At 36.0% G+C, this 144,179-nt stretch overlaps 3 protein-coding genes across 6 annotated transcripts in view; 1 reads left to right on the top strand and 2 right to left on the bottom strand.

The window, feature by feature from the left end:
• Nucleotides 1–3,718: 3,718 nt before the first annotated feature.
• On the bottom strand, nt 3,719–51,661 carry NBN (nibrin). 3 transcript variants are annotated; one of them, XM_079901602.1, is made up of 16 exons: nt 51,546–51,612; nt 50,955–51,272; nt 49,584–49,714; nt 48,286–48,434; nt 47,672–47,831; nt 44,849–44,952; nt 36,402–36,519; nt 35,598–35,788; nt 30,379–30,476; nt 25,863–25,992; nt 23,345–23,620; nt 20,940–21,375; nt 15,715–15,870; nt 14,334–14,447; nt 8,374–8,423; nt 3,719–7,216 (listed from the first exon to the last, which is right to left on the bottom strand). In XM_079901602.1, the coding sequence occupies exons 2-16, from the start codon at nt 51,061–51,063 to the stop codon at nt 7,186–7,188; spliced, it is 2,253 nt and encodes a 750-aa protein (XP_079757728.1). In that variant the 5' UTR covers nt 51,064–51,272; nt 51,546–51,612; the 3' UTR covers nt 3,719–7,185. The 3 variants fall into 3 exon arrangements, with proteins under 3 accessions (XP_079757728.1, XP_079757729.1, XP_079757730.1); XM_079901603.1 differs by lacking the exon at nt 50,955–51,272 and having other exon boundaries at nt 51,546–51,661; XM_079901604.1 differs by lacking the exons at nt 49,584–49,714; nt 50,955–51,272; nt 51,546–51,612 and having other exon boundaries at nt 47,672–47,790; nt 48,286–48,425.
• An 18,665-nt stretch (nt 51,662–70,326) lies between these two features.
• Nucleotides 70,327–121,962, top strand: DECR1 (2,4-dienoyl-CoA reductase 1). The gene is made up of 10 exons (XM_079901755.1): nt 70,327–70,562; nt 80,545–80,747; nt 82,535–82,592; nt 82,720–82,806; nt 83,775–83,922; nt 110,672–110,771; nt 115,075–115,147; nt 120,351–120,497; nt 120,959–121,021; nt 121,124–121,962. The coding sequence occupies exons 1-10, from the start codon at nt 70,512–70,514 to the stop codon at nt 121,181–121,183; spliced, it is 990 nt and encodes a 329-aa protein (XP_079757881.1). The 5' UTR covers nt 70,327–70,511; the 3' UTR covers nt 121,184–121,962.
• Nucleotides 121,963–128,761: 6,799 nt separating this feature from the next.
• The window catches only part of CALB1 (calbindin 1), a gene marked incomplete at both ends in the record, with an annotated part of 20,568 nt that continues 5,150 nt past the window's right edge, over nt 128,762–144,179 (bottom strand). For both annotated transcript variants that reach the window (XM_079901939.1, XM_079901940.1), the window contains 8 exons: nt 128,762–128,875; nt 129,219–129,290; nt 130,197–130,250; nt 130,380–130,419; nt 130,506–130,561; nt 133,043–133,120; nt 136,285–136,341; nt 136,455–136,538. In XM_079901939.1, the coding sequence (XP_079758065.1) occupies nt 128,762–128,875; nt 129,219–129,290; nt 130,197–130,250; nt 130,380–130,419; nt 130,506–130,561; nt 133,043–133,120; nt 136,285–136,341; nt 136,455–136,538 (555 nt within the window). The remainder of the gene's footprint in view (nt 128,876–129,218; nt 129,291–130,196; nt 130,251–130,379; nt 130,420–130,505; nt 130,562–133,042; nt 133,121–136,284; nt 136,342–136,454; nt 136,539–144,179) is intronic.

Raw genomic sequence — 144,179 nt, 5'->3', positions numbered from 1 at the left:
AACTGCAGAGCTTAGTATGCATTCAAAGTTGTTATCAGTTTAAAATAGACTGTTATAACTATAAGATGTTTTATGTAAGCCTCATGGAAACCACAAAGCAAAAACCTATAGTACATACACAAAAGATAAAGGCATCTAAACATACCACTACAGAATATCATCAAATCACAAAGGAAGAGAACAGAGCTTCACTGGTGGCGCAGTGGCTGAGAGTCCGCCTGCCGATGCAGGGGACACGGGTTCGTGCCCCGGTCCGGGAAGATCCCACATGCCGCAGAGTGGCTGGGCCCGTGAGCCATGGCCACTGAGCCTGCGCGTCTGGAGCCTGTGCTCCGCAACGGGAGAGGCCACAACAGTAAGAGGCCGACATACCGCAAAAAAAAACAAAAAACAAAAAACAAAAACAAAAAAACAAAGGAAGAGAACAAGATAAGAAGGAACAAATGAACTGGAAAACAATTTACAGAAATTAATTAGTCAGAAAACAACAAAATGGCAATAGTAAGTTCACACTATCAATAGCTACTTTAAATGTAAATGGACTAAATTCTCCAATCAAAAGACGTAAAATGGCCGAATGGATAAACAAACAAACAAACCAAATTATATGCTGCCTACAAGAGACTCACATTAGCTTTAAGGATACACACAGACTGAAAATGAAGAGATGGAAAAAGATATTCCATGTAAATGAAAATGAAAAGAAAGCAGAAGTAGCTATGCTTTTGTCAGACAAAATAGACTTCTATCCCGAGTATAATACAAGACAAAGAAGGTCATTATATAATATTAAGGGTCAATCCAACAAGAGGATATAGCAAACATAAATATTTATGCACCCAACATAGTAGCACCTAAATATGTAAGCAAATATTAACAGATTTGAAGAAAGAGACAGCAATACAATAACAGTAGGGGATTTCAATACCCTGCTGTGATAAACAATTACAATTAATACTAAGGAGATTGAATCAATAATCAAAAATCTCCCAACAAAGAAAAGTCCAGGACTAAATGTCTTAACTGGTGAATTCTACAAAACATTTAAGGAGTAGTTAATACCCATCCTTCTCAAGTGAGTCCAAAAATCTGAAGAGAAGGGAACGCTTCCAACCTCGTTTTATGAAGCCAGCATTAATTAAGCCAGCTCAGGGACTGAAATAGTTGATATTGTTAAAATACCCATCCTACACAAAGCAGTGTACAGATTCAGTGAAATCCTTATCAAAATTCCAGTGGCATTTTTCACAAAAATAGAATAATTGTAAAATTTGTATGGAACCACAAAAAACTTAAAAATTCAAAGGAGTCTTTAGAAAGAAGAGGAGCAAAGCTAGAGGCATAACACTTCCTGATTTCAAAGTATATTACAAAGCTATATCAATCAAAACAGTACAGTATTGGCATAAAAATACACATAGATCAATCAAACATAAGAGAGCCCAGATTTAAAGTCATGCATTTACAGTCAATTAATTTTTGACAAAGTATCCATGAATATAAAATGGGGAAAGGAGGGGCTTCCCTGGTGGCGCAGTGGTTTAGAGTCCACCTGCCAATGCAGGGGACATGGGTTCGTGCCCCAGTCCGGAAGGATCCCACATGCCGTGGAGCAGCTGGGCCCGTGAGCCATGGCCACTGAGCCTGTGCGTCTGGAGCCTGTGCTCCACAACGGGAGACGCCGCAATAGTGAGAGGCCTGCATACTGCAAAAAAAAAAAAAAAAGGGGGGGGGGGGAAGGATAGTTTCTTTAATAAATGGTGCTAGGAAAACTGGACAGCCAAATGTAAAAAACTGAAACTGGACCATTATCTTACACCATATACAAAAATCAAGGCAAAATATATTAAAAACTGGACTGTGAGACCTGAAAGCATAAAATTCCTAGAAGAAACCATAGGAGGTAAACTCCTTGACATAGGTCTTGGCAATGATTTGTTTTTTTGGATTTGACAACAAAGGCAAAGCCAATAAAAGAAAAGTAAACAAGTGGGACTACATCAAACTAAAAAGCTTCTGCATGTCAAAGAAAACCAACAAAATGAAATGGCAACCTATGGAATGGGAGAAAATATATGCAATATATGCAAAACATATATCTGATACGGGATTAATATCTAAAATATATAAAGAACTCAATAGCAAAAATCAAACAATCCAATTAACAAACGGACAGAGAAACTGAATAGACATTTCTCCAATGACATACAGATAGCCAACAAGTACATGAAAAAGTGGTCAACATCACTAACCATCAGGGAAATCAAAAGTATCTCACAGATATTAAAATGGCTGTCATCAAAAAGACAAGAGATAACAAGTGTTGGCTAGGATGTGGGGAAAAGGGAACACTTGTGCACTGTTGATGGGGATGTAAATTGGTGTAGCTACTATAGAAAACAGTATGAAAGTTCCTCAAAAAGTTTTTTAAAAATACATCATATGACCCAGCAATTCCACTTCTGGCTATATGTCTGAAGGAAAGAAAATCACTGTCTCAGAGAAATATATGCACCTCTGTTTCACTGAAGTATTATTTACAATAGCCAAGACATGGAAATAACTTAGGTGTCCATCAATGGACAAATAAAGAAAATGTGGTATATATACAAAATGGGATATTACCCAGCCATAAAAAAGAAGGAAATCCTGTTATCTGTTACAACATGGATGAATTTTGAGGCCATTATACTAAAATGGCAGAGAAAGGCAAATACTGTATGATCTCACTCATGTGGAATCTAAAAAAACCCAACTTACGGAAACAGAGAACACATTGGTGGTTGCCTGAGGCAGGGGGGTAGGGAAAATGGATCAGGGTGGTCAAAAGGTACAACAAACTTCCAGCTATAAGATAAACAGTTTCTGGGTATTGAATGCACAGCATCTTGACTACCTTTAACAATACTGTATTGTATATTTAAAAGTTGGTAACCTTTAAGATGTGATCTTAGAAGTTCTCATCACGAGAGAACAACAATTTGTAACTATGTGAGGTGACTGAGGTTAACTAAACTTGTGGTAATCATTTCACAACATGTACATATATCAAATCATTATGTTGTATACCTTAAACTAATTTATATCTCAATAAAACTTAAAGATATATGAAGTAAAAATGGACAGAACTAAAGGGAGAAATAGACAAATCCACAACTACAGTTGGAGATTTTAATATGCATCTTTCAGTAACTGGTCAAAGAGAAAAAAAATTAGTATATTAAAGATTTCAATAGTATTATTAACCACTGACCTAACTAACATTTACAGAACACCTATACGCACAAACTGCATAATACACTTTAAGTGTACATAGAACACAAACAGACCAACCATATGCTGTGATAAAACAAGTTGCAAAAAATTTCAAAAGACTGAAATTCTTACTAAATACATCTCTCACCATAGTGCAATTAATTTAGAAAGCAGTAACAAAGAACTGGTAACTAACTAGCTATTATATCTCTGGATAGACAGAGAACTTTTATTTGGAAATTAAATAGCTAATGCACAAGTCAATGAAGAAAGCACAAGGAGATTAAAACATATTTTGTATTGAATAATAACACAAATATCCAAAGTTGTCACATGCAGCTAATGCAGTGCACAGAGGGAAACATATAGTTTTGAATTCTAATATTAGAAAGAAGACAGGTTTAAAATCAATGATCTAAGTTTCCATCTACAGGGGCTAGAAAAATACGAGCAAAGTTAAACACAAAGTAAGTGGAAGGTAGGAAATAAAGAGTGAAAATCAATGAAACAAGACAAAAAATAGAGAAAATCAACGAAACTAAACATTCTTTAAAATTTTTAGAACAGAATTGATAAACTTCTAACTAGATTGATCAAGCAAAAAAAAAAGAACACAAATCTCTGAAAAGAACAAAAGAGACATCACTATATATTATACAGACATTAAAAGCTTAATACAGGAATATTATGAACTCTACGCCAGTAAATTTGTTAAACTTGAGGGAGGAGAAAACTTTACCTAAGTCTCAATGTGCTTTGATCTCTTAGGAAGGAATATGGATCATGATCATTCAAATAAGCAAATATAGACTCCCACTAGTGTGCCCAACCACAAGGTTTCAGTTAACGAATTAGGAAGAAATACGTAAGGAAGATACTTCTGGGTAGAAAGAGCATTATACCTAGAGAAAGGGAAGGGGGTATGCAACTTTAAAAGTGCTGCTGGAGATCCTTTTTGACCCACCTCCCAGAGAAATGGAAATAAAAACAAAAATAAACAAATGGGACCTAATGAAAGTTAAAAGCTTTTGCACAGCAAAGGAAACCATAAAAAAGACAAAAAGACAATGCTCAGAATGGGAGAAAATATTTGCAAATGAAGCAACTGACAAAGGATTAATCTCCAAAATATACAAGCAGCTCATGCAGCTCAATATCAAAAAAACAAACAACCCAATCCAAAAATTGGCAGATGACGTAAATAAGACATTTCTCCAAAGAAGATATACAGTTTGCCAACAAACACATGAAAAGATACTCAACATCACTAATCATTTGAGAAATGCAAATCAAAACTACAACGAGGTATCACCTCACACCGGTCAGAATGGCCATCATCAAAAATCTACAAACAATAAATGCTGGAGAGGGTGTGGAGAAAGGGAACCCTCTTACACTGTTGGTGGGAACGCAAACTGGTACAGCCACTATGGAGAACAGTTAGGAGGCTCCTTAAAAAACTAAAAATAGAACTACCATATGACCCAGCAATTCCACTACTGGGCATATACCCTGAGAAAACCATAATTCAAAAAGTCATGTACCACAATGTTCACTGCAGCACTATTTACAATAGCCAGGATATGTTAGCAACCTAAGTGTCCATCGATAGATGAATGGATAAAGAAGATGTGGCACATATATACAATGGAATATTACTCAGCCAAAAAAAGCAACGAAATTGACTTTTTTGCAGTGAGGTGGATGGACCTAGAGTCTGTCATACAGAGTGAAGTCAGAGAAACAGAAAAATACCTTATGCTAAGACATATATATGGAATCCAAAAAAAAAAAAAAAATGTTCTCATGAACCTCGGGGCAGGACAGGAATAAAGACACAGACGTAGAGAATGGACTTAAGGACACAGGGAGGGGGAAGGGTAAGCTGGGACAAAGTAAGAGGGTAGCATTGACATATATACACTACCAAATGTAAAATAGCTAGCTAGTGGGAAGCAGCTGCATAGCACAGGGAGATCAGCTTGGTGCTTTGTGATCACCTAGAGGGGTGGGATAAGGAGGGTGAAAGGGAGACACAAGAGGGAGGGGATATGGGGATATACGTATGCATATAGCTGGTTCACTTTGTTATACAGCAGAAACACAACACTGTAAAGCAATTATACTCCAATAAAGATGTTAAAAAAAAAAAGTGCTGCTGGGCAATGGACAATTGTGAGATTATGGTCAAAGGCTAGGCTAACCTCTTCCCTGCCACCACCTAAAGGCCCAGGTCAAAAATGGGGGCAGAGTTCCCACTCATCTGACTAAGAAAGGGAGGTGGCAAGTTACACCTCCCCTCTTTCTCCTAAAACATGTAAAGGCTTACAGAAGAGTCCCCCAAAATCCAAGGGAAAAGGTACACACCTTACCCAAGCATGGGTGTGACTAAAGTTGTTCAGGGCAGAGCTAAGAGCTTTATAAAAACTGTGCAGCACTGAAGGATCTATGCAAAGCAATGGCAAACATCTTTCATCTATTTAACAATACTTTCTAAGCTAAACAGAACTTAAAGGGAATTTAAAAAACTCAGTCAGTTCTGGAGTGTTTGAGCTTTTAGACTACTCCTAGAAAGTTAGAGAGACCATTATTCATTTATCTTTGAATTCTTTCAATGTTGTGGAGGGTAATGTTTTATATAAAATACACATTTAATAATGTTTCCTAAACAAAGAATTTGAAGGGATAATAAAACGAAGAAACAAGAAAAAGCTAGGACATTTAAAAACTATGTCCTGAAAGGAAATAACATGTTCTGAAGGCTGGTCAAGGGTGCAAAGTATATTAGTCAGATACTTAAATATGGTGACTTCCCTTGACTGAATATGAAGGAACACTAAATCTTCCATGAAGGCTTAGCAACACTATAAACTAATTTATGATATAACTTTTCACGCTAGGCTATCTCTCACAACCTAAAAAGGGGTGGCAGAACCTACGTGAAACTAGGAAGTTTTCAGTCAGTATAAAAAGCATGTTCTACCTCCTAAGACAAAATGCATCAGTCCTTTGAGCAGGTAAAAAGACTTTACCCTAATTATAATGTACAGCCAAAGCTGTCTATATGACAAAATGTGGAAAAAGACATTCTTTTTTTCTTACCATCTCCCTTTAAGGTAGAAAGAAGATGATCTTACCATTTCTACTTTATAGATACAAAAACTAGGATTCTAAAAGGCTCAAAACACCCAGCTCAGTAAGACCACCAGATAGGTCTTATCTCATTCTAGTGAGATCTATCCAGAAGCTTGATGAAGTCTTCCACTATCATTCCCAGTACTAGAATAATATGTGGGTGACATCTTCAACACTGAAATCCATTTCACTTGGGTTACTTCAGCTCAGGGAAGACTATGGCATAATGGAAAAGAAAAAAATAATAAACAGAAAAAAATTATGTTTCGATATGACTATAACCTTCCAATCTAGTCAGTGAAGAAGAATAAGGTACAGAACACTGTATATATTATGCTATCATTTTATAGGAAATTACTGAAAAATGATATGCAGAGAAATTTGAATAGACATTAAAAATCTCTGTAAAGACTCATAAGAAATGAGTGTCATGGATTTTTTTCAGAGGAGGGGAAACGAATAGCTAGGACAGTGGTAGAAGGGAGACCTTTTAATCTTTTACCCTTTTTATACTTTTAGAATTTTGAACTGAGACCACAGTAACTATTCAATAAGTTAAAGTAACGTTTAAAAATGAAAAAAACATTATTATAAAAGATTAGATAACAAAGACTGAAAACAGAATAAACAATACTAATTGTCACACACAAAAGAAATGGAGTTTTGTTCATTTTATTTAACAAATTTAGGCCATAAACTTAAATCTTCTATACACTATATGCATGTATCCCAGAGGAAACTCGATGTAAATACTTGATAGGAAATGTTTTTCCATGGCTTCTTCATAAAACCCTGTTATCTTCTCCTTTTTACATTAGGATTGTATCTGCAAAGAAAGAAACAGTTAAATGATATCTAGATAAATGACAGCATTCCTTTCACTTTTCAAGTTAAAGAGCTTTCAAAACATAGACATACTTCTGCAAACAGAAATGAGAATGCTAATTTTATCCTTGGGATCAGATATTAAGCACTGACATTTTTACTGTCATTTATCCTTTTGATGCTGCTTTGATGAATATTTGGTAAAACATCATCAAAAAATCCTGTAAAAGCACTAAAATAATTAATGAAAACAACAGTTTAAAAATTAATACATGTTTTTATACTTCCTCCAGGATGGCTGCAAACAGACCTCTCCACTCTCAAATTAAATTATATCATTTTCACCAAGAGCATAATGAACCTCAAATATAATTATAAAGTCTTCTCCTATAACAAACAATGTAGTTGGGCAACTATTCCCATCTGACTTGTACTTATGAAAAATCAGCACCATTTGTCAACATTTTCATCAATGATTCACACTGTCAATAATGAAATTAAAGAATCAAATTGGTTACAAAACAGACTCAAAATACAGTATTTCTTGGGAAAATGTTATTCTCCCCTAGCCAGTATCTACCTACAATATTGTTTATGAATATTTGTGAGCTAATTATTATAATGTTTGTTGGGTCTGCAGGAATGCTGAAAATGTTAAATCAGAATTAAATTATAATCATCCATTATAACTCCTCTAACCCTCCTACAAAAACCTGCTTTGAAACTCTAATCCAGCTTCTTATTTTTATGTATGTGCCAAATAAAACTAACAAATGGTCTGGTATTTTACTTGTCTTATTTCAAAACCCCATTCATTCATAATTCTACTCAGAGCTGAAAATCTCACAAATTTATCAGCCAAATTCACCCAGCTCAGGACCCTTCTTTTGCCTAAATGCCCCAAATAAATTTTAAATATCTTGTGACACAGTATAAGTGAATTAAGCTCAAACCTAGAAGCTATATCCAGTAAACCTAATTATGAGGTGCTCAAGTAGTAAAAAGAAATACCTATATTAAAAACAAGACAAAATATTCTTTCGGTGAAGGTACTGAAGTGTCTATTTCTAAGGATAGAAGAAACAAATATTTAAACTCTATCAATAGAACTGAATTTTATATACAAAGATTCAGGAGAAAGCTGAAATTAAACTTTACCTAAAGAGTTCATCGGCAAGAGATTCTTCTTTTGCATGTTGATTTTGCACCTGTCAAAATTAACATAGTTTCAGAAACTTGCTAAGTGATGAAAATATAGTTAATGAAATTGCCATGCTGGGTGATCACATCCCAGAGGTCACCAGGTCTGTAAGTTTTTGCCTCTATGACTTCTTGCCCATTCAACAGGTCTGTTCCGTATTCACTTCATGCCAAGATTACTGCGAAAGTCCTCTAATTGAACAACTTTCTCCAGCCAATCTCCTCTCAAAGGCAACCAACACATACATTGCTAGCTTGTTGAGTTTTTAAACATTTTTTTCCAGGAGAACCCTTTTACTAAATGAAATTTCAGTGTTTTGAGATCATACCACTGATGGAGGGGCTGAAAGGGCAATATTTACCCCCCCTTCAACCAGAGCAGCTCTGCAGGTAAAGTGGCTCTCTTCCTCACAGCCCCAATTCAGGACTCAGAAGTTGCTGCTGAATCACCTCACCCACAAAATAATTTAAAACACAAACTCACCAAACTCCTAAAGTACCTTTGACAGTTAGGACTGGAAATACCTTGTGCTGGGTGCATCTTCCTAAAGTCCAGTATGATGGACTTCAGTATGTATGATCCTATCATGTGCCATGATCCTATCATGTGCCATTCAAAACCCTTCAATGACTTCTCCCACCTACCAAAGAAAACACAAACTCTTGAGTCTGACCCTTAAATGGGAAAGGCTCTTCATAACCTGGCTCCATTCTACTTCCTCAATCACTTCTCACTCTCCTCTTCATGAACCCTGTATGCCAGTTAAACTGAATCACACAAAAAGACAAAACAAACAAAACAAACAAAAAACCAGGCTCATCTCCGAACAAATATACTGGGACCCTCTCTGCTTTTGTTCATGACAAAAAATGTGATACAGTATACTCCTCTTTCCACATCTGACCATCTTTCAAGGTGCATTCACTCAATAATTGTTTAGTGTCTACTATGCATCAAGGAACATGTTCTTCACCTCTTTAACAATGGCTTTCTAATCCTCTTCATTTAAAAGTAAGTCTGCTATGAAGAACTCCCACAGAACTTTACCTATGTGACTCCTAGATGTTCATCAATTTCTATCTTCTGTTATAATTATTTATATCACATCTCCACTAAAAAACTGTAAGTTCTCTGAATGCAGACACTGTTTGCTTACTGTAAGTAATTTACATTTGTGTATTTCCAGATACTATCTTAAAACTGTTTCTAAAAAGAACTCATTTAATCTTCATATAATCTCATTACTACTTTTACACTATTATTCCAATTGTAATCAATAAGGAAACAGAGACTTAGGTTAAGTACATTGTAGAAAATCAAAAAATTGTCATATGGAAGAACTGGGATTGACCAGGTCTCCTTGAATAAAAGCACCAGCTATTAACCAGGCTGTTACACTGCTTCTGAGTCTTTGGAAAGGGCCTAGAAGAAGACTTGCAGGGATTCAAACTTATAGAATGATTTTCTATTCATACAGTGAAATGTCAAACTGAAATTACATCTTTTACATTTTCTAATAAGTACAGCAGAACACAAATGGGAAGGCACATGATTTTCATAAAGCAGTTGTCAAAAAAGCTGCTGGTATCATTCTCCTAAATATTCTTAGAGGCTTCCTAGTAAGGGATGTGAATTTTAAAGTTTAAATAGTAAACAAAAATCAGCTTTATCTTATATATCTTAGTAAAATCATTAAGTAAAAAAGTATTAAAAACCAGAAATCCTCCTATTACTGGCATTTTTCAGTGGCTTGGGAGAACTACAAATCACAGTCTTTCAAAAGTCAAATCAGGTTGGGTAGAGGTCAAAGAGTTATTACGTTTAATGCACAGAATAAAAATATCCTATATTCAAAGAAAGTTTGGGAACTAAGTGATTATGAAAACTAAGACTGGTCTGCAGCAAAAGAAGAAAAAGGAGGGCTAAAAAAGAACAAAGGCAGGGAATACAGAAGAGTAGCTAGAGCAAGCCTAGGGAAACATCAAGACAGTAGCACATTTATACATAGAAGCTGCAGTCATGTAGAAGAGCAAAGTCAACTCTATTATCTTAGAGAGCAAATCCTACCTAGAGCACCTAAAATTGTTCTAGCAAAAAAAGGAGAGATTTGGTAGAATAAATCTAGGACACAGCCTCTCTACTAATGCTAATGAAATAAATGAAAGATAGGAAAAAGTCAGCAGCTGCACCATCGTTCTGTCAACTCCTCCCCATCCAAGAACAAGTAAAACTCGACAGCTATAATTAATCAAGAAGCACATAACCCCACGCCACAGACTTCAAAAAGGTGGCTGTGCAAAGAACCAAAAGATTAATGCAACTGATTCCTAACCCTCCCCCAACTCATTAAAAAGTGCTACGGAACTGTCCAAACCTGAGAATTCTTACTAATAATACAAATTTGGGAAAAAGTAGCCTGAGCAGGAAAGAGAAAACAACTGCTGGTGGACTGCTGGGAGGGGACTAATGGCATGGAGAGGTAAGTGGGACTGACACTGACCAAAGGCATAGGCTCCAGGCATCCCTGACAAATTAGGCAAATAACCTAAAATGTAAGTTATTCTCTTCTGGGATAAGATATACTCCCTGGTACATATTTAATTCCAGTTCCAAGAAAGAGCTGCACACAGCTTTACATTACCCTTGCCTTTCCTCAATTCAATGTTTTCAGGCAATAGAAACTAGATGGGACATGCAATGTGCCTTTGACTGAACATGCTGCCATACCAACAGTATGGAGGCATCAGGATAATTGTTTTTTATGAACAAGCTAAGATGGGTAGGAGTGACTTCAACGACATTCAATTTTTGCCTCACAAACTGGTTTCAGAATGTAATCCCTGCAATAAGATGTCATATAATGTTTCACACAGCAAACAATATCTGGAAAGGGTATTTTACTTTAAATAGCTGCAAGATGAAAGAAAACAGGAAAGCCACTCCACATCCAGATGGAAAAAAAGAGAGAGAGACTGGAATAGAACCTGCAAAAGACAGTTAAAGAACCTAGTCTGAAACAAATAATAACCCATAAATAAAAAATAAATAAAATTAATAAGAACATGAATGCAATAAAATAAGAACAAGAGTTAAATATAGAAAAAACACAATGAAATGAAATGGGAATGAATGCTAAGTAAACAAACCGAGAACTCTAATAACACCATTTCAGAATTAAATAAATGAGAAATAGCTAACACTGTTTCCACTGTTATAAATGCTTTATTAAGTAGTATCGTATGTTATTCTCACAAAAAGCCTGTGAAATGGAGGTACTATTATTATTCCCATTCTGCAAAGGAAGAAACAGAAGGATAGAGAAGTAATTTCCTCAAGGTCACATAACATAGCTGGTGAGGAACAGAAGAGACACAACTGAAATTTGGATTTCTGATATAGTGAAAGAGCTTAAGAAAACCACAATGAACGTAGAAGAAATGCATGTGAAGGGCAAAGGTGATTTAATAAAAGGAGAGTTATGTCTTAAATGTAGAGAACCCAGCAAATATAAAAATGTTTTTAAAGATGTAATAGAAAAGTTCCTTGAAATAAAAAAAGAACTGCACCTACAAATCAAAATAGCATACTTTACTCTGGGAAAAATGAAGGGAGAATGATCAACACTGAGATATATTCTGACTGTTACTGACTTTCAAGCCTAAGAAGGAATACTGAAGGCATGCAAGTCACCTAAAAAGGGAGAAAAGGGGCACTGGCATGAGGTGCGGGCGGGGAAGCAGAGGAAGCACAAATAATTTCCTCACTCTTCACAGTAGGAGCCAACAAACAGTATCTAAAGTCAAAATATGTAGTTTGAAACAAATACTGATTGTAACCTGATAGTGTTTTTCTTATTTAGGGATCTCAGGAAATATCTGGAAGGAAGAAACATTTATACGAATTCAGCAATGCTTTCAGTTTTACTTCCTTCTATCAATCTCTCTCCTTCCCTTCCTACATTATCCCTCCCTGCCTCCACTCCTCCTCCATAAACAGACGTCTGGAACATTATGTATTTAATGTCTAAATGGGTACTTAGGATTTTCACTTCTTCATTCTTTTGTGTACTACCATAATTATTTGGAATGCACATTTATAAAATGGCAAAGCCAGTTATCCTTTCAAAAAAGAATGAAGTGAAGGATGGTACCTCCATCCTTCCATTTTCTGACATTAAAAATCCTGACAACCCTATTTTTGAGTGACCTAACAATTTTTTGATTAAAAAAAGCATGTTTAAAAACAAATTTCTGAATACTACATTAAACCCATAATAAAGCAAAATATAAATCCTGAGATGTCACCAAGTACCAAAGCCAGCTTTTGCCCTGCCCTGGGGGGATCTACAAAGCAGGAAAAAACCCAGGCTCTCCTTTGATGTCTGTACAGGAAATGAGCATTATTAAAGAAAATCCAAGATAAATAGAATAAAAGACTCCAGCACTAAAGGGCGAAAGAGGAACAAACTCTACAACACAAAAGGAGACAGCAAAGAAACTTGCCTATCTTGACCCTGACACAGGGTGAAAGAAATAAATAAAAAATCTCACTATGTTTATAATGACAAGGTAGCCTTCACCCAAGCTTCTGGTCCAAATACATTAACTACCTGAATGATCCCAAAACATCACAAGCAGAGATTAAAGTAGTCTCATATTGGTAGAACAAGATTGGCAGACACAAACTTATCTTTTCTGGAGGAAATAAACCTCAAATTAGGACTTAAGGAATTCCCATAGATCAAGTTCCAAGGAAAATGAGCAGTTCACATTCAAAGATCACAAAATACATACTTGGAAACAAGGCACCGTAAGAGAGAACTACATTAAACAGATCAACACTTTAGGTATTGGTATCATTGGGAAAAGAATACAAGAGAGGAACTTTAAAATGTCAGCAGGAAACAAGATTTAGAAATAAATGACAAAGATTTCCAGAAATGAAAAAATCCAATAGGTTGAATGAAAACTCAGTGGATGAATGAAATACCAACCAGACAGAGCTCAAGAGAGAAGTACTAAACTGGAAGACAATCTAAAGAAATTACCAAAGTACAATCCAAAGAAACAAAGCAGTGAAATATACAGAAAGGAGCTAAGATACATTGAGAAGAAAGTGGGATTTAACTTATGTCACATCAGAGTGCAAGAAAGAGATATTGTCCCTACCCCCTAATTACCAAACAGCCCTACTTCAAACAGCCCATTGAGATGACCAATGGAGCCCACCTTTGGGTTTCAGTAGCACCGGATAATCACGCAATACAAAGACTAAGAAGAAGACTTTCTACCTTTGGATATGGACTCTGATTACCTCTCAATTCAATGGTCATGTGTTTCTGAATTCTTAACTTCCACGTAGTACTTCTATATTAAAAAGCTCCCAACTTTAATGAATTTTTTTCAAATTCACCAGTTTAAAAAAAGGGGTTGAAAGAATTATGGATCACGTGGACAGTCTTGTTATATAACATACACTAGTACTCAAAACACCCAGGGAGAAAGTAAAAGAAGCATATTTTTGTATTCTTCCCTGTGAGTTCTCATTATAGTAGTTTATAAATATTTACTTGCAGCCAATAGCTGTAAAACAGTGAGTTTTTGGAAACCACATTCTAACATGGAGAGCTGTAAAGCAGTTCATATTTTCCCAAAAGAGCACTGTAACTGAGGTTTGGTTTCCTGAGGCTTAGATGGCATATTAGATAGGATATGATCAATAAATCTAGAAGTCCCTTAATGAAGTGTTATGGAAAGGTACAAATTAATCTTAATGCTCTGTAACTCACGAATTTTTCTGAAAGAATAACCTTAGGTCACTCATCTTAAGTTTGGTTTTAAGAAGAATTTGCTCTAAGGAAATCACAAGGGATCAAAATACAAATCAAACAAGTTACTGGGTCTTACTTCCTACTAACCTCCATTTCCTGCCTCAACCACTCCTCTAATTCTGTAGTCTTTCGGGTATGATGAGCTATTAGATCTGATCCTCCAATGATGTGTGGAAGTTTTCCTGCTCCAGGAAATTTGACCTGTTAAATAGTAAACCTTGGTAAATGCACTAAAAAATTGACAATCTTTTTTTTAAAAAAGCTTAAAAAAACAAAGACTGTAAATCACATATAAGTACTAAAGATGTTTATATATTATGAATGAAAATGAGTGTGAGAGGAAATAGAGCTGTTTCATTGATTTGAGTATATACAGAAAAAGTCAAATTCTTTCACTAGAGGCAATCCAGTTAAGCTTCTTTTTATTGAGTATTATTGATTGTTGTTTGGTAACTTAATTTTAAAAATTAGTATGCCTTTTGAATTTTGATTTAACAATGAGATTCTGCAACACGATACTGAACATGAAGTAAGCATGCATTAATACAGACTGGATCAGAAATATTCTCTTAGAGCAACAAATATTGTATATTAATGCATACATGTGGAACCTAGAAAAATGGTACAGATGAACCGGTTTGCAGGGCAGAAATAGAGACACAGATGTAGAGAACAAACGTTATGGTCACCAACGGGGGAAAGTGGCAGGGGGTGGTGGTAGTGGTGGGATGAACTGGGAGATTCTGATTGACATATATACACTAATATGTATAAAATGGATAACTAATAAGAACCTGCTGTATAAAAAATAAATAAAATTCAAAAAAAAAGGGAAAAAAATTCTCAAATATCTTGTCAGTTCCTAAAGGAGGAGGAACTCAGATCTGATATTCAGTATACTTATTTATATTTTGTTTAATATACACACGTAATAATAAAATGCCTAGTTTTCATTATTGAATGTGCTCAGTTAGTTTGAACAAATCTGTTATTGTCACAAAGTCCTAAGTTAAAGAACGTCTTCAGGTAGTCATAGATCAATATTAGAAAATAGGAGGACCTGGGAATTCCCTGGCAGTTCAGTGGTTAGCACCCCACACGTTCACCGCTGAGGACACAGGTCTGATTCCGGGTTGGGGAACTAGGATCCCGCAAGCCATGCTGTGCGGCCAAAAGACATTAAAAAAAAAAAAAGAACTAGGAGGACACTGTCGATACAGCCAAAAGCCTGCTGCTTAAGGTAGAAAAAAACAGGTAAACAGCAACCTTTAAAGAATTCAACCTTAATAAAATTTGTTTTATATATTCATTTAAGTGTCAGTTTATGTCCTTAGTAGTTTTTAACTGTTTTAAGCAGAAGAAATAGCATCACTTTTCAACATAAACTGCTTTTATTACTAGTTAGCATATTTCTAAAAACATTTCAAACACTGGCCTCTTGTGATATTTTAGTTAAAGGAATACATACCTTTTTGAATTTCTTGAAATTCTTTAGTTCACCATAATCATTATTTACACTGGATGCATTCCTGGAAGTAGAGTTACGAACCACCAGTGACCTAAATTCAGTCAGTAACACCGTCTTTGGAAGCATCTCACCATCACCCTGAAGTTCATCATTGTTCTTAAATGGTGTTAAGATGGAGAGAAGAAATTAGAAGGAAAAGGAAAATTACTTGTCATTTAGGAGTTTACAGAAAAAAGTTCAAATACCCACAAAAACAGTAAAAAAAAAAAAAAAAAAAAAAAAAAAAAAGGTTTATTTCTGGCACCTGCTTTGTACTTGAAATCAAATCATATCTATTTCAAAACCAGAAAATTACTCAATCACTCTACAACTTTAGAAACATTTATAACAATTATCTATGAGAGAAGGCTAAAAAACCATAGTGTTTGAAATTTAGTAGCATATTCTAATAAAAATCATCCCAATAAACAATTTATCTTCTTGTATACATTTTCTTGGCAAGAAATAGTCTGCTTCTTTTCATTAAAACCATACACCACGATTATTATACAATCCATCCTAGAAGTTCTCTATACTATGTTTAAGGTTTCTTGGATTTTCAATAATTTATATTTTTTATTATTTTGGACACCTCAAAAAAAGTCAATCATTAATTCTGGGCACACTACCTCATTAACTGAAAGCCACTTTTTTATTCCAGATTAATAATTATTAAATCAGCTTGAAGATTCCTTCCTGTTGCTGGAAGAGATTCTTTATGTCACTTACTATTAACTAACTAGTTAGTTACATATCCACATTCTTACAGCTGCTCAAGGCTATCTTAGTTTTTAAAACTGCTTTACTATATATCCATTTGGAAGCTGCTAACAGGACTAAGATAAAAACAGTCAGGGAGAGAAGAAAAAAGGGAAAAGTCAAAAGAAAAGGTTCATGCGACAGTGACAGAACGTAATCAGGAACTCAAAATAACAATGGCCTAATACTTTTGTATTTTGTTTTAGAGTTTACAAATATTTCATTACTCTTTTGGATATAAACAACCACCCTGTTGTAAAAGTGTTAACCTGATTTTATAAACAAAAGACTTGAGGTTCATAAATGTGAAACTGTTGTTTTCAAGGTCACTATCTATGGAGTAGAGGGCAGGGAATTACACTCAGGCTTTGTCCATACTCTTTTTGCTATACCATGGTTATAATACGATCTATCCATTTCCAGAGGAGGCATAATTATGAAATAGATCAAAATTATAGAAAGAGAATCAATTAATCCTAAGAATATATAGACTGACAGAAATTGATGCAATGATGGTCCATACAAGTCAAATCTTTATAAAAATAAAATACAAATCCCTCACAGATAGTTCTTTAGTTGACCAGAGTGATTCTTGAGCTCACAATTCTTCGCAATTTCATTTTCTTGCTAAAGAAATAAAAAATATTGCTCATAAGAGTTATAAGATGGTACCTTTCTGAAAACCTTAGAGATACTCATGCCCTTGACCCAGTTATTTCGCTTTCAAGCATCTTTCCTAGAGAAACTATGACGTGAGAATAGAAATATACATATAAAAAGACTGTCGTATAAGAGTAAAGAACAAGAAGCAATTTAAGTTCATACAAGTTATACATCTAAAGAATGTAATAAGAGAAATGATAATAATACAAATGAATTTAAAATGGCTATAAAATTGCATTAACATTTGAGTCCAATTTGAAAAATAAGATTTAAAAAAAAATGCCAAAATATTGACTATGGTTATCTGCAGATGGCAGGATTATCAACAAACTGTAATGTTTTTCTTTATTTTTCATATTTCTACATGATCGTGTATTACTTTTACAGTCAAAAAAAAAAAACAAATTTTTAAAGAAGTCTATCTAAATTTATTTAGAATTGAATGTTAAGTCGTCCTTAATCCAAAAGAGTTATTTTAATTGTTCAAGATATTTATGGAGACTGCTTTGTATAAAATCATACTATCCTTCATATTCATATATCCAGACCACGTACTAGACAAAAGTATATTACACAGATAGCTTTCTAATACTTCCAATAAAAACTACAATTCCTTTGTATACAATAGGGGGGCATATCATTTTACATCAAATTTTCAATGATTCAGTAATAAAAATTCAGAAAAATTTTAATAAGTAGAAAGTTGGAAAGAAAAAGCAAGATGTACTCTGTGCTTGCTTAGAGACTAAAGAAAATTAATGCTATTTGTCAGTTGTAAGATTAAAAATTTCGATTCCAAGCCTACCATGTACCCTTTTACTGAGTATTTTCACATACATTACCCACTGGAAGTTGTTACTACAATCAGAACATTTTACTCCCCCGTACATTTTCCCCATCCTGTCCTACTCCCTCAAACTTGCTTAACCTCTTGAGCAAGTTTTTATTTCCTATCTCTGAGAATCATACTACAGCCTACCCAGACCCTTCGACTGCAAGCTTGGGACTTCTACACTCTTTCCTCTCTCCTCATTTATCATATTGAGTCAATCACCAAGTCTTAGAGATTCTACCTCCTAAAGGCCTATCAAACTTATTCTCTCAGACTGCCTTTCATGTTAGCATGCCCAATGCCTAGAATAAATAAGTGAATGAATGACATTCTGAGAAACCTGACAAAAGAAACAGCCAAAAGAACAGAGTGGACCTTGCATTTTTGTCTCAGTTGTCAAAACCTAGCTAAGTCACTTTGGCAAGTTACTTAACTCCCACTGCAGTTTCCACATCTGTTCAATGTGTATAGTACTACTTCACTGCAGGCTGCTATAAATAGCATGATGGTATCCAGGAGGTGGTAGGTATAATTGTGAGGCTTTCAAAGGTGTTATATGGTAAGAGAAGAGGAAACCTTAATTTAGAATAGAAGGATGGAAAGAGGTGAAGAAGAGATATTCTGTAGACAGAGGTTGCTGTTAAGAGGAGGAATGTTAACAAGGATATGGAGACATGTTTGCATTTTATGGAGACTGGGAAATTGAAAGTAAGGCCAAGACCCCGACACAAGTTGTCATTTACACAAGGATAAATGCCTAGCAGGGTTATCTAGCCAATAGCCCTCTATTTCAGCTTATAGTAAATCTTACAGACATGCTAGAATCCATATTTGATCCCAAAACAGAAAAATGGTAGTTCTATCATCAATATATTTTAGAAAATGCCCTTCTGATATACAGCTAAGGAATTCAATGCCAGAGAAGTATGACATTTTTGCCTTCTTAAAAGTGCAAAAAGTTTTTTAAATGAAAGGATTAAAAAATATTTTTTCTGATCATCACTTCTGTAGCTAGAAAATTTAAGTGTAATTCTATCAATTCACGAGTATCCATAAGGACCTTCAGACAACAAATTCTTAAAACAGTAAAAATGAAAGAATTAAAAATAATTTCACACTGTCTGAGTAAGGTTGATGAATTATATCAATATCAATTTCCTGGTTTTGATATTATACTTAAGTTCTGCAAGATGTTACTAGTAGGGGAAACAGGGTGAAAGGTATATGGAATCTTTCTATATAATTTCTTACAACTGCATGTGAATCAGCAATTATTTCAAAATAAAAAGTTTTAAAAAATTATCTTACATTGAAAGCAAAATTACTTTTGTTAACAATGTTCTTACTAAAAAAGTACAGTGCTAAAATACAGTGATTTAACTTTAGTATATCCAGAAGTGTGTCACAACTGAGTTGCTATTCACTCTCCAAACGTCTGCTACAACATATTTATGTTGTACCATATTTTTATTCAGAATGTCATGAATTCTAAAATAGTAAAATAAGGACAAAGGAAATTATGCTGCAGAATCGTAGAGCAAAATAAAATAATTATATTCCCTGATATCATTATACAGCATGTAAATCTTGGCCCTATCTTATTCAAGCCACTGATTTTAGAATTTTTTAAAGACAGCAAAAGGAATTCTTAACTAATACAGTGAGGGAACTTATTCTGGGAAGAAAACTGGATGTGCTGAATCAGGATCTCTGGGGCTTTGGTCTGGGAATCCCTATTTTTAAAAAGCTCAATAGGTGATTCTGATGCAGCTGGTCCACAAAATGGCATTAAGTATTCACTCATAAGGAATAACAAACATTGAGGATTTTCTACCTCATATGAAGATGCCAGTATATAGGCTAAACAGGACATATATTTTGATTTTTCAATAGTAGTTATAGATTTATATAGTGCTTGATACACACTAGGTTCTCAACAAATGCTTATCAAATCATTGTACCTGTGCTCTCACCTAATGAGGTAACCAGTCTACCAACAGTAGGCAACTTAATGATGCATAAAATACAAAATAAAGAGTTTTCTTAGACCAAAGTGCGTAAGACAAATATACCAACTTCATGAAAAGAGGACAGAACATTAAAGATAAAAATGAAAATTAAAAATCCCGAGTGATGTTATACATGTTCTATCCTAAAAATTCATTTAGCAGATACTTTGTTTTTACTAACTTTCTTCATCTCTCTGTGCCTGTTTACTCTATTAAAGTTCCTCCTATACTTACCATCATGGCCAAATGTCTGATATAATAAAATAGTACAGCCTGGAAATCTATTAAAACAATCATGGGGACTTCCCTGGTGGCGCAGTGGTTAAGAATCCGTCTGCCAATGCAGGGGACACGGGTTCGAGCCCTGCTCCAGGAAGGTCTCACATGCCACGGAGCAACTAAGCCCGTGCACCACAACTACTAAGCCTGCGCTCTAGAGCCCACGAGCCACAACTACTGAGCCTGCATGCCACAACTACTGAAGTCCACCCGCCTAGAGCCCGTGCTCTGCAACAAGAGAAGTCACCGGAGAAGCCCGCGCACTGCAATGAAGAGTAGCCCCCGTGCACCACAACCACAACGAAGAGTAGCCCCTGCTCGCTGCAACTAGAGAAAGCTCCCGTGCAGCAACGAAGACACAGTGCAACCAAAAATAAATAAATAAAATTGATTCTTTAAAAAAAAAATCATGAATAAGTTTTATTTGTTGTCATTTATTATATATAGTCAAGGAATCATTGTATTTTTAACATTCACCCTATCAACCAACAAATTCTTATACTTAATACTAGGTGTAGAAAATACTAATTTTTTCCCCCAAATAAACATCATGACTGCTCATACTGTCAATACAAATACCTCAAGTACTTTTTAACATTCTAAGTTCCTATTTGCAATACTTCTTATTAAAAAATGTTACTTACAGAGATTTTGTTACTTTCTGGTATTGCTTCATCATTACAAGGGCCATTTGTTTCTATATCCAATCTTGGCCTTTTTCTAATATTGACATCTTCCTCTTGTTTTTGAACTTTCACTTCAATTTCTAACTCTGGTTTTGCGTTCTTCAATAACTGTTCCAATACTTCATTTTCTATGGCTAAATCATCAATTTCTTTTCTTTTTTCTGATCTTAGTTTTTCTGTAGAGAGAGATTTATTGGCAGAATTTTTCACAGTGGATTTTAAATCTATATCTGCATACGAGTTATCTGGGTTTCTTTCCACAGGCTCATTCTGCTGCTCCTTATTGTTCCATACTGAGGATGTAGTAGGCTGTGTTTGTTCTAAAAGAGAACAAGACATTTCTATTCTTGCTGATTTAGATAAAGACATTTCTTGATTTTCTTCATCCCTTTCCCTTAGGTTCAAAAAAGGAGAGAAGAAAACAAAAACAGGAAATGAACACAGCTAAGTAATTTTTTTAGTTTGGCAGTATTCAGCCCCTTCTTCATTTAATTAACAATATTCTTGGTTTTACTGATTAACAATCTCACCAGAAATAAAAAAACACATCTGAAAACAGTACATAATTCATACACACCCTACTGTTTTGATAGGACTGGTCAATTCCATGGCTTAAAAAATAGGGAAATGTCTATCTTCTTTTCTGGAAGTTGCAGTAGTTGATGAATCAGTGTGGAGGAAAAGGTAGAAAAATATAAAATATAAAAGACTTGGGGCTTCCCTGGTGGCACAGTGGTTGAGAGTCCACCTGCTGATGCAGGGGACACGGGTTCGTGCCCCGGTCCAGGAAGATCCCACGTGCCGCAGAGCAGCTGGGCCAGTGAGCCATGGCCGCTAAGCCTGCGTGTCCAGAGCCTGTGCTCGGCAACGGGGGAGGCCGCAACAGTGAGAGGCCTGCGTACCGTAAAAAAAAAAAAAAAAAAAAAGACTTGTCAGAAAACAACAGCTTACTTTATAATGCAGGGAACCTGTGGACATGGAAAAATTACCCTGGGACTAAATCCTGATGGGTTAATGAGAGCTAGATTCAAGATAGTAAGTTAAAGTGGCTAAATCCAGAATACAGTATAAACTATATACTGCAAGTAATATGTGAATATATGACTAAGGGTATTCTATACAATACTGTATCATTCATTCAATGAGTACTGAATACCTGACTCACTTAAACTGTACTGAGGCCCACAAAAACTTGGGTCTCTGCTCTCTAGTTTACTGGATTCATGTTGAACTGGAACAGTTAGAGTGATATTTTAATAATACTAATCTAATGTCAGGGTCCTAAATAAACCAATCAAGAAGTTTTTTGTAATAATTTACATGATCAGCGTTTGAACCAGAAAGCTAGCAACACAAACAGATGGAAACAGAGGAATTTATAAGACAAGGAAAATAAGAATCAGCAATACTGGTTTGGGGAGGCAGAGGAGAAACAGTCAAAGATGTTGACAAAGTAAATTACAAACAAAAATATATATACAAGGCAGTGATAGGGGAGAAAGTTTTAGGCCTATGATTAGGGGAAAAAGCAGGAGATTTCTGTGGGAAAGTAGAAATGATGCTTAAAGAATAAGTCAGGACCAAATATACTGATCATCTGTAACCTGAAGTACAATATACATAGCAGGACGAAAAGAAGTCCTCAAAGGGAGCAAAGGAGAAAGTCAGAGAGGCAAAAAAAACCCAGGATAGGACACTACCACAAAAGCCAAGAAGAGACCAGAAGGAGAACAAAAGTTCAAGAGTTGAGTGTTACCAAAAGGCCACAAGAGGTGGCAACTTGTGTCAATGATTACTTTCAAGGATGTCATGTCAAGATGAAATATTGCGAGTTAAGAAATATTTCACATAGAAATGGGAACAATAACAATAATCTCCTCTTTATGAGAAGTTTAACAGTGATTGTAAAAGATAAAGGGCAGTAGCTAGAGGAACAAATCAAGTCAAGGGAAGGTTCTAAAAACTAAAAATGAGATAGAGTCTTTGAACACAGACGAAAAGGACCTAGAAGAAGATATTAAACATGCTAGAAATTAAGAATAATTGATGAAGCATGGTCCTAGAGGAAATGAGAGACATGACCAAGGGAAATAGGTAGGTCAAAAAAACTGAGGTGTGGGAAACCTCTTCTTCAACAGAAGTAGAGCAAATGAAACAACAGAAGGAAAAAAATGAGGGAAAATGTATCTAATGACCTTAGTGAAGAAGGAGACTTGGACATTTCTGAGAGGGAATAAGCTCAAAGGGCCACAGCTTTCCACAGAAGCATACTTAAGCAGAACATGGACTTAGTACCATTCTACAATCGTATAACAAATATTAATATTTTTAGACACACAGAGCAGTATTATTAAAAATTATACCTTTTTTTGGTAGATGGCTGAAAGTAGTTTTTGATGGAGTTGGTTTGCTGATGCTGAGAAGCCCAATCTCCACTTTTATTTACACCTGGGAATTTAGTTGGTGAAAGCTGACATTTTGGGATTTTCATACTAACAAGAGTATTTGATACTATATTATTATTACTAGAGTTTACTTTGTGGGGTTCCTTCACAGTGGATGTTTCTTGTGAAGGTATTCTGAACTTTTGTTCCATTCCGAAGATTTTGATTTCTTTTGGCCTTTCACTCAAATTCATACTGCAGCAAAAGAAAGGAATGCAAGGTAAACAATCACATTTACAGCAATTTTTATCCAGAAACAAAGTCCTTTAAGTAGTACTAACGTAATACAGCTTTAGAACATAGTTATCTTGAGACAGTAGTTTAGTGAATATATTTTACTATCCCAAGACAGTAGCTCCTTTGTCATCAAAGCTCCCTGAAGACAAGATACCTTTCTCTTCTTCATCCCCTATAGCACATACTGTCAGGAATGCTCTATAAAAAACTGCCAAACACACATGGAATAACAACCTAGTATCCTATTATAAATTATACCAGGTCATATACTGAAGTGATGTTTGCTTTGTTTAAAATTGTAAAATTATTTCCATGTAAAAAAATTAATAGAAACTGGAAATTTATAAAAAGAATAAGCTATCATTCCAATTTCAAATATAATGAGGTATTTAGATCACTTTTGATGAACTGATACGGTTATATTCCAACCAGATGGCAGTCTCTAGAACATAACTCTAGAGTAGAACTCTAGATCATCAGAAAAATATTTTAAACACACACACACAAACACACAGTTCTACAATGTATGGTTGAATATATACTACTTTTGCTATTCTTACTTCACCAAAAACCCCAAACTTGTCATTCAACTGACTTCTAAAAAATTAAGTTTCTCTTTTAAAAGTTATATTAAAAGTTCTGTTTTAAAAAAATTTGTAGTTTCTCTTTTAAAAGTTTTGATCTCAATATAAAACATAGGTATAGTGAAAATTTAAGTATGGTCTAATATAGTGCAATCAGAAGTATCTTCCAATACGAATAATTCACTATGGAGTATTTAAAATACACTGTCTTAAGTGAAAAATGCCATAGGATACATATGAGCTACCCTTGCTCTCCGAAAAAAAAAAAAAATTCCAAAAAACTATTTTAAAAAACCCTCTTCAAATAGAGAACCACTGGGCTTCCCTGGTGGCTCAGTGGTTGGGAATCCGCCTGCCAATGCAGGGGACACGGGTTTGATCCCTGGTCCGGGAAGATCCCACATGCCGCAGAGCAACTGAGCCCGTGTGCCACAACTACTGAGCTTGCGCTCTAGAGCCCGCGAGCCACGGCTACTGAGCCGCGTGCCACAACTACTGAGGCCCGTGCGCCTGGAGCCTGTGCTCCTCAACAGGAGAGGCCACCGCAGTGAGAGGCCCGCGCACCGCGGCGAAGGGTAGCCCCCGCTCGCCACAACTGGAGGGGGCCCACGCGCAGCAGCGAAGACCCAGTGCAGCCAAAAATAAACAAATAAATAAATTAATTTAAAAAAATAGAGAACCACTAAAAAAACTACCTTTATGAACAAATATTGATTATTTAGATAGCCAGGTACACACATATAAAGTACCTCTAAAACTGTGTAATGTTCACATACAGGCAACATCATATAATAGAAACAAATTGATCTCAAACTTATTTCACCAGTCACAAATAAAACAGTATAATTCTTTGTAGTCTTCCATATACATTTGCACGGAATTAAAAAAAAAACTTTATCATTTTCAGGAGTTGGCAAACTACAGCTTGCAGGACACATCTGGCCTGCCACTTGTTTTTGTAAATTAAGTTTTATTGGAACACAGCCACACTCATTCATTTACACGTTGTCTATGGCTGCTTTAATCCTACAATGGCAGAGTTGAGTAGCTGTGACAGAGATCAGTGATCCACAGAGCCAAAAATATTTACTCTCTAGTGCTTCATTTTAATTTTTATATTTATTTTTGGCTGTGTTGGGTCTTCGTTGTTGCACATGGGCTTTCTTTAGTTGCAGTGAGCAGGGGCTACTCTTCTTGCAGTGTGCAGGCTTCTCACTGCGGTGGCTTCTCGTTTCAGAGCATGGGCACTAGGTGTGCGGGCTTCAGTAGTTGCGGCACATGGCCTCAGTAGTTGTGGCTTGCAGGCTCTAGAGCGCAGGCCCAGTAGTTGCGGCACCCGGGTTTAGTTGCTCTGCGGCATGTGGGATCTTCCCGGACCAGGGATCGAACCCATGTCCCCTGCATTGGCAGGCAGATTCTTAACCACTGCGCCACCAGGGAAGTCCCTCTAGTGCTTTATAAAGTCTGCTAAACCCTGTCCCAAAATGTTATTTTCCCTGGCATCCCACACTCCCAATTCTTTATCTCCCAAGAGATGACTTGATACAGGCATTGACTTTACTTCATTAATTTATTGATAGAATAATAACAATAGTTCGTTAACAATGAAGCTTTACCATTTATTTCCTTGCTCTGATTGTGTATCAGCTACATATGTTGTAGTATTCACTGGGGCACCTGGCATTAAGTTTTCATTGGCTGGTAAGACTTGGGAAAGGCTTGGACCTGGAGTTGTTGTCTTCAATCCTGTAAATCACAGAAGTGAAAGAAAGAATCACAATTGCTAGACACAAGATAGACATTTGGTCACTTAGAATTGTTAGGACTGTGCCATGTTGAGAGAATTAACTATAGCACACAGTTGTCTCCAAATACTTAACAAAACAGCCTATGAGCAGCAGCCTGTTGGCATCTGTGATGGGCTTATCTGAAATAAATCATTTTAAAGACACATCAAATCCTTCAGGTTAAACTATTATCAACTTAAATAAAAACAAACTCAACTTAAATTCTAATTCAAATTATGCTTTAGTCAGGAGACCAAAAATTAAAATTTCTCCCCCACAGAAAGTATATCTACTGTCTACACAAATCAAAATCAATGTGAATTTAATTTTTAGAAGGAATATACTATTTGAAAAGAAGAGATGAACAGTTTTAGACATAAATTTTTTGGCTACTCCAGAAAACCATAATGATTACTTCATCATTTTATATACCAAAATAGCAATTTAATTCAAGTGCCCCTCTTCTGGAATACTTCTCTTGAACCTCCCACATTGAATTAGATACCCCTCATTTTAAATCCCATACCACCCTTTACATCACTCTACTAACTGTTAACACACTCTTACTAACTTTTTAACACTAGCTGTGTGACCTGTATTACTTAACCTCTCTATGCCTTAGTTTCCTCATCTATGAAATGAGGATAATTACATGCTGTTTCTTCCTCACATATTGTTTTAAGGGCAAAGTGAACTAATATATGGACAGCACTTAGAAAAATGCTTGGAACATAGTAAGGACTATGAAGTGTTAGCTGTTATCATCACTGTATACCGTACTTGTTTACTTGTTACTTTCTCTTATTAGACTTGGAACCTCCTTGAGAACAGGGACTGAGTCTTGCTCATTTCTGTATCTCATCTCTGAGCAATGTTTGGTATATAATGGATATAAATAAGTTAACAGAATTAAATTAACTGAAAAAAAAATTTTAAGTTGACATTTATTAAGTATCAAAGCTAAATTACCACTCTGTTAGCGCCTGACACAGGATGTGTTTAATAAAATGTTTATAACTGATTCCAAATTCAGGTATTTAACTTACTTCTGCCACTCTCCTTATATGACCACCTTAGCTCACTGGCATTTCCTTATACATACATATCCCTAAAATTCTTCTTAGCTTGCACAGTTTGCAAAAAATAATAATTATAAATGTGTATATAACCATTAAAAGAAATATTCATAAGCTGAATCTAATGACCCAGAATAACTAATGTCTGCCAATAAGATTATTTATAATATTCTCCTTGCTAAAATACCAGGAGGGTAGGGATTTGCTCTACTCTGCTCACCTCTTTATTCCAAGTGTTTAGAGTAATTAAAGGCATATAACAAGGTTCAATAAATACCTGTTGAAAGATAAATGAATGAATATGGAAGGAAAGGAGGAAACAAAGGAGAAAAAGGGAGGAAAGAAGACATGCATTCACTCTGTTCCCCCCAAAACTAGCCGTGTTCTAAAATTGTTTGTAAGTCTGATGTCTATGACTTGGAACCCACACAGATCTACCTATGAATATGTGCAAGAAATAATACTACTAATTATAATGTAGATTTTTTTATCAATTCCTTATGACCTTGTTCCCATATGAAATAACACAATAGAAAAGATGCTGGTCTAGCAGTCACAAAACCCCAATTTTAGGATTGTCTTGGCTGTTTTATTTATGGGACCTTAACTTTTCTCAGCCTTGAGGTCTCTTACCTTTTAATAGAAAGATTAGATGATCTTTAAGGACCTTCTGGCCATAAATACATTTCTAACAGTGGATGATAAAATTTTGTTGCTCCACCCTAGCAAAGATAATCTTGTGTACCAATAACTTAGTTCAATTAAGCAAATATTTATACCAACTATAAACAAGTATTGGGCTTGGTGATGTCAGAGAAACCAAAATTAGTAAGAGTTTATAATCAGTCTAGTGGTTGAAAGAGGCATGGAAACAACTGGCTATGCTTCAAAGTAGGAAAAAGTTCTAACTGGAATGCAAAAAAAAAAGTTACTGGGGTATAAAAAACCAAAATAATTAACCTGACTTGGAGAAGAGTTATGGGAGAGGAAAAAACCTAGAAAAACTTCACGAAAGAGGTGAGCATTTGTGGAAGGAGTCAGATTTTGAAGAGCAGTGCTAGCATTCTAGGAACAAGGACCATGATGAGCAAGGTCAAGGAGTATGGCACATAAAAAAATATGGCGTATGTATTCTGTAGGGAAGTATATTAAAAAAAGATGAGGATGGGAAGAGATAGGCTACAGCTAAACTGTTGAAGGCTCGAAAGTCTAGACAAAGGGCTCAGGGATTTATTCTATAGATAATAAGAACTAGTAAAAGTTTTTAGGAGAAGGGAAGGTGATTCTAGTGGCAAAGTGAAATATCAACTGTAGAGATGAATATGGAGGCAGGACCTTACTGAGGGCGGTTAGAACAGCCCTCAGGAAATAAAGACATGGAGGGTTAAATAGGGCAGTGGCTGTGGGAAGGGATGGTAGCAGACCTCTTGAGCAGAAGCTACAGAGGAACAATTTCATGAGTAAAAAATGTAAAAAAAATGTAAAAAAATGTAAAAAAAATGTAAAACAATTTTTTTACTTGTATGAGTAAAAAAATGACTTAAATTTATAGTCTGAGTGCCTCCTCCATTTATATAAAAGAAGGTTCCTCTCTAGTTCAGTCCTTCCCTAGTTTCTTGGAGTTTATATGACAAACAGGAGGTTAAAATCAAGCAAAAGAAACCAAAAAAATCTGATGCCTTGGCTGCATCCCAGAATATCCTGGAATACAGAGAATGTGAATTTGAATTTTAAAAAAATGTTTCTGAAGCATATAGCTAGTTGAGATTAGTTTTCTAAAAGAGAACAGAGGACTTAGGAGGCAAATAAATGTATAAAGAAATACCAAATGGATGCACACATAACTAGACAAAGAAAAGTTATGAGGAAGAATAAACGTAAAAATATCTAAGGTAAAGAAGCGAGAAGAAAAGAATAAATGAACCATCTTCTTGATGGCAACATCACCTTATCAAGAAAAGTAGGGGAATGAGTTTTAAAAAACCAAGGGGTAGGGCTTCCCTGGTGGCGCAGTGGTTGAGAGTCCGCCTGCCGATGCCGGGGACATAGGTTCGTGCCCCGATCTGGGAAGATCCCACATGCCGTGGAGCGGCTGGGCCCGTGAGCCATGGCCGCTGAGCCTGCGAGTCCGGAGCCTGTGCTCCGCAACGGGAGAGGCCCGTGTACCAAAAAAACAAAAAACAAAAAACAAACCAAGGGGTAATAGCTGCCCTGAGTAAACTGGCTTTTGTGATAGTCAACACTGAGATAATTATAATATGTATTCTTCATCTCTGTAAAATGGCATCACCACCCAACCAGCTACTCATGCCAAAAGATTAGGAGTTGTTTCTAAATCCTCCACGGGCAAGATGTGCTGGGTCTAGTTCCAAAATTTGGCCTGAATTTATTTGCTTTTCTGCATCTCTACTACTACCACCATGGTCCAAGGCACCAGGCTCTCTCTCACCTGGACCTCCACAAAAGCTTCTACTCATATCCCCACTTCCATTTTGGACCCCTGGAATCCATTCTCCACGCAGACACGATTGTGATCTGTTCCTTCTACCTGGAATTCTGCTATCCATATCCTCCCATGGCTGCCTTTTCTCATCATTCAGGACGTGTGAGGCTCAAATATGACATCTTAAGTGAGACTGTCCCTGACTACCAATCTAAAATAGCCTACTCCCAGTCACTATCACATCATCTTGTTTTAGCTTTCTCTTTGTACTTGTCCTTAACAGAACTTATCAGATGTGTTTGTTTGCTTGTTAACTGTCTGAATCCTGACTTTTAGAATATAAAGTTCACAGTAACAAGTATCTTGTTTACTTTATTCACCACTGTATCTTCAGTACTTACAACTGTGCCTAGTACTTGGCAGCCACAAATACTTATCGAATGAATAAATGAACAGATAAACATATGGCTTTTAAAAGACGGTGAAGATGGTCACCTGTGGCAAGTATAGTACATACATACAGGGACTTCCTTCGTGGTCCAGTAGTTAAGAATCTGCCTTCCAATGCAGGGGACGTGGGTTCGATACCTGGTTGGGGAACTAAGATCCCACATGCTGCGCGGCAACAAAGCCCGTGCGCTCTAGAGCCCATACGTTACAACTAGAGAGAAGCCCGTGTGCTGCAACAAAGATCCTGCGTGCCACAACTAAGACCCGATGCAGCCAAATAAATAAATAAATATTTAAAAAAATAATGGAGATACAGCCAATCAGCAATTTATAAAATAAAGTTGCTAAAGAATCAATAAAATAGTATTTTAATTACCTGTACTGGGCTGGCCCTGAGGATCACAGTAATTCTCTGTAGTAATGAAAATAACTGCCAATCCAATTTCTGCTTCAGGAATAGGTCTAAGACCTTGCCTGTTAGAATAAAATAGTTTAAGTATGATGATATATTAAAACTAACAACTTTTATTAAGATGATGTCAAACTGAATCTATCTTCCACCCCCCCCGCAAAGTGACATCACTATTTTATGGTACAGAGAGAACTGCAAATACCTATAGTACTAGCTTATTCACTGGAGCAATGTTACATTGGGCAAGTTCACCACCTTTTAGTAATTCAATTATTTCATCTGTAAAACAAAGGTCTAGAGTAAAGGATACAGATCCTTCCAGTTCTAAAACTCTGTAATTTTCAGAATAATAGTAATACCCAGATGAAGCAATAAAAAAGATTTTTTAAAGCAAATCTATGGTTACTAGAATCCTAAGATAAAACTTAAAAGAGAGAAAAAGAGGGGAGAAGGATAAGGAGGGAGAAAAGTACAAAGAACTATAAATAAGCTACATCTATACGTATGTTAGTAAATCAAATCATTTTACCAAATTTACATGTATTAATGAATCTTCTTATTAAAGGAATCTTATGGTGAACCTATCTTCTGTTATTCTGTAATGTGAATAATGACTGATTTTATAAAACATAATTTAATATAACTTAATAATGCTACATAGAAACTAAACCTCAAATTTTAAGAGCTTTACAACTCCTTTTAATACTTATTGTAGAGATATTTTAAGTGGTTGTAGTAGCTTAACAAGTCATTTTCAAATGCTTAACATTTGTTTTTTTGTTAAGTTTTTAAAAAGATAATTCTAAAATGTATATGGAAAAATAAAAAGCCAAGAATAGCCAGGATGCTTCTGAAGAAGAGCAGAAAGAAAATATTTGTCCTACTAGATATGAGGACTTAAACTGTTATAGTAATTAAGACAATGTAGTAAACGTGGTATTAGTTTAAGAGACATATTGCTCAATGGAAAAGACGGCCAAAAACATTCCCATGCATGTAAGGTCCCTTGGTATAAAACAGAATCAATTCCAGATAGATCAAAAATAAATTTCAAAAACAAAATATCAAAATACTAGTAAAAATTAGTAAAAAATATAGGTGAATATCTTTTTGATCTATGAGTAGAAAAAGATTTCTTATACAAAAAGCACTGACTATGAAAGATTGTTAATTTTTAGGATATTAAAATTAAGGGCTTTCATTCATCAACACAATAAAAAGTTAATTTACAAAGTGGTAACAGATTCTGCAATCTTTTATGTAATCACATACAAGTGAAAAAAGGATTAATGCCAAGAATATATAAAAAACTCCTACAAATTAAAAAAAAAGGCACACAAATATGCAATTACCATATAATCCAGAAACTGCACTCTTGGGAGTTTATTCCAGAGAAATAAACACTTATGTTCACAAAGAAACCTGTATATGAATGTTCATATCAGCTTTATTTGTAACAAAAGCTGGAAAAATGCAGATGTCCTTCAATGGATGGATGACTCAACAAACTATAGTATATCCATACTACAGAATACGTAAAATATACATATGTATATGTATTTTAAGTGGCTGTAGTAGTCTAAAAGTTATTTCTCAAATGCTTAACATTCATTGTTTTATATGTATTAGTTTAACTTAGACTTGAACTCTAAGTGAATTTATAATAACACACAAAAAAAGATTTTAAAAAGTATTATCATCAAGTGATCACATACACCTACTTGTATTTCAGGCAATTCAAAATTGGTATTTTACTACCCTACTAATACTTTTGAAACTATACATACGTCATATCATGAAAATTAGTTATAAAAGATTGGCTATGTAAAACAAAATACACATTTAATAATGATGTTATAAGACATACATCATCTTAAATGGGGAAATACTGGAAGCATTACTTTTAAAGTCAATAGTGAGATAAATGTGGTGGCTACTATCACCACTTCTATCCAACACCTTTGGATGTCCCAGTTGGTCCAAAACCAAGAGAATAAAAGAGAGAGAGCAGTACCAGAGGCAAAAAGGATTAAAAAGGAGGAGAGAAATATTATTTATAGATGATATGGTTTATATAAAAAAAGACTATAAAGTATTAGAAATAAAAGGGGAGTCCAACGAGGTGGTGGGATATGAGATTAATATCAATGTCAGCTGAATTTCTATACATCAACAGTAAACTAGAAAATGTAATTAAAGAGACAATATCCATACCATGGTTATCCATACCATGAAACACTACTCAGCAATAAAAAAAGGATGAACTACTGATACACAAAACCTAGATGAATCTCTGAGGAATTATGGTGAGTGAAAATAAAAATTCTAAAAGGTTACATGCTGTATGATTTCATTTATATATCATTTTCTAAATAATAAATTTTAGAAATGAAGAAGAAATTAGTGGTTGCCAAAGTTTAGGGACATGGAGGGGGAGGTAGGGAGGGGTGTGTGGTTATAAAAGAACAACACAAGGGATTCTTGTGGTGATGGAACTGTTCTGTATCTTAACTATGGTGAATACATGAACCTACACATGTAATAAAATTATATAGAACTAAATACACACACATACACTACACACACAAGAACACATAAAACTGGGGAAATCTGTATTTAAAACAAAAAAAGAATACAATTATCCCAATAGAAAACTGGGCAAGAGACATGTATTTCACAAAGATGGAAAAATTAACATCTAATAAACTTTTGAAGAAACGTTAACCATCACTGGTGATCAGGGAAATACAAATCAAAATCACAAGATATGATTATATATCCATTAAATTGGCAAAAATGATAGTCTGAAAATACCGAGTATTGAAAATGACGTGCATCTAACTTAATCTCTTATATACCGTGGGTGGGAGTATAAAGCGGAAAACAGTTTGATACTGTTGAGTGTTCTAACCCTAGTAATGTAGTAATATATCCCAAAGAAAATCCTGCACAAGTACCAATAGGAAACATACAAAGATAATCTCAGTAGCAGTTTACAATAATAAAAATTTATTTAAAATAACTAACTAAATAATTAGTGAACAAAATGAATGTGTATTATTTATAGTTCAGTGATGACGATGTATCATGATCCAAAGATTATGATTCATTCAATTTTATGCAAAGCTATGGAACAGGTGAGAAGAGGATAAGGCAAAGGAGGAGAGGATAAAGAGAAAATAATTAAATTAGTAACAGGAAGAGTTCCCAAATATGGGCTAAGACATTGGGAAAATATCTCAGCAAGAACAAAAATCAGGGTTATATTGTTCCCCTAGACTTCTAATCTTTTTCAGAGGTATTTAATTTTAATCACTGATTTCCTATACCCACTTCTGACAACTAATCAATAGCACCATGGCACTAACCCATCCCAATGTTGCCCTATTGTCTGAAATTCAGTCAATAGCTGACTTTACTGGTTTGATATAACTGTACCTTCAATTGCTATCAACGGCTTGGACTAAATGGACAGGTGTTATTTTAAGTGATAGTCTTTCTCAAACTGTAAAATTGTCCTCTATGACCAAATTGAAACAGGATCCAGAGAGTACAGAACAAAATGTCATCTCATGATCAAGTCACCAGCCTCTGAGCAACCTCCACTCCAGCAAGGCAGCAAGATGTAATGGTAAAGAGCATGGACTCTGGAACCAGACTGCATGTATTCACATCCTGGCTCCTCTGCTCGCTCCCTGTGTTCTACTCAAATCCCCTTTTGCCCTCTCTGCACAACGGGGAACATAGCAGTAAAAATACACATGATTGTATGAGGATTAAATGTCTTAATATATGTAGAACTCTTAGAACAGGACCTGCTACAGTATATAGTATTATGTAAGTAAGCTATTATTGCTATTGTTCAGCATGGCTTTTAAAGATTGGTAAACTGGTCATAAGTAAAATACTGCCTGAAAGAAGCCTTCTCTATTTAAAATAAACTTCTCCCCTCTGCCCTGTTATTCTGCTTTCTTATACACAGTTGTAATTATCTGTTTACTTGTAAGCTCCAGTGGTGGCAGGGTCCATAGCTATCTTGTTAACCATTATATTCCCAGTGCCTAAAACACAATAGAATCACAGTATATTTTGGTTGTAGTAGTAAGATGGTATTTTTGTTACACAAATATTTTCTTTTTCACAGCAGTTAGCACATCTCCATTAAGCAAAATATTTATGGGACACATGACTGACATTTTACTTTTTACCTCGGCAAACCCATTTTTAAAAAAAGCAGTCTTCATGGTCAGAAAGACTCCTGGGTCAGGAAAAATGAATACTGTGGAGAGCTTATTTTATGGACTTTTTAGACATATAAATACCCTGGGCCCTAACTATTTTTTTAAAATATTTATTTATTTATTTTGCCATGCTGGGTCTTAGTTGTGGTGTGCAGGATCTTCTAGTCGCAGCATGCAGGATCTTTAGTTGCAGCATGCAGGGTCTTTTAGTTGCAACATGTGGGATCTAGTTCCCTCAACAGGGATCGAACCCAGGCCCCCTGCATTGGGAGCGTGGAGTCTTAGCCACTGGACCATCAGCGAAGTCCCAGCCCTAACTATTTTTTACTAGGTGAATAGAAATTCAGTCAACGGACTGCCAAGGCTGATTTTTTTACTTTGTGCTTCAAAAATGCTAAGATTATTAACACCAGTAAAGAGTCCAGGAAAAAAACCCTTGCTTTAGTGCTTTCAAACTGCCTCCCCTCCACACTACAAACACTATTCTAGGATACTTGATACTTTTTTTCCTGCTTTCCCATAACAGCCTATATAGCCATAATAGCCTAATTTTCATACAAATTTTCGATGGGTAATAAACAAAGGAAAAATACATTCCAGCTTGAGGCTATTTCAGAACAATTTTACATTTGAGTTTTAACTTCCTCAACTACATATTCTAGAGAAAAACAAATACTGCTTTATTAAGAGAGGTATATTCTGCAAATTCTATTAAAGTAACAAAAAAGCAGCAGAAAATAAATATTGAGATAAAACTGACATGGATAAATATATTCTATTTCTAGCATACTAAGTCACAATAAATTTCCAAGTACCATACACAATAAAATCTTTACAATAATTCTTGTATATACCTTTACATTATTATGTGGAGTGCAAAAAAAGTTACCTATAAAATCACCTACTTGCCCTTTTTTTTAACTAATAAAGATAATTCTGTACCTCTGGAGTATATCCATAATTGAATGAATCCGTTTTTTCTGAGAGTCAGGAATTAAGGTCTGTGAATCTGTTATTCCTACATCAACAACACAAGTTCCAGGAGCTGAAAAGAAACTATCTTCTTCATTGTCTTCTGTTATCAACCTAGCATCTCCTCCTCCAAATACAACTGCTGCACTTAATTTTTTATGCTAAAAATGGAAAGAAAAAGAAAAAAAGTAATGAAATAGCCATAATTAATGTCTTGAATACATTCTTAAAATTATAAGCATTTGATTTGGGAAATAAAATATAAGCAGAATTGAAGAAAAATTGATTTTATAATACTTCCTGAGAGGACAATCTGAGCTTCCACTCTGAGAAAATCCCTAGTTCACCAGGTACCACTGCACCCTGGAATCCTTACATCATCTACAGCTCCTCTTCACACAGCACTGTAACTGTGGGCTTACTTGCATGATTTTTCCACTTGCAACATTAACTCCTGGAACTGTCATTTCAGCACACAGAAGACATTCAACAGCTGCTTACTAACCGAACAAGTTAGAACTTAAACCAAAGTTTTTGGTCTCCTCCCTGTACGTATTTATATAAACAATTAATAAGCCAATTAAGAGATATTAAGAAATGCCATAGTCATATACATGAACGCTGGGCAAGTTCTGGTGCCTGGGCAGTTTTTTATTTCACTTCACACTTCTACACAAAATCTCAAAAGGAAGTGTATTAACAACTATTGACAACAGTAATAATTTATCCTAGTTTATAACATTTTCTTTACAAAAATTTAGCTTATAACATTACCTGTTTGGCATTTAGAAAGACAAATGTTTTCCCTTTGAAGATTTGTTTTCTTTCCTGTCGTTCTGACAGATCAATATTTTTACTTCCAATAACTGGTTCATCAATAGGTGGGTAAAAACTATAAAAAATAAAATAAAGTACATTCTAATTATACCCTACACTGTATGTATGTATAATCTAATGTATAACATTAGATTTTTAAATGGAATGGCAATCTAGACACTAGAAAGGCTTAATTTCCATAATACCATTATATTATTAAAAAATTAAGAGTTTTATCTGGGACTTAAGGACTCATAATGAGATACAATTAAATATATATGAATCAAACAACTTATGTAAATTACAAATAGTTAAGAGAGAAAAAAGTAATTAAAAAGTTTTTTAAAAAAGTAAAAACAAACCAAAAAAAAACCCCAAAACCAAATGGTTGAAACATCATCCATTAAAGATCAAATTCTATTAGCATGCTGTGCTTGCTTAGGAACCAGTAAGTATTAGTAATAATGTTCATATTGTAATTCTATGAACTACTGCTATAAGTGTTTTGTTACAAATCTCTTTGGAGAAGCTCAGGGAATTTTAAAACCTACATTTTGTGAGTTTAAATAAAATTCCCAAAGATTTAAAAATACAATCTTTTAGCTCTTTAATGTAACACTATAAACACATCTTAATCATCCATAGAGATTAGGGAAAAGAAGAAAATAGAGAAGTAAAATCAACAGATAATTCAGTTCATATAACTTTCTATATAATCAGATCTTTTGTTACAGCTATTCATAACTGAGCAGACTTTTAGTTTCTCTCTACCTTCTAGTAAAAACTATTAATGTTCATGGATAGAAAGGCTCGATATTGTTAACATGTCAGTTCTTCCCAACTTCATCTATAGATTAAACACAATCCCAGTAACTCCCAGCAAGTTATTTTGTGAATGTTAACAAACATTCTAAAGTTTACATGGAGAGGCAAAAGACCCAGAACAGCCAACACAATATTAAGGAAGAAGAACGAGGTTGGAGTACTAACACTACAGAATCCAAGACTTAATGTTAAGCGGCAGTAATCAAGAGAGTGTGGGACTTCCCTGGTGGCGCAGTGGTTAAGAATCTCCCTGCCATTGCAGGGGACACAGGTTTGAGCCTTGGTCCGGGAAGATCCCACATGCCGCAGAGCAACTAAGCCCGTGCGCCAAAACTACTGAGGCCCGCGCCCCTACAGCTCGTGCTCCGCAACAAGAGAAGCCACCATGATGAGAAGCCCGCACACGGCAACGAAGAGTAGCCCTTGCTCGCTGCAACTAGAGAAAGCCCGCGCACAGCAACGAAGACCCAAAGCAGCCAAAAATAAATAAATTAAAATAAATAAATAAATAAATAAAAGATTAAAAAAAAAAAGAATCCGCCGGCCAACGCAGGGGACATGGGTTCGAGCCCTGGTCCGGGAAGATCTCACATGCCACGGAACAACTAAGGCCGTGCGCCACAACTACTGAGCCCACATGCCACGACTACTGAAGCCCGCGTGCCTAGAGCCCGTGCTCCGCAACAAGAGAAGCCACTGCAATGAGAAGCCCTCACACCACAACGAAGAGTAGCCCCTATTCGCCGCAACTAGAGAAAGCCTGCTCACAGCAACAAAGACCCAACGCAGCCAAAAAATTTTAAAAATTAAAAAAAAAATTTTAATTAAAAAAAAAAGCATGGTACTGGCAAAAAGATAGACAAATAGAACAGTGGAGGAGAATGAAGAGCCCAGAAATAAACTCACATAGAATCAATTCTGATCTTTTACAACAGAGCAAAGGCAGTACAATGGAGCTTAGTCTTTTCAACAATTGGTGATGGAACTGGACATTCACATGCAAAAAAAATGAATCTAGACCCAGATCTTACACTCTTCACAAAAATTAACTCAAAATGGATCATAGACCTAAACATAAAATGCAAAACTATAAAACTCCTGCAAGATAACACAGGAGAAAATCTAGATGACCTTGGATATGGAGATGACTCTTTAAATATAACACTAATGGCTTTATCCATGAAATAAATAAATGATAAGCTAGACTTCATTAAAATTAAAAAGTTCCACTCTGTAAAAGATAACATCAAGAGAATGAGAAGACAAACCACAGACCAGGAGAAAACACTTGCAAAAGACACATCTGACTGTTATAAAAAATATACAAAGAACTCTTAAAATTCAACAAGAACACAAACAACCTGATTTTTAAAAAGGGCCAAAGACTTTAATAGATACCTCTCCCAAGAAATAGAGAGAGCAAATAAGCATATGAAAAGTTGCTCAATATTATATATCATCAAGGAAATGCAAATTAAAACAAAGAGATACCACTACACACCTACTAGAATGGCTAAAATCTAGAACACTGATACCACCAAATGCTGGTGAAGATGTAGAAGAACAGGTACTTTTATTCATTGCTGGTGGGAATGCAAAATGGTACAGCCACTTTAGAGGACACTTTGGCACTTTCCCACAAAACTAAGCACATTCTTAACCACATGATCCAGCAGTCATGCTTCTTGGCATTTACCCAGAGGAGATGAACTCATGCCATAACTTGGAAGCAACCAAGATGTCCTTCAGTAGTTAATGAATAAATTAACTGTGGTACATTCAAACATGGAATATTATTTAGTGCTAAAAAGAAATGAGCTATCAAGCCATGAGAAGACATGGAGGAAACTTAAATGCATATTACTAAGTGAAAAAGGCCAATTTGGAAAGGCTACATATTGTATGATTCCAACTATATGACATTCTGGAAAAGGCAGAGCTATGAAGACAGTAAAAGATCAGTGATTGCTGGGAGTTGGGGAAGTGGAGGGATGAATAGGTAGAGTACAGAGGGTTTTTAGACAGTGAAAATACTCCATATGATACTATAATGATGGATATATGTCATTCTACATTTGTTCAAACCCAAAGAATGTACAATACAAAGACTGAATCCTAATGTAAACTATGGACTTTGGGTGATTATGATGTGTCAATGTAGGCTCACCGATTGTAATAAATGTGCTACTCTGGTGGGGGATATCAATAATGGGGTAGGCTATGCATGTGTGGGAGCAGTGGGAATACAGGAAACCTGTACTTTCCTCTCCATTTTGCTGTGAACCTAAAACTGCTCTAAAAATTAAGTCTTTAAAAAAGATTTTAAAAAAATTACTAAAGCATAATGGTGATGATGAGGGGACAATGTAGGATGGGGGGGAATCTGGACAGTCACTAGAGTTAACTATCCACAGAGAGCAACATCCAATATGACAAAAATGTTTTGGTCATAAGAGTCACAATCCAGCATTTTAGAACTAATTTCCTTACATTTCCCTCCTCCCACCCCCCAGATTTCTCCTTGGAAACATACATTATCTCATACAGTAAGCTGTCATGACTAAAATTTTATTAATTAAAAAAAACTTTTATAACTGACTAAACCACAAATGCATGGGTTTTAATCTGCTAGATTACTAATGGATGTTTTAAGGCTATTTTAAAGTAGTGATTCCTAGAATCTGCAATGTCAAATGACTGAGTTATCTGCAGGTAAGAGCAGATTTAGTTGGTAGGATGGAATGCAAACCCGGGGAGTTATTGCAGTTTTCTAAATAACTGACTTTAAAATTCTGTTTATTCTACTTTTAAACACATACAGAGAATAGTGGAAACTATTTTAACTATTAATTAAATCTACAATGAGAAAATAGGTAGCACTAAAAAATTAACAGGCATTCTAATTCATAAATAGGAAAAATTTTAATATCTCTTCATCAAACACCTTACATCCCTTTCAAGAAAATTCTTCTGTAGCTTACACTTCTTTTAGTGTAAAAGGCTTCATATATATACAAATGGGTGTTTACAAATTAGTCTACATAGTAATGTAACAACACTAGATTATTGGGCCAGTCTCAGACAAAAATAGAATGTAAATGTTTAATACATACATATGACTGAGTAAATGTGAGATTCCTACTGCTTTCTAATGACTAAAATAGCATTTTAAAATTATCTACAGCTTTGTGTTTTTCACATTGTCATTCTTAATTTTGCCACAGGTAACAGATAACAGTTAACTACAGTTTAGTTCAATGAAGAGTGAACATTTGTTATACCAAGTCACATTCCATGAGAATGATATGCAATTAGCTTTCCAGAGTTCTAACTTTTATTTGTGTGATTCTTTGATGTTTGGTTCCTCTACTAAGTGCCAAGATGGCAGAAACTGTAATGCTTTTTGGCTCATCATTATATCCTCAGGTCTATCTTGCCTGGTTCAATAAATATTTAATAAACCGGCAGTATAAAACAGAAATAAAAATTTCGCCTAATAAATTAGAAGTAGACAAAGTAAAAACATCCCTCAATACAAATGTGAGTATTAAAATTCTGGGACTAGAAAAATGTATTTTGGTTTTCTTTTAAAAATATTGGTAAATTTGAGCCCCAATACTCAATAAGACTGATCTCGAAAGGAAAAAAACCCACCGTATTATCAAGAATCGAATCAAATGTTGGAGTCATACATACATATACATATATATGATATATATATATCGTATATATGTATATAATATATATATCATATATATATACATATAATATATATATCATATATATATATATATATATATGATATATATAATACAGTGACAAATAATAGACCATGTTCTGGAACTTCATATACGCAGAAAAATCTTTCTCTCTTTAGTAGTATTAAGGATGAAAACAAGAAAGGAGAGACTAGTGATAAATGTGAAGAAAACATCATTAAAAAGTCAGTATTTCTGAAAAATTACATTCTAGAAGTTTTAAAGCATCACTGAGGCTATAGTGATTTGACAGCTAGTAATAAAATTGGAAAACAGTAAATTAACTTGGCAGAGACCTAGGTTAGAGGCACACTGCCTGAATATAAGAATACCACAAATATAAAGTGACCTCTAACTTCTATAATGAAAAAATTAAAACATTTTTTGGCATACTTACACAGAAACTTCAAGAGCTACAAATAAAATAATTATGCTTTATTATGTAGTAACTGGTACATATCATTCACAAATTCTATAAAATATTAATCTAGAAATATTGACTTTTTCCTATGTACATTTTATAACTTTATATAAATTCTTCACATGATGTTCAATAAATTTCATCTAACTCAAAGCACATCATCTTCACTTCTGTCCCAAGATTTTCCAAATACAGAAATTTTCTGAATTCATGGCTGTGGAAACTATTCCAAGCCACAATATTTCTTTGCCCAACATCTGGATAGCTGTTTATTTCATTAGTACCAAAGGTACATGTCCATGATTTCATGATTTTTTTTGGTGATCTCCAAAAGGTTTGAATTACATTGGCATCCACACCTTGTAAATCTGAGCTTGTATCTCCAGGAAAAAAATCTCTAGTGTGTGTTAAATTTCTTTGCTTTAAATTTTAATTGATTATTTAAGGTCAACTCTATAAGCTTCCTAAACTTTCATTTACCAAGATTGTTTCATGCTAATGTGTCTCTTGGGTCTGAGATTTTATTACAAGCTAATAAGTTAACCTATTCCTCTTTCATGGATGCTGGCAGAAGACACAAGACTCCTGGGTCAGAGACAAAGCAAGCAGCAAGCCTCAGTGTGTTTGCAGCAGGTCTCCTTCCATGCCAAGTCCCCTGGGGATGACACAGAAGGTACATACCATGGGTTGTGTTACAGGAGAGGTATATACCATGGGTAGTGTTACACTGAACTTGGGAATCCACCCATTTTATAACAAGCTATAAGCAGGCCTGCTCTCTGTCCTGGGAAGGAGATATTACCTCATCCCTCCAGGTTTCTCACTGCAAACATAACCCTGAGAAATGGCCTGGGTATAGGGTAGTCAGGGCCTTTCATTCTTGGCATAACCAGCAAGTTTTGTATGATGTAAGGACTCTCTCCCAACAGTGTTTTCTGTAAACAATGCTGCTTGTTGTTTAAAATAAACTGAGAAAGGGAAACTCCCTTTTTCTCTTGAGGATCATTTTTTTTACATTCAGACATATATAATATTTTAATGAACGTCCTTTATTAGAGCACAGAGTATCAAAATTAAATACTTCTTTTAAATGTAATCTAAAAATGACTTCATCTACATTGGTACTTTGATAACAGTATAGGAAAATTAGGTATCACAAACCATATCAGGTACTCTATCTTAACCCTTCACTTACTCTGTTTCGTGGTAACAGTGCAAAGATGCAGACATAACTGTACCAAAAAGGACTACACATTTTGTTAGGTAAAAATATAGTATGCCTCCTAATTTAAATTCAGGACTAGTGATAATGCTTTTACAGAACTAAAAGAACAGGTAGTTATGTAATAGAAGAGCCACCACAATTTATCTCATATCCCTTTTATAACCCATCCTACTACTATTTAATATCTTAAATTTAATCATTTTTCTATTTAATTGAGTATGGAGTCAAATTAGTCTTCAACAAACATATCAAAATGGATCCCAATAAGTATAGCAATCTATTAAGGCAAAAAAACTACATACTTTAAAATAGTATTAAAAACTTGATTATCAGTTGCCATCATCAAACATGAACTAATGTAATAGTCTTTCCTGGTTAACACTGAATTAGGAGTTAGTGAACAATCTTAGAGTAGGGATGTTTTATTATAGTCATCTAAGTTAATACAATCGCAAATTGAAGCCAGAAAAAAACTATGCCTAATCTAAAGTAAAAACAACAAAAAACCAAAAAACCAAGGTTAAATACACCTGAGAATCTAAACAAATAAGCAAGAATCAATGACTAATTCTAAAAACTCTAAGACCATAAAACATATCACCAGTAGTAAAAAATCAGACCCCTCCACTCTTAAGTAATCTAGAATTAACAATGGTTTATTATCTGTAACAAGAGTCATTATTTATAGAATTTATCAACTTTTCTAGGGAGGGTCATAAATAGGCTTCAGGGAAAAATGTAATTCTGTTGAAATACTATGTAAGTTGGTAGTAAGTGAAGTTTCTAGAGGAGAGACCAGTGCTTTCATTTTCTCACAGCGGATCTAGGACTCAAAAAAGGTTAAGAATCATCTATTTTAAAATCTCGGGAATTCCCTGGTGGTCCAGTGGTTAGGACTCTGCATTTTCACTGCCAAGGGCCCAGGTTCAATCCCTGGTCAGGGAACTCAGATCCCACAAGCCACTTGGTGTGGCCAAAAAATAAATAAAATAAAATCTGAAGATCTCTTTCCAGAGGAAAGCATATTTTCTGTTAACCAGATTATAAAATACAAGAAACCTCCCAAATGAAAATTAAAAACAAAGAGAAAAATCTGATATTCAATTACTTTTAAAAGCAAATACATATTATCAGGTATAAATAGTTCCTAAAAATATATGTACTGGGCAAATTAGCTTATAATAGCTAGTAATATTTTTAAATTGGTAATAAAATACTTAGCTTGAATAGGTAATACTTAACTTAAATTGGGTTATAAAATACTTAATTTGCATAGAATTTTAGATTTTTAAAACTTCCTCAAATCTATTATGTCATATAGACTATAAGCTACTGACATACATTTTAAGCAAGCATGTTCTTATGTTGACTAAAAACACCCACCGTTTTATAGTCACCAGTATTTTAACCATGTAATCTAAAAAGAAAAATCACAAATATCTTCCTCCTCAACCATAGCTTATATTACTGCAAACATTACTAATACAATACATACAGTGAATAGATCCTTTAGTCTGGTGGTTCACAAATTTAGCAGAGCATCCAAAAAATAATAAATAATCAAGCTACTATGAATCTTCCCAGATATTGCAATTAGCTACACTTCTTTTAATAAGCACCTATTATGATGCCAGGCAATATGCTCAGACTTTATGTATGCCACTAGTTAAGATAAATAATACTTATACTAATACTAATAATACTGAATACTTAGACACTCAGCAGGACAGGTATTAGTCTCATTTTTCAAAGGAGGTAACGGACACTTAGAAGAAATCAGCTCAATTCCCAAGGCCACAGCGCTGTTAATATTCTGGCCCAGGACTCTGAGGCTCCACAACAGGGATGCTGCACCACACAATTCCTGGTGTCCTGCATGCATGATGCCCAGCATTGGCATGTGTGCTCTACTGATTTCACCTCTATGCTATTACTGTCCTTCAATATTTTCCTTTTAATATTGGCACATATGTTAACATGTGTTTCACAGAGATAAGAACAATCAACAAAGAACTGGGAAACTTTCTTCACATACTAACAAGAAAACTTCATTAATAATACTGAACTGTAACATTACATCCTGAAATAGTCAATAAAGAGGGAATTAACCTAAATAAAACCAGTGCTATCATATTTTGTATGTCATATTTTATTATATTTAAAATAAGCAATATACCTTTCAATTTCTGGAGGTTGTTTCTTGGACTGAACTGTTTTAAGAAATTCAGTAAAATATTCTGGTTTTACAATCGGACGCCCACAAATGAGTGCACATATTGTCTAAAAAGAAGAAAACATGTGAATACATATACTCATACCCTAGTTTTTTTAAAGATGTAAGTTATAGACTACAAAGAGGCTGTTCTATTCTGTTTTTCCTCCTGTCTCTCTAAATTTATAAAGGAGACACAATCTATAAAACAGAAGTCAGTACTGGTCACTGCCTAGTTTTAGTATAAAAATCCCTGTATAATCACTTGATTATTAGAAGCTATCAATTACAATACAGGGGGGGACAGATTGGGAGTTTGGGATTGACATATACACAATGCTATATTTAAAATAGATAACCAATGAGGACCTACTGTATAGCACAGGGGACTCTGCTTGATATTCTGTACTAACCTAAATGGGAAAAGAATTTGAAAAAGAATAGATACCTGTGTATGTATAACTGAATCACTTTGCTGTACACCTGAAACTAACAAGGTTGTTAATCAGCTATACTCCAATATAAAATAAAAATTAAAAATAAACAAACTGTGGTAACTACAACTCATGTAAGTCAGAATCCTGCAAAGCAAAGGCCTATATGCTAAAATAGCAATAAGACTGTTGAAATAACAAATAAATGTAACATACAGGCAAGTAGCAATAAACAATAAACAATCATTATTAAAGGTGAAAAAAAAGAAGTTACCAATTACAATATTAATTTAAAAACTGCCTGGGGAGGGCAGAACAACATAACATAAAATACAAGTCAATTTAAAAATGTATACCATTTTAAAAACATTAAAATGTACATCTTAGAATTAAGGAAATGTAATGTCTGCCCTAGAGAAGACAGTAACAAGAGATAAACATGAGAGAGTTCTTTCACCTTAATTGCCTTTCAAACTGATTTTAATTATGGAATAAAGTCTTTTTAAGAAAGTAAATAAAGGAATAACTCTTTAGTGTTGGACAAAAGCTGAAAATAAGTATATACAGATGGAGTGGGGGAAGAAACTTCAACTAGCAAGTGAATTAAACTATAAGCCTCAAATAAGATGTATCCACAAAATTTGAGACAGATTAAAATATACCATCACTGGCAATGAAAATAAGATTCAGCATAATTCCAGGAAATAATACAACTAAAGAATTGGTAAGAATGCTTCTAATAAACATGGGAAATTACCTAAATGTGAGCAAGCAATTTAGGGTATCTCTCAAGAATGAAATCTGAAAGTTATGAACCTCAAATATGAATGAAATAATTGACTTCTTGCATGAAGCAGTAATGTGCAATTCAACACTGGACTGAGTAAACTCCAATACATGTGATCCTGGGCAAAGGATTCAATTGCTCCATGCCTCAGTTTCCTCTTCAGAAAATAAAAACTGAACTGAATGCTCTTTAGGTTACCTTTTGGTTCTAACATTCAACAATTTAAAAAACATAAACTAACCTGTATTTTTGGAAAATTTACTAAAAAAATAATATAATGACAAATATTTTTTGCACACGATTGATCATAAATATTGAAAAAGGAGTATTGCTCTGCAAGCCTTTGTTGGTATATATACAGTACTCTCTAATATCCAGGGACTGGGTGGCCATTAGCATCCTAGTCACTGGAATACTGTGTACTATGGTAAATGGATCCTAGTTTCCAGGTCTGTCACAGACTCAGTAAAATATCTTTCAAGACAATCTAACTGCCTTTGCTCTTATTTCATACCCACCAAGCAATGGCATGATTATCTATTCCATTTCTCAGGTACCTTGGTATCTTCAAGGGGACCATGTTGGAGTCTACATGTAAATATTCTGGTCACTATAAAGATACATCCCTACTATAAACTAATAAATGGACATTTTGAATTATGAATCTATTATTTGGGTTTATTAGCATAAATTACTATTCAGGAGGCTAATCACTCTGTTGAATTTATAAATCAATTTCATAAACTTACAAAGATGAAACAATCTTTGATCCAAGTTTAACATGAGGTTCAATTTGAACAGCAAGCCTTTCTCTATGACACCTATTTAGGTATAAGACACATATTCTAATTTAATTAATTATATATTAAAGGATTTTTGTATCATTGAATAAAGGAATCTACTGTTGCTTTTCACTATAGATATTAACCTAAAACAATCTCACATATCTATAGTCAACCTGCTGAAGGAGACGAATCACCTCCCAAAATCATTCTTCAATTAGTTTTGGATTAACCAAATCTGAAGATGATGCAAAGTCTGAAACATCCCAAAATATATCACTGCTTTGACAAATAACATATATCTACATATCTCTAGATTGTGACAATACATTAAGGTAATATTGTAAGAACGTAAAGTCTTTGTGATTAGGGTCTAAAGCCAAATAAGAACTAAAGAAAAGAGCATGAAAATATGAGATGGTATCAGAGACTGGAGGAAGGAAAGACATGAGCTGCTAACTTTGAAGATTGGCAGTTGATCTCTAATTGCTTTGCTTTTAGACTGAAAACACAAACTATAGGCTGTAATAACTTCTTGGTGAAAGGATAATATAAATCATTTAAATGCTAAATCAATATCTGAAATATAATTTAATGTGCTTTTGCTTGCCCCATTCTAGCCTATACGGTAGATATGGGATTCACTGGCATATATACATCTACAACTAACAGTTCTGATAGTTTTAAAGCAAGTGACTTTTAAAACATCCGTGTATAGTGGGTAAAGGAATAAACTTAAATTCAGAGAACTTACTTTAACACAATAACAAGGCATTCAACTTACTTTAATGGTAACTTTAACTGATGTCATGACAAGGTGAGTACATTCCTCTGTCCAATTGTTTACAGTAAGTCCTCCAAGTTGCAATACAGCTTGACTTAAAGCAGTTTTCCCAGAGACATCTAAACAAGAAGAGCACGCAACCAAAGGTTCATACTCTACTCTGTAAATGAGAATAAGTTACACAAAGTTATCATAGTTATAGAGATGGCAACTTATGGTACTTTAAACTTTAAGCTCACATCATATGCTGTTATTTTAATTTTTATTAAATTACTAAACTTTCTAACTTATGAAATTATCACTTCCTAAGTCTTAAGTCGCAATTAAGAAAAAAACAGTGATCAAAGTTTAACATTATACTTTGACCTATGCAGAATCAAACAAAAGTAGCTCCCATCAAGGTTCTTAGGGCCCACTCAAACTCTCATTCACTCTTTTCACTATCTATGATTAATAAAATGCACTAACCACGTGTGGTGCAAAGTTCACCACTGTCCTAAGTAGGAACTAAATAGACTGGTCCCAATTCATTATCCATAAATATCCTTTTCCTTTAGAATCTGATTGGTACAAAATAAAGCTGTCCATTTTAATATCAATTTAAAAATTCTTACCTAAATTTACTTTCAAACACTCCAAAGGTAACTCTATCCCCTGTCTGCAAAATTCGGGGAAGGCCATTCTGCATTTTTTCCTCATTAACAAAGGTACCATACTTAGAATTATCTTTTATTGTCAATATAGGGACTTCATCTGTTTGACTCTGAAAAAAAAATCAATACATAATTTAAAGTCTCTTACTGCTCAGTAAATACTATTCCTAAGGGGAAAGGTTTCAAAACAAAAGGTTGATAACTTCTGGAATAGGTGATAGGTGGCTAACCTCTCAACACAGTAGGCAATAGAGTTATTGTTTTGGTTGCAAGCAAAGAATGATCACTCAACTAGCAATTAAGAGAAAAATGTCAATTCCAGAATCACTCCTCTTAGAACATACATTTTCTTTATTTTTGTAAGTCAGGGGAGATTTTCCTGACCCCTCATAATTTGAGAATTGTTTGCTTTTGTACAGTCTGTTTCATGTATAACATGACAGCTTCATTCCTAAGGTTTTTGTTTTTTTTTAAATTATCAAAATCACGTAGTAAAAATCAGTCCAATGCAAAAAGGCTAGAGTGTCTGACTTGCAGTAACAATTTTTTTTCTTTAGTATTTTCAACAATGTTTTTCTATACCTAAAAGAATACAGACACAAAACCTAAATATTACTGAACAGATCCAGTATTTGCCAACATGCAGTCTTTGCTCAAAATAATGGCTTTTCTTCCTTAATTACCACCAGCATTACCATGAGCACAGCTATTTGTATATATTTATATTACTTTTACAATCTACCTTTATTATTAAAACAACCAACACACCAAAACAAACTCAAAGCCATTCAAAGGAGCTGTGGGGCATATACAACAGCTGTTTTCCCTAGTAAAGCAATCAATTTCCCTTGTGAAAACCTAAGATATACAGGAAACACCAGTGTTCATATGGCTGCATTAACTCATTAAAGCAGGAGTCACGATGGTCTATTCACTGTTCTATTCCCAGGCTTTGGCACAGTGACTGACACACAGTAAGCACTCAATAAATGTTCAAGTAAATAAATAGAAATATGTTCTACTTCCCCTGAGTTTCTAAATCACTAAAACAAATAGTAAAATACTGAAACAGAAACTTCAAATCTTAAATAAACAAATATCACCAGTACCACTGCCCAAACGTCCTTAATTTTGTTAACATTTAAAGAAAACTAACAGCTTTATAAAAAGTCTCCCAAACTCTTACATATACACCAAGGTAAACTTTTGTGATTTCAATCCTCTTACTGTCAGCTAGTGAAATAAAATTAGTAACTTACCAGGTTAGTTACAGAAAAGTTAGCAGTTAATACAGCATGATTTCGGCTGATTGATTGATCATCTTCAATTAGAATGCCACAGTTTTTCCTTCCAACAATGTACTCAACACCAGCCAAAAGTCTGTATGGTTCTAAGAGAATTTTTTTAAAAAGTAAATTAACAGGTACACACATACATAAACATGTATTTAAGATATACATATGGCAAATATTTAAACATTTTTATTTTGCTATTTAAAGGCTAATAATCAACTTTACATAAATCAAACTTGTGTTTTCCAGTAAAACCTCACTGAAGGAGGCAAATCTAAATAGATAGAAAGCTCTACCATTTTTCTAACAGGAAAACAATTTTGTCAATGCTTGCCCAAATTAACTTATAATTTAATGCACTACCAAATAAAATCACAACACTATGTTTGGAGCTTGATAAGCGAATTCAAAATTCCATCAGGAAAATATAATGTGAAAAACTGTCCAGAAAAATGTGAATATTTTGGGAACTTCCTCTACCAGGTGGTAAAATATGCCAAAGTGAAAGCAGTTAAAAAGTATGGTATTGGATCAAGAGTAAAAAATATAGATCAATGCAAGAAAAGTCCGGACCAGATTAAAGTGCATAATTTGGGGATTTTTTTTTTTTATGTTAAAGGTAGCTTTTAGAACGTGAAAAGGTTATTAGTTTTAAAAAAATTTGGAAATCACAAATTGTTGGAAGAACAGCATGTACGTTGAAGACTTGTAGAGTTTAGTCTGGTACCACTGGAGTGGTAGAGTGATTAGGGCAAATAAACTAGACAAGTAGAAAGGAGTCCAGGTAAACCTTGACGAGACCTGGATTATATTTTATTAATCAGATTCTTAACCTAGAGTGGACTCTTTCAACAAAAATCTTTTGTGTTGGTTTCCCTACATTTTTCTTAGAAGGATGGAACCCCATAGCCTCCATCTGATTCCGAAAAGAGTTCAAGATCCCCCAAAAGTTAAGAATGCCACCCACTGGCACTAGGGGCATTTTTCTTCTGCTGCCTCCTTAAAGGAACTCAAAGAGCCAGCCACAGGCTACAACTGTTTCTGGAAACTGTTCCTACTGTGTTACACCTCACAATGCTCCAAGTCCACAGTGAAACTTGATCTTTGAGTCTCTATACTTTTAGTATCTACAGTATTATTACAGTATTTATTTTCCTTACCATTAGTTTGCCCTCTCCATACTTCCTTACACTGTCAGTCCATTTAGCCTCTACGTAGATCTTTTCTTTACTCATAATGTAAACTTCCGGAGGGCAAGGCCAATCATAGGCTACAACTGCTTATCTATCAACTAATAAGTGCTTACATATATTAGGCAACCAATTTACATGCAATTACCATTTTCCGCTGCTAGAAATGCAGAAAAAAAATTTTTCAGTTGTTGTGATGACAAAACGGTAAAAGGCTCCGAAACAAAACCAAAATTATGCTTTCCTGTAGTTGCCATTTACACAAGTCATCTCCGTGGCTCCTCACAATGCGCTCAAGACAGAGTCATAGAGTCTTCCAGACTGTGAACTTATTCTGGATGTTTCCTCAAAAGCTTAAAACGCTAGATGTCGTAACATATACCCGGCCAAGACTCAATCCGGAAGACCATTTAAGCCCAGGTCAGAGCTAGTCCCGCCAGAGGAGTTGGTCCCAACCACGGAGAACCTGGCGGTAGACCGGGAGGAAAGGACCCGGCGGTCACTAAACGGCCCAGTGTCGCATGCCTCCTCCCCCCGTCAGACCAAAGCCTGGTTCGCAAGCACTGCGCACCCGCCGAGAAAGACTACGCAGTCCCCACACAACAAATGCGCGGCTTTCGCACCAGCTTTCGCAGTCTCCCAGGGCGAGAACGGTCCGAAAGTAACCATCCGCAAACCCTCTGCCCACCGCATCTGCTCCCGGGAAATCGGTCCCCGGACATCTCCCTACCGCCCTTACCTCGGGCAGGGCCCGCAGCTGGGAGCAACTTCCACATGGCCTGGAACACTAGGGTCTGGCCGATGCGCGACAGCGTAAGCGCGGCTGACCGACGTGCGCGGCCGCAGCGCCTGCGATTGGCGCAGACTCCGGGACGTGCGCGCTCCTGGAAGCCACACCTGCCTAAGAAGCGGAGGGGTAGATAGAAGTGCGGCGTTGGCGCCTAGTCGCCACCCTGTGGTTAGGGTATTGAAATGTGCTGTCTTAAAAGGATCCCATTTTAAGGTGTTCAATGAATACAAGATTATCGATTTTTTTTCTGATTGTGAATGGAAATGATTTTAAAAATCAGCTTCAAAGCAACGTAAGGAAACTTTCTAATTAAAGATATTAACGTAGTGACCAGTTACGTATTTCCATGCATTTGCAATTGCTTAAATTGCGGTCATTCCTTCGTATGGATCCTAATGATTGTGATAATTATGGTGAAGATAAGTATTTCACTCCAATTATTTTTACTCTTCTCCAAGCTCAGATAAAGTTCTCCTAATTTCTCTGTTTCATAATGTTGCACTTTCATCTAATCAGTAGCTAAGTACTGGGGAGTCTATCCGTCCTTTCCATTTCTACTTGTACCAAGCTGGTGCAAGCTCTTCTCTTAATGCTATAGTAGCTTCCTAATCCTTCACCATCCACCTCCTGCACTAATCCATCCTACAGTCTACACACTACAAAGTAAACACCCTAGAGTACACTTCTGATGTGTAATAATTCACATAATTTTTGGTTTTCAAAAGCATTCTGAAATGAGAAGGAAGAAAGATGTCACTTCAAAAGGCTGGTTTATGAAAGACTCTGTTATGAACATAGATGCAAAAATCTTATACACAAAATTAGTGAATTGAATCAGGTGGTATATAAAAAAGATAATCATGACTAAGTGGGGCTTATTCCAGAAATAGAAGGGTGGGTGTTAACTGGGGGAAAAAAATAAATGTAATTCACCAGAATAACAGGAAAAAGGGAGCAAAATAATGATCATCTTGGTAGCTGCAGTAAAATCCTTTGATAAAATTCCACATTCATCCATTTATGCTCAGCAAAATTGGAATGAAGGGAACATTCTTGATCAGATAAAAGGCATCTACCAAATAACTGCTGCTTACATTATACTTAAGGTAAATTATTTCATGTTTCCCCCTGACATCAGGAATGAAATAAGGACATATTTGCTCTTACCATTTATTTTAAACATGGTTTCGGATGTTCTAAGCAATGTAAAAGGGAAAAAGAAAAGGCATATGGATTGGAAAGGAAGAAATAACAGTCATTATTCACAAATAACATGATCATGTACATTGAAAATCTAAAAGAACTGAAAAGTATATTTAATAAGGTCACTGAACACAATGTCTAAAAAATTCAGTTGTATACCTTTATTCCAGAAAATAAATAGAATGTGACATTTAAATAGCTAATTATAGTAGCACCAACAGTCATCAAATACCTTATAAGAAATCTATCAAAAGATGTGACACAAAACATTATTGACTGCAAAAAACTACTGACAGAAATGAAAATAAGTTCTAAATAAATTCAGTATAGTATACCATGTTCGTGGATTAAGATGCCATTTCTCACAAAATTGATCTTTCTATACAATGAAAAATGAATTTAAAAAGTCCCAATTTTTTGAGTGGAAATTGATAAGCAGTTTTTTAAATCTATGTGGAAATGAAAAGGCTGAGAATAGCCAAGGAAATTTTGAAGAAGAATAAAGCTGGAGTGCTTACAACTACCAAGTATCAGGATGTATTTATAAAGTTATATTGTCAGTGTTCTGTTGACACGAGGATAAAAAATAGGCAACTGTGTCAAAATAGACCTAACCCATGTTAGGTCAACCATGTTGATCTGCATATGTAATTTGATTTTTCAAAAGTGATATTACAGATCAATGGAAGAAAGTTCTTCCTTTTTCAGTAAATGGTCCTAGGGTTATTAGTTAACACTACAAAAGAAATGAAGACTGACCCCATACTTCACACACATACAAACTTTCAAATATACAAAACAGTATTGTTAGCTTATAGTCATGTTGTACATCACAACTGGAAATTTCTATATTGTTTTTTATTTACTATCTTGCCTGTGCAATTTCAGAGGCTCCCCATTGGCCTTTCCCGCTTTGATAGCTCTTATTCCGTAGGCCAAAGAACTGTACTAATGTGGGTGCTTTACTAACTACCAAATATGTCCTTTTCAATTATATATTTGGGAACTGTGGAAATGACCACCAGATAGGTCCCTGTGCTCAGTGGATGTACTTCTTCCACACCTGGGCAAAAATTTCATTTATTATCTGGCTCCTATCTACCTCTAACTGCGGGCCATAATAATTCTTTGTGTTCCTGGGTGTCAATAATGATTGTGTCCAACAATCCTCAAAATGTTTGAGCATTCCCTCTTCCTCAGTGTATGGTTTCCCGAGGGAATGGCCATAGGTCCTTTTGAGGAAGGACTGAGGGTGGGGTGGGCATGGACAGGGAAATCATTACCATATATTCTCACCAAAGTGTTACAGGGTGCTTCCTCCTGGCAATCCTGCCTCTCCTTCAGTAAATGGGTTCTGGATTGGTAAACTGGCTCAAGTTAGAAAACTGGGTAAGAGACTGACTTTTTATTGAGACTGCTGCTCTCAGCCTTATGTCACCCATCCTTGATTTCTTGTCATTGTATAGATTGAGCATGCCCTTGTTAGCTAACCTCTATCTTTCCCCCTAGGGATGCCGTATTCTATTAATCATCTTCAGAGGTCAGGATCTCTGACTGTCACTCCTATTTTGCCACTCATTTGGATACGTGTAGTGGTACCTTTCTGATGGTGAAGTGCTGCCACCTGGCTTCTACTGTTTCAGGATTCTGTTAGCCTTGTTGTTTATCTGTGAACCCAGTTCTGTAACAACATCTTTTATCACTCCCCATGACCTACGAGGAGAGCCACCACTGAGCTTCTCAGTGATGCTGGTGGCCCTCTCACCAGAGAATTCCTAGTCACTTTGATAAATAGAGCATCTGTATTGGAATACTGGCATGCCTACTTCTCTGAGCATTTTGCTCCTTACATCTTCCATCTGCCATGACAATTCTTCCATTTCTACTTCTCTTCGTGTGGGCCACCACTTTCTTCAAGCTTCTAAGAGCCATCATGGAAGAATGATAGTCATATTTCCTAGGGTCCTTGATAGTATTAAATCCTCTCTCCCTGAAGAGTGCTGCCAAATCAATAAACTCTCCCTTGTGCAAATTTATTTTCCATCTGCTCCCTGTTTAGCAATTTCAGAATACAGTCTCATAAGCACTCTTCTTGTTCCTGCTGGTACATGTTGGTGAGGTCCTGCAGCTCCATCACTATAAAGTCACTTTTTCCCTTTTCAGAGCAAGTCCTTCCCTAGCTGGCTTTTGCTATAACTTTGTCCTGTTTATGTCTGATTACCAGAAGGACAGATTGAGTAGTCTCAGAGTGATTAAGGAAAACTTAACTGTTGCTTGGCAACAATATATGTCTGTTAATCAGAGTTGAGAAATATTAAAAAGATGGGACACAATGCGGGTAGAATTTAAGATTGGTAGCAAATTGGTCTGCTCATTGTTCCATGCTCCTTGCTTCGTGTAGTTTGCTGGCATCTCCTCTTACCTCTGTTCTGTTATAAACAAACTCTCTTAGATCTTTAAAGTCTTCATGGAAAATTCCCTCTACATCTTGCCTTAAATGAAACATGGCTCTCTCCCTAGGTCACAGCTTCCTTCCATGAGTTCTAGGATAGTCATTCCAATACCTCTCCCACTGACATGCACCATATTTATTGGCCAATAGAATTACTATTTCCCCCTAAACTTTCATTTCCATTTTAAGATATTCATCTTCCCTGCCTTGCAAAATCTCTTCTAGGTCAGGATTATTTCATATGACTACCCACCCTCTATACCCCTTTTATTGTTACTAACTGCAGGTATGTCCATGTCATTTGCCCATATTCATTGAGGACATTGCCATCTATGAGAGTTTTCTTCTCCATCCCAACTCCTGCCATCATTCTCAAGTAATTGTAAGACACAGCTGGACAACATATTCTACCAACTAGGCTCACATTTCTTTGACTTTCTGCTCCTGTGACTTTCATTTCTGCTTCAAACATACTACCCCTTTGATGGTCAGTTTTAGCTCTTTATATCACCAGAATCTTCTCCAGCTTTAATATCCAACTTTCTGACTGGAGCTGCTTGGCCTTCTCGCTTTCTTATATGTTCACTCCCATTACACCTGCTGTTTAGCTTCTTCCAGGTATCCAGCCACTTGAGCCCTCCACTTTACCCAGGTTATCTGTATCCTTCTATCCTCCATCATATGCAGGATAGACACCAGGATCTGAGCTTGAACTACTTTTACTCTTAGCTCATCTCTCAGTACTGAGAATAGCTCTCAGAATAACTTTTACTCTCCGAGTTTTCAACTCTCACTTTCAGCTCTATAGCTCACTTTTCTATGAACCCTAACAACCCCTCAGTCATGAGTCAATCATACAGTAACATTCTAGACTGAAGCTTCTGGATAAAATCTGCCTATCTTTGAAAACATGAAATGAATGCAAATTCATAAGCTCTAATATCAGTTGAACTACAGAGCATTATTCATCAGTCCCATTTCCTGTTTTTTTTTTAAATTTATTCCCTATAAACCTAAAGAGCTATTCCACAGCTTCGCAAATCTCCTCAAATCTCATCATCTCCTAGCCCCCTTCTAAGAATATGGTATCATACCTTACTGAGGAAATTGATGCAAGAACTTCCCTGCAATTTCTGTTCCTACTCTGCCTCTATCCCCATCATAAGACAAACTTCTTTTCTTTTAAAAGCTATACCTACATCTCATTCTTGCCTTCTTTTATTTTTTGGCCATGCTTCACAGTGTGTGGGATCTTAGTTCCCCAACCAGGGATCGAACCCATGGCCCCTGCATTAGAAGGGCAGAGTCTTAACCATTAGACCACCAGGGAAGTCCCTCATTCTTGCCTTCTTATCTCTTATTTCAGGGTGTGATTTGACCTTTCAGTTTGGGATCAAATTCTCCATTTGTACTTAACTTAAACCCATCTCCTCTCATTTCCACTAAGGTTTTGTTTTATGAGTTACCTCTTTATACTACATATCTTCAATTTCTTTGTTTGTTTTCTTCACATTATCATAAAAACATTTAAAAAACTATCTTGTCTTCCCCCCAAATTCCATTAACTCTGCCATTATTTTATAACAAATGTTAAGCTAAAGCATAGGTTTAATAGAGCTAGGATTTAATTGTCTCAAGATCACAAACTAACTAAGGTAGCTCAGTCTCCTCTGACATATAAGTGGGATTAAATAATAGCTACGTTGAAGTATTATTGTTAGCATTAAATGAGATAAATAAATAAATAAAATAAACTGTACTATGCATGGTAGATGTTAAACAAATATTAGTTCCTTTTCTTTCCTTCCTTTCTAGTTCCTTAAGGGTAGGGGCTGTGTCTAAGTCATTTCTGAGTCCCTACTGTATAAATCATTTTTATATCTCTAATATTTACCATAGTGATGGGCACAAACAGGCACATAAGTGTTTGTTGAACTTAACTGCTCATTGATGTCTTTTGAATATCTCATTGAATATCCCTCTTTCCAACCTTTACTTATATTGGAACTGTGAAGATAGATGGGGTGTGGGGGAATAAGAAGCATGTGGAGAAACAGTGTTGACTCAAGGTGTATCTTTATGATTCTGAGGATTATCTGATAATAAAGAACAATGAGTTATATTTTTTGTAGCCCAATCCTAATTCTATTTTACTAGAATTATTCTACTATAATGATTTTATATTTTTTGAGAATAAACAATTTAATTTCTATGTGACTAAATTGCTTTGTCTTTACATGGGAGTATAATAGTATATATGTTAATCTATGCATTATTAGTAACTTAATGAATTAATCTACTGGATTATAATTATCAAATTGGCTGTTTGACCAGAATTTATTTGTTAAAAAATTGGAAGTTAAAAGAATGCAAGACCCCAAGTTGCTAAATGTATGACTTGACTTTACAGAATGAGAACAAATAAGTCTACGTAATGGAAGCATGGGTTAGCTTTACTTCCAGAAGTCACTCAAGTCACCCTAAATGATTGCAAAGCACTTTAAAAATCTGAAGCTTAATAATCATCTAAAAGTGTAAATTAGATGAAGTACGTAAATACTAGAATACATAAGAGCTACTATTCTAAAGAAAGTCATATCTTATCAATTACTTTATGTTAACAGCACTTAACAATGACTTTCGTAGTACCATACCAGATGGTCTATAATAATTCTACCAAATCTCATTTATTTGTAAAACCACAGATTTTTAGACTACAAGTGATTTTAGAGATAATTTATACCAACACCCCAGTTTCATGGATGAGGAAAATAAAGCTGATAAAAATTTATTTGCACAGTAGCAGAAAGCCATTGTGCAGTAGAGTCATGACAAGAACAAACTTCTGCTTCTCAGTGCAGCTCTCTTTGGATCCCTTCAGCTGCAACCTGGACCAAATCCTTGGAGCCCTACCCTTGAGCAATCCCTGTGTAGTGCAGCCTGGGAAGTGAACACTGGATCAGAAACTAGAAGGAGGAACATTATCAACTGTTTCTTCTTTTTCTCAGACTCAGACATATACCTTTAAGGATGTTACAGGTCACATGTTCAGTACCTCTCACCTAAAATAAGCAGGACATCTGCTATTCTCTAGTAGTGAGATAGAAGCCAGGACTTCTTAGTCACTCTAATCCTTCTTCAAGACAATACTAAACAACCCTCTGGCCATTTCTGGAAGTCATGGTTCTTTAGTACCCCACAGTCCAGGCCCAAGCCTGGTGTGACTATATGGCTTTAGTACTGGGCATTGTTGGCTTTGCTCACTGAGTGGTTTGTTGCTGGGGGGCAGGGCATGACTAAAAACAAAATCTCCTGCTACCCCAGAAAACCTCTCCACAAAGATAGAAGAGAAAGGGAACAGCTTTATTATTGAATAAGCATAAACTGGAATTACAGGTGATCTGTTAAAGAGATTGCAAAGACAGAAAGAAATCTCATCCTTCTATATAATGTTGACAAAAATTTAATCAATAGTTGAGCTAAGAAAGAAATGGGAAATTTTATTTGAGCCAACCTGAGAATTATAACCTGGGAGATAGTCTTTCAGTAAGCTCTGAGGACTTTCCACACATTAGAGGTCAAAGCACAGTTATATAAATTTTTGAGACAAAGGGTTACACATCAAATGATGTATTGACTGTTTACACAATCCAGACTGCATGTACAAAGCAAGTAGTTGGTCATTATGACCCTTTACAGGATTAAGAAGGATGGTTGTCTCCTAAGGAGGTCTGGTTAATGCAGATGCACAATACACACTAAGGGGAATGGAGAAGGCCCAAATAGGTGGAAAAAAATTTATGATCAAATTTTTATCCTGCCATAAAATGAATTTTATTTCATCAGTTTCCCCCTTTTGATCACTAATCTTTTGAGAGAAAGCATTGAGTGATCAAATATTTGGTCCCTTGATGATAGGGTGATTGCTTATCTGCCCTGGGTCCATCATGTCCCTTGATGTCAGGTCTTAATAGCCTGGTTCTTTTTTTCCTTTTAGGGGTTGTACTAGTAAGAACTAATGTCAATTCCAAATTGTCCAATAGGATTTACACCAATTTTATCTTGCATGTGCATTGTGCATGTTCATTAATTTATAGAGAACTATAGATGTAATCAATAATTTCAAGTTGTTTATATATCATTCTTAGTAGGAGTAGGTGATGCATAGTGTGAAAGGCAAAAAAATTATCACTTTATGAGTTACACAAACTGTAATCAAATTGACGGTATAAGTAACAATGTCATTTAGTAAAGGTTTAAGCCAAGACCCTCCTAAACCAAACCATTTCCTTAGTATTACCCCTAAACTGGGAAGAGGATCATTCAGAGTGGCAATATGATTTTTCATATGTGTCATAAGATGAGTTACAATAAAAGACTCATCAGGTATAAAAGCACAACATTCAGTATCTATTATAGCACAAGTTCCTCCTTGGGAAGCAGTTAGAATATTGAGGACCATGTGATTCTGATCTTCATGGAGACTTCTGAATTGAGCAAGATAATGACTTGATTACTATTATTCAAAGCTTGCTGAGTAAATTTTGTTAAAGCCTCTATGTGATTAATGCCATCTTCTATTCCAAGTGATGGAACAAATATTGTAACCAAATGGTCATACTGTTGGAAAACTGATTGAATACAGAATGCTCACATTAAAGGCAGATTGGCAGGAGCTGTTTCCACCTACCTGTAGGTGACCTTGAGCCCAAGGAGGAAATACATTTGGTTCATAAACAAAAGTTTACTAAAGTAATACAGGCCTGGCTTAGCATCTTGAGTCAGCTGTCTACTTCAGATGTCATCTTCTTGTTCTGGTCTGATAGTGCTGGTCTTAAGTTAGTCAGGTGTCAGAAACAGGAGTTGCACTTCATTCAGGAGAATAAGAGGCCTGATATGGTCCCTTCCATCAGGGCTGTAAAGAATCCTTTATCTGATGTTTTTTTCAGTATGCATAATCTCCTGGTCATGGGGCATCTGATCTTCATCCAAATATAGATTACTGTGATAAGCTTCAGAAACAAACTTTACAATAATGTAACATAGCAATAAGGAGCCATTTGAGAACTGAGTCTTATGCAGTAAATACAAATAACTTCAAAGACAACAACACTAGAACTTCTTTTTAAACCACACTAGAACTTAATGTCCACCGAAACATAATCTTTTCTCTCTAAAATACAGAAAGTTTTAACAGATTACTTAAAAGGTTAAGAAACTTTACAATCTGTTATCAAAAGCAGATTAGCATCCTAAGAAAACTTTGCCCTCTTAACAGAGAAAACACCAAGTTCAGATTTTACACCATCTAACCTTTAATATTAAAATTAATTTACTCAATTAAATTTATTCTAATCTTAGCAAATCCTGACATAGAATTCTTTTCTAAAGATTCTTTCATTTTCTTTCTCACACACCTTCTACAACTTTCTATATCTATATTAATTTGTCCCTTATTTCCTTTCCCATTTAGAAATAACCAGCTTTAGGACAAAAATTACTTTCTTTTCCCTTAAGAACACTCATTTCCAATCCTTATACCTTCTTTTTCCTTACATACAAAGATGTTTTCCTTGTTAATTTTTAGTAGTTTTAATTACATATTTTAATTAGAATTCTTAACTTTAAAACCTTATTGTCTCAAACTAACAGGCAAGTAATTATGAACTGTTTATTTGTCATACAAGCACTTCCTGATTGGCAAACTTAGGAATATATTCTATAACCTAATTTCTTTCCTCAGTGAGGCACAATATATATCTAAAGAACCCAAATATCTTTAGTTTTTCTCTAATAAGAAGACAAAGGTATGTAAACTTAGACTTGTTTAGCAATTAAAGTTCCAGTACATTATTTGGAATGATCTGGATATTCAATGAATTCCCATCATTTAACTTAATTTAGCAGTTTTAAGTTACCAAAAAATCTGCAGAAACTATTTTAAGTAGACAGTCCTTAAAAGAGAAACTATTTTAAGTATACAGAAACTATTTTAAGTAGACAGTTCTATTTTAATTAGAGTCCCATCATTTAAATTAATTTAGCAGTTTCAAGTTACCAAAAAATCTGGAGAAACTATTTTAAGTAGACAGTCCTAAAACATCATTATTCCTAGAGTTCACTTAAAAATCTCTTACCTCATTTATATTTAATGTACTTTAAAGTTTCATCACATCAAGTTAATGTTCTTGCTGACAAATTTTGCAACAGGAATGATAAGAACTTATTTGACTTGTAGTAAACCTAGGTACCATAAAAGTATTGATATTACACTTAATGTTGATGACTCTAAAGACACGTCTATATTAATTAAAACAACACACTTAAACTTGTTTTCATTCATTAAAGTTAATCTTAGATCATGTGACACTGAAATTCATTTGGATTAGTTTCTTTTATATTTCTGAGTTTTTATATAAGCACTTAATTTCCTTTCAGCCAAGTAAATAGAGTTCTTTTATAAATTAATTTTAGCAATACCATATATCTAAAACACACCTATGTAGATACATACAAACACACAGACACAGAGACCCCATAGTTCCTATAACAAAATTTCAGCCATGAATCAGGTACAATAATATAAAACCCACCAGTTACAAAAGAGATTGGATTCAAATTGGGTTTCTGGCAGATGGAACAAATCAAGGTCATTTGTTTAGATGGCTAAATCCTTTTTGCTATTATTTATTGAGAAGACACTTAAGATGTGTATTTGTTCTTGACAAGTCAAGTTCCAAATTAACTATCTCCCTTTTGTTTTTTTCTTTCCCTGAGAGTTACCATCCTGAAATTTGCATTTCAAAAAGATGGTCTACCTAAGAGTTCCTAGAGAAGACCAGATATATGACTTTATATCTCAAAGGCATAAGAGAGGAAATGCAAGTTCCCCTTAGGAGGAAATTTTGTTCCCTTAAAGCCAGAACTTATTTTTTCAATACTTACAAGCCACTTAAGGGGAGGTTTATCCCCACTAAGGGGATAAATAGGGGAGGTTTGTGGAGTGGTAAAAGGATTGGTGGGCTTTGGATTGTTTCTGGAGACACACATATGGTCCCGTAAAGACTAGACTTATAAAACAAGGACAGCTGTTTTTAATTCCTCAAAGGATTGAGTGGCCACTTAAATTATATCGAAGGGCTGACATACTTTTTCAGCTATGTTGGATTGTTTTTGTTTCCCTCCTTTAGCTTAGGGGAGAAGGCCAAAGGAAAAAAAGAAATCCAATCAGGCCCTCAACATTAGCTATGGTTCTGTTAGACTGGTAGCTTCCCCTCTTGGTAATCCATTTACAAAAACATTCGCGGATTCTCCCTGGGTTTAAAAAATTCTTTAACTATGGCCCTCAGTTTGGCCTTTGATCTGAAGAGGCTCACCTAGAGCCTCAGGTGGTCCCATTCTTAAAGGTAACCATTCAATAGTCTCTTCATAGTGGAAAGGCAATTCAGAGGATTACTAGAATGAGTACTCAAATAAAGGGGGACAGAGGGGAACAGTAATTACATCAGTCTTGAAGTCTTTTGTTTTAGGTACCTTTTATATCAATCTTTCATTAGCCTCTACAACAAATCCTTCAATGAGGCCACTTTGGAATTTTGAAACCTGTGGGGGCTTCTGCACACCAATTAAAATAAATACAATGTTTTAAGATGAGAGGTCTCTAAAATTTTAACAGTTTAGAAGTCTTTCTAATTCAAAGAATCCAAGAAGCTAGCCCTACACGTATTTTCTCCTACTATTCTAATTTTAGAAAAGAGAAAAACTATTACCACTCTTGTTTCCAGTAGATCCTGCAGACAGAGATCCAGCAGACTGGTTGCCATGGTAAGAACTTACCTTCCACTGGCTTTCTTTAACTGTGAACACAAAGTTCAGTTTTGGAGTGCCTAAAGAACCCTATCTTGGCCATTTCAGGGTGGGATTTCCTTTAATACCCAAATAAGTAAGTACTTGCAAGTATACATAAACCCAGCTGGTATTCCCCTGGGTGGCTATCTTCCCAGGAACTGTTTGGCCTTTGAGAAACAATTTTACATTAATAATTTGGTACTCTAATTCAGATATTAGATCTGATCTGAACAACTTTCTGAGGACAGTGTGGTAGATTGGATGTGTGCTTCCTCTGAGTCTAGTTCCCCAAGGAGTTGCCTTTGGGTTGGTTCAACTCTTTTATGTGTCTCAGTTTCTCCCTCTGACAGTCTGAAACCACTGTGGGTGCTTGGAGCACTGGATGATCAGTCCTTATCTTGTGCATCTCTGGAAGAGCAGTATTTACTTAATGATTATAGTGGGGTTCTCTGTGGGGACCTCACTGCACATCGTGAGGATTGATCTTCCACTATGTTCTTAGTCACCTAAGAACACCCTGTGGCTGGAAGGAGCAAATTCCCCTTGTTCTTCAGAGCTGAATGATTCAATCTTTCATACCACTAACAAAAGTTTTGTTCTGAACATATATCAAATTGTTTTGTCAATTTAAGTCAAATTTAAAAAACCCAGCCACCTATGTGTCCCTGAATCTCCTGCCCAGATGCCCCTAGGTTCCTGCCTAAGAAATGCACTGGTGCCCCTTAAGATTCCAAGTCTTAAGTAAAAACAGCTCAAATAAAAATTTAGAATCATCACTTAAAATCAATGAGATCCAGATATCAGGAGAACTCACCAGAACACCTGAGGAGTACTGAGAAGCTGGTGGGGCTCAATGGGCCTATGCTGGTACCAAGTGACAGTCTGGGGTAGACTCCAGGTGTCCTCAGGTGGGTATCTCTGATATCCTGCCAACCATACCATGCATATGTCAATGAAAAAATTAATCAATAGTTGATCTAAGACAGAAAGGGAAAATTTTATTTGAGCCAACTTGAGGATTATAACCCAGGAGACAGTCTTTCAAATAGCTCCGAGGACTATTTTACCCATTAGAGATCAAAGCACAGTTATATTAGTTTTTGAGACAAAGAGTTACATGTCAAATTACATATTGACCATTTATACAATCCAGATTTAAATGTACAAAACAAGTAGTAGGCCATCATAACCCCTTACAAGATTAAGAAGAAAGGTTATCTCCTGAGGAGCTATTGAGTAGTAGATCATCCTGACCCTTTACAAGATTGAGAAGGAATGTTGGGGATTCCCTGGTGGTCCAGTGGTTAAGAACCTGCCTTCCAATGTAGGGGACATGTGTTTGATCCCTGATTGGGGAACTAGGATTCTACATGCCGTGGGGCAACTAAGCCCGCTTACTCTAGAGCAGGGGTCCCCAACCCCCGGACTGTGGACTGCTACCAGTCCATAGCCTAATAGGAAGCGGGCTGCACAGCAGGAGATGAGCAGTGGGCAAGCGAGCAAAGCTTCATTGCTTCATGTGTCGCTCCGCATTGCTTGCCTTACTGCCTGAACCATTCCCCCCATTGCTCCCGTTACTGCCTGATCCATCCCCCCCAAATCTGTGGAAAAATTGCCTTCTATGAAACCAGTCCCTGGTGCCAAAAAAATTGGGGACCGCTGCTCTAGGGCCCGTGCACCACAACTAGAGAGCCCATGTGATGCAACTACTGAGCCCACGTGCCACAACTAGAGAGCTCACATGCTCTGGAGCCTGTGCGCTGTGGAGCCCACGCACCACAACTAGAGAGAAGCCTGTGTACTGCAACGAAGAGTCTGCCAGCTGCAACTAAGACCCAATGCAGCTAAAAATAAACAAATACTTTAAAATATATATATGGTTAAAAAAAAAAAAAGACGGAATGTTATCTCCTAAGGAGGTCTGGTTAATGCAGATACACAATACACATTAAAGGGGAGGGAGGAGGCTTATATAGGCAGATAAAAATTTTATGTTTAAATTTTTCCTGCCTTTCCATAAAATATTAAACCTTCCCACAGAAACTAGGAGATGGGGTACTCTCTTTCTTGATAATTACGTTTCTAAGAAATGGCCCCCAGGTCTCTGAGAAAGACATTGCTGGATTGTAAAGCTATCAAGAAGTTTATTTAGCTTTATAAAAAATATTTACATACATTGCAAAGAGAAAGAGAAAGAATTTACAATTATAAGTTTTCTAAAGTAAATGCTCTAAAAAAAGGGAGATAACAGAGTTTTTCCCCTTATTTTCAACAGGGAGAATTGTCTATTATTTTTAATTTGTATCCCCATTACAGTACCAAACTAAGTGGGACTGATCACCCTCTTCAACCTCTTCCCCTTGAGCAGAAGCTGTGAGGCATAATTTTGTACAAACAGAACTTGGTAAACTTATTTTGGACACTATATGTTAGGTTTTTGTAAAACTCTCTAACAAAAGTTTAAAAAGCATTGAATGTAATTTCTAGACAATAATTCTTGAGCAGGAATTTTGTAAGTTTTTTTCCTTTTTTTCCCTCCCTTGGAGTAGTTTATCTTCTGGGTAATAATCTTGTTGAACCTGCTTAACAGTAAGAGACTGTGATTGCATGGGAAAAGAAAAAATCATTATATAATGATGCCAGGGGTTTCCCCCTAATCCTGGGTTAACAATTGCCTTTGTCGATGTGCATGATAACAGTGAGTGTTTACTGGCTCTTTTCTATATGCCAGGCCCTATTCTAAGTGCTTTAAATATGTTATTTCATTTAAACCTGTATAGAACCTTACAAAATAAACACTCTTCTTATCTGTACTTTACGGATAAGAAAATCAAACAGAGTTCATAACTTGCTACACATTAGGCATCTAGTGAGACCTGTAGCTTGGCTTGAACCTCAGCAGTCTGACTCCCATATTTACACCCTACTAGCAATGGCTGCGAGCTGGGCCCCAGAGCCAGACAGGTCTGGGCTCACATACTATCACTGTTAGCTGGGAAGTTTGCCTAATTGTTCTGTGCCTCAGTTTTTCAAATGGGGATAATAATAGTACAAACCTGTGAATGAAAAATGTTGCCGCCATATCAGTAAACAAAGGATGTTACAGCCATAAAGCCATCACATTACAGCCACCCCTTACAGTGAGCCCTGAGGGAACTCAGGATGGAAACAGGCTGCCCACTGCCCAGCCCTCAGCTGCTGTAGCCACCGACGGTGCATCCTGAGAGGACTCAGGATGGGAAAGAACAGCATACTGATCCTGGTTGGTTAGGGCGCATATCAAAGGAATGATTTCAGTGAGCCCAGACTCTTGCATCTTCCCATACATAGAAAAGTGCTAAATTCCTTAACTTGAGATGTCTGGTTTTCTTTAATTAACAGCAATCTTCTGAAGTTCCTACTACCTGGTCTTTGTTGCAAAAACTCCTATATACCCTGGCTCCTCCCTTACCCCTTTGGAGCAGTCTCTCAGAGCTATCTGAGAGGCTGTGTCCTGGCTTAAGTCCTCAGTTTTGTCTGCCAAATAAAACATAATTCTCAACTTTTAGGTTTTGTGTTTTGTTTTTTCAGTCGACAACCTCATGAAAGCTCATGAGGATTACTGATATGTGTGCACAGGATGCTGAAGAGTTTGACAAAGAGAAAAACGTTGAGAGATATTAGCTTTCATTAATCATATATCCTCAGTCATTGAAGTCAAACCCCATGGCTCCAGCCTAATTGAAATAACTCACTGAATTTGGAAAGGTCTCTTTGAGCCCCCAGTCTATTCCTTGGTAGTGACTGTCAATGCTACAAGTTCTCTAAATTATATTTATGGTACTGGCTTTAGAAATGGCAACAGTCTCAGTGCTTACAAATTCATGCAACAAATGTTTCTTGAGGGCTATGTTACCAGTCATTTGCTAGATATGGGAGATAGAAAGATAGTAAATAAAAAAACACTCACCCCCACACCTCCCCTCTAATACATAAAAGAGAGATGCAACTGCAACTGTGACAAGAGCTACAAAAGGGAAATTCAGGGCTCTGTGAAAATGTAGAACAAGGTGGAACAAGTAAACTTCAGGTCCCCTCACTTGCACAATCCTTCCAAGGACACAGAGGCATTTATGTTTTAGTAAAAGTTGCAAGATATCTTAACATTTGTGGTTAAAATAACTTTTCATTCCACTTCTGTTTGTCAAAACTCCTCTCCTGTTGGATGATGTTGGGGTGACCACCAGCAGTTGGGGGATTTGCTAAGAGGAAGTTGAATTGGGGATAGCTTAGACTTGGACTAAATGAGAAATATTTTGTGATTAGTTGTCTCTTCTGTATAGGTGTAAGTAAATTTTAGTTGTACTGCTATAGGACTATCTTCCAGAAATATACTTTCTCTGTACCTTGTGACATCCATGTCTAGGCCAGAGGTGGTATTGAGATATAGATGTGTCCCATGGTGTCCAGTCCTGGAAGAATATGAGGATTGAAGGAGAAGCAAAGTTTGAAATGTTTGAAGTGTATGGAATAAGAAGTTAGTATCAACTGTGTAAAATTGTAAGCAGAGGATATGGTTTCATGGATGCAGTCATAACGGAAGTTTTCCTTTGTCAGAAATATTCAGCAATACAGTATTTACTATTATGATGCACCATACTTTTTGTGTGTGTATGATGGGAATTGGACACAATAGAATTTATCAGAATTTCTGTCTATGCAGGATACAAATCTGTAGCAGTCCTATAAACAGCAAGTCTGTATATGTGTGCAGTCACATGATTTAGCACCCAAACTTTCTACTCCCTCTATAGAAAATGTGCTTACAAAATCTTTGATATATGAGGAGGCGATCAAAGATAATGCAGCCAAAAAAATGTAGGGGAAAAGTGTAAATAGTGGTATGGTAATTAAGCATTTAAGTAATTAAACATACTACCTTACTTTTCTGGATTGTATGAAATGTGTAATATTACAGATTTTTTTGACATTTGTAATTTGTTATGATTTCTTCTTACATTCTAAATTAATATTCATTTTTGTACCTAATTTGGTATTCTTTTTTCTTAAAGAAGGCTCCCAAAAGTGTGTAAGTATCAGATATCACCAAACTTGGATGCAGCTCTAGCAGGGAGACCTACACTAGTCCAGAGTCAAGGTAACTTTCTGAGAAAATGACTTTGAAGCTGACTTTTGATGTTGAGGGTCAGAGGCAGCCACACTAAGATGGTAGTGTATTTATGTGTGTGTATGTGGGATGGGGATGGGAGGGAGAAAGTGTGAGGAACTGGGGTGCAGACGCTAAGGCTGAACAATGAGGAAGGATGGCAGAAGTCATGGTGTGTTTTTAGGCCCTGCAATTTCAAGAAAAATTAAAAATTAAAAAAATTTAATATGATCATTTCTTTTGTGTCACATTCAAGACAGGTGCAGTGTATATGAATTTTCAACCCCATATTCAGGAGTGAAAGTAATATCATTTTATTTTATTTAAGTCCCATTCTTAGTCCTCATCCATCCATCCATGATTGTGGGAAATTCAACCTTAGTCATCCTTAGAGTCCTGTTCTTTTCCTTCACTCTCAAGATCATGAGAAGGTGGGCTTTCTCTGAGGTATGTGTGTTAGTCCGTTCATGCTGCTATAACAAAATACCATTGACTGGGTGGTTTATAAGCAACAGAAATGTATTGCTCGCAGCTCTGGAGGCTGGAAGTCCCAGATCAGTGTGCCAACAGAGAGTCCCCTTCTGGTTTGCAACTGCTGACTTCTCATTGTAATACCATCGCTTTGGGGGTCATGATTTCAACATATGAATTTTGGGGGAACACAGATATTCACTTCATAGCAGCATGTGCTCTCCATCTTCTCCCAGAGTTTCCCTGTGGCATTGGTCTAACTGCCCACATTGTTAGTTAACTGGATAACTCACCCTGTATTGTCTGCCTCCCTTTCTTACTGGTATTCCAAAGTTCCCCAGTGAGTCACTTGTAGTGGATCTTCTTCTCAGGATCTGCTTTGGAGGAACCCAAAGTGAGACAATGAGTTAATACTGTAAGCGCACTGTCAATGCCCTCCAGCCAAAGACCACCAGGGACACATCTACAGTTGAACCAGTTGGGTTTATTTATTTTTTTGCATCAAGGTAGGACACACACCATGGGATATCATGGGGTGTCTCTGAAAAAGTGTGTCAGAAAGGACCTATTATAGTATTTGGACTTGGATGGTTTGGGAGATGGTCTAAGGAAGTGGGATTGGATACTGTCAGAAAGCACAGGCCATTCTATGAAGGAGGATCTCAATAAATCTTACCTATAGTGAGGGGAGACTAAAATGAAGTTAAAGTTGTAACTGGTAAAGAAATAGCCACTCATCTGGGCCAAGAGCTGGGTTGTCAGGTACTTGTGGGTGACAACCGGAAACTTGTTTTTGTCTGTGCTTACACAAAATTGTGAAGTGGACTTGCTTTGTCTCACCTTCTGATCTCAGAGTAAACTTGTCTGAGGTTGGTATTCTGTGAGATGGTTTATGTCTAACAGATTAGCATGGTCTACCTGTGAATGCCAGGCCAGGTTCCGAAAGTCCAGTCCTGGTCTGCTTTTTAAATTTCTCAGCACTTAGAAAATGCAAGGCACTTAGTAAACTCTCAATGTCACATACCAGTCACCAGTCTGAAGTTAGGGCTTCACAAGCAACCTCTTTTAATCTTAACAATAATCTTGAGTTAGGTATGAATTATATTCACATTTTAGAAGTGAGGAAGAAATGTGATCTGTGCTTATGCAGGATGTCAACAGGTACATTACATTAAGATGAAGAATGATAAACAAGAGATCTGCCCTTAATTCTGAAGTGAATATTATTAATCCCTTAGAGAGAAAAAGCAAAAGCAGGAGGGTCAGAGCCCCGCTGTCTCTCGGCGATAAGATAAAAGTCGATGTGTCCTTGGAAACATCAAAGCTGCCCGGAATCTGCAACTTTTATTAGATTTCAGCCACTTCCCCTTAGGGATATGGAGGCTGTCTTAAATATATTATTATTCTGATGATGTGTGGTTCAGCTTGGACTTAAACATGCACTTCAGGAGTAGACATAAATTACTGAAAAGGCATTAGCACTCCGGCAGTGTATACATGCCTTTTGTTTCTGCAGTCTTTAAAACTTTTCTGGCACAGTAATTCGTCCACCAACACAAGGACATATAAACCGCCATTACCAGCCCTATAAAAAACAATCGGGACAACAAAGGGAAAGACAGCAAGGAAAAGCGTGAGAGAGGCAAAGCGAGGCAGCGCCCTGGGGTTCAGACCCGGGTGGAAACGCGCCAGGCCCCTCGGCCTCCAGGGCCCGCCCGCTCCCAGCCCAGCCCCCATAGCTCTAGGATTTCTGGCCCGCCCCCTGCATTTCCGGCCAGAAGTTGGGAGGCTCTACATGGCGCTGCTAAGCCGTGTCCTCTTTGTTTGGGGCCGCGGTCCTCGGCGGGTAAGGCGGTGCTGGAAGGGCCGAGGGTCCTGCGCTCTCCCCGCAGACGCCCTGTCCGGGGGACTAGCGGAGCGAAGCGCAGAGCGTGGACTCGCGTTACCGGGGCGCTAGGAGCGAGGACAGGGTGTCTCGCGGAGAGAGGACAGAGGACTGGGGTTTCTGGGGAATCTCGCGAGGAGCGGGAACCCGGGGACTGGGATGAAGTGGGAAGGTCGCCTTGGGTTGCTGTCGGAGGAAGTCCTGGTGTATGTTTGTGTTTGGGGTGGGGATGGGGCTGGGGAGGGCACGCCGTGGTTCTCACTGGTTCCCATTCCTAGTAGTTTCAAAGTTGTGTGTAAGTAGAAAGAGAGGACGCTGTACACACCGGCCTTTAGAGCTCTGAGTGGGAGAGGGACGGGGTGGGGAGTGGGGCCCAGCGGAAGCATTGGCCTTATCTGTAGTTTTTTATTTTTTAATGAAGGAATTCTTTCAATTGTTATCCAGTTAAACATTAATACAAACATATTCACATAAAAAACTTCCCTTCCTAGAGATAATGCTGGGCGAGCTGCATCTCAGGCTGGCTTCCACCACTTTCACCCTCATAATTTTGTTTTGTTTTGTCAACATCTCTCCACTAGACCAATAATCAGAATAAAGTGTGCAAGAGAAGACAGCTGGAGGGGGGAAGAAAGAGAAAGGAAAATAAAAAAGTCATATCCAAGACAGCCCCTTCCCCCAACTAAATTAAAAAAAAAAATCTTAGTGAGCTAAACTAAACGAAACCAGAGTTCACAATTTCCTTAGCCAGGTAGAAAAATTAATCTGCCAACTGTGAAAAAACTTTTTTTTCAGTTAGAATGGGCAGCCATGGTTTTCTTTTTTGAAAAACATGGACAAATTGCAAATGTTGAACACAAGGAAATGGTATAATGAGTCTCTGAAGTAAGAAAGAACTACCTTTTAAAAAGTGAAATTTGTTCAAGGCTAGGGTTTTGTTGATACTGTTTTCTCTTATAAAGATTTAGGTTCTAGGTTATTGTAAAAGAAAGCTACATTTTCACATCCCTTCTTAACTCTCTCATTTGAATCCTACAAAGACTCTGTGAAGAAGAAAAGTCTTCAGAGAATTTTTTTTTAAAAACACAAATCATTAGGCTTGTAGTAATAAGGTCACAGAGACTGTATCCCTGCTCTTCTGACACCATTAGACAATACAGCATGAGAGGGAGAAAATGAACTCATTTAAAAATTAACTGTAATCTGACAGTTGTGAAATTCCTTTGCTTAAGAAAAATGGAAGTTTTGAGGATGGGGGTTTGAAGGCAAGGGAGGCCCTTATAGGTGGTGTTTCTCTCCTCCCTGGCACATGCAGGCTTGGGTGTGAATTACTGGGAAAGGAAAAGTCTTCACATCTGTTAAGTGGGAGATTGTTCCAGGCAGCATAATGTTTCTGTGAGCAAATACAAGTTTTTTCAGTTAAAGCCCCTGATTTGAATATTTTAGTTACCAAGAAACTGAGAAATGTTTCATTTGTCATACATCCTATTTATGAAGTGCTGTATTGTGCTGGTAGCTAGTAGGGTTCAGTTCAGTGCAGCGTTTAATGAGAACTGGCTCTGTGCCTGCCCTGGGGATGCAAAGGTTAAAAAAAAAGTATGAAACTTGCTCTCAGTTTTTTTTAAAATAAATAAATTTATTTATTTATTTATTTATGACTGCGTTGGGTCTTTGTTGCGGTGTGAGGGCTTCGCATTGCACTGGCTTCTCTTTTTGCGGAGCACAGGCTCTAGGCACACGGGCTTCGGTAATTGTGGCACATGGGCTCAGTAGTTGTGGCTCGTGGACTCTGGAGTGCAGGCTCAGTAGTTGTGGCACACGGGCTTAGTTGCTCCATAGCACGTGGCATCTTCCCGGATCAGGGCTCAAACCCGTGTCCCCTGCCTTGGCAGGCGATTCTTAACCACTGCGCCACCAGGGAAGTCCCGCTTTCAGTTTTAATGAGGAAAACATTCACTCATTCAGTAGTTTATCAAGAAATGCTAATTAAGTGCCTACAAAGTGTTGGGCGTTCTTTGGCGATCCTTACTTGAAAAGTATCTCTACTGTCCTTGAGCTAATAGCCTCATGTGTATTTTTCAAGTTATGGATAATAACTCATGAATGGACCTTGAAATAATTTAGTGGAACAAAATGAGTTTAAGAAAAATAAAGTGGAATGGAGTAGAAAATAAAGTGGAATAGAGTAGAAAACCTAATGTAGTAAGGTTAAGTTTACTTTGTGAAACTTTTTTTTTTAAATTTACTGTTCTTCCTTTCATAAATTCATTCTTTGTATCTCTGGTGCACATTGCTTTTTCTTTTTCTTTTTCCTTTTTTTAATCAAGAGTAATAACTACTATTTTTATAAAAATGATACCTGGCCAATATGAATTCAAGTAATAAATATAGTTAAATTAAAACAAGCAAAGTAACACATGTTCCCAAACTGGCCACCCAGAAATAACTGGGGTTAACATTTCGCTAACATCATTCCAGGCATCTTGTTTGTGCTGGTAAAAGGATGGGTAGATAGGCATAATTTTGCTTGGATGTATCACATTTATTTTTCCCATTGAACTTCATCAACATTGTTTCATTGTTTTCTGATGCTGATTATTGTCAAGAAGAAGTGTAAGGCCAGCTGTTTTTTTTTTCCTCCTGTTTGTGTTTTGAGTTTTCTTTCTTTCCTCCCTCCCTCCCTCTCTCCCCCTTTCTTTCCTTTCCTTTCCTTTTCTTTTTTTCTCTCTTTCATTTTTCTATCCAGAAAGCCTAAGAAATCTTTCTTTACCCATCTCAGAATTTCAGAATATAAGCTTCCTGGAGGCAAGGGTTTTCATGTGATTTGTTCACCTGGGCTGTATGCCCAGGTCTAGAGTAGTTAATAGCACAGAGTAAATATGGAATATCTGTCACACGACTTAATGCATGTACTGTGTTTTGTATAGGGCATATTTCTTACTAGATCCTCATTCAGAATATGTCTGAAAAATGATATTCTAGTGGGTCATCACCAGACATCAACAGACTGAAAATGCAGATGTTTATTAGAATGCATATATGAACAAAGCAGTGTGTGCCTAGAGGAGGCAGGGAAGGCTTCATGGAGGAGGTGGGCTCCTAGAGCTCACTTTTGAAGGAGTTGCAGTGTACAGGATCCCAAAGGTAATCTAGATGTAAGGAATAGCATGTATCAAGAAGTGAAGGAGCATGACCTATTTTTAAAAATTCAAGTGTTTTGGCATTGTGGACTTTGCAAAGTATTGGAGTCAGAGAGAAGTTCATGGAGATGAGACGGGACAGGTTGCTGGGGGACCAGGGCATGGTGGGCTTCACTTATTTATGTGGCAAATTGAGCATTTACTATATGTTAGGCACTGTACTAGGGATATGAGCATGAGAAAAAGAGCTGATTCCTGCTCTCAGGAAGCTTAAGAATCTAGTAACATTATAGTTTATTATGGTATGTGTTTTTTTTTTGCTGTATGCGGGCCTCTCACTGTTGTGGCCTCTCCCGTTGCGCAGCACAGGCTCCGGACGCGCAGGCTCAGCGGCCATGGCTCACGGGCCCAGCCACTCCGCGGCATGTGGGATCTTCCCGGACCGGGGCACGAACCCGTGTCCCCCGCATTGGCAGGCGGATTCTCAACCACTGTGCCACCAGGGAAGCCCATGATGAGTGTTCTTGATCTTAGAGGGGGTACAAATAAATAGCATCCCTCTTCTCCCATCTGAAAAACCAGAGTAAAGATGGAGGCCAAAGTACCACTTGTTACAGTTTGATTTTAGAGACAGTGCTAACTGGATTTCCTGAATTAGGCAGACTTATCATCTGAGGAGGAACATTTGCTTTCTGAGGGCAGCTAGCTCCCAAGAGGGAGAAGGTTTAAGAAGGACTACTCATGCCCAATTATTCTCTCAAAATTTGCTGGTCAGATAAACCATTTCCAGGGGGACAGGGTGACTAAGGGGGCAAAAAGAAGCCTGGAGTTTAACTCAGCTCCCCTCCTGGAGGGAAGTGAAACATCAGGATTAGGGAAGAAACATTTCCCATCCACAGTGGGAGAAGTGTACAGTTTTAAGGAGTATAGGGGCTTCCCTGGTGGCGCAGTGGTTAAGAATCCACCTGCCAATGCAGGCAACACAGGTTTGAGCCCTGGTCTGGGAAAATTGCACATGCCACGGAGCAACTAAGCCCAGCAGCTAAGTCCGTGCGCCACAACTACTGAGCCTGTGCTCTAGAGCCCGTGAGCCACAACTACTGAAGCCCACGCACCTAGAGCCCGTGCTCTGCATCAAGAGAAGCTACCGCAACGAGAAGCCCATGCACTGCACCAAAGAGTAGACCCCGCTTGCCGCAACTAGAGAAAGCCTGTGTGCAGCAATGAAGACCCAATGCAGCCAAAAATAAAATAAATAAAATAAATAAATTTAAAAAATCACTTTAAGGAGTATAATTTTTGGGTTTTACATATAAGCTGGGACCTGAAGGATTAGTAGAAGTTAGTCAGGGGGAGAAGTAAGAGTAAGAAAGTTCTAGGCAGGAGAGTGGCCTATGTGAAGGCCCAGACTAGATTATAGGTAGCAAGTAAGGAGGCAGGTGGTGAGAGACAGGCTAGGGAGCAGCCTGTGAGCCATATTAAGGAGTGAGAGCTTTGTTCTGAAGGCCTGGAAATAGGGGTGAGAATGGAGGCAACCTGGGTAATCTTCTCTCCAGATGAGAGGCCATGGTGGCTTCAACTAAGGAATGGCAGTACATGAGAGACTTGAAGTCTGGTGATATTTAAGAGATATATTGAGAGGTCTTGGTGATTGGTGGTAGCGGGTGAGGAAGGAAGATTGGGCCATGCTGAGGAAGTGAATGGCACCATCAGAATTGTGAGCAGGAAAGTATTATCATCAGGTGAGACTTGAGATGGGGATACTAGAGTGCAAGTATAAGTGGTAAGGGTCAGAACTAAGGGCGGTTGTTGGAGCTATTTAGGACTAAAATGAACCGAACTTAGTGGTTTGGGTATGTGATGTGAGATGAAGCCCAGATTTCTATTTTTGACCCCTGAGCTAAGGGAAATGTTACTCTCTGAGAGAGAGCATTTATGAGAAGGAGCCAGAGGGAAGAGAGGGGTAAGTGATATATCTTGAACATGTTAAAGCGCCTCTAGGACTTCCAAGCTGGTATACAGATAATTTGATTAAGTTACAGAGATGGCGGTGAGAATGATAATTCTGTTGGGAGTGTTAGGGAAGCCTCAGCCTTGAACGATGAATGTTGAGTGATGGTGGGGATCAATTTGTTTTTGTTTTTTTTTTTTTGGTGGGGATCAATTTGTATAAAGGTAGAGAGGTGGAAACAATTTGTGTTTGGGGAACCCTGCATATTTTGTTTTTCTGAGTATAAATTTCAAGGTGGAAAAGCAGAGGGAGATGAGGCTGGAGAGATGGACAAGAGCCAGGTCGTAATGACTTGCTGTGCTGGGTGAAGCTAAGGAATCTGGACTTTATACAGGGAGTCATATAAGATCCTTATACAAGGATCTTAAGGGTAGAAGTACCATGAGCAGGTTTGCAGTACTCTGGAGCACAGCATTGCAGATATGTTGGAGTAAAGGGAGACTGGAGGACAGAGACCACATAATGGATGATGTAGCATAGGCCCTTAGTATTTGTGAATGATGGAAGATAGGGACCTTTGAACTCAGGCAGTGGACGGAGAGTAAAGATACTGACTGGGGAGGTAAAATACATGGGACTTGGAGAGGGATGGAATATATTAGGTGAAGAGAAAGAGGATGTGAAGGAGTCACTAGAGGGAATCACATCGATGAATGGTAGCCTCAGAGCTCAAATATTAATGTGAAGAAATTTCAAAACAAACTCCCTTCCAAAACTATAACGCTAACTTCGTAATGTTAAAAAAAATCTAGATCTCAGATTATTCCCCACAGGTCATTATAAAGCACATCAAAAAAAGGAGGGGAATTCTAAAGTTAGCCAGGGTTTCCTAGAGCTCATATTAGAAGGCATTTCATTGGTGTTTGGCAACCCTTACTTCTTAAAGAAAATTCCAGGTAGAAAATAATCAATCTTAGCTGTCCTATAGTCTCTTCCTAAGATGATAACTTACTTTAAGATTAGAAATGCCTGCGTAAGTATAAGTAAGTTAAGAGTAAGGGGACAGCTATACTTTGATCCCTTCCAGCATGGGGAAACTCCCACATTGCATTGCATCTAAAACAGTGATAGAACTGTAGGCTTTCACAGTTTGTGAAATGATGTTGCTGTTTAGCTTTAGCCCTGATTTATTTTATTCTCTGTGCTTCAAAATTTTATTTCCAACTGCAGATTAGATATCTCCACCGGAATAGTCCACAGGCATCCCAGGTGGAGCATTTCTAATACAGAACTGGTTATCTTCAGTTCTCCACCTTGAATCTTTTCGTGTCAGCCCAGTCATTTCAGTAACAGCATCACTCCACATGTAGCTATTTAAACTAGAAAACTCTGTCATCTTCATCTCTTCCCTTGCTCACCATTTCCAGTTGGTTGGCTTCTGAGTTCAGGCTAATCAACATGTTAAATATGTGTGGTAAATGTTGTCTTGATTTCTGCTGTCCTCATTATTTCTCACTTAGACTAATGCCTTTTGTCTGACTCATATCTGTTTCCTTCTAGCTCACAGTTAAATCTTATTCTTTCCAAAACACAAAGGCAATGCAAAAAGTAGCAGAGGTATTGAGGTGAAGGTGAGAGAAGTGGAAAAGGCTCTATCTGCCAAATGGCCTTGATCAAAGGGAGAGACCTCTTTGTCTGCTTTTAGTGAAATAGGTCAATGTGTTGCTGAGGTTGGACTTTGAGGCAAGAAGAAATAATTGGATTAGGCAATATTAGGTACAATAGTAATTCACTATATCCTCATTTTCTGGGACCTTCCCATCTGCAAGTAATTTTATTTGCTAACTTCTTACCCCTTCTATGATGGCATCCAGTCTAAATCATCATCTCTTGCCTGGCCTGGCATAAAAACATTATACTTACTCTCCCTGCTTCCAGTCTTGCCTCCTACATTCCATTCTCAACTTAGTAGCCAGAACAATTCTCTAAAAACTTAAGGCAGCTCATGTCAATCCACTGCTCAAAACTTTGGAGAGTTTCCCACTTGACTTGAGTATAATTGTAAGTGGTTGACTCAGCCTGTGTGATCCAGTCCCCTTTACCTCATTGACTTTACCTCCTGTCCCTCTTTCTCTTCCCTCCTTCTACTTCAGCCACACTCGCCCTCTGATTCGTTCTAATGTGCTAGGCATGCTTCCTTCTCAGGGCCTTTGCTTTTAGTTTTCCCTCTGCCTGAAAGGACCGTGCAACTCATCCCCTCACTCCCTTTAGGTCTTTGCTCAGATGTCACCTCGGTGAGACCTTTGCTGACCACTCTATTTAAAATAGCAACACTCTACCCATATTCTATGCCGTATCTTTCCCACAGCAACATACTAGCTTTTAATATACTCTATATTTCACTTAATTTATCTTCCCTCCCCCCCAAAGATAATCTCTCTTAGGGTAGAATATTGTACCTGTTTTGCTCACTGCTGTATTGCCATTGCCTAGAACAGTGTCTGGAGCATAGCAAATGCTCAGTAAAAACATGCTAAAGATAAATAAAATGAGTTAACACAATAATCATAATATCATGTTTATCTCTAATACTTTTTCATACAAGCAAATTCCCAAATCAGAACAAACCCTTTACAAGGGTTTGTTATGCTATGTTGTAACCTGTTACATTGTAGACACTTATTAGGAATTTTTATTTCAAATGTGATTATTTTTACCTTTATAACCTTTTCTATGAGGTTGAGAAAATGTTTTAAAATAATAAGAAAAGAAAGTTTATATGCAAATATCTTGCTTAATTTATCTTTCATAAAGTACCAGATAAAATTCCCTATACAAATCAATACTAAATAAATAAAAATTCATCTTAGTGTTGGGAAATTAGGACACATTTTTTCTTTATTACTAGGTAACGATAAACTCACCAGCCTACTTGTGCAAATTTCCTGATTCATCATCTTAATGTAATAGTTCTGGAGTTGGTGGCAGCCTTAAGTAAAACTGCCATTTATGCAGAGAAAGATTATTGTAAGTTGCTTGGATTATCATGCTTTGGCTAAAGGGTACCAAAAAATGCTTTGTCAACACGAAGGTAAATGAAATATAATGACTGGCATGGAGGATTACCAGATTTGCAAATTTATCTTTCACAATTATTTTATACATGTTTTCAAATTTTATCTTTCACTAACATTTTTCCCTGGTTAAAAAATCAAATCATATTTATTGAATAGATTTTGAAATTACTAAGAACCAATCAAACTAACAAAAAGAACAAATAATCTTCCATGATCCCATCACCTAGACATACATAGTAACTGTGAAAGGTAATGAATGGACTCTGAAGTCAGACACATCTTCGATTTGAATCTTTACTACTTATTATTATTTGTCTTTAAAAGTTAGTTACTTGACCTTTCTGTGCTTCAGTTTTCTCATCTATAAAATGGGAGTAACAATAGAATTTACCTTATAGGGTTGTTGAAAGTCCTTCATAGACCTGGCACATGGTTAATATTGAATCTACTACTAACTGTTGTTATTTTCTTCTAGTCTTTTTTCTAAGTATATATTTTTATTTATAGTTAAGAACATCCTGTATATTTCTTTTTTTACTTAACATCATATTATAAGCATTTTCTTGTTAAATTTCTAGTTGATGAATAGCCTTATCCTAAATCAGTGACAACATTTCTATTTCCTTAGGGTAAATTGTAGATATCTCAGAACAACTAATGGCAGCCCATTTAACTTATAAGAATGCTCTAGCAGGAAATTATCGATTCTGGAGTTTTAATCTTATAACCATAACCTGATGGGGAATATCAGATACCCGACTGGTGTGATCATTGAACTCAGTAGGAGCTCAGTGAGTAGAGGGAGGCAGTATACAAGGTCGTTATAATCTTGGTTTTGCAAGTTGGGCAACGTACTTAACTTTTCTGGGCCCCTCCTGAACAATGGGGTAAAAATAATGCCTATCTCATGGAGTGGTGAAGATTAGTTTCTAATCCTGATAAATGGTAAACACTTAATGAATATTAGCTCTTTATTGTTTGTTATTATGGTTAACACTTAAAAGTTTGTTTTCATAATTAAAAGTGAGAGAATAGCAGTGATTTTGACAAGTAATATGAGAGTAAGCTGTAAAATATAAGATAGGGCAGTATAAATAGTTTTCAGTTGAAAGTGGTTTGATTTTATCCCCCCATTTTAAATATAACAAATATTTTTATCTGTTCTAAATTTATTATCCAGAAGACAACATGGGAAGAGGCATTTGGTTTAATAAATCTTATAAAGGACTTTTTATAATTTTCTTCAGTGATTCAAAGATGGAATGTGATTTTTATCCAAATTATTCTTGTTAAAAGACAAAAATGCTTTATGTAAGTTTTTTTGAAGTAAAATTTAAGCTAAATACATAAACTAATAATGCTAGCATTTATAGAGTGCTTTCTGTGTGCTACACAATTTTCTAGGTTTATTATTCATATTAGCTTATGAAATCCTTATAATGTCCTATGAGGAAGGTTCTGTTATTATCTTCTATTATTATAGAAGAAACTGAGGCAAAAAGAGGTTAAATAACTTGCTGAAGGTTACATGACTAGGGAGAAAATTCTGCCCTCTGTAGTCTAGCTCCAAAACCCATGCTTTTAACCACTCTACTATGTTACTTAACATTCCAACAGAAAAAGGATAAAAATTGATTAAATACAGTACCAATATGTTTACAGTAAGTTTGTGTTAATCTAAGAATTTGATTAATATTAAAGAGTATGTTTAAAAAAATTCATATCTTTTGTGGGAATATAAGTATGCAAATTTCAATTCATTTTTTTTCTTTTAGTTTTTTAGGTATGGAACAAAAATATTATATCAAAACAATGAAGGTTTTCAGTCTAAATTCTTTCCACCCTTTCAAAAAGTGATGCTACCACCAAATAGTTTTCAAGGAAAAGTAGCATTCATTACTGGGGGAGGTACTGGCCTTGGTAAAGGAATGACAACTCATCTGTCCAGCCTAGGTGCACAGTGTGTGATAGCCAGCCGGTAAGTCAGTCTCAGCAAGTTGCCTGGCAAGAGTCTATTGGTGAATAATTCCGTGCCACAATATTGAAAACACTATTTGCCAGAGTTGTTTGATTTGCGTCGTAATCTTCTATGAAATATCCTTTAGATTATTTAACTAAATCTCCTTGGAAAAAGTCAGTTATAATTTGTGATGATAGGGCTTCCCTTGTGGCACAGTGGTTAAGAATCCACCTGCCAATGCAGGGGACACGGGTTCGAGCCCTGGTCTGGGAAGGTCCTACATGCCGCAGAGCAACTAAGCCCGAGCGCCACACTACTGAGCCTGTGTGCTAGAGCCCACGAGCCACAGCTACGGAAGCCTGCGTGTCACAACTACTGAAGCCCATGCACCTAGAGCCCATGCTCTGCAACAAGAGAAGCCACAGCAATGAGAAGCCCGTGCACCGCAACGAAAAGTAGCCCTGGCTTGCTGCAACTAGAGAAAGTCCACACACAGAAATGAAGACCCAAAGCAGCCAAAAATAAATAGAATAATTTAAAAAAATAATTTGTGATAGAAATAATGATTGATTATGGAACTGATGATATATATATTTCACAAATTCAGTGATAGAATTTTTTCTCTATATGAAGTTAAAAAGTACTATATTGAGGCTGCTTTGTTTTCAGTGAGATTGATTATAATTACTGATTCAGTGGATAGTTAACCTTGTACCAGGATAATGGATATAATGCTTCCATTTTCTATAAGATGGGCAGATATTTCAAAACAGCTGTTGTGATGAATGTAGGGAGGGTGAGACCATGTGGAAAGAATTTCTTATTTAGGCATGTCCCAGTACCTTATAACGATGTAAGTATAGAGGTTTAGAGACTGGTCAAAAAAATCTACCCCTTCTTCCAATTTTGAATAGTGTACAATTCTTAGGTAGGCTAAGTAGTAACCTGAATGACAAGTCACTATGTAATTTACAGGGGGCAAAAGGAATTTCTTTCAGATGTTGTTGTTTTTTTTTTTTTTTTTCCCAGTACGCGGGCCTCTCACTGTTGTGGCCTCTCCCGTTGCAGAGCACAGGCTCTGGACACGCAGGCTCAGTGGCCATGGCTCACGGGCCCAGCCGCTCTGCGGCATGTGGGATCTTCCCGGACCGGGGCACGAACCCGTGTCCCCGGCATCGGCAGGCGGACTCTCAACCACTGCGCCACCAGGGAAGCCCTCAGATGTTGTTTTTAATGCAAATTGGCCAGAACATTTTTTTTCATGTTGTAATGTGTTTAAGAGTGTTAAAATATTATTTTTTTATAACACTACATAATTTACATTGTGTATTTTTTTGTGTTTCTCTCAAGAGCATAAGATTTTGACTATATATAGTTGTCCAGACCCATCAATTTGATCTAAAATCTACTAATGTCGATTTTATACATAACATAGTTTTTTTATAGTTTAACGTAAGCTTACATCATTCCAGGAATGTATTTTCCTTCTCAAGCAAGCTTGGGCAAGGAAATACATAGAAATGAATATAATTAAGGAAATAATTTAAAATCTATGAGTAGATATAAAATAACTGGCTTAGAAGTAATTTAATAAATTAGTGTCACATATATGAAATTGCTTAAATTTAACTTCTAGAAAATAAATGCATTCAAACTACCTTGCTTGTAGATATAGCTTTTCTATTGTCTCAAAAATTCATGTCATTAAGCTGTAGATTCTCTTTTTTAATTTATGAAATTAAAAAGAAAAATATAACATGAAGTTATTTCAGAACTCATGCAAAGTACCATGTGTTTTTTTCTAGAAAAATTGATGTTCTGAAAGCAACTGCAGAACAAATTTCTTCTCAAACTGGAAATAAGGTACATTAAAAACAGTTACTTAAATCAGATTTAGGAATTATAGCATGCTTAAGTAATTTACTCATACTCATGGATTAGGAAGTCTGAAAAAATATAGGGTTCTTTTTTTCTCTTTGTTATTTTGCAGGTTCATGCAATTCAGTGTGATGTGAGGGATCCTGGTATGGTGCAAAGCACTGTGTCAGAGCTGATCAAAGTCGTAGGACATCCTGATGTAAGTGTAATGGTGATGAGGCGAAAGTATGAGGCCTTTGATGTTGATATCACCTACCAAGATGTATTAAGGAAATAAAATATTGATGTGAGCAAATGCTGTGTTAAGAAGCAGCTATTTTCCATTGCTAGCAGAAAGCTAGCTCTGTTTAAACCAGGGAATAGATTAGGTGGACTGCTACACCATTTCCTTTCAGGAGTACTTAAAAAATACATTTACAATCATATAGAAAAAACGATTTTACTTTATTTAATAAGATTATGAAATAAGAGCTGTTATCCAAGAGCACAATATCTAATTTAAATGATTCATGCTCTTTGCTTTTTTTAAATAACTTGATTATCTCTGTCAGTGGAGGAGAATAATACAAACAAGGAAACCTACAAAAAAACCTCCAGATTTGTAAGACCTGAGATATGCATGGGTATTTTGCTTTTGTTTGGTTCACATATTGGAAAGAAACCATTTCTTCCAGTAGTCTCAAAGAGAGCACTTTTCTATGTTAAAGATATTTTCAGACAAACCGATAATGTATTACATTATTGGTGGAATAATAATATTGGAATCTTTATTGATACTGAAGAAGCAGGTCATCAACCAAGAATTTCATTAGCTAAATTAAGCCAAAATGATACCAGAAATTAAAGGCATTTTAATTAAGATTTCTTGAAATAAAGTATAGTCACATGGTAGATATGCTTAATCTATATTTATATTTTTAATAATAGACTGTACCCTAATTTTGAGATGGGGATTAGAACTCTAAAATTTGGTAAATAATAATAGGGAATTTTCACAGGCTCAAAAAAGGTAAAACTGAACCAAATCTCATGGTATTTTTTCATAGCAGACTGTGAACTTTAGCTTTATTATATTATTTGGATTTATAAATTTCAAAAATAAAAGCCCTTTAGGGAAAATATTCTTCCTCATCTAAGTTTCTGTAACTTGCCTTAATCATTTATTAGATTGTGATAAACAATGCAGCAGGGAATTTTATTTCTCCCACTGAAAGACTGTCTCCTAATGCTTGGAAGACCATAACTGACATAGTTCTAAATGGCACAGCCTTTGTGACACTAGAAATTGGAAAGCAACTAATCAAAGCACAGAAAGGTATGTATATTTATTCTTTACATGTTTATTGGATTCCTACTTGTGCAATTTCTGTGCTAAGCCCTGGGATACGTAAAAACGTCAATGACAGTGTCTATTCTTGTACAACTCATAAGCTATTGGGGAAGAAAGATACTTAAATAGTTACCATATGCACTTAAATAGTTACCATATGCTGTGATCTAAGCTATATTAAATGTTATGTTTCAAGTGCATTGGAAATCCAGAGAAAGAAAGAAATAACTCTCCCTAGGGATGATTATCATGTTCCTCATTATCATTGAGGAACAGAATGCAATTTTAGCTGAATTTTCAAAGATCTAGACATGGAGAAGGGGGAAGGAAAGGAAATGTAAATGTCCATGGGAAGAAGCTTGGTGTGGGAAAAGCAGAAGGGTTTAGGGACTGGTTACAGATGGGGAGGGAGATCAGTGGGAGATGATTATGGGAGGTGGGTTGGATGTAATTGGGAAAGTTCCCAATACCAAAATGGGGAATTTGATGTTAATTTTGAGGAAATGGGGAATTATTTCTGTATGGCTTTTTCTTGAAGGTGTCTCATAAAGAATGTGACTTGATTAGAAAGGTTACTGGGAACAATGTAAGGGCTAGAAAAGATTAGAGAGATCATTTAGGAGGGTCTTATTTTCCTTTTGTTAGGATAGATGGCATGGAGGATAAATTAGGAGATATTTAGAAGATAAGATCAATAGGCCTTACTGATAAGGTGACAGAGTTTTTAGCTGGAGTGGATAGTTTAGATGATGATGACATCAATGAGAAAACTGGAAGGAGAGTAGATTTAGAATGTACTAAAACATTTTTGTTTAGTACTATAGGAACAGACTTCTTTAGAAAAGTTCATACAATATAAATAGTGAATATATTTGTAATGTATTTAGGTGGGTATATACATATATGTCTAGAACCAGTGTACATTTATTCATTTAACAGAAACTTACTGATGACTTTTGTGTACCAGGCCCTGTGCTGCATGCCCACATGACAGGTGACTAAGACACTGTCCCTGAGCAGGTTGTGGTTGGGACTTGAAGGATGGGGGCATTTTCTCAGAGAGGTTGGAGAGTATTCTGAACCAGGACAAGGAGGAAGAATCCTTGTGTTCCTTGAAGGATGTCCTCTGGGGCTTGAGGGGAATGGCATGAGCCGACCAGTTTCCTTCTGTTGGTTCAAAGCCTTTGCCTCATTAGGTTCAGTTTCTTCTTCTTTACAGTGTGGATAATTCTCAAATCAGCTTGAGAAAGGATGTAGGAACAGACAGAAGGATGCTAGAGAGGCACTAGCGTTTTTTCTACACATGTGCTAATAACTTCCATCTTTTCTCCATGCACTCATTGAAATTGAAACCCCAGGTCACTCATTCCCATTACAACAAAGTGGATATGATTGAAATTTGGAATTTACATATTTTTTTTGATTTTTTTTAAAGGGGTGGATGATTGGGAAGGGAGACAGAGAAGTGTGGGCTGACTTCTCTCTCTTCTCTGTTCTAGGATCCTTCTATCTCTTCTCACTCTGCCTCTGTCTGATTTCCTCTCTCCATACCTCTTACTCATTTCTCTATTTGTTTCTCTATGTATGTCTGTCTCTCTCTCTTTCTCTCTCTCTGTCAACTCTTCACTTTTGCTTCTGTTTCTTTCTTCGGTCTCTCTCATCACTTGGTGTTTCTCTGCCTTTTCTCTTTTATTTCATCCCCTGCCCATCTGTGTTACTCTTGATTTCTGTCTGACTCTCCCTTCTTTTCTCATTATTGTCATTCATTTTAACGTAGACTTTGATCTATTTTTATTCATCACATTGGTTAAAATTCTATGGGCTTCATTAAAAATACATTAGCTAAGGCTTCTTAAAAGATGGAGCCAGTTTTCATTCTTCCAAAATTCCTGTCGGTTATAGATGCTGTAACCTGACAGGGTTTTAAGGACTTGTATTAGTGAGCTGTGGAGAGTACAATGCACAGGGTCTTTTCTGGTATTGGAGCGATAGTCAAGGAACTCAGGTGCTAATGACCTCTGAGGTGTGTCAAAGTGGTAAATACGGAAGTCAGTTCAGGGAGCAGGCAATCTGTAATAATCTGTGATCAGAAGTATGTTAGGTGGTCTGATATCTAGGAAGGTGGTCAAGGTAAGGTATCCGGGAAGTCAGACTAGAAAATATAAGGGCACCAGCAACTAGAAGCCAGATACTCACTTGCTGGGGACAGGAATTGGTGATGAGGTGCACTCAGAGAGGGACTAGCAGATGACTGAAGATCAGGAGAACTGTGGCCTTAGCAGGGGCAGAGAAGCTAAAATTAGAGGGACACTATTAAAGTATGTTTCTAGGCAGGACTGATGCAAAACTAACAATTTTGAACAAATAAAGGATTTAGGAAACTCCTAAAGACCTTAGCCCAATGTGCTCTTATAGCCACAAAGGTCAGTAAATACATGGCTGATCCTTTCTGGGGAGGATTTGAAATTATCATGCTGAGGTTCATTCATCACTAAGATGTCATATATAAATTTAAAATTTTTAGTAAATAGTGTGGAAAAGAGTACCTAAATTTATTAAAGAATTGAGAGAACTTGAAATGAGGAAAGACTAAAAGAATAATACAGAGTTTTATTTAAGAGACTAGTCATGAAGGACATGGATAGGATAAATATTGAATTTTTCCATCAAACCCTAGAGATCACTAGAAGCAAGAGATACCTCTTGAAACTCTTAAGAGGTTATTTTAACCACTTAAAGTAGCATTATTATTTAAGTAGCATTAATAATACTTTATACCACAATAGTGCTTTGTAATTTACAAAGTATTTTCATATATCAGTATAGAATCAGTATGAAATGCAGGATTATTGTATGCTGAAATACAGATAGATTAAAGAAAGAGTAAATCAATGCATAATGTAGCTCTAATGTATGTATTATTTTTAGTTTGCTAAATGGGAAGAAACATTTATGTATAGTAAAATCCACAGATTTTCTATATATAAATTGATACAGAATTTTGATTGTTTTGTAAATTTATACACTTAGGTAACCATTACCAAACCAAGACATAGAACATTTCTGTTGCCTCCAAATGTTCCCTCTTGCCGATTTCTACTTAATCCTCACTATCTATGTTTTTAATCCATTTTTTATTGAGTTATTTCTCTTTATTATTTTAAAAATTCTAGATTTATTTTTTATTGAAGTAACATTGGTTTATAACATATATAAATGTTTCAAGTGTGCAGTATTTCTACTTCTACTTACACTACAGTGTGTTTACCACTAAAAATTTTGTTTCCATCTATCACCATACAGTTGATCCCCTTTACCCATTCCTCCCTGCCCCTTCCCCTGGTAACCACTACTCTGTTCTCTGTATTTATGTGTTTGTTTTTGTTTGGTTTTTTCATTTGTGTGTGTGTGCATGTGTTTGTTTTTTATAGTCCACATATGAGTGATATCATATGTATTTGTCTTTTTCCATCTGACTTATTTCACTTAGCATGATACCCTCAAGGTCCATCTGTGTTGTCACAAATGGGAAAATTTTATCTTTTTATGGCTGAGTAGTATTTCTGTGTGTGTTTGTGTGTGTGTATGTGTATCACATCTTTATCCATTCAACTGTTGATGGGCACTTAGCTATTTTAATATCTTGGCTATTGTAAATAATGCCATGATGAACACAGGGGTTCATATATCTTTTCAAATTAGTGTTTCTGTATTCTTTGGATAAATACCCAGAAGTGGGATAGCTGGAAAATATGGTAGTTCTATTCTTAATTTTTTCAGGACCCTCTATACTGTTTTCCATAGTGGCTACACCAGTGTATATTCCCACTAACAGTTTACTAGGGTTCCCTTTATTCTGTATCCTCACCAACATCTGTTATTTATGGTCTTTTTGATGATAGCCATTCTGACAGGTGTGAGGTGCTATCTCATTGTGGTTTTGATTTACATTTCCCTGATGATTAGCAATGTTGAGCATCTTTTCACATGCCTGTTGACCATCTATAAGTCTTCTTTGGAAAAATGTTTATTCAGCTCCTCTGCCCATTTTTTAAATGTTTTTTGTTGTTGTTGTTGAGTTGTATGAGCTCTTTACATATTTTGGATGTTAACCTCTTATCGGATATATCATTTGCACGTATCTTCTTCCATTCAATAGTTTGTATTTTCATTTTGTTGATTGTTTCCTTTGCTGTGCAGAAGCGTTTTAGTTTGATGTAGTCCCATTTGTTTATTTTTGCTTTAGTTTCCCTTGCCTGAGGAGACATATCTAGAAAGATTGCTAAGACTGATGTTAAAGAGCTTACTGCCTATTTTCTTCTAGGAATTTTGTGGTTTCAGGTCTTAGATTCAATCTTTAATCTATTTTGAGTTGATTTTTATGTATGGTGTGAGATAGTGGTCTAGTTTCATTTTCTGTCAGTGACTGTCCAGTTTTCCCAACACCAAGTACTGGAGAGATTATCCTCTCTCCATTGTATGTTCTTTGCTTCTTTGTCATATATTAATTGTCTGTATATACATGGTATTATTTCTGGGCTCTACTTTCTTTTCCTTTGATCTGTGTATCTCTTTTTCTTTCATTACCATGCTGTTTTGATTACTATAGCTTTGTAATTTAGTTTGAAATCAGGGAGTGTGATACCTCCAGCTTTGTTCTCTTTTCTCAGGAGTGTGTTGGCTATTTGCTGTATTTTGTGATTCAATATAAATTTTAGAATTCTTTTGTTCTATTTTCATGAAAAAAGTCCCTGGGAGTTTGATAAGGATTGCATTGAATCTATAGATTGCTTTAGGTAATAAGGTCATTTTAACAAAGTTAATTCTTCCAACCCACGAGCCCAGAATATCTTTTCACTTATTTGTGTCTTCATTCTTTCAACAATGTCTTATAGTTTTCAGTGTATGAGTCTTTTACCTCCTTGGTTAAATTTATTCCTAGGTATTTTATTCTTTTTTTTGTGATTGTAAATGGGATTGTTTTTTAAATTTGTCTTTCTGCTAGCTCAGTGTTGGTGTATAGAAACACAGCCAATTTTTTGTATGTTGATTTTGTACCTTTCAACTTTACTGTATTTCTTTACTATTTCTAATACTATTTGGGGGAGTCTTTAGGGTTTTCTATATATGAAATCTTATCATTCACAAATAGTGACAATTTTTTTTCTTCCTTTCCAATTTAAATGCCTTTGATTTCTTTTTCTTGCCTAATTGCTCTGGCTGGGGCTTCCAATACTATGTTGAATAAGAGTGACAAGAGTGGATATTCTTTCCTTGTTCCTGATTTTAGAGGGATAGTTTTCAGTTTTTCCCCATTGAGTATGATGTTAGATATGGGCTTGTCATGTATGGCCTTTATTATGTTGCAGTATGTTCCTTCTATACCAACTTTATTGAGAGTTTTATCATAAATGGGTGTTTAATCTTCTCAAATGCTTTTTTTTTTTTTATTCTGCCTCTCGGCAGTTATTTCCACCATTTTATCTTCCAGCTCACTTATTCATTCTTCTGTCTCAGTTATTCTGCTATTGATTCCTTCTAGTGTAGTTTTCATTTTATTTATTTTGCTGTACATCACTGTTTGTTTGTTCCTTATTTCTTCCAGGTCCTTGTTAAACATTTCTTGTATTTTCTCTATCTGTGCCTCCCTTCTATTTCCAAGATCATGGATCATCTTTATTATCATTACTCTGAATTACTTTTTAGGTAGGTTACATATTTCCTCTTCATTTATTTGGTCTTGTAGGTTTTTACCTTGCTCCTTCGTCTGTTGCATATTTTTTTGTTGTCTTAATTTTTTGTTGGGTGGGAGCGTGTTCCTGTCTTAATGGTTGTTTGGCCTGACGCTTCCAGCACTGGAGGTTGCGGGCAGTTGGGTAGAGCCAGGTTTTGGTGCCGAGATGAGGACCTCTGGGAGACCTCACTCCAATTAATATTCACTGGGGTCTGAGGTTCTTTGTTAGTCCAGAGGTTCAGACTCAGCACTCCCTCCATAGGAGCTCAGTCCTGACCCCTGGCCCATGAACTGATTCTGCAAGTGATGTGGTGTGACAAGAAAAAAAAAAAAGGAGCAGAACAATGACAAGGAGTAAAAAAGAAAATAAAAATAAAAAACTAACAGGTATATTAGAAGAATTAAAAATATAAATGAAACAGCAACCAGAAGGTAAAACATAACCCCAGTAGCAAAAAAAAAAAAAAAAAATAGCCAGAAAAGGCCTTGACTGTGGGGGGCGGAGCTTAACTGGGGCGGGTCTAGGCTGGAGGTGGGCTTTAGGCTGGGGAAGAGCCTGTGTTCAGGACCTATGCTGCTGGAAAAGGCCCTGGGGATTGGGGGTGGGGGGTAGGCTCAGCGGGGCTCGAGGGGCCCTTGGGGTGCCTCCAGCCTCGGAGGGTGGAGTGCCAGGCCCAGCACCCCAGCAGTTTCGATGAGGCCGGAGTGGGCAGGGAAATGCTAGCTGTGTTCCCTCCGATTCTCCTATCCCGAGAGTCCCTCCCTGTTCGTGTCTACTCTTCCTCCCCCGTCTTCCACACCCACAGGACCCACGTGGCTAGAGGCCCAGGACCCCAGCTGGCTCCCAGGGGCTTGAGTGGGTAGGGGAAATGCTAGCTGTGTTCCCCCCGGATCCTACAACCCCGGGGGTCCCTCCTGGCTCACTTCTACTCTTCCTCCCCCCTCCCTCCCATGTTCCCATGACCCATGCTGGAGGGGGCCCTGGAGGGCAGAGGACCAGGCCCCGGACCTCAGCAGGCTCCCCAGGGCCTGAGTGGGTGGGGGAAATGCTAGCCTCTGAACCCCTGAGGGTCTCCTCCGACTCCCGGTCCCCGTTGGTTTGCTCATGGTGAGTGGGCCTCTCCAGGAGTGGGAATCCCTCCCCTTCCCCAGCCACCCGTCAGGCGTGCCAGTCCCGTCCGGCCTCCACTTCTCCCCCCTCGTTCCCCACCACATCCTACCCGGTCGCTTGGGGGTTCCTCCCGTCCCTTTGGGTATTGAGGTCCCCCACCAGCATCTGGTAGGTGCCCTAGTTGTGAGGACATGTGAACTCTGTGTCCTCCTACTCTGCCATCTTGACTCCACCCTGTTTATATCACATCTTAGTCCACTCATCTGTTGATGGATATTTAGGTTGCTTCTGCATCTTGACAATTGTAGATAATACTACTTACAAATAAATGTAAGATGTTAGGGGAAAACCAGAATGAACTTTTTGGCCAGCCCAGTACAATGAACATTGCAGTGCATGTATCTTTGCAAATTAGTATTTTTTGGATGTATACCCAGGAGTGAAGTTGCTGGGTCATATGGTAGTTCTATTTTTATTTTTTTGAGAAACCTCTGTACTGTTTTCCACAGTGACTGCACCAATTTACATTCCCACCAACAGTGTACAAGGGTTCCCTTTTCTCCACATCCTCGTCAACGTGTGTTATTTGTGTTCTTCATGGTGGCCATCCTGACAGGTGTGAGGTACTATGTTATTGTGGTTTTGATTTGAATTTTCCTGATGATTAGTGATGTTGAGCATCTTTTCACATGCCTGTTGGCTGTCTGCATGTCCACTTTGGAAAAATGTCTGTTCAGGTCTTCTGTCCATTTTTAAATCAGGTTCTTTGTTTTTTTGATGTTGAGTAGTATGGTCATTTTAACAATATTATTCATTCCACTCCAAGAACGTGGTATATCTTTCCATCTGTTTGTCTCATCTTCAGTTTCTTTCATTAGTGTCACAGTTTTCTGAGTACATGTCTTTTACTTCCTTAGATAGGTTTATTCCTAGGTATATACTCTTTCTGATGTGCTGGTAAACAGGATTGTTTCCTTAGTTTCTCTTTCTGATAGTTTGTTGTTAGTGTACAGAGATGCAACAGATTTCTGTATATTAATTTTGTATCCTGCAACTTTACTGAATTCATTGATGAGTAATTTTTTGGTGTGTTCTTAGGATTTTCTATTTATCTTGTCATCTGCAAGCAGTGAGTGTTTTGCTTCTTCCTTTCCAATTTGGATTCCTTTTCTTTTTCTTCTCTGATTGCTGTGGCTAGGACTTCCAGTATTATGCTGAATAAAAGTGGCAAGAGTGGGCATCCTTGTCTTCTTCCTGACCTTAGAGGAAATGCTTTCAGCTTTTCACCATTGAGTGTGATGTTAGTTGTGGGTGTGTCATATTGGGTCTTTATTATGCTGAGGTATGTTCCCTCTATGTCCACTTTCTGGAGAGTTTTTTTTTTTTTATCATAAATGGATGTTGAATTTTGTCAAAAGCTTTTTCTGCACCTGATTGAGATGATCATGTTTTTTATCCTTCATTTTGTTAATATGGCATATTACATTGCTTTGTGATCTTGAACCATCCTTGCATCTCTGGGATAAATTGCACTTGATCATGGTGTATGATCCTTTTAATGTATTGTTGTATTTGGTTTGCTAATATTTTATTGAGGATTTTTGGATCTGTTTTCATCAGGAATATTGACCTGTAATTTTCTTATTTTTCTTTTAATTTTATTTATTTATTTATTTATTTTTGGCTGTGTTGGTCTTCGTTGCTGTGCACAGGCTTTCTCTAGTTGTGGTGAGCGGGGGCTACTCTTCGTTGTGGTGCACGGGCTTCTCATTGCAGTGGCTTCTCGTTGAAGAGCATGGGCCCTAGCCACACGGGCTTCAGTACTTGTGGCTCGCAGGCCCTAGAGCACAGGCTCAGTAGTTGTTGTGCATGAGCTTAGCTGTTCTGTAGCATGTGGGATCTTTCCAGACCGGGGCTCGAACCTGTGTCCCCTGCATTGGCAGGCGGGTTCTTAACCACTGCACCACCAGGGATGCCCCTGTAATTTTCTTTTTTGTTGTTGTCAGGATGATGATGGCTTCATAGAAATGAGTTAGGAAGTGTTCCCTCTTCTTCAAATTTTTGAAAGCTTTTTAGAAGAATAGGTGTTAATAGATATTAAATGTTTGGTAGAATTCACCTGTGAAGACATCTGGTCCTCTGCTTTTGTTTTTTGGGAGGTTTTTGAATACTGTTTCAATCTCTGTACTAGTGATCAGTCTACTCAGATGTTCTGTTTCTTCATGATTCAGTCTTGGAAGGTTGTATGAGTCTATGAATTTATCGGTTTCTTCTCAGCTGTCTGATTTGGTGGCATATAGCTGTTCATAATATGTTTTTATAATTCTTTGTATTTCTGTGTGTCTCTTGTTATTTCTCCTCTTTTGTTGCTGATTTTATTTATTAGAGCCCTCTCTTTTTCTTGTGAGTCTAGCTAAAGCTTTGTCAATTTTGTTTGTCCTTTTGAAGAAACAGCTTTTAGTTTCATTGATATGTTCTTTTGTCTTTTTAGTCTCTATTTCATTTATTTCTGCTCTAATCTTTACTGTATTCTTTCTTTTACAGACTTTGGGCTTTGTTCTTTTCTTTCTAATTCCTTTAGGTGTAGGTTTATTTATTTGAGATTTTTCTTGTTTCTGTGGTAGGCCTGTATTAGCATAAACTTCCATCTTAGTATTGCTTTTGCTGCATCCCATAAATTTTGGTATGTTGTGTTTTCATTTTCATTTGTCTTCAGGTAATTTTTGATTTCTCCTTTGGTTTCTTTGTTGAACCAATAGTTGTTCAGTAGCATGTTGTTCATTCTGCACATATTCATGATTTTTCCAGCTTTCTTCTTGTAGTTGATTTCTAGTTTTACACCATTGTGGTTGAAAAAGATGCTTGATATGATTTCAAATTTCTTAAATTTTTTGAGACTTGTTTCGTGTCCCAACATATGGTCTATCCTTAAGAAAATTCCATGTGCACTTGAGAAGAATGTGTTTTCTGCTACATTTAGATGGAACGTTCTTTACAAATCTATCAAATTCATATGGTATAATCTCACATTTAAGGCCACTATTTCCTTGTTGACTTTCTGTCTGGATGATCTATCCATCAATGTAAGTGGAGTGTTAAAGTCCCTTACTATTATTGTGTTGCTGTCAATTTCTTCCTTTAGGTCTGTTAATAATTGTTTCATATATTTTGATACTCCTATGTTAGGTGCACATATATTAATCACTATGTCTTTTTGATTAAATTGTCCTCTTAATCATTATATACTCTCCATTTTTGTCTCTTGTTACCTTTTCTATTTGATGTCTATTTTGTCTGATATAAGTATAGCTATAGCCACTTTCTACTAGCGTTGAGTAGATGTTCTGTGTGAATCGTTCCACTTGTACATGTGTTTTTGATGTTTTTGTGGGAGGAGTAGAGCTTCAAATCCTACTCCTCTGCTATCTTTTTTTGTTTGTTTGTTCCCAAACAAGATGGCGGAGCCATCTTGATCGCTCCCCTATACCCACTTCCTTTTGGCTACTATTTGCTTGGAGTATTATCTTCTGTTGCTTCACTTTTAGCCTACATTTGTCTTTAGAGCTGAGATGAGTCTCCTGGAGGTAGCATATATTTGGGTCTTGTTTTTTAATTCATCTAATTCTGTGTCTTTTGATTAGTGAATTCAATCCATTTATATTTAGGGTGATTATTGTTAAATGAGGACTGCCATTTTATCTCCTGTTTTCTGCTTGTTTTGTATCTCCATTGTTTCATTTTCTTTGTGTTTCTGTCTGCTGTTTTGGTTTGGTGGTTTTCTAGACACTTTACTCAGTTTCCTCTTTTTTATGTTTTGTGTCTCTGCTCTAGATTTATGTATTGTGGTTCCATGGGGTTTGTATAAAATGTCTCATAGAGAAAATTGTCCTTTTTCTGACGATAGCATCAGACCTTTATTTACCTATATGGGTTCCATCCCTTACCTCTTCACTTTTGTGTTTTTGTTGTCTCAACTTACCCCTTTTTACGTTGTGAGTTTGTTACCAAATTGAAGTAGCTATATTTTTCTGCTTTTGTTCCCTTTTAACTTTTTTAAAATTTTATTTATTTATTTTTGGCTGCGTTGGGTCTTTGTTGATGCACGTGGGCTTTCTCTAGTTGTGGTGAGTGGGGGCTACTCTTGGTTGTGGTGTGCAGGCTTCTCATTGTGGTGGCTTCTCTTGTTGTGGAGCACAAGTTCTAGGCATGCAGACTTCAGGAGTTGTGGCTCGCGGGCTTAGTTGCTCTGCGGCATGTGGGATCTTCCCGGACCAGGGTTTGAACCTGTGTCCCCTGCATTGGCAGGCGGATTCTTAACCACTGCGCCACCATGGAAGTCCCCTTTTTAACTTTTATGCAATAATAAAGTGTTTGAAAGACCTGTTCTGTAAGTTTGTTTATGTACAACATGATTAATATAATTAACATGCTATATGTATGCCATATATGAAAGTTAAGAGAGTAAATCCTAAGTGTTCTCATCACAAGGAAAAAACTTTCTTTCTTTTATTTTGTATCTGTATGAGGTGATCATTGTTCACTTATTGTGGTAATCATTTCATGATGTATGTAAGATTGTTATGTTGTACACCTTAAACTTATATAGTGCTTGCTGTATGTCAACTTGATCTCAATAAAACTGAAAGAAAAAAACCTATTCTGATAAAGAGTTGCTATTTAACATCTTTTCTATTTAACATCTTACTCAACGTTTTGTGTACTTTTGCCTTTTTGTTTCTAGTAGAAGTGATGCTTTCAACATTTTTTGTAAGGCAGGTCTAGTGTTGATGAACCCCATCAGCTTTTGTTTGTCTGAGAAAGTCTTTATTTCTCCTTCATATCTTAATGATGACTTTTCAGGATAGAATATTCTTTGGTGACTTTTTTTTAACATCTTTATTGGAGTATAATTGCTTTACAATGGTGTGTTAGTTTCTGCTTTATAACAAAGTGAATAAGCTATACATATACATGTATCCCCATATCTCCTCCCTCTTGTGTTTCCCTCCCACCCTCCCTATCCCACCCTCTAGGTGGTCACAAAGCACCGAGCTGATCTCCCTATGCTATGCAGCTGCTTCCCACTAGCTATCTATTTTACATTTGGTTGTGTATATATGTCTGTGCCACTCTCTCACTACGTCCCAGCTTACCCTTCCCCCTCGCTGGGTCCTCAAGTCCATTGTATACCTCTGCATCATTATTCCTGTTGTGCCCTTAGTTTCTTCAAAACCTTTTTTTTTTTTTTTAGATCCATATATATGTGTTAGCATATGGTATTTCTTTTTCTCTTTCTAACTTACTTCACTCTGTATGACAGACCCTAGGTCCATCCACCTCACTACAAATAACTAAATTTGGTTTCTTTTAATGGCTTAGTAATATTCCATTGTATATATGTGCCACATCTTCTTTATCTATTCATCTGTCGATGGACAGTTAGGTTGCTTCCATGTCCTGGCTATAGTAAATAGAGCTGCAATGAACATTACAGTACATGACTCTTTTTGAATTTTGGTTTTCTCATGGTATATACACAGTAGTGGGATTGCTGGGTTGTATGGTAGTTCTATTTTTAGTTTTATAGGGAACGTCCATACTGTTCTCCATAGTGGCTGTATCAATTTACATTCCCACCAACAGTGCAAGAGGGTTCCCTTTTCTCCACACCCTCTCCAACATGTATTGTTTATAGATTTTTTGATTATAGCCACACTGACTCGTGTGAGGTGATACCTCATTGTAGTTTTGATTTGCATTTCTCTAATGATTAGTGATGTTGAGCATCCTTTCATGTGTTTGTTGGCAATTTTTATGTCTTCTTTGAGGAAATGTCTATTTAGGTCTTCTACCCATTTTTGGATTGGTTTGTTTGTTTATTTGAAATTGAGCTGCATGAGCTGCTTGTATATTTTGGAGATTAATCCTTTATCAGTTGCTTCATTTGCAAATATTTTCTCCCATTCTGAGGGTTGTCTTTTCATCTTGTTTATGGTTTTCATTGCAGTGCAAAAGCTTTTAAGTTTCATTAGGTCCCATTTGTTTGTTTTTATTGCAATTTCTCTAGGAGGTGGATCTTGCTGTGATTTATGTCATAGAGTGTTCTGCCTATGTTTTCCTCTAAGAGTTTGATGGTGTCTGGCCTTACATTTAGGTTGTTAATCTATTTTGAGTTTATTTTTGTGTATGGTATTTGGGAGTGTTCTAATTTCATTCTTTTACATGTAGCTGTCCAATTTTCCCAGCACCACTAATTGAAGAGGCTCTCTTTTTTCCATTGTATAGTCTTGCCTCCTTTATCAAAAATAAGGTGACCATATGTGTGTGGGTGTATCTCTGGGCTTTCTGTCGTGTTCCATTGATATATATTTCTGTTTTTGTGCCAGTAACATACTGTCTTGATTACTGTAGCTTTGTAGTATAGTCTGAAGTCCAGGAACCTGATTCCTCCAGCTCTGTTTTTCTTTCTCAAGATTGCTTTGGCTATTTGGGGTCTTTTGTGTTTCCATGCAAATTGTGAAACTTTTTGTTCTAGTTCTGTGAAAAATGCCATTGGTAGTTGGATAGGGATTGCATTGAATCTGTAGGTTGCTTTGGGTAGTAGAGTCATTTTCACAATGTTGATTCTTCCAATCCAAGAACATGGTATATCTCTCCATCTATTTGTAACATCTTTAATTTCTTTCATCAATGTCTTATAGTTTTCTGCATATAGATCCTTTGTCTCCTTAGGTGGGTTTATTCCTAGGCATTTTATTCTTTTTGTTGCAGTGGTAAATGGGGATGTTTCCTTAATTTCTCTTTCAGATTTTTCATTATTAGTGTATAGGAATGCCAGAGATTTCTGTGCATTAATTTTGTATCCTGCTACTTTACCTAATTCATTGATTAGCTCTAGTAGATTTTTGGTAGCATCTTTAGGATTCTGTATGTATAGTATCATGTCATCTGCAAACAGTGACAGCTTTACTTCTTTTCCAATTTCGATTCCCTTTATTTCTTTTCCTTCTCTGATTGCTGTGGCTAATACTTCCAAAACTATGTAATAATAGTGGTGAGAGTGGACAACCTTGTCTTGTTCCTGATCTTAGTGGAAATGGTTTCAGTTTTTCATCACTGAGAATAATGTTGGCTGTGAGTTTGTCATATATGGCCTTTATTATGTTGAGTTAAGTTCCCTCTGTGCCTACTTTATGGAGGGTTTTTATCATAAATGGGTGTTGAATTCTGTTGAAACCTTTTTCTGCATCTATTGAGATGATCATAGGGTTTTTCTCCTTCAATTTGTTAATATGGTGTATCATATTGATTGATTTACGTTTATGGAAGAGTCCTTAAATTCCTGGGATATACCCCCACTTGATCATGGTGTATGATCCTTTTAATGTGTTGTTGGATTCTGTTTGCTAGTATTTTGTTGAGGATTTTTGCATCTATGTTCATCAGTGATATTGGCCTGTAGTTTCCTTTCCTTGTGACATCTTTTGTCTGGTTTTGATATCAGGGTGATGGTGGCCTCATGGAATGAGTTTGAGAGTGTTCCTCCCTCTGCTATATTTTGGAAGAGTTTGAGAAGGATAGGTGTTAGCTCTTCTCTAAATGTTTGATAGAATTTGCCTGGGAAGCCATCTGGTCCTGGGCTTTTGTTTGTTGGAAGATTTTTAATCACAGTCTCAATTTCAGTGCTTGTGATTGGTCTGTTTATATTTTCTATTTTTTCCTGGTTCAGTCTTGGAAGGTTGTGCATTTCTAAGAATTTGTTCATTTGTTCCAGATTGTCCATTTTATTGGCATATACTTGCTTGTACTAATGTCTCATGATCCTTTGTATTTCTTTTTTTTTTTTTTTTTTGCGGTATGTGGGCCTCTCACTGTTGTGGCCTCTCCCGTTGCGGAGCACAGGCTACGGACGCGCAGGCTCAACAGCCATGGCTCACGGGTCCAGCTGCTCCGCGGCATGTGGGATCTTCCCGGACCGGGGTACGAACCCATGTCCCCTGCATTGGCAGGCGGACTCTCAACCACTGCGCCACCAGGGAAGCCCGATCCTTTGTATTTCTGAGGTGTCAGTTGTTACCTCTCCTTTTTCATTTCTATTTCTATTGATTTGAGTCTTTTTTTCCTTGATGAGTCTGGCTAATGGTTTATCAATTTTGTTTATCTTCTCAAAGAACCATCTTTTAGTTTTATTGATCTTTGCTATTGTTTCCTTCATTTCTTTTTCATTTATTTCTGATCTGATCTGTATGATTTATTTCCTTCTAATTTGGGTTTTTTTGTTTTTCTTTCTCTAATTGCTTTAGGTGCAAGGTTAGGTTGTTTATTTTAGATTTCTCTTGTTTCTTGAGGTAGGATTGTACTGCTATAAAGTTCCCTCTTAGAACTGCTTTTGCTACATCCCATAGGTTTTGGGTCACGTTTTCATTGTCATTTGTTTCTAGGTATTTTTTGATTTCTTCAGTGATGTCTTGGTTATTAAGTAGTGTATTGTTTTGCCTCCATGTGTTTGTATTTTTTACAGTTTATTTCCCTTAATTGATATATAGACTTACTGTGTTGTGGTCGGAAAAGATACGTGATACAATTTCAATTTTCTTTAATTTATCATGGCTTGATTTGTGACCCAAGATATTGTCCATCCTGGAGAATGTTCCATAAGCACTTGAGAAGAATGTGTATTCTGTTGTTTTTGGATGGAATGTCCTATAATAAATCAATTAAGTCCTATAAGTATCAATTAAGTCCATCTTGTTTAATGTATCATTTAAAGCTTGTGTCTCCTTATTTTCATTTTGGATGATCTGTCCATTTGTGAAAGTGGGGTGTTAAAGTCCCCTGCTATGTTTCTGTTTTTGTCGATTTCCCCTTTTATGGTTGTTAGCATTTGCATTATGCATCATATGTTGGGTGCATAAATATTTACAATTGTTATATCTTCTCTTGGATTGATCTCTTGATCATTATGTAATGTCCTTCTTTGTCTCTTTTAATAGTCTTTATTTTAATGTCTGTTTTGTCTGATATGAGAATTGCTCCTCAGCTTTCTTTTGATTTCCATTTGCATGGAATATCTTTTTCCATCCCCTCACTTTCAGTCTGTATGTGTCCCTAGGTCTGAAGTGGGTCTCCTGTAGACAACATATATACAGGTCTTGTTTTTGTATCCATTCAGCCAGTCTATGTCTTTTGGTTGGAGCATGTAATCCATTTATATTTAAGGTAGTTATCAATATGTATTTTCCTATTAACATTTGATGAATTGTTTTGGGTTTGTTATTGTAGGTCTTTTCCTTCTCTTGTGTTTCCTGCCTAGAGAAGTTCCTTTAACATTTGTTACAAAGCTGGTTTGGTGGTGCTGAATTCTCTTAGCTTTTGCTTATCTGTAAAAGTTTTAATTTCTCATTCCGAATCTAAATGAGAACCTTGCTGGGTAGAGTAATCTTGGTTGTAGGTTTTTCTCTTTCATCACTTTAAATATGTCCTGCTAGTCCCTCTGTCTTGCAGAGTTTCTGCTGAAAGATCAGCTGTTAACCTTATGGGGATTCCCTTGTATGTTATTTGTTGTTTTTCCCTGGCTGCTTTTAATATTTTTTCTTTTTATTTAATTTTTGATAGTTTGATTAATATGTGTCTTGGTGTGTTTCTACTTAGATTTATCCTGTATGGGACTCTCTGCGCTTCCTGGACTTGTTTATTTCCTTTCCTATTTTAGGGAAGTTTTCATCTATAATCTCTTCAAATATTTTCTCAGTCCCTTTCTTTTTCTCTTCTTCATGTGGGACCCCTGTAATTCAAATGTTCATACGTTTTTTGTTTTCCCAGAAATCTCTATGACTGTCCTCAATTCTTTTCATTCTTTTTTCTTTATTCTGCTCTTCAGGAGTTATTTCCACTATTTTATCTTCCAGGTCACTTATCCGTTCTTCTACCTCAGTTATGCTGCTATTGATTCCTTCTAGAGAATTTTTATTTTCATTTATTGTGTTGTTCATCCTTGTTTATTTGCTCTTTAGTTCTTCTAGGTCCTTGTTAAACATTTCTTGTATTTTCTCCATTCTATTTCCAAGATTTTAGATCATCTTTACTATCATTATTCTGAATTTGTTTTCAGGTAGACTGCCTATTTCCTCTTCATTTGTTAGGTCTGGTGGGTTTTTACCTTACTCCTTCATCTGCTGTGTGTTTCTGTGTCTTCTCATTTTGTTTAACTTACTGTGCTTGGGGTCTCCTTTTCACAGGCTGCAGGTTCATAGTTCCCGTTGTCTTTGGTGTCTGCCCCCAGTGGGTGAGGTTGGTTCAGTGGATTATGTAGGCTTCCTGGTGGAGAGGACACTAGTGCCTGTGTTCTGGTGGATGAAGCTGGATCTTGTCCTTCTGGTGGGCAAGACCATGTCTGATGGTGTGTTTTGGGGTGTCTGTGACCTTATTAGGATTTTACACAGCCTCTCTGCTAATGGGTGGGGTTGTGTTCCTGTCTTGCTAGTTTTCTGGCATAGGGGGTCCAGCACTGGAGCTTGTTGGTTGTTGAGTGGAGCTGGGTCTTAGTGTTCAGATGGAGATCTCTGGGAGAGCTTTTGCCTTTTGATATTACATGGAGCCGGGAGGTGTCTGTTGGACCAGTGTCCTGAACTTGGCTCTCCTACCTCAGAGGCACAGGCCTGACACCCGCTCAGAGCACCAACACTGTGTCAGCCACATGGCTCAGAAGAAATGGGAGAAAAAAAGAAAGAAAGAAAAAAAAAAACAGGTACATGGGGAGTTTTTGCCTTTTGGGAAGTCTGAGGTCTTCTGCCAGTGTTCAGTAGGTATTTTGTAGGAGTTGTTCCACATGTTGATGTATATCTGATGCATTTGTGGGGAGGAAGGGGATCTCTACTTCTTACTCCTCCACCATCTTGAAGGTCTCCCGGATTTGTTTTCTTAAGGCCTTACTTACTACTCTGTCAGTCCTCAGCTCTACTTTGCCAATAGATGATATGTTGTTTACAGCCCTGTCTTTTGAAATTGATATTATATTTAAACTAAATTCAACCAATGTCTCTTGTGCCACTGTGAAAGACATATTAAATAAGTGTTCAACATAGTGTGATGCTCTTCATACTTGGTTGTTTTTCAGAATCTTAAATTACTTAACATTTGAGTAAGAATATTGACCACATATCCACTATTGTTTTTTTAAAAAATATATTTGTTTGGATTCTATTTAAAGAGAACAATTTTTCTTAAATTTTACTTTTTTTGTCTGTGTGAGTGTATTAATTGACAAAATATGTGACAGCCTACCCAGATATTTTACTTGATTTTGGACTATCTTTGATCATTGAGTCACATAGATTACTTTATACCAGGAAGCTAGAATTTCTTCCACGTAAGACCACATATGAGAAATCTGTAGTGATTACTGCAACTTGTATAATTATTAAATACAGATATAAGATGCAATAGATGTTAGAATACTGAACAGTATTATTTATAAGTAAATGCTCTAATTTTAACTAAATTTTCTTCCTTCTTGTCTCCCTTACTCCCTCTCCTTCCCTCCCTCTCCCCTCCTTCCTTACTTCCTTTCCTCTTACTTTTTTAAAACACCTAACATTTATCAAGTGCTTATTCTATATCAGCTTTTGTTCTAAGTGTTAAATATTTATGAACTCATTTAATACTTGTAATGACTCTGGAAGGTAAGTGCTGTTTATAGTTATGAGTAGAAACTGAGGCGCAGAGTTAAGTCTTTTTTAATATATTGCTAGATGTTTTTAATTCTCACTTTTACAGATGAGAAAATCTCGTTTATTAAATAACTAAGAAGTGTTAATTATCACTGTTAAAACTGATGATTGACAAATTTTTTTTTATTGTCAGAAGTAGTCCAGGGCTTCCCTGGGGGTGCAGTGGTTGAGAATCCTCCTGCCAGTGCAGGAGACACGGGTTCGATCCCTGGTCCAGGAAGATCCCACATGCCGCAGAGCAGCTAAGCCCGTGTGCCACAATTACTGAGTCTGTGCTCTAGAGCCATGGGGCCACAACTACTGAGCCCGCATGACACAACTACTGAAGCCCACATGCCTAGAGCCCGTGCTCTGCAACAAGAGAAGCCACCACAATGAGAAGCCCACTCACCGCAACGAAGACCCAACACAGCCAAAAATAAATAAATAAAATAAATAAGTTCATTTAAAAAAAAACCAAAGAAGTGGTCCAATAGGAAAAAAGGAGCAGTAGTTTAATTAAAGTCATTGTCACCTAGTTTATACCTGATACTTAGATGGTGAGTCTTGATATTTTGACCACTACTCAGCTTTCTCATCTGTAAAAAAGATTGGATAATCAACTACTACTCCAATATTCAGTAAGCAAACAAGGTATTAGATACAAAAGTTTTGTGAAAAACATAAATTGCTTCAAAAATATTCATGTGCTTCTTCATGTATGTGAATGAACATATGGTAGCTTAGATAATTTAAAGAATTAGGTAGAATTAATTTTCAGATATTCAGGGAATCTAAGAGTATGGAATAGTCAGAAGCAGCCCAAGGAAGCTTGAATCATATGGACTGTGTCAGGGAAAGGCAAGGAGTGAATGGTTATTGTCTAGTCAGATTAATCATGAACAATGAAGGGGAAATAGAAAGTAGTTAAGAAGTGTCTGTAAAGGAAATCATGGATAGGATCAGTGTCATTGGAAGTATGCCTGAGATGATCTTACCAGCAGCCTGAGAATATCTTACCAGCAGCCTTGTGCTAGAGGAAGAGAAGAGTAAATGCAAATAATGCACCAACCGAAGAAACTAAAAAAGGAAAGATCCTTTTAATCAATAGTTATGAAGAATCAGTTGAAGGCTTTGAACTACGTAAAATACTTTATGCCATTCTTGCAATTGAGTTAAAACAAATTATCAGAAAACACAAAGTTTTTAACCATCTTGCTGTTCTAGACACATAATGTGTGAACTGTAAACACAGAAATAAATTTTAAAGCATTCTTATTTTCAATCCATTGATATTGAACTCGCCAGTTACTTTTCCTTCATCATTACATCATTCAGTGAACTTCAGCCTGTCCAATCTCACATCCTCCTGTAATCACGCTTTGTTTGACTACTCTTTTACATAGACTCTGACAGAATCATTTTCCCTTAAGCCATATAGAATTGTCATGCCCAGCTTTAGTTCCGCACGTTAATGAATCATGTCCTATTCAAAAGCTCTAATACACACTTTAGCATTTAAAAACATGCTGCATATTGTTATTGTTCCATGTTGCAAGTCTTCTTTTCTCATCCATCAAAATTGGAAATGCTATTACCCATCAGTATACAATACTTCTGCCCCACCTGAAAACCCTTTCCACCCTTACTCCATTCTTCTCCCCACCAGTTCCTAACTCATCACTAAGCACAAAGGTGATGCTTTGTTTATGGAATGAAACATTTTTGAGACTCACAAAAAAAAGGCGAATTGAGGGCATGTTTAACACTACTTTCAATTATGTCCTTCAGCTTTACTATTAGGGGAAAAGAAGATGATGAGCCATTTGACAAAATCAACTGATAAGGAGGCAAATGCACCTTGTTTCAGAAGAAGGAAGAGTAGAGCAGGCATAGGATGAGGCTTTTCTTATTTGTCAGTGTGAGTGCAAGTTGTATGCTGTTTAGATTTTAAAGTATAGAAGGACCATATGGGTACATTTCTGTGTATTGCGACTAGGCCTTCCTTAGAACAGTGGGTGCATTTTAAGAATGTTTAAAAACACTTTCTTAGTAATGAGTTGGCATTTATTAAGGCAGTGTTAATATCCTTTTAAAATCACTTTTTGCCAGAGTTACTAATTTGATACAACATTTCTACCTCATTTATTAAATTTTCTTATAGCAACTGTGTACCTTACTTTGATGTTTTGTGAAGATAATGTAAAGGTAAGGTGATTTGGAAATTTTGGAAAGGAATCTTATTTTTTCTTTTTAACTATATAACTGAAAATTTCTTCGAGAGGAAATTTTATGAGTGCAGGCTCTGGATCAAACTGCCTGGTTCTAGTCCTGATGATACCACTTATTAGTAGTGTGAACTTGGGAAAACTACCTCTCTATGCCTCAGTCTCTTGTAAATAGGAAGATAAAGATAGAACCTTCCTCCTAGGATTGCTGTGATGATTAAGTGAGCTAGTGCCTGTAAAGTGTTAAGAATAGTGCCTGGCTCAGACTACTGCTCAGTATTAGCTATTAAAGAAAATGTTAGATTCCTCCAAGATAAGTGTATTTTTACCACCTGTTTTACAAGGGGACCATAAAGTATCTGAATGTGAGGCTATGTTCCTATGTCCCATAGTTAAAATAGACTAGAAAAACCGGAGATCTGATACCAGTTATTGTAATTAAACTTTTAAGTTTCAACCTACATGAAGGATGTATTTATGTTAAATGTTCAAATGAGGTGTCTTCACTTAGTAGATAATAATCTTTTAAAAAGAGTTATGCTATTTGTTTTTAAGTTATATGATCATCCTGTGAATAACTTTTAGAGTGTTGATGACTTTTAGATTTAAATTCAGTTGAGTCTCTTATCAAAAAGTGGCTAAGAAAAAAAAAAAAAGTGGCTAAGAGTTAGTGTCCTCTGTGCCTTCATCAAAAAGAGAAGTGAAGAGTTTTCTCTTCATGTTATGATTGTCAGGAAGATTAATTGCTGGCAATAACAGTAGAAGAGTTAAACCTGCAAGCAATAGCTCACCTGTGTGCTTAGATAGTGCAAGGAGTTCAGGCTTACTTACGTGTAGTATATAATGCCTGGAGAGGCAAAGATGAGGCTAAGGGGTGTGGACTTTACCCTCTGGAATTGGGTAAAGATAAACTGAAGGATCTTAACAAGAGATATATTCAGAGTGGAGACTGAAGCATGATTAATGACTGAGGGGAGGGCCCAATGAGAAGTGTTGAGAAAGAAAGAAGAGAGAACCAATGAAGGAATGTTGTAGTCTCAGGAGATGTGAATCAGAAACATAGGGGGAGGAGCTTACTCTGGATACTGAAAGAGTTGATAAATGATGTTGAGAGCCCTGGTGAAATTGTAGATGCATCTTTCCAATGGCATTTACCTACAGCTTGGAACAGTTTTAAAACTCCCTCCTTATAAGAGTGGAGAAGGCCGTTCTGGTATTGAGAACCGCAGGATGGATGTTTGAGAGAATGTGTGGCTAGGAATTGAGTGCCTGATTCATGTAATAGTCTAGGCTGTAAATAGAAAAGTTAGACTAGGAGGGAACTATGAGCCTAAAGAATATGGGAGATAAAGCACCCAGAATTTATAATGAGGTCTCAAAGAGCACATGTAATATGAGGATGTGAAAGATCTGGAAGGACAGAATACAGAGAGTTAACACATTGCATTCAGTATTTTGGAATGATGACAAAGTTCAGGTTGTGGCTAAATTGGGGTAGCACCGAAGGTCATGGAACTGTAAGATTTATGATCTTGTCCACCTGAATGTTGAAATCTTCCAGATTGTTGAGAGAAGTTGGCTTTGAGATGTGGTTACAGATATTTTTGTAGGTTTAAGTCCAGGAGTCAAATTTTAATTAAAATGGCAGAGTAGGTTGGGAAGTCAAAGTTAACATCAATTGAAGTTACAAATGGTGGTTAAAGAGCTGGATATTATCATTTTCAAATGGGACTTTTTGCATGAGGGTAAAAGAGTAATAGGTAGAATCGATTGCAATGATCAATTAGTGAGTAATCTGTAGAATGTAATGACATTTGCTGGAAACTCTCTATTTTCCTACTTTACAGTGATAAATCTGGGGCCCAGAACAGGGAAGTGATTTGCCCAAGGTCACACAGTTATAGAGCTAGTAAATAGTAGAATTAATGTTTGAGTCAGGTGTCTTTAAACTGCAGTATTCCATCTCTACTGGACATTGGAACTAAAATTTTTTATTTTAATTTTCAAAATTTGTATTTAAACCAGATTTTAGAGCTTTTGAGTCTTTTTGAAACTGGCATGTAATCTTACACGTTTTATCCTTTTTAATAGTGTGATTTTTAGTGTTTCTTTGTTACTATTTTTTTCCATTTTGAAATAGTTAAGGATGGGCAAGCATAATATTTATTTTATTTATTGCTCCCTTTCTCTGTTTTCTTAACTTCACTAACATAGGTTCTATTTTTGTTGTCAGCACTGGGATGTTAGAAACTTGCCATTTACAAGCCTCTTCCATAGGTAATTCTAATTTAAATGATAAGCCTTCCTATGAAAAGAAAAAAATATATCTGTGACTGACCCTGGGAGTCTGGGAATTCTTTACTTTGAGCTATTAGCACCACTGTTCATTTTTTGAAATCCAGCTGTTAATTGTTTATGCAGCATTCATCCTATTGGAACAGTGCAATTTCAAATGTTTGCCTCTTTTTTACACTCAGGGGTAATTAAAAGCAGCAGTATCTCATTCTAAGCAGTGGGCTACCCACATCTTAAATAAAATCTAGAGAGAAAGAGAAGAGGATGATAACTTTCATTTCCAGTATCTCAATTACATAATAATGACTTAACTCCTCCTTTCCCACACCTCACGAAAAATTGCTGTTAAATCTGAATGGGAAGATAGAGCACATTCTATTGGAACATTGGCATTACATAAGTAATTGTCACTTTTAAAAGTAGTTTTTATAATTTTGTTGTAAGATGATGCAGTTAGCATCTGTTGTCAGTGTACTGTAATGGTGTACACTAAAGTTCTACATCCTCTTCTTTCACAGGGTGAATTTGGAAACAAAGTAATTTTCAGAGATCTGAGAGATTGAGCTTGATATATTAGGAAAAGTTACCATAATGCCTAACATAACTATTCTTATTTCTCATGTCCTTAAAATGGTACTCCTGTCCCCTCTTCCACTCCCAATGTTTTCCGGGTTGTACTAAGTTTTGTTTCTACTCTGGAGTGTGTGGAGGGAAAGAGAAACAAAATATGTCAAGGAGAAAAAAAACTTATCTGAATATTCTTTAAATTATTTTCCTTGTAGTCCTTCAAACTTGTAGTCTTAAATTTCTTAAAGTATCTACTGTTTCATATATATATATATATATATATATATATATATATATAGTTTGATTCATTTGCTAATATTAACTTACAGTATTTTCAGTGTTGTGGCTAAGTAGGAAGTAGAAAATCAGTGATTTTTCAGGAGCTAAAGATTATTATTTTAAACTTTCATACAGTCAATTTACTGAGAACCCAGTATGTCCCAGGCAATGTTGATTACTGGCTGTATTTTCCTGTGCTGTACAATATATCCTTGTTGCTTATTTTATACATAGTAGTTTGTGTCTCTTAGTCCGATACCCCTATCTCACCCCTTTCCCCTTTCCTCTTCTCAGTGGTAACCACTAGTTTGTTCTCTATATCCGTGAGTCTGTTTCTGTTTTGTTGTATACATTCATTTATTTTATTTTTTAGATTCCACGTATAAGTGATAACACAGCATATGTTTTTCTTTGACTTATTTCCTTAAGCATAATACTCTTTAGGTCCATGCACATGTTGCAGCTGTCAACATTCCATTCTTTTTTATGGCTGAGTAATATTCCATTGTGTGTGTGTATATATATATATATATATATATATATATATATATATATATATATATATATATATATATACCACATTTTCTTTATCCATTCATCTGTTGATGGGCGCTTAGATTGCTTCCATATCTTGGCAATTGTAAGTAATGCTGCTATGAACATTGTGGTGCATGTATCTTTTTGAATATATTCTTTTTCTTCAGACACATACCCAGCAATGGAATTGCTGGATCATATGGTCGTTCTATTTTTAGTTTTTTGAGGACTCTCCATACTGTTTTCCGTAGTGGCTGCCTCAATTTACAATCCCATCAACAGTGTACTAGGGTTCCCTTTTCTGCACATCCTCACCAACATTTGTTATTTGTAAACGTTTTGGTGATAGCCATTCTGACATGTGTGAGGTGATATCTCATTGTGGTTTTGATTTACATGTCTCTGATGGTTATCATTGTTGAGCATTTTTTCGTGTGTCTGCTGGCCATCTGTATATCTTCTTTGGAAATATGTCTTTGCCCATTTTTTAATTGGGCTGTTTTTTTTTTTGATATTGAGTTGTATGAGCTGTTTACATATTTTGGATATTAACCCCTTATTGGCCATCTTATTTGCCAGTATTTTCTCCCATTCAGTAGGTTTTTACATTTCATCCATGGTTTTCTTCATTGTACAAAAGCTTTTAAGTTTAATTAGTTCCCATTTGTTAATTTTTGCTTTTATTCTTTTGTCTTAGGAGACACATCCAAAAAAATATTGCTGTGGTTTATGTCAAAGTGTGTTCTGCCTATATTCTCTCCTAGGAATTTTATGGTTTTAGGTCTTTTTAGATCTTTAATTCAATTTGAGTTTATTTTTGTATATGGTGTAAGGAAATGTTCTAATCTTATTCTTTTACATGTAGCTGTCCAGTGTACAATATCATTTGAAAGGTCTTCATCTGCTGATTCTATCTCCTGTGTCATTTATGAGAGTCTCTCTATTATTTGATTTTTCTCCTGGTTGTTTCTGTGTCTTTTTATGTGTAGTAATTTTTGGTTGCATGCTATGAATTTTATGTTGTTGTTGTTGTTGTTGTTGTTGTTGTTGTTGTTGGTGGTGGTGGTGGTGGTGGTGGTGGTGGTGGTGGTGGTGGTGGTGGGTGTGTGTGTGTGTGTGTGTGTGTGTGTGGTGTCCACATATGTGTATGCGTTTTAATTTCCCTTTGAATTAAAAACTTGTGGACCAGCTTGATCAGTTCAGTGTTCATTTTTAAGCTTTATTTGGGTGAGTCTAGAGTAGACTTTACTTTTGGGCTAATTTAACCCTCCTATTAATGCACAGCCCTTCTGAACTTTTCCACTGAAAGCGCTGGATATTCAACAAAGCTGCTCAGACTCACTTATCTCCCAGCCCTCTGTGTACTCTGGGAATTGTTCAGCTTATGGTTCCCAGGCAGTTGTTCTTTGCCTGGCCTTATGGAATCTTACCCTAAACATGTACAGCTTGATATTTGGCCAGAGACTCAAGGATACACTATGCAGATTTATGGGGCTCTATCTTTACATACTTTTCTCTTTGGGGGAACTCTCCTCACAAATTGCAACTTCCTCAGTCTCTCTAAAATCTGATCTGTCTCCTCAACTCAGTGATAATGCCTTATTTGGCTATTTTCCTACTCCTTATGCCACAGTCTATATGACATATGTATATAGTATAATATAGAGTATGTAATATAGAATATATAGTATGTATATATATGTAGTATATAGTACATACTATGGTATACGTACAGTACCTTTAGGCAAAATCTGATCTTAGGGCTCATTTCATTTGTTTTTCTTCTCTCAGGAATTGCCATCTTTCCCTGCCTGCTAAACAGTATCTGAAAATAGTGGTATCATATATTTGATACAGTTTCTTTGTGTTTACAGGAGGACGACAAATCCATGATGCTGGAGGCAGAAGTCCCTGCTAATTTAGTTTTGGTTCCGATTTATTCTTATAAATGGGTTAATGGAAATCCTGTCCAGCTGATTATGCAGGGTATAATAGGGCCATACCTTTGAGATTTGAGCCTTGGTATTGACTCACCTGGTATAGAATTTTAATTAAGCACAGACTGGACCATCCTGAATGGCAGCAAGATTACTAGCAAAGATGTAGCAATTTTATTAGATTACTCTTTCATTAATTTAGGCTTAGTGAAGTTTTGAAAATTTCTTCAGTTTTTGTTATACCCTCTTGAATTAGATCCCATTATTATAAATAATGTTTTCCTGATGTGAATTGATTTAGCTGTATTGTTAATTACTGTATCATTTTAAAATGTCAGGAGCATCGTTTCTTGCTATTACAACCATCTATGCTGAGACTGGGTCAGGTTTTGTAGTACCAAGTGCTTCTGCCAAAGCAGGAGTGGAGGCCATGAACAAGTGAGTACTACTGTGTTAATCCTGTCACTGAAGATAAATAATGTGCTTTGGTAGCTTGTGTAACTAAATTCCTGCTTTCTAGTCTCTTTCCAGAGAAAAATAAAACAAAGACTAATTTGGATTCACCAGGAGACATTCTATTTCATGAATAGGTCCTATTTGTCTACAGCAGCACTGTCCAATAGAATTTTCTGCAATGATCGAACTGTTCTGTAAATCTGCAGTATCCAATAGCTATATGTGGCCATTGAACCCTTGCATTCTGGCTACTGTGACTGAGAAACTAAATTTTATTTAATTTTAATTACTTATCCAGTATGACTGTGTATTATAAAGTATGAGAAAAAGGCTTATAGGAACTCAGACTAGTGTATCCATGTATCTTTACTAGTGCCCCCTCTGACCTCTCTTAAACATACCTTCATCCTTTTATTGTACCTACTATACACGATTAATAGAACTAATATAGACAGTGACCACTTGTCAGCCCTTTTGGCCTTTTCTCAGCAGCATATGATTGCTTTTTGAATCTGTTCCCCATTGGCCTTTTCTACTGTCTTAGTTGTAATGTAAGGTCTTATCATTGCTTGTCTTGCTTACTGTAATAACCCCATAATATGTTTCTCTGCTACCAGTTTCTTTTCTCTTTATTTTTTATTCACATTCCCACCAGACTCATCTTTCTACAAATGTATATCTGCTTATTATAATGCCTAGTTAAAAACCTTATATCATTTTTCTATTACTCTTTGGAATAAAAGCCAAAACTCAATATGGTATTCTAAACAGACTTGTCCCTGGCCTTTCTTTATTCATTGACTTATTTGATAAATATTTATTGTGTATCTTTTGTGTACATGGGATACAGGGATATGATAGTGATGGAAATAGAACAGTCCTCATTCTCACCTGAACTTGCATTCTTTTACTGTTATTCCTGTGCTTTTAATTACCATCATTCCTGTGCTCTATATTTTCTTAAACACACCACGCATTTTCATATTTCTATGCCTGGGTGATGCTGTTGTTGGAATTTGCTGTGATATTTTGCCTCCCTTCAGGGCGCTTGTATCACCTCCTCTGGGATATTTACTTTCATTTCTCTAGAAGAGAATTAACCATCCTCTACTCTTTGCACCCTTAAAACTTTGTTTATTCCAGTCTAGTGAGAAGACTAACACATTAATAAATGCCATCCGGTGTTGTAGATTCTAAAATGAAGGGGCACAGAGAAGGGCACTGTAGACTATTTTTAACATATCATTAAAGCTATATGACTTCCCCACTAGAATGTGTGTCTGTGAGAGAAGAAAGCATATCTTATTCATCTTTGTGTACTCATTGCTCAGCAAGATCGGGTACATAGCTGGTGCTCAGTGCTTGTAGAACTACATAATTGTTCTCTTTTTCAAGTAGTCTCAAGGTTCTTTTTAACATTTTAACCAGTAATACACATTTGTTTGAGATACAAAGAAGTCATACTTTACTCAGCAGTTTAGTTTGAATAGAGATAATTACCATTTTGGGGTTTTTTTTTTAAGGTCAAATGGTATTGGAAATAAGGGATTTGAACTTGACTATTTTGGCACCATTTGTACAATATTTGTTTTGTTGAGATCTTTGACTTTTGTTAGAGGTTTCAATTTCATGTCTTTTAAGGACTATGATTCTGTGCTGCTTTTTTTGTATTACTGCATAGTGAATTGCACATAGCAGATGCTCAATAAATGTGTACCTTCCTCCCCAGCCCGTGTTCCCATCAGCCATCTTTCATATTTTATAGTACACAATCATACCAGATAAGGTCTTATAGGTCCCTGAATACTGCATGTTGTTTATGCCTTTGTCCTTTACTCACACTGGCCCATGTGCCTGGGCTGTCTTCTTTTTTCCAGCCTACCTTCTAATATCTCCCATCCTCTTCTTTCCCCCTTACTCCCACAAAAAACTCCTAATCCTTCTTCAAGTGTCAGCTCAATTATCACCTCCTGAGGGAAGCCTTCCATGTACTTCAGGAAGGCATAGATACTTCTTCCTTTACGTAGCCTTGGCACATATTACACAGTTTCCAGGATAGTAGTATCTAGTTCTTTATACAACTAAAGCGACCTCTCTTGAGAGAGGGACTATCTCCTGAAAGCAGGGCTGCCTTTCTTTGTTTGAGGGTATTGGCATATAATAAGCTCACAATAAACACCTGTTGATTGAAAAACAATAATGGTTAACATTATTGAGTATATTGTACTTAGCATCTTAACATGCAGAGTGAGCCAGTGAGGTGGATTCCTCATGTTACAGTAGATCTTGAGAATATAAACTAGGTTATAAGAGCTAGCACTAGAACAAATTTATCTGTTGCACCTATGAATAGAGATAGCATGGCTTTTCCTCTTAAGCCAGTTTCCTTAATAGCTTGCCCAGTTTTTCACAGAATGCTGTAAACTCTGCTCAGCTCAGTAATTCTGTTAAGACACACAGCTACTACTTCCCTAGCAATCTAGTAGGTGCACTACAAGTACATACCCAGGGTAGGTATGGTCTTGGACTCTGTTAAAGGTATCACTCAGAAAAGCAGTTTTTAATGTATGATTTGCCTGAAAGAGATGCAGCCCATTTCTCTAAAATGTACCAGTGGATTAATCAGATTAACAGACTGTACTTGGAACACAATGCTTTATAAAGCATTGTTAATGTTAATGCTTATCTTAGTGAGTATCTTATAATTACATAAAGCTTATGTTAATAGATATCTTATAATTATACAAAACTTATCCCTTTGTATCTATTGCAAGGATACAGTGTCTTAAGGACATTACTATACTACACAATTTTCCTTTTATACGTTTTCTTGGAAGAAATGTTTTATTAAATTTTTTTGTCAGAAACAATTGTGTTTTTCCTGAGAGATTAGCTTGCTTTTTTCGTTATGGGCAGTGTGAATTGTGTAACTGATTAGGCTTACCTTTTGCATAGCATCATGGAAGGAGTAGATACAAGTTTTTCACCTGCCTATTATAATTATATGGAATATCACAATACATTTAGTTATAAGTTTCATTCTTGACTTCCTTATATTTCCTTATCCTTGTTTTGTTTGTTTTCTTTCTTTTCAAGTAATTCTATCTTCTTCATTTGCATTACATGTATTTCTTAAGTTACGTTAAATCATTTTTTTAAAGTAGATTAAGTATATGCACACAAATGTACATATGAATTTAAATTTCTAAAATAAGTTTAGGTAATAAAAAGACATATCTATCAAGTAAGCTTTTTTTTTTAAAATTTATTTTTGGCTGCATTGGGTCTTCATTGCTGCACATGGGCTTTCTCTTGTTGCAGCGAGTGGGGGCTACTCTTTGTTGTGGTGCACGGGCTTCTCATTGCAGTGGCTTCTCTTGTTGCGGAGCACGGGCTCTAGGTGCACGGGCTTCAGTAGTTGTGGCACTCAGGCTCAGTAGTTGTGGCTCTCGGGGTCTAGAGCTCAGGCTCAGTAGTTGTGGCGCATGGGCTTAGTTGCTCCATGGCATGTGGGATCTTCCCGGAGCAGAGCTCGAACCCGTGTCCCCTGCATTGGCAGGCAGATTCTTAACCACTGCACCACCAGGGAAGTCCCAAGTAGGCTTTTAAAACAGGTTGCTTCTTCAAGGTTTCATGTTTGCTATTAGTGTTCTATTTTGCTTCAGGGCATTTAGCAAGATTCTTTTAGATTCTTATTTCCTTTTTAGCTCAGTTCAACAATTGTATTAAAGCCTAGTTAGACATGATATGGTTAATATTTTAAATCTATGTAATCCGTCTCTTACTCAATTAAGGCACTTGTAATGTTGCAAACATTGTAATCTAATGTACTATGAGTAAAGTTACATTGAACTTTATAAGTGCAGGACTGAACTCCAGAAAATGTGGGGGAGACACATGAATCTCTTCCTTCTTTGTGCTAAATAATGATACCCTTTTTAAAAATGTGTATTGATATTGGACTTCGTTCAAAATGTGAATAGTAGGTCATCTAGCATAGTGCTTAAGGACACTAAAGTGTAAATGGTAGATAGTACAGCAGAGTGTGACTAAGGGCACAAACTCCAGAGCTAGACTGCTACAGGTTGACTCACTAGCCATATGACCCAGAGCAAATGATTTAACTTCTCTGTGCCTCAGTTTCCTTGTCTGTAACAGGGGGAATAATAATAGTACCTACCTATTGGAGTTATAGTCTCTGGCATTTAATAAGCATGCAGTCTTGGTTAATAGTATTTTTAATATATAGTATAATATTTTAGAATCTGTGTTGTTTAATTTTTAGGTCTCTTGCAGCTGAATGGGGTAAATATGGAATGAGATTCAACGTGATTCAACCGGGGCCTATAAAAACCAAAGTAAGTTTTGGTTTGCTTATGATCACATTTTGAGGGATTAAGGAGTGAAAGATAGATAGATAGATTCTCATGTGTGCAGGATTTTCCAGCGATACCTTAGTTTGGAGCCCTGGTGGAAGGGAAGAGGGTTTTGCCATTATCCAACATAAGAAATAAGGAGGTGGGCAAGAATACAGCAGCTATACAACTCCTTGATAAGGTCTATTTCAGTGTCGTAATCTTTCTGGGATCTTTTATGCCATCAATTTTGGCATTTTGTCTGATTTGCTTTAATCTGTTATTGTGTTATATTTCTTAATTTTTACTATATTTTAAAGGTTCTTTGACATCCTTTTTTAAAATGGAAATGTAATGAGGTGGATAGACCTAGAGTCTGTCATACAGAGTGAAGTAAGTCAGAAAGAAAAAGACAAATACCGTATGCTAACACATATATATGGAATTTAAGAAAAAAAAATGTCATGAAGAACCTAGGGGTAAGGCAGGAATAAAGACGCAGACCTACTAGAGAACGGACTTGAGGTTATGGGGAGGGGGAAGGGTGAGCTGTGACAGGGCGAGAGAGAGTCATGGACATATACACACTAACAAATGTAGTAAGGTAGATAGCTAGTGAGAAGCAGCCGCATGGCACAGGGATATTGTCTCGGTGCTTTGTGACAGCCTGGAGGGGTGGGATAGGGAGGGTGGGAGGGAGGGAGACACAAGAGGGAAGACATATGGGAACATATGTATATGTATAACTGATTCACTTTGTTATAAAGCAGAAACTAACACACCATTGTAAAGCAATTATACCCCAATAAAAATGTTTTTTTTTAAAAAAAAGGAAATGTAACTATATTTTAAATTTAAGAGATGCTTTAGAAATTTATCATACAAGCTTGGTCTTGTTATAGGCAACATTTTCTTTGACACATGTCTGTGCCTTTTCACTTTCAAACACTGTTATGCACATCATCTAATTCCCATGTCTCTCTGATTAAAAATCCTTCTGATGGCATGCATTTCACCTGAAATCAGATATTGCAACTCATAATTATCACTAATGCTGTTACAGATGTTGCGTGAAAGGTTCACAGGTTCTCTGTTCTCTCACGTTACCCCAGATGACTTCACTCTCATACTTCTTTTTGTTTCCGTGTAAAGCAAGAATTTATAATCCCAACTGGGATGTTTCTTTGAAAGCCCAGGTGAAATTTGCTAAGTTGTTTCTGTTGTATAAACTGAAAATAATGCAAAGGAGTATTTGGCTTGTAGATGGTTCTGGGGTATTAAATATTAACATGGAGATGGTTGTATTAATTTTTTTAGCAGTTTGAAGGGTGGAAAATGGAAAGAACAACTACCTGAGTGAGTGAAACTTGACTGAATATCTTATTTGTTTGGCACTTATGTAATAAAAAATAATAAAATTAATGGAAAAATAATTCAAAGGCACATATTAAAACACATGATTCAGAATAGCATTGTGCTAAGCACTATCTTATATATAGTCATAGAAACTTCTTTCTAGGACCTCAGTATCTAGGAAAGATCATCTGCATTTTATTATATATTTAACACGTACTTACTGAGTGCCTTCTGTATGCAAAGGTGCTAATAAGAAAGATACAAAAACATTTGTGACAGATGCTTGCCATCAACTTTTAGTCTAGCAGTATAGGTGTAAGTTTTATGCAAATAACATGCATATAGTTTTAAAGAGATTTAAGAAAATTGAAGTATAGAAACTCTCTAGCAAGCACTGATAGAACCAGGATTGGAACCTTTGTCTACCCTTTTTCTTTGATGCTTTATACCTGCCTAGGGAGAGCTGAAGTGCTCTCAAGGAGCCTGTGTGTGCTTGCTATGTCTCATGTCTGTGTTACTGAAGAGAGTTGTCACCTAGACTTACAGGCACTGGTAGAGAAAAAGCCAATTATTTTTATTAATCAACACGCATGCATACTTTATCTTGGTCTGCTCCTTTTTTTTTTTATTGGAGTATAATTGCAATAGAGTGGTGTGTTAGGGTCTGCTCCTTTTTATCATTAACAGAAGGCAGAAATTGTTTGGCAAATTTAGTTAATGTTTTTCTCTCTCTGGAATCTACTTGAATTTAATATTCCTACATACTTGTTTTCTTCCTTTTCTATTATTTTGAGAAGTAAGGAGAAGCAAAGGAATTTCCTCTTAAATATTTCCTATTTGAATCATTTTCCTGTGTTTACTAAATCAAATGACAGTAGCAGCCCTACCTCCACCACACTAAATTTGTACATATTTCAGAGTACTTGCATATGCATTTTCTCATTTCTCAGACAACAATTTTGTGAGATAGCTAAAACAGGCATCCTCATTTTACATATGAAGAAACTAAGGTAAAAGTTATATTTTCTAGTGTTTTTTTTAACATCTTTATAAGAGTATAATTGCTTTACAATGGTGTGTCAGTTTCTGCTTTATAACAAAGTGAATCAGTTATACATATGTCCCCATATCTCTTCTCTCTTGCATCTCCCTCCCTCCCACCCTCCCTATCCCACCCCTCTAGGTGGTCACAAAGCACTGAGCTGATCTCCCTGTGCTATGCGGCTGCTTCCCACTAGCTATCTATTTTACGTTTGGTAGTGTATATATGTCCATGCCACTCTCTCACTTTGTCCCAGCTTACCCGTCCCCCTCCCTGTATCCTCAAGTCCATTCTCTAGTAGGTCTGCATCTTTATTCCCATCTTGCCCCTAGGTTCTTCAGACCATTTTTTTTTTGATTCCATATATATGTGTTAGCATGAGGTATTTGTTTTTCTCTTTCTGACTTACTTCACTCTATATGTCAAACTCTAGGTCCATCCACCTCACTACTAATAACTCAGTTTCGTTCCTTTTTATGGCTGAGTAATATTCCATTGTATATATGCGCCACATCTTCTTTATCCATTCATCAGTTGATGGACACTTAGGTTGCTTTCATGCCCTGGCTATTGTAAATAGAGCTGCAATGAACATTTTGCTACATGACTCTTTTCGAATTATGGTTTTCTCAGGGTATATGCCCAGTAGTGGGATTGCTGGGTCATATGGTAGTTCTATTTTTAGTTTATTAAGGAACCTCCATACTGTTCTCCATAGTGGCTGTATCAATTTACATTCCCACCAACAGTGCAAGAGGGTTCCCTTTTCTCCACACCCTCTCCAGCATTTATTGTTTGTAGATTTTTTTTTTTTAAGGAGAGTTTAAAGATGCTTCCCATTTTTTTTTAAGATGTTGGGGGTAGGACTTTATTAATTAATTTATTTATTTTTGCTGTGTTGGGTCTTCATTTCTGTGCGAGGGCTTTCTTTAGTTGTGGCAAGAGGGGGCCACTCTTCATCGCGGAGCGCGAGCCTCTCAATATAACGGCCTCTCTTGTTGTGGAGCACAGGCTCCAGATGCGCAGGCTCAGTAGTTCTGGCTCACAGGCCTAGTTACTCCGCGGCATGTTGGATCCTCCCAGACCAGGGCTCGAACCCGTGTCCCCTGCATTAGCAGGCATATTCTCAACCACTGCACCACCAGGGAAGCCCTGTTTGTAGATTTTTTGATAATGGCCATTCTGACTGGTGTGAGATGATATCTCATTGTAGTTTTGATTGGTATTTCTCTAATGATTAATGATGTTGAGCATTCTTTCTTGTGTTTGTTGGCAATCTGCATATCTTCTTTGGAGAAATGTCTATTTAGGTCTTCTGCCCATTTTTTGGATTGGGTTATTTGTTTTTTTGATATTGAGCTACATGAGTCGCTTGTATGTTTTGGAGATTAATCATTTGTCAGTTGCTTCATTTGCAAATATTTTCTCCCATTCTGAGGGTTGTCTTTTCATCTTGTTTATGGTTTCCTTGCTGTGCAAAAGCTTTTAAGTTTCATTAGGTCCCATTTGTTTATCTTTGTTTTTATTTCCATTTCTCTAGGAGGTGGGTCAAAAAGGATCTTGCTGTGATTTATGTCATAGAGTGTTCTGCCCATGTTTTCCTCTAAATATGATGGTGACTGGCCTTACATTTAGGTCTTTCATCCATTTAGAGTTTATTTTTGTGTATGGTGTTTATCTCTGGGCTTTCTATCCTGTTCCATTCTGTTTTTGTGCCAGTACCATGCTGTCTTGATTACTGTAGCTTTGTAGTATAGTCTGAAATCAGGGAGCCTGATTCCTCCAGCTCCGTTTTTATTTCTCAAGATTGCTTTGGCTATTCGGGGTCTTTCGTGTTTCCATGAAAATTGTGAAATTTTTTGTTCTAGTTCTGTGAAAAATGCCATTGGTAGTTTGATAGGGATTGCATTGAATCTGTAGATTGCTTTGGGTAGTAGAACCATTTTCACATTGTTGATTCTTCCAATCGAAGAACATGGTATATCTCTCCATCTATGTGTATCATCTTTAATTTCTTTCATCAGTGTCTTATAATTTTCTTAGTTTCAGTTGTTTTTGGTGTCTGTCCTCAGTGGCTATGGTTGGTTCAGTGGGTTGTGTAGGCTTCCTGGTGGATGGGAGTGGTGCCTGTGTTCTGGTGGATGAGGCTGCATCTTGTCTTTCTGGTGGGCAGGTCCACGTCTGTTGGTGTGTTTTGGGGTGTCTGTGGCCTTATGATTTTCGGCAGCCTCTGTGCTAATGGATGGGGCTCTGTTACTGTCTTGCTAGTTGTTTGGCATAGCGTGTCCAGCACTGTAGCTTGCCGGTCATTGAGTGGAGCTGGGTCTTGGCGTTGAGATGGAGATCTGTGGGAGATTTTTTGCCGTTTGATATTACATGGAGCTAGGAGGTGTCTTGTGTACCAGTGTCCTGAATGTGGCTCTCCCACCTCAGTGGCACAGCCCTTACTCCTGGCTGGAGGACTAAGAGCCTGTCCTCCACATGGCTGAATCACTGCAGAAACATTCTGGAAATGAAGCATGCTATTCTCCTAAGCCCATTTAGAAATACCTTGGAGAAGAATCATGGAGTCCCTCCAATCTGGTTTTCCTTTTTCCTTCTGTCCTTTCTAGTGGTTTTTTAAAGGTCAATATTGGGTAAAATGAATATGGACGAATTTGGCAAAACTCTCTGTTGCTTACAAGTACTAAGGTATGAACAGGTTGCCATAGTAACATTCCATTTACTGCAAATTTGTTTCTTAAATAGGAAAGACGTTGTATTAAAAAAAAAAAAAAAAGCAACCTAATTATTTTCTTAATTCCTAAGGGTGCCTTTAGCCGTCTTGACCCAACTGGAGCTTTTGAAAAAGAAGTGATTGACAGAATTCCCTGTGGTCGGCTAGGAACTGTGGAAGAACTTGCAAATCTTGCTGCTTTCCTTTGTAGTGATTATGCTTCTTGGATTAATGGAGCTGTAAGCATTGTTGTCTCTCAACTTTTTTGGGAGGTGGATTTGGCGTGGGGAGGTGGATTGTAGAACCAATCCTGACGATGTTGAATGTAAATATGATTTAAAGTATTTAATTAGCTGTATTTAGTATATTATTTATAATATAGAAATATTAATATATATTGTTTAGCTTATGGAGTTGATTCATTGATAAATTAATTTTATTAAATGTAAATCACTCTGGTAGACATGCCTCTAAGATGAACTTTAAGATTGGGTATAATTTGAAATTGTAGAAATGATGGAGAGAGGATTTTAAAGAGAGTAAATCAATTTAGGTTTAAGCATCAGTTTTGTCCTTAAAATTTAGGCTTTGATTGAAAGTGCCAAGGAGATATTCTATCCAGTTAGGAGGGAGAAATGGCTAATGGTTCAGAAACTTTTTAAAAGAAGTTAGTTTCACAGCTTTTATTATTATTTTTCAGGTAATTCGATTTGATGGTGGTGAGGAAGTACTTATTTCAGGGGAATTTAACAGTCTGAGGAAGGTAATGCCATTTTGTGAGTATAATATAATATTGGCAGTGAGGATACTAAGCTTTAAAAACACACAAGAACCTCATTAAATTGACTTTTTCTTTTTGTGGTAGGTCACCAGGGAGCAGTGGGACACAATAGAAGGACTCATCAGGAAGACGAAAGGCTCCTAAGACTACTCTGGCCTTCATCTTGGTTATAATGGAAATTATACAAACTGTCTATAATCTTTTGAATATTTTCAAGTCTAATAAATTGTTACTTAGCAAACATTGAGCGTGTATTATGTGCTAGGCCAATGGTAGGTAGATCTTGTATATTAAAAGATAAATAAGATGGGCTGTTGTTCCGTTAAAGAATTTTTTAAAAATAAAAAGAGGAAAGTGAGTGAAGGCTTTTGATAGAGGTGAAACGAGACTGGAAGTGCAGAGAAAGGAACAGATATTTGTAACCTGGAAAAATCAGGAGAAACTTAATGGTGAAAGTAGTATTTGAATTATATATTAAAACTATGTCTTTGGTGATGGTGCCTAAAAGAAAGTAGAGGATTTACAGTAAATCTAATGGACTCTGTCTTTTCAGTGTATTTCCTTTTCATTGGACTTATGAATTGTCTTCTTTGGATAGCTCAGTATTAATTCAAATAAGTTCTTGCCAGGACCTATTTTGTAGCCAGACATTTTATTTGGTACTGAGAATAAAACATGAATAATCTATAGCCTTTGCCCTCTTAAAACTCATTATCTAGCAGGATAGATAGACCTGTAAATAATTATTTATGATTCATTGTGATAAATATTCCAGCAATGTTAAAGTGTGGAGGGGGAAGTAATTCAATCTGTCTCCAGAGTTTAGAGAAAGTGACACCTAGGAGACAGCATTCCATCTCAGCTTTTAAAGTATATATTCTCTATGAATTTATGGTCACCAGGGGGTGGGGTGGTGGGGAGGGATAGACTGGGAGTTTCAGATTGACATGTACACATTGTGATATTTAGGATAGATAGCCAGCAGGGACCTTCTGTATAGCACAGGAAGCTCTGCTCAATATTCTGTAATAACCTAAATGGGAAAAGACTTTGAAAAAGAATAGAAAAAAAAATTTTTTTTAATAAATTATTGTTATAAAAAAATAAAGTGTACTGGAATAGGAAGTGCTAAAAAAGATAAAGTATATATTCTCATGTAGAGAAGATGAACAAAGCTCATAAAATATTTTTATGTATAATTTCATTTCATTCCATATTTGGTTTGACTAATTTGTCATCCTAAGAATCAAATAATAAGAAAACCACAGTCTCAAGTGTATATAGCTATAATTTTGAGTTTATATTAAAAAAAGTATTTTGCTTTCATAGGAATCATTCATTACATGCTCACTAGACTGACTTTCCCAATTGCCTGAATTACCAAGAGAGGGGAACAGCTTCTATCTTACCTCCTCTGAATAGATCTGAAAAGGAATCTAGTTTTCCTGTTTGAATTTATATGCTGTAAGCCTGATATGCAAATCCTTATTATATTGACAGTTAATTTTGTGCATAAGTTACATTAAATTGTGTACATAAATGGTTTAGAATGAGTGGCCTTGACATTTCCAATAATTTTGCCTTTCACTGGGGTACCATACCCAGTCTCCATTTTACCTTTAACACTAACCATAGTTTTCCTCTCTTCTATCTACATCTTTCTTCTTTATTTTTAAATTATCAATACTCTGTGGTATAGGAATAAAAAGTGCCAGTAGTTATATAAATTACCTTTTGTAAGTTTCATCACTTCTTATTTTCTTCATGATAAAATTCAGGATTATAATATCTGCTTCACAGGGTTGTTATGAGGATTAAGTGAGATGAAACAATTAAAAACACCATGTAAATGTAAAGCACACAAATGAAAGACAAGGCCCTCCTGTTTTTCTACTCTTTGATTTTTAAGACATGATTATCATAGAAAATGTGAGAATACAAAAGAATAAAAAATTTAAAAACTAACTTCCTAAAGAAAACTTCTATTAATACTTTGGTATAGTTATTTTCAACCTTTTGCCTTTTTTCATTTAATTTTTATTTTTTATGAAACTAATTTGTTTATATAATTTATATAGGGAAGAGTACTACTGCAATCTCTGCTCCAAAGCTATCTTCCCATGTAACTATCTTCAGCTCTTTTAACCATTTTTTTGGTTTGTATTTTTGGGGTTTTTTTCTGGAATATACATTCTTCCCCATCCACTAATTCTACAAATATAACCATATCCCTATTTTTGGTTAAATTTATATTCAGTGTTTACATTTTTATAACTTTATTAATATTGCTTTTTCCTCAATGTTTTCTCAACTTCCCTACTTCTTTTTAACCTACTTCATTTTAACAGTTGAGATTATATGATAAGTCAGATCCTGTTTCTCATAAATAAAAGATTTTTTTTATATTTCATTGTTTATATGTATCATACTTTGATTTTTTATTCTTAGAATTAGTTAAAAAAAATTTTGGTATAGTATATAAAACTGTGATGAATATCTTTATGCATAAAACATTTTTAGAGTTTGGAATTTTTTCTCCTGATAGATTCCTGGGAGTAATATTATTAGTCAAAGTTATGAAGCTTTTAGAGACTCTTGATACACATTTCCAAATTGCTATTCCTGAGATTTGTATGGGTTTAAAAAACCCTGAGCTATGTGTGCTAGTGCCAATTTCAACAAATACCTACCAACATGGGGTAGTTTCACTTTCAAACTATTTGCCAATTTCATAAGTAAAAATTGATAGCTCCTTCAAACATGTATTTATTTAATCATTAGTGATAATATTTTTCTATACTTAATGAATGTCCTGTTTGTCTTTTTACCTCTTAATGGGGTATCATAAAAATTTTGACTTGTCTGAGTTTGTATACAAATTTTTCTTCCGTTGATCATCTCTTAGAGTTTGCTTCATTATTGTATGTTATTACAAATGATGAATGAAGAAGCAAAGCTTGCAGGCATGGCAGGGAGGACCAGAAGAGAGATCATGGTAATATCATTTGACTGAAATTTCTTCCTAAGAAAAATTTCTTAGGAAGTCTGAAAGAGAAACAAACATTATTGATGGATAGTCACTATATTTTATGACACAACACCTTTGGGCATCAATGTTTTACCGTAAGAATTATTACTTTTTCACACTACTTAGTAACTTCTCCAAGAGTCCTGCTTCTAATGCGTTAACAGAAGAGTTAATACTCAGAAAATTAAAGTGAGGATTATTGGTAACAATATCACTTATCTTAGAATTAATGTATGAAGACATCCCCAGGAAATGTTTCAGGGAAGGAGTAACAGCTATTGTTACTTTGTTCTTGAGGAAAACTAAAGCAGTGAGAATTTAAGTGACTTTGAATAATAGAATTTTAGACCTGGAAAAGTCTTAGAAGATAGTACTCTCAACCCCTTCATTTTATAGTTAAGGGAACTGAGGCTCAAGGAAGTTGTGACTTGGCCAGGGTCACATAATTAGTCAAGCTCATGTCTCCTCAACTGGACCAGTTTCTTGGGATCATAATTTAAACCAAGAGACAATAATAGGGTCTTTATGAGATATAGTTCTATTGCAAAATCCTTCTTCAAAGGAAAAAAGCCCATTAATTTTTTGGAGGGAGGGTTCTTGATCAATTTTATTTTGTTGTAATTGAACATAAAAATATTTATTAGACTTTCATAAATTCATTCTCAACTTCAATCCCTTTAATTTTCTTCTAAGGTCTTACATTTCTCAACTGTACAGTAAAATAATCCTTGGATTTGGAGACAGAAAAATGGCGCTTAGTATAAAATCTCAGCCCTTTAACACTAGCATAGGTGATCTTGCCTCTCTACCTTATACACTCTCCCCTCACACAGGCTCTGTCACAGCAGCTTTCTTTCTGTTCCTTAGGATTGTTCAACCTAAGGCCTTTGCACTGGCTGCTTATTTGTCCTATGAATGTACTTTTCCTTATCTTTATATGGCTGGCTTCTTCAGAGAGGCTTCCCTATATCCCTATTTGCACACCATTAATTTTTAAAAACTTTAAAGTGACCTATGATTTCTAAAAGTACTCAAATCATGAATTTTCACAAAGTGAATATGCTTTTATAACCGCTAACCAGGTGAGAAACAAAATATCACCAGGAATCCAGAAGCCTTGCTTATGTCCCCCATCATGACTCCATTTCTCTCCCTAAAACTAACCACTATCTTGACTTGTAACCTCTAAGCTAAGCTGCTTTTGAAGTTTATATAAGTAGAATTACACAACATGTATTCTTCTATTGCTGGCTTACTTGCTTATGCATTCTCATTGTTACATAACATTCCACTGTATGAATATACCACAATTTATTTGTTCTGCTATTGTTGGACATTGGGTTGTTTCTAGTTTGGGCTATGTCAAATACAATGCTGCTGTGAGCATTTTTTTTTTTTTTTTTTTGGTGAAGATAAAACATAGAAGTGAAATTGCGGAATTTGAAGTGTGCATATGTTCAAATTTAGTAGATACCACCAAATGGCTTTTCGAAGTCTTCACAACCTCCCATCAAGCAGTGTGTAAAAATTTCCATTGTGCCACATCCTCATCAATACTTTTAGCATTCAAAAATCTCTAACTTTAGCCTCTCTGATGAGTGCATGGTAGTATTTCATTTATTTTAATTTGTATTTCTCTTGATTACTAATAAAGTTGATTAGTTTTTATTTTGGATATTTAGATATCCTTTATTTGTGAAATGCCCATTCAACTTTCTTATATATTTTCTGTTGTGTTATGTATAAACATTATTTTTAGGAATAATGTTTATATATTTTGGATATGTACCTCTGTCAGTGTTACAAATTGTTGGAGGAGGTCATCGAGAGGACGTGACTGCAGGTCGACCCAAGAGCTGAATCTAGGCTCCTCACTCCCTCCCTCGTTCTGGAATGTAGATTTGAGCCACCGTTCCCACAGCCAGAGCTATTTCAAGGAAGTAGCCTTGAGTGAGTAAGATGCTGTTGAGACCATCTGGATTGAACTATGACTGAACCCAGTTTAAAGGCTCTAGAAACTTTAAATTCTGGTGGGCAGGTGTAGAGATCTACTCATTTTACACCCAAGCCGAACCTTGTACATAGCTTTCCTTGCTTATTAAACCTGCCACCTGCCAATCTGGAGTGGTCTGACTCTTTCTTAGGTCTCTCCTTGTCCTCCATGTACTGGGGCCAGTTTCAGATTTCACCTGGGGAACTCTCAAGGTTGTGAGCCAACATAAATATCTTCTCACACTCTGATGTTTGGTTTTTCAAACTACAAACAAATTTACTCTCTTAATAGTATATTTTTGGGAACAGAGTTCTTAATTTTAATAGAGTCCAATTTCTCAATCTGTTTTTTCATAATTGCTTAAGGAATTTTTCCATGCATGAGGTATTAGAGATACTCTCTTGTCTGCATATACTTCCCATTTATGTTTAATAATATACTTGGAATGAATTTTGTGATATGAGGTAGGCATTATATAAGCTATCTTCCATTTGCCCTTTCAGATTCATCTTCCATTCTTCATTCTGTTCTCTGCTCCAGGGGGCTGGCCTGTCACTCATATGTAATTGTGACTGATTTCGCTGAGTTATAAGAATTTCTTTTCCTGGTAGTGCTTGGGAGTTAAAGTCCACCATGATAGGCCAGGTGCTGGATTCGTTGCCATTATTACTATAAGCACTCTAGGAAGTTCCCTCAGATATACTCCTATCAGACTTTTTCTTGTTGCTTTTCTTTCTTTTTCCATGCTATTATTGTAAGAGTACCAAACCTGGTCTAGTTATGGAGTATACTTTATAATGGATACTTGTTTTCCTACAGATGAAATGTAGGAAAATTCTATATATTCTTCCTATTCCTCTGGAGAACATCTTTCATACAGAAATATTTGATTATGTCTGTTGGGCAAAGAGCTACAAATATTTGGATTTTTTGAGATTTCTTTGTAAATCTTAATGCCAGAGGCACATATTAATTCACTGAGGCATCCAATAATGCACTGAGTCAGGCAGGTTTACATTTATTTAGATTTCCTAGGCTGTATTAATTTCAGTAACCTACACTTCCCTGAATTGATCATGGGCTACGTATTCACTGACTTTTTGAGGAAGAAAACAAATATACAAGATTATTAGAGTTATTTTCCTTTTTATTTATTCTTAGTAGTTAAATTCAGCCTAAGGTCAGTGCTTCCATTCACACACTAGAAGCAAAGCCAGTCTACTACCGCCATCATATGAGAAATTTTATTTTTTGGCAATCTCTTTTCTGTTCATTCTTTAGGGAAAGAGAGACCTCACTTTTTTGTTATTTATATGAATTGAGAAAATCAGTGCAGAATTTATAGAATGGGGACATTCAAAGTGACCCAGAACCATTAACTCTTCGGCAGTAACTTTATAAATTTCAAAGAGACACATCTCTCATAGTTCCCTGGTTCACATCAAAAAATGAGAAATCGCCAACCATAACATGTCAACTATAACCAGTATAGTGTATTCTAGCTACAAATATATGAAATTATGACTTGGATGTGGGTCAAAAGAATGTTTTAGAGTCACCCTTGCTACATAAGATAAATGATTGCATTAGCATTTCTCCTGAGATGTTCTTTTTAATTCATTTGAAACTATTCGCAGATAGAAATAGAACTATTTTGAATGCTGATCTCAAAATGAAATATAGAATTCACAGAATACACAAAATTATTGATGATATAACATTCAACAATCAGGGTGCTATGAATTTTAAATTAAAATTCAATTATGTAGTAAAAATAGAGTTGTTGTAACTAGAAAAAAAAAAAAAATTCAGAGGCAGCAGTTACCCTTGGTGGAAATGAACAGTTCTACATAAAAAGAAAATCCAGAAAGAATGCAAACTAAACACCAGGATACCTGATATATATAATTTAATCAGATAGTACATAGACTGTGACATAAAAACAGCAGTTTACTAGAATAATTATAGTCTGCAACACATGAAAACTGTTTAGAAAATGGGTTAAGGTCATACTCTGACAGTAGACTCGGAAATACAAACGTAGAAGAAGACAGATTTATGCATTGTCTGGTGCTGCCTTTCCTTGTCATCAAATCAACTTGAACCAATAGATTGGTGTGGATTCAAGCAATAGGTGTGTTGTTGGTTAATTGACTAAATCTTGCCTAGTGAGACTGTTAACCACATAGAGCCATAGTTAGCTAACGATTGATATTTTGGTATTTTAGATGCAAAAGCACATTTCTTCTAATTGGAAACACAGCTTAGAACTACTTTGTGGGGCAGATTTACAATTGTCTGAAATAAGAATGCTTGGCTTGTTATGTATGTATAATTCTTCTATTCAGTGACAAATGCATTTACATATCAGAGACTAGGATTTTAGAGATTAATCCTGGTGGAGTTTTTAGGGAAATCTTGTCCAACTATATTTATGGAAGCAAGAATATGTTAGATTATTTTATTTTAATTGGGTGTATTGACTGGCCTAAGCATAGACATTCTCCTTTTCAAATGTACAAAAAATGTACGTTACAAAGAGTATAGAAACAAACTGAAAAGAGTGTGCCACACATCCTGTATAATTATCTATATGCAGTTAAATTTACAGATACAAAACAAAATACAGCCTACTCCCTTATAGTGCACAGTTATTTTTTAGATACAATGTACTGCTAGTAAGTGGTCATGGGCGTCAATTCTAGTTGTCCCCAGCAGAGAGAATAAGAGCAAGATCCGTTCGGTACAGCTTCCCTCCATCCGATAAAGCCATTATGCTTTTCTTGTACATTGGAATATTATTAATATCCAGATCCTATATAGAACACAGAATGTATTATAATCCAGTTAAACATGGAAGTGAATTAACCACTGTCAAGTGATAAAATGTGAGATGAAACTGCTTGTTACATCAATCCATCAAGAAAAGAGCTGGATTAAATTCTTATACAAATGTGGATAAATCACAAGGTTGTTTTTGAAATCTATTTATCACAGTTAAACACTGATTCAGGCTAGTACCAAATCAGGTTAAGAACTGAAATCTACTTCTGCTCCTCTATAAATTTTTAAAGTAGATTCTCCAAAATGGATGTGAGGTTGCTTCTAGATGGATCCATCAAGTCTGCTTAAGAAGTGTGGCAAGGTAACTAGATTACCTGTTTATTCTTCTCACATAGGTCCTTCAGTAAAGCATCCAGTTCATTTTCATCTATGTATCCATTGCCATCCTAAGGGAGGAGTAATAAAACAGAATATGAGCAAACTCATCCATAATAATGGAGAATGTAGTAAATTGGAAATAATTGAAATCCTCAGAAAATCTTCCTACTGCAAACTTGGCAGATATTCTAACCTCTTAGGTCAGGCACTCAAATTTTTAACTGTTCCCAAGTTCCAAAATAGATATGAATTCCCTCTCATTCAGCATCTTATATTTGTAAAATGCTTTGAAATTTTCAAAGTGATTTCACATTTAATATTTCACTTTATGTTAACAATATCACCACCTTCTGTTGAAGTAATTAATATTTTCATTAAATTTTTCATTAAATATTTTCATTAAAAATTTTCATTAAATATTTCAAATTTCAAATATTTTCATATGAGTGAGGACATAGGCTTGGGGAACCTATATTACTGGCTTGATGTCACATCAGGCAGTGGAAAGGCTGTACTAGAGCCTGCAGAGGACTGATTTGGTCCAGGAGTAGAGAAATTAGAAGAAACAAAACATGTTAACTAGTGACATCATACACAACCTTTCCTCACACACATGATCTTACCATACACTTAATGGGAGGATTCTGCTGGATATTTTCATTGGCTTAATCCTCATTCTACCCTGCAAAGTGAGTATTATTATCTCTTGGTTACAAATGAGGAAACTGAGGATCAGAGGAGTTTGGTATCTTATTCAAAGCCTCACAGGAGATAAATTGTTGCATGGGATTTGAATCAAATTTGTCTAATTCGGGATATAACATAACTCATTTCCCATGACAAGAATAAATTGGCTGAGTAATTTTAATAGCTCATGTTTCTTTTAATATAACCTTGAGTTTGAGGTTAACCCTTCCTGAGCATTTTCCAAATTTTTCTAAAGAATTAAATTATAGATAAGAAAAATTTTTTACCTGATCATATAACTCAAAAGCTTTATTGAACTCTTTCCCACACATTTTGACTCCCTAAATGATAAAGAAGAGAGCAAAGATTAAAATGCAACTATTATATTCCATCGTGTTTCCCTTGGCAAATATCCCACATTCTAACCTTTTGAGAAAAATATTATTTATGGTAGAGAAAAAGAGAAATACCTGAAATTTAAGAAGAAAATTCTCCTGCACTGGCAGTAACCTTTTGAGAGAAAAACATTATAATACATTAGATTTTTGACAAGGATCAGCTTTTTATAATAATATTTGCATAGTTCCTAAACTCACCTGGCCATCTCAGTTAATTCCAGCTTCCCATCATTATTTGAATCAAACAATTTCAGCTGAAAGACAGAATGCTTTACTGTAGCCATTGAAGAATTATTTATTGCATTAAGGAGAAGGAAATTCAAAATAAAGCAGTTTGAGTTATCAATTACCTATGTAGACAGCAGAATTCTAGAAACTAGCATCTATTAAACTTTCAGTGCAAAATTTCTATTCTATGACCTGTGTCAATTGCCAAAATTTACCATAACAATATAGAATAGTCAGAGTAATAGTGATCTTAGGCTAGGCTTCTGGAACATAATCATTTATTTTTCTTGCAAATATGTGTTTATATGTATCAAGATGTGGGATAGATGGTGTTTGGCAGTACATAGCACATCCTGAAACTTTCCAAATAATAGTATGAAAATTAATATTTAATTTGTTTCTCTCTTTTAGAGCATCAAAGAGTACAATCAGAATAAGCAGATAATATGAATAAATCCTCAGAGAACAAATTTTTGAGTAAGTTTGAATTGTTTTATTTTGCCTTGGGTACTAGGTACTCAATAAAGCTCCTTACCTCCCCATTGCACTTACATACACATCATATACCAAGACACAGCCAGGTATAAACACATTCATACCCATATTTGGGAAGCATTCACATTTTAGAAAGTTGCAACTACTGTTCTAATATTTTATATAGAAGGACTACATATAAAACAAAATATATAAAATATGTGAGAAAGTGGCATTATTTTTGTTTTTAAAGAAAGGAGTGTGATCATAAGGGATATAGGTTTGATGAGGTCTCTTTAGGGAAAAAAAGAAGGGCATTCTGTGGTCTGAGATGTTCTAACAATCCTTTGTAGGAGGTAGATTTTTTCAGGATCTGTTACTAATGCAACATTTTATAGTCCATTGACTATAAAAGTTCTAAATTGTCACAGTGTCTGCCAAGATACTGGACACCAGATCACACAGTTTAGTGTCCCCAGGGAAATATTTCCCTACAAATATATTTAAATTTTAATTAGTTCTTGATTAATCTGCTTCCTGGATTTGAGCTTGTTTATGACATTTAACCAGATAGGCCAGGCCAATTCAACAGGGGGAAAACTCCCATCTGAGTGGTTTTAAAAAGGCTGCTTCAAATTTCTACTTGGAAAGGAGTCTTTAAGTAGACATCCTTTAAGATTGGCGCAAAACAGAAAATTGATAAATGTAGGTTATTGTCCATTTCCCAAAAGTTATTCAGAGTGTAGATCTGCCCATTGTAACACGTGTATGTTAGTGCTGTGGTAAGTGGCAATGTAATGAGGAATTAAAGAGGACACTTCCTTACAGTGAAAACTTTTTTGATTGCTTTGAAACTAAAGATTAGTCCCACTTTATAATAAATATCACTGTATAATGAATAGGGCAATAGTAAAGTTCTAGTGGGTTTTTTTCCCCCACATAAAAGTAGGCTGACAGGCTGAAAGTAAACCTCAGTTACATCAAATATGATCAAACTCTTTATAAAATTCTTTCTCAGGAAAAAATTCGAACTCCTTTATTGGTCTAAAATAACATAATTGTTATAATAGGCACTTATGTTTTATAAGTTATTTATATCAATGAGGTAAGAATTCACTGTACATTTATAGTACTTAAAGTGTGTATAAATATATGTACTGATCTGGATAATTTAAAACTGTCTGAATTTCAAGAATTAAACAATTAAAATAATGTTGCCAAAATATTGGGCCATGGCTTAATCAGTTTGGCAAAGGCTTTTTCCTCATCGTCCTAATGCTGTGAATCAAAATGAACAAATTTTACCCACTTGGAAGTTAATTAACTTCATGGGCATTGTATTATTTTATCTGGAATTTTATAAATTTATTCATTCATTCTTCAAACATTAAGTGCTTATGTGTAAAGCAATTTTCTTCACTCTATTATCAATATTCTAAAATAGTTTTTGGTTATACTATTTACCACAGCATCAAGCTCAGGGTGTATTTGGACTTCCTCACCCAAAGCACCAAGACAATATTCCAAAATAACAAGATTCAAAAGAAAGAAGGAGGAAATCCATTTTTAGTCACTCAGTGAATAAGGTAGCCAGAAGTTTTCTTTAAACTCTAACAAAATCAATGATTTCCTAAGACATGATAAAAATGGATTCAGAATCTCTATAATAAATGAGTTTTTGGTGATATAATTTATATATCTATAATGTAACTTACATATATATGTGATATAATTACACTGGTTTGTAAGAAAAACAAGTGATATTTTGATAGATGAAAATTACCTACCTCCACAAGAAAGGAAATGCTCATATGCTGAGCCTTAAAGCCAGCCTTACAATACACTTGTAGCTTTCAGCCTTACAAGGTATAAGCATCCCTAGGTATTTCACTTTTGAAGTGAAATGATACCTATGTGAATGTGATGCCCACACCATGGCTTGTTTATTTCATCCTGTGTAGACTTGGGAATTAGCCAGAACACAGTAATATTTCATAGGCTCTTGGCTGTAGTCTTTTCAAGATCAGTCTTACCATTAGGTCTGTATACTCAGCTAGTTTTTTATCATCAACAGTCTTGTTTGCTTTTTCCAGAAGGTCCTTTAGAAAGTTCTGTTAAGACAAAAAAGTCAGATAAATTTCATCAGTAACAAACAATCTGCTTTCATTTCAGCCTGCCTTGAAATGGAACACCCCAGGAATACAAAGGAAGTCTCTTTTTGAGGGTAGAACCGGGTAACTGGAGGAGCTTAGAAGGGAGGTACTCTTGGCGTTCCAGCAGTTCTCTTTGACTGAAAACTGATCTGTCACAGTCTCCTATGCTATGCTATGCTTTTATGATTTCAATTAAAGAAGTATCTGGATTGTACACCATGTAGGAATCAGAGTAAAGACTTGTAAAACCAGCCAGCCCAATGGATGCATTTCTACCTAATGCTATCTTCACAAATACTCATGTAACTCTTCTCCAAGAAACACAAGGGACCCCCTTAAACCTTTGTAAGATTTGTGAACAATTATCAGTAAAGAAGGTGGAGACCTACCCTTAATTTCAAGTGCATTTTCTGCCCTCACAAGCTGTATTTCCACATCAGTTTATAGCCAATATGAAGTACATTTCACCAGAGGGCTTTTAGGCTTGATGCGGTACAAATCACCTTGGTTAGAATGTTTCAGCTGACTGTTCAAACTAAAACAGTTGGCTGCAGATGTTACCTAATCTTTGAAGGATATATGAATCACATCAAAGTAGAGATTAATGTGGGAAGGATGAAAAAAGATGATTATTAATTTGACAGTTGAAGTTTAGGAGTGAATTTAATTTTTTTTACCAGAGAAATAAATTAAGGCTTTACAAAAACTTGCCATATAAATGACAGTGTAAGTACTTAATATAAAAGTCTTTCATTTTGTCTAGTGCTGTTCATTTGCAACTTCTTTATTTGTTCAGAAAATGAATTAATGCAATTATGGAAAACTGAGCAGATATTATGTCCAAACATTATTGAAGGGTTGGGTTTCTTCAGTTTTTCAGTTATCTCCCTCCCAGATTTTCTAGCTCTGCTGGGCTGATTTAACTTCATTATTTTCAAGGAAGGAGACCTTTTTCTTGGTTTGATAAATTTAATTTCACTTCAAACATTCCACTTCAAATTCAAAGTAAAGCATGGAAAATTCAAAGTTATCTGTTGGGGGGTGAATTTTACTTTTGAACCATATGAGGCTTTTGTCAGAGACTAATTGGGTTAAAAATCCTCATCAGAGACTAAAATGGTGGTCACAAAAATAGCCTGGGAGAAACCTCGGGATGCTGAGATTCAAAGTCGTGTCTGAGAGCAAGCAATGTTTTACTCTATTACGGATCTTAAAATTAGCTTTCTTGAAAGATCCATTAAAAAAGAATGCCAACTTATCTTCAAAATTCCCCAGAGAGGAGTACTTCTATTTAGAATCTCTTCTGAGAATAAAATTTAGAATAAAGAAGGCCAGTATTTGAAATGAGCTAAAGTTTCATTATGAACTTGAAATGATATTTGGAAGAATTTTTTTTTGGTCCAATAGAATAAAAACACAATAGTTTAACTGTCACCTTGTGGGTAACCTTGTGGGTTGCTGAGTTGCAAATTTGTGAAAGACATTGTTTTTGGTGATTTCACATGAAAAATGTTTACATTTCTAAGTGTTTTTATTTTTTAAGATGTTATTACTATTATTTCCCTTTCTTAAAAATTTTTAAAGAAATTTAAAAATATTAGTTTTTTGGCTGTGCCACGAGGCATGTGGGATCTTAGTTCCCCTATCAGGGATTGAACCCATGCCCCCTGCAGTGGAAGCGTGAAGTCTTAACCACTGGAGGGCCAGGGAAGTCCCTGTAAGTGTTTTTAGTTAAATATGTTTTAGCAATTTTGCAGTGGTACAAATATATGTAACTCAAACCATGTTAAACTATGACCAGGAAACTGTGTTTGATATTCATGTTTCCCTACATAATAGCAGAAGAGGTAGTTCTTGATGACTGAAGCTTGAAAATGTTTGGCCTTGTGGGGAAAAAAAAAACATTATTATCATTATCAGATATTCTGTGTCCAAAACCAGGTTCTTTTCCCAGGCAGCTGTGTACTCTTTAAAATCTCTCTGAATTTCAGTTTCTTTGTTTGTATAATGGGAATTATAATACCTCCCTTGTAACTTTTCTGTGAGGATTAAATGTTAAAATATATTTTAGGCATCTAGTACTATGCCTACCACATAGTAGGTGCTCAGTAATTATTAATTTGCTTGCCTTTTAGTCACTCTATACCATGAAGATAGAGAAAATAGAGTCTTCCAGACTGAGAAGTATTGAGGTCAATTTAAAGAAATGAGAGAAAGATGCTTCTATATTTCTGAAGGCTAGTAAATTATTGAGTTCATGAATAATATAATTTATACTGTGCCTGTATTTCACAAAATCTTCTATGTGCAACATCTTACTTGACCTTCACAATAAATCTGAAAGGAAGGTATTATTACCCCCACATAAAAGATGAAATAAATCAGGCAGAATGATATAGAGATTTGTCCAGAGATAAGACTTGATTTCAGACCTCTTTGTCTTTTCCTTCATATCTTCTTCCTCCCCCACCAGCTCTTATATACATCTGTGAGATATGAATTGATAAATTTAGTTTCAAAGTTGCAGTTTTTTGGAAGTTTGATTATATTAGGACTTTGTTTTTATTGCTGTTACTGAGAGGCAGTAAGCTAGGGGTTTTGGAAACAGATGAGTTTAAAGATCACAGTTCTATGTCTTATTTCTGTGTAGCCTTCAGTACATCACTTCTCTTAACTTTTTCCTCACTGGGGTAATACTAATCTCAAAGAACTCACGTGAAGATTAAATGTGTGTAAAGCACCTGGCATACAGTAGGTGTCCAATAATTGTTTATCTTGAAAGAGAAATCTATTTATATAGCTGTTTCATTTATAAAATAAAATGCCAAATTTTAATGAAAATAACCAACTTATTTGGCTTAGTATATCATTATCTATCTATCAGCTACCTCATATAATAATTTGTATGTATCACAGAGAATGCTAATTTTACATTGCTGAACAGAATTTCAAGAAGTACTTGAAGTCTCTTTTTTGATCTGGTTCTTTATTAACAACTGGAAGAGTGGGTGAAAATGCGCCATTGCTCAACATTAGTTTCTTTTGTGGGAGGCTTTTTAAAAAGCTACAAAGTTCATAATTATATTTGACAGGAAAAAACTTACATGTTTTTACTTGCTTACCTTAAGCTCCTCAGTTTCTATGAAGCCACTGTGATCAGTATCATATTTTCTCCATGTCTGTAAATTATTTTGGATAAGGAAAACCAAATATATTAAAAAAAAAAGGCAGCCATTTTCCTATTTTAAGTAGCTTTCTGAAAACATCATTCAGTGACAGAGCTTTCTTATACCTTCATGAATTCCTCACAGGACTTCAGCTGCTGGCATCGGAAGAGCAGCAGGAAGTTCTCTTCTGTGGGTAATACATGAGCCAACTAGAAAAGATTTAAAAAGTTGTTGTAAGGAGCTTGAAAGCAAGTCTCTCACATTTCCTGCTCTTAGGTTTTCTTAACATAGTTTTATTACCTAGAAAACTACGAAAGGAAAAACATTATAATCGATTTTCCCTTTCTGATACTTTGCCCCTACAAAGTGCCATTGTGTCTTCCAGTGCTTGGGTGTCCTTGAGTGACTGGTTCTCTGGTCTGGGAGATGACCACAGCAAGCATGCATAGGAAGCTCAGATAGGGATTATTTGACCAATTCTCATCTGCTAGACATAGAAGCAGACTCATCCTGGTGGCTTGACCCCTTCATCTTTTCTGTGCCACAGATCTGGTCTTGTTCCTCTCAGGGAACACAGAATGGCACACATGGAGACATACATTTCATGTAGAATAAAAGAAACTAGAGAAATATGAATGCAGTGGAAAGGATAGAAGGAAAAAATGCATTCCCAAGTCTGAGGAGAAAGCTTATTAAGAGATGCAAAGGAAGGGAAATTCAAGACAATTGTAAGACAGTGGAAAGAGAGATGGAAAAGACAATTCACAAAGAACAGTGGAAATTGACCAGTAATAGTGAATATCAGTTCTCAAATTTTTGGTTTCTGCTAAAAGAACGTCTGCTGCTTGAGTCCAGGTCTTGAATTCTATTCGATGATCTCCATTTAGTGACCCTATGACATTTCTCCTTAGATCTCATTTCGTAACTTCAATGCTCATTTTTTTTTTTTTTTCGGAAAGAAGGACTCCAGATCCCATTTTAAGATGAATATAATCTATCTATTGTGTGCAGGGAGGAAGGGAGCTGGATTGATGGCCTCACTGAAGGTATGGGTTCTATTCCTGGCTCAGCTGCTAATTAGCTGTGGTCCCCAGCAACTCCCTCAGCCATTTCTGGAACTTAGCACCCTCGTCACTAAAATAAGGAGTTGAAATAGAAACCAGTGTCTCTTAAACGTATTGGGTTCAAAATGACTTTGAGAATCTGTTAGAATCACTACATTTTCACCGTTAAAGAATGAACCTACAACACTATATTTCATCTAATTTCCAGAAGCTGATGAATCCCCTGAAGTACGGGCATGAACCCTCATCTCTGGATTTTAGACCAAGAATCTGCAGTCTAGATTAACCTTAAGTTCAGCATAAATGCCGAAAGTTCTACCAAATTATAGGAAAGACTCTCACACTTCAAAAAAATGTTGTCCTTTTAGGTCCATTAAAAAATATAAAATTTAATATAAAATGTATCATTCTACCTTATAGGCAAGTAATCTCAGCTTCTTTATGCCTGTATAATATGTCCTTTAACTTATCTTGTTTTTAGATCTTTGAAATATCTCAATTTAGAATCATTCAGTTTATAGGCACTAATAATGGGATGAAACTAAGAGACAGGGCCAGACATCTTATTAGGATGTTTAGTATGACTCAGAAAACATTTTCTTATTTATTTTGAGACAAAGGTCACTAGTTTGGTTGTGCATTAATGCAAGCATTTATTTAGGAAACAGGAAATAGCCAATGCCAACTCTCTATTTATTGGTATGTAACTTGTCAGATACTACTTTGTAAGTTTTTGGTGGACCTCCCCATAGACTATCCATTTCAGGAGGGCAAAGTCTATTCTTTGTCTGCATCCTCTGAATACTCAGTGTGGTGCTCAATGTTAGGTGCCTGACATAAATGTTTGGAATTGGTTGATAATTTTACTTCATTAAAAATACCTACTTAATATGATTTGTAGTGAGCATTTTTTTCCATCTTCATTGCAATTTTCTATATTGCTTGGATTTTCCTAATTATTGTGTGTTGTTTTGAACAAAAATAATAATTTTTCTTAAAAAATTCTATTTACCAAAATCCACCAAATATATAAAAACAGAAAAAATAAAAGAATGAGCTAGTAAGCAATGACCACATGTAAAATTAGGGAAATTTTGACCATCTTTGTTTCAAAAATTAAACTTCATATAACTTTCATAAAGTTCAGAGGTCTCTAGAATGTCAAATATAGAGATGGTAAAATTGCTCTTCATGTAGTATAAATATATATCTCTTTGCCCATGCCATTTTGGTTCTAGTTGGTTTAATTATAAGAAAATACATATTATATCTACATGCAAAATAGTCAACCTTTTAATTTAATTGAACTGTTAATGTTAAACTGAATACAGTGCTGTCCTATTTTACAGACATTAGAAATGAGTTTTAAACACATAAAGCATTGTAATAAGACAACTAGTCACTAAGAAAGAAGCAGTGAATATGTGTGGATAGGATGTGGCTATTAGTGAACATTAAGAAATCATCTTTTGTGTGTTTTTTGTTTTGTTTTTGCTTTTTGGTGGGATTTTTTTTGGCCACACCATGTGGTTTGTGGGATCTTAGTTCCCAGACCAGGGATTGAATCTGGGTCCTTGTCAGTGAAAGTGCCTAATCCTAACTACTGGATGGCTAGGGAATTCCCCAAATCATCTTTTTCAAGGTGTGTTTCACAATGCATATGAATTAATATTCAAGTTTCAGAGCTGGTGCAGTAACTTTCCAACTGTTGACTCTAAGACCATATTGACAAAGTACCTGAGGTCTTTTATAGAAGCTGTTAAGTAGGGCTGCTTTTGTCTCTGTTTTGCTAAATCACTGTTGTCCGTAGTAGTATCCAGTACTACCTGTTCCAAGATTATTGGTGATTTCTTAGTTCTTGGGCTACCTACCTGCTTTTTTATAAACCCTCAAAACTTTATTATGGGTTGGAGAAGAGAGTGGAGAAAAGCAAGGGAATAAGTGGCAGGCAGATAACTGTGGCTGCCACAGGAGAATCTCTCAAAGCTTCATTTATGAAGCTTGTCGCTTGTTGCTTGTCACTGAGAGTGGGGAAGCAAAAATTTCTACTTGCCTGTCTTCCCTATCACTCTATATACATCTTGAGGAAAGGGTCTGTCTTAATTACTGTTTCTTTGCCTGGCACCTGCAAAAATTTCAGTAAATATTTTACTCAACCAACGAATGAAGGCAATTGACTAGGGTCAGCATAGGCTTCCAATAAATGGAAATAAAGCTCTTTTGGAGATAATTCAAATAACTTATTACTGAGTTGTGGATAGGGGTTGGGGTGGTCACTGTGATATGACATCCAGAACTCTCTTTAGGTGCTAGGAGTGTTGCTATGGTCTCAACTGCCAGGTCTCTTTGGGAGATTACCTGGGCTGAAGAGAGCTATGTTCCCCAAGGAAGCTGAATTCTATGACTGATGCGTATGGGGATATAAAACCTAGCCCTCTCATGAAAACTTGGGACATCTCTGAAGGCTCATCCCAGTTCAGAGCTCACTGTACGGTCAACTGAAGTTGAGACTATATCACAGCCCAAAGTCTCCCTCTGCCCAGCCCTGTTCTTTTCATTTACCTTCCACAGGTATTAATCCCAAGAGCACTTCCTAATAAACTTCCTCATTGCTTTTCTTCAACTCAGATATGCTCCCCAAGGAACTCAACCTGTCCCATGACAGGGATCTTTACCATCTGTCTTCTATTCCTAGGCATAAAATCGAGCCCTTGCCTGTGGTTTGGAGTAGGTTGAAATCCCTTGCTATGGCTCATGTGGCTATGATTCAGAACCTACTAGGCACTGTGCTGGATGCTGGAGATTCGTAGTCACCAATAGTAAGAACTTTACAGGAAGGCAGATAAGTTCAAAAAAAGTTTTTTTCAGACAGTTTCAAAGCAACATGCTAGGTGCTGGGAGAGTACACATGAAGTAACTTTACTAGAAATATAAGTGACTGAGCTATATCTTTTAAAGCACACATGAGGCATAACTTTTGAAGACAATCTTGGTGCATGTTAGCTTCCTTCAACACATATTAGTAAAACATTCACTTTTTTGGTTTGGGAACCAAAGAAATATTTTTCTAGCCAATGAGAAGTGAGTCCAGGAAACCTGGAAATTTGAAAGGCAAATAATCTTTTTGTACAAATTAAAGACTGGTGGAATTTAATAATTTGAATTTGACAAGTTATAAAAATGGGAAAAAGATTGACATTCAGAAAAATGGTATAGATTTTCCAATGAAATATTTTTATTTTTAATAATAATAGCAAATACATTTATTGAGTTTTTACAGTGTGCCAGAGTTTATCTATTTGTTTGACATGTATTATCACATTTGATGTTGATACTCATATGTCACCCCTGTTCACAGCCAAGGAAACAGAGACTCAGAGAAGATAAACGGCCTGCTATCACATAGCTTATTTTGAAATCAGACAGTCTAACTTTTTTGATTTTGAGACCTTGTCCTTTTACCATCACCCTCCATTAAAATCGTCAGTCAAAAAGTTTTCTTAATAAACTGTTTTTAAAAATCTATCCAGAATGAACTTTTAAATCAGACTTTATTGTCAGTCATTTCCCCAAATTCTGAGGTAGAAAAGTAGTCTGCTATAAAAAAATTACATTTACTATGGTTAAACTCATGTGCTCAAATCCCACTATGGCTGAAAAGAAGGAAAGTCTAGAGAAGTGTCTGCTTCCCTGGCAGGGTTATTATAGTTTTAGGATTAAAATAGCTTGTAGATCTATTTTTCCAGTGGATGCACTGACCTGGACAAAGAGACACAATAGACTGGAGAGGTTGGTAGTTTCCCACATAGTTCCCAAGGGATCAGGTGAAAAGTTTGCAGATTTGGCATCCCGCTAAAGGAAATATCTATACTTAATGTGAGCACCAGAGAAGAAATTTCTATTATCTGTCAAATCATTCAGTCTCTCTCTTTAACTATTTTAATCAGTCTTCTCTGCAATAGAGCTATTAGTCTGAATAAATTTAGAACATTTTGACTGTCACGGTATTTGTTAAATTATCTCAGAATTTCAATGCTCCTATTTTGAGTTTGTATCAACAATCTCTTTATTACCGAACTGTATTTGTGTGAATTTTAAAATCTCTTTGGAGACATAAAATTGAAAAGTTCACAAGAAAGCATATCTGTACATTACCCTTCTTTTTACATATTTTTACATATCTAGGTAGAAAAAGCATGTTGTTGGAAAGTATCAGTCAACTTCATTAGAACAGAAGTTTGAAAATTAACCACTATATTTTCTAATCTTTTGAACGACACATTTCAATTACAGCCAAGTCAATTTGGCCTGTTTCCACCAGGAAAGTAGACTGCCACTTAAATACCATTTGGTTTACTTTGATTAGATTTTGATGAGCCCATGTGTACACCTGCTAAGTGGGCAAAACAAGCAAATCTAACCCCTTTTCCCTTTGAACACCAAAGTGATGGTGTACTTGATGTGAGTTGATGGGAGTAAGTAGACTATTATATATTTTGGAAAACCTGGATTTTTACATTCCTTCATAGCTGGCTGGGATTTGTGTATTTGTATTTCTTGTTATATATAGTATTTCTTAGCAAGTGATATATAAGTTGGAAAACAGAAAGGATGAAGTTTATTTAATACAACTTTCTGGTGACACCAGAGAGCACATTACAAATTCAGGCATTCCCCACTCTCCCTTTTTCCATTTTGTACATGTAATCTGTAGCTTTCAATTCCTTTTTTACAATGATTTTTTCAGAACCTCTCCTTTTTCTTGTCCCTCCTGCTTAACTAGGCTAAGTACACAATCAACATGCATATGAACTACAGCAGCAATCTCTTCCCTGTTCTCCCATTCTCTCATTCTCACTTCTCCAAGTACTCACCCTCCCCACTTCCTTCTGTGTCTTGGCTGATAACTCAGATTAATGAAAAGAATTCTGGAATCAGAGTCAGACATAGGCCTGTATAAATGTTCTGTCACTCCCTGCCAGTGGGATCTTGGACACATCATTCAACCTTTCTGGACTTCAGTTTCTTTATCCTTAAAATGAGAAATCTTGGCTAGTTTTTCCCACAGGTCCCATATGACAAAAAGTTCCCTGTCCTGGAATACTTAAACTTTCTAATTAATTCTTATGTGTCTCACTTCTCTCCTTTTAATCTCTTTCTGCTTCCACTGATCTGAAAGTTCTTCCCAAATTATGTTTCAAGCGGTTTGGTCAAATAACTTCTCTATACTTTGTACATCCCTGTTCAACCAGACTAAATTTAAGCCTTGCCATAAGTAATCAATGAACTGAAGCTTGCAAATATTTTCTTTTAATGCAGAAAATGTATGGATTATTACTTTTAAAAAAAGGCTGAGTAATTTAAAGGAAAATGGCTGAAATTCTATTGAAGTCACAGGTTTCCTCAACTATAAATTAGATGCTCATTTTATATTTGTATTTATTTTATTTTGTTATAATGAGGATCAAGTGAGATCACATATTTGAAAACACTCTATAAATTGTGTAATGTATACAAATAAATGAAAATTCTTTTTCTTACTGTTATTGCTATAACAAGTTCCTCAAGTCTTCATTTCAGTCTTCATTAACTTCTTCATCCACTTCTGTTACCTATTTCTCTCTATCTTTCCTCATACAGAAATCTTTTCTTTCCTATAACAGTTTCTTTTCTCAAACTTCTGGGGAAATTTCTTGCATCAAACCTCTAGGAAAATGTATCTGCTAGTGACTCCTAGTCTCCCATCCAAATTAGACCTCAAATAATGCTTCATAAATGATTATACCATATCATACACAGTAAAATACAGATTCAAAACAGATTCATCCTTCTTATCCTTTTAAAAATGTGGAATCCATGTGAATCAGATACATGCTTTTTGTGCTACTGTTACAACCCAGTATCACTGAAGAAATTAAAATAAATAACTGAGCCCACTGGAGTTCTTAAAGGTGAAATACTTTAAATACAAGATGACAGTCTTTCCTCTGCTAGAATTATAAAGTATGCCAAACTCTGAAATAGCCACATCTATAATTTCACTGATTTTAGAATTTCCACTAGTTTTGAATAATTAGATTTATGTCATCTCATTTATGTTCATTTCAAAGTTATTTTCTTATCCTTGATGATTCATATCTTGATTAGTTGGCCTCTATGTCAGTCTATAAGTCCCATTACTATTAATTTATCTATTTATATAGTAATGAGTTACACATGGGCAAAGGGGAAAGTGTATACTCCAGGGAAATATTTTAATTACAAAGATAATAATAGTATGTTCTTCCTTAACTCTATTTGTGGTAGCTGTTTAAAAATAAGTGTATTTCACATTGACATCACAGGTGTCCTATAAGATCAATTATATGAAAACCAGGTTAGTTCTCTGAAACAAAGGTAAATTATGACTAAATGTTGTTGACAGCCAGAATACTTCACAATCTAATACATTAAGAACATTATATAAATAACATAATTATGCCTGTATTTGGTATATTTTAAAATATGACCTTATTAATTTTTCTGGACAAAGTTGTTCACTCAACTTCTCTAATGGGTTGCAGAGTTAAAGAAAGTAGCTGAGACACTAGATTTTATAAAAGTAGAAGTAAGGGAAGTAACAGCTGTTTCACAAATCTGAGAATGCTGAAGAATTAATGTATAGTCAAAGTTTTACCTCCTTGATTCATAGACAAAAAAAAAGTTGTCCTCAATGGGAAAAGTCATTGTCAAAAGATAAGATTTGACACCGAGAGTTTTAACTCTTAAAGACTCAAAAGAAATCTG

This window comes from Stenella coeruleoalba, assembly GCF_951394435.1.
Source record: "Stenella coeruleoalba genome assembly, chromosome: 17".
In the NCBI taxonomy this organism is placed as follows: domain Eukaryota; kingdom Metazoa; phylum Chordata; class Mammalia; order Artiodactyla; family Delphinidae; genus Stenella; species Stenella coeruleoalba.
Note: the sequence above shows the minus strand (reverse complement) of the source record. Positions and strands in the feature narration are given on the sequence as shown.

Bases quoted from the DNA above. Each gene is read 5' to 3' on its own strand.
- NBN (XM_079901602.1), bottom strand. From the start codon at position 51,063: ATGGCAACTACAGGAAAGCATAATTTTGGTTTTGTTTCGGAGCCTTTT. The intron at 48,435-49,583 runs GTAAGTTACTAA...TTTTTTTTTCAG, and splicing joins ACTTTTCTGTAACTAACCTG to AGTCAAACAGATGAAGTCCC. The intron at 21,376-23,344 runs GTATAATTTTTA...TTTGAACCTAAG, and splicing joins CAGCCATCTACCAAAAAAAG to GGAAAGGGATGAAGAAAATC.
- DECR1 (XM_079901755.1), top strand. From the start codon at position 70,512: ATGGCGCTGCTAAGCCGTGTCCTCTTTGTTTGGGGCCGCGGTCCTCGG. The intron at 70,563-80,544 runs GTAAGGCGGTGC...TTTTTCTTTTAG, and splicing joins GGGGCCGCGGTCCTCGGCGG to TTTTTTAGGTATGGAACAAA. The intron at 110,772-115,074 runs GTGAGTACTACT...TTTAATTTTTAG, and splicing joins GGAGTGGAGGCCATGAACAA to GTCTCTTGCAGCTGAATGGG.